We start from the raw sequence: 144,179 nt of genomic DNA, 5'->3' as shown, positions 1-144,179 counted from the left end.
CGCACAGACGATACCACACAGGCATGTAGAAACCACATCCCTGCTACCACATACCCACCTGTCACAGATACCTTCACACCCACAGTCACCATGAGATCAGCAGTCACAGCACACACACCCTGGGCTTCCACTGCACCAACATCCACAGACCCATCACTTACACAATACACACCTAAGAAAATCAGACAGAAACAATCATGCACCCAACAGATACATGAGAATGAAGACACATCCATACTTGCAGAACATACACCTGACACACATTCACCTGTACCCTCAACAAACAGTTCCAACCACATCAGACACTGACACTCCCTCTGCCTCCAAGACCCCACTCCCTCCTAAAGCCCTTCCCAAGTTCCTAACTGAGGATCCAACCTTTCACCTGACCCTCTGCCCTCCCAAACAACCTACAGCCCTTTCTGCAATGGTTCGTACTACTGCCACACCCAAACCTACACCTTCCACCTCCAAAATCCATCCCTAGTCCAGACCCATTCCCAGTTCCAAGGGTCTACCTTCAAAATGTCGTTTCAGCCCTTCCGATTCCTAACCCCCTGCCTAAACATCAGCATCAGTCCACACCTTCCTCTTCCAAACCCCGCCTTCTAAACCCAAGGGCACCCCTCCCAAGCCCAAATGTCCCCCTCCCAAGTACCATCTTCGAGGTGCATGCCATGCCCAATGAATGCACCTTTGTGAGGAGGGTTCTCTGGCAGTGTCATGCAGAGCAATTTTAATTGTACAGCAGTGTGCTGTACCACACTATCTGAAAATGGATTACCATTGGCCTTTGGTTTACTAGTTGAAATTGTTAGTTTAAAAAAAAAAACATTTGCTTTGTTTATGACACATTAGTCTTGCCATTACTTTTCTACTTATTTGATGTTTATTTATGTATTTATTTAAAACATTTTATATAGCGCATTGGATACTTTTCGATGTGTGACTCCAGTTGTGTTGCTGATCATTTTGAAGTGGTTTGTATGACCTGTCCTTGAAACCAGTGTTGGAGTCACACAGGACAAGGGGATATGTTCAATGGATGGACATGTGAGATGAAATCAGTTGGGGCTGCCGTTGTATTGGGTGCTATTTCATATGGGAAGTATTTCAGCTTGGCTTGGACAATGTCAACATCATTTCGCTTGCAGTTCACCCTATGATGTAGGTTGGATATTCATTTGATAAGTGCAAGTTAGTTAATTGTTGTTGTGTTATGTTAAAAAGACTAATATAGCGCATGTCTACTAATGCTTAATGCTGTGTTTGCTTTCATGACTTGTACTTACCCATTACCCAAATATGCATGACACTTGGTTATGCTATTGGTTGTCCCTGATGTACTTCAAGCTCTGGTCCTGTGCACATAGAGGATTTGAGGCATGTGCAGACTGCAGTGTCGTCCAGGGATTCCCCGTTCCACGGTTCCCCTGTCAAGATCCTTAGTAGGATTCCCACAAAAATGCTAGCCAGTATATCCTGGGGCAAAACTAATAGGGAAAGGAAAGATGCTTCTGAAGGCAATAAATAGAAGTTGAGCTGGCAGCGCTAGAACCTCAAGATGCCTGCCAGCTCAGCCTCTCCAGAAGCGATCTACTTCTTGTTGTTTAACCACAATGGAATGTGAAGCGTGTGCAAGCAAACAAACGTGCACGTCACCTGATGAAATCCCTGAGGTAGAAGCCTTTCAAATGCACTAGAGAGTTAAGGTAGTGGCATCTGGCACTGTATATTTCCTTCGTTGCTTTTTTAGGTAAAACTTTCCTTTCCTTTTCGAAAGCCTTCATTTGAGCAAGCGCGACACCTGTTTGTTAGTGTCTCATCAGGAAGTAAACCATAGTGATAACACGCCTATTGTGTTAATTCCTACTGATCTCCTACTGCACAGTCACAAGAAAGAGTCACTTCAGAAATTGTAGTTGCACCTCCCTCTCGGCTGATAGATTAGCACCAGACTATTTGCAATTCTTGTCGCGCTGTGGTAATAACGAGTGCCCGAGTTTAGACACAGTAAAACTTTGCAAGCTACGAACAGTTTCCAAAATTCCTAGGAAAATAACACTACATTTATTCTTCCTTGGAGTAAGAAGTCTCGAGAACAAGCAGAGGAAAAAGATTTAAAGCAAGAGAATGAAACAATCTTCTTACATGCATGAACATACGTTCGAGTATCACTCCAATGGATCTCCAGTCACGCAAGTAGAACCTGAAAAAAGACAAGATAAAGATTACTGTTGTAAATAAAAAACTAAATTGCGTGAACTATTCATCAATTTAAGAAATGCATAAACACAAGAGCAGGTACATACAATAAGAGATACAAGAGGAGAGATATCCTTTTTGGTTTGGGTATGATAACAATGATTAAGAATATTAGTATTAGCATGCTAGAATGTAAACACTAGAGTAGGATTATAAATGTTCTGTTTCTTTCTTACAGTTTTTTCCAAATATTACAGAAGGGTACAGAGAGAGAAAAAGGTGGTAGAGGTCAGGAAAATACCTTTCTGGAGAAGAACCACGACTGTCAAGCTGTCTCTTCTTATCTCCCCATACCCTGCCCCCCTGGGACCTCAATTAACTCAAGCACTGAACCGAGTGGTTGGATTACCTGCACCGGCATTGGGAACTTGCATCTTTCTGATCCCGAGCAAGTCTGTCCAAGTAAGTTCTTGACATCCCCTGGCAGAGGCAAACGTATTCTGCAGGGAGTTTTACATTGTGCCCTTTGAATGCTTCTCACATTATTTGGAATCCCATTTACCTGAAATTACCTTTTAATGTGGGTGAAGTGTGAGAGTCCAGTACAGAGATTTAGGGGAGAAGGTGCTTTTGGGTTTCAAGACACATCCATGCAGACGTATCTTTGAAATCACAACAGTACCTAGCATGTGAGCAATTCGAGGGTGCCACAGACATCAATAGGTGTGATCTTGATGAGTAGGTGCTGTTGTGTGACAGAATGTAATACACACATCATTATCCCTGATTAGGAGATGTGAACCCATGTCCACTTTGTAAGGTGCGCCTGTACATTGTCAGTGACCTTGCCAAAGAGAGCTGTAATTGGATCATACATTGAGAACATTTCCAAACAGGGGTCTACAAAATATGTTTGGCCCTGCGACTCCAACCGCCTTGCCAGGTCCATGGCGGGCATCTATTTGCTGAGGAGTCTATGGAGATGGGTAAGAGTGTGGCTTACTGTCATTTGCATTCACGACAGTGTAGGCTTTGGATGTCATCAAGCTGGAGCAGCATAGCAGTAGCAGTACGTGTACGATTAGCTTCATGGCGGCGCAGGACGTGGGAAGCTGACCACAGGTGACTTTCAGCCATATATCCCTCCCTTTCTGCTAGCTCGGATGTGGTGGTTGGACCACCACAGTCACGCTGTCAGAATTGGGCCAGTGGTAACATTGGTGGTGTGCCGTCCGACAAAGGCATTGGCCCTATCCCACCCGTGGTCGAGAATTCCTATCAGCGTCAGCAGGACTGTGGCGGTCTTTCGTCTATGAAACTTCAGGAATCCTAATAGGGCGGCAGACCGCCTATTCACCCCATCGAGGGGATGGCGGAGGTGGGACCTCCGAACTCGTAAACATTATGATTCGCAATAGATCTGAGATGTCCACATATTGTCATTATTGGTGTTTCTGTGCTGCAACTTGACCGGGAATCAGGTTGTCTGGTACCTGTATTAAATGTGGCTTACATCAAAGAAGGCATCAGGTATGTGAGAAGGTGATCATATGACATGCAATGATTAGATTCCATGTCAGAGAATTGTGTGAAACTGATAGTGAGTAAACTACTCCAGGAGACAGCTGCTAGTACTCCAGTTATTGGGCTGAAAATCCTTATGCATTCATGGATCTCACATTAATGAGGATGCAGCAAAGTGGTGATTGAAATGGCTTCAAAGGGATCTTTAGGGTGGGATGTAGACACTAAGGGATAGTGCTTGAGAGGAAGATGAGATGTGTTTTGACTCTGTTACAATAGTGAAAGAAGAAAGTAGGTAAGGGGAAGCATCAGTGCCTAATTTAAGCTGTGCTTTCCAGTTCTCAGCACCGACACCTAATCTTCAGCACTGACTCGTATAACACCAATTCAAAACTCACGAATTTTCAAGGCACATGATTTTTCCTAGAATCACAGAATGTTGAGCCACATCGAGTCTCGAACCCAGTTCCCCAACTCCATAATTGGCAGCTCTCGCCATTAGGCCAAGTCCTCTCCAGAATAATAAGTGCTGGGGCTCTAGTCAAGAGGCGGTTTGCACCAGCACATTTATCCTGTTGGCGCTTATTTTACAAATTAACCACTGAGAAGAAGTGGGTTGGATAAAAATGGGGAGGCAAGGAGGACTATTTAATAAGGAGAAGTTGAAAATATGAGTGCAAAGGGTTGGGTGATGTCTCTGTCTCATCTGCTGGGTCTGCTGGGAAGGAGTATGTTCAAGAGGAGGAGGAAAATGGGGTAAAAGCTTGAAATTGAGTGGCTTACAGGAAGCAACAGAAGTGAAATTGGAGTTAGATTTAAAGTCAGTGCTGACTTTTAGGTAGGGCAGAAAAGGATTACGTTTTTCAGTGGCATGCTGTTTGGGTCATATCATGGTATATAGAGGGCAGTTAGACCAGAGCCTCTAAGAGGATATGCATAGGAGTGTGTACAATAAGCAAAGGGGATTGTACAAAGGAGAGACAGAGGTAGGGGAAAGGGAGAGGGGAAGGAAGAGGGTAATGAAGGAGTAATAGGCTAGCCAGGTATGCGAAGGCATCAAAGGAGATGTCAGTGGAGGTGAAATTCTAGGGGATGGGGAGAGTATAAGGTACCTAGGTGGGGGAAAGAAGGTTCACAATTGATTGAAATGATATCTCGGCAAAGGGACAAATATCACTGGTATAAAATTCTCCCAGTAAACAGGAGCGCATTCAAGACCATTGTGACATGGTCCAGTGAGTTAGGGTGTTTGTTGTCATTCTTAAAGATGAGAGTGCCTGGCGTGTGTCTGAAGAAGTTCAAATAGCAAAAGGTGCAGTGTCTTAACCCCAGGTTATCAGGGGGATTTGAACACACAGGAGCAATGGAGTGTATGTAGTGGAAAATCAACGTCCTCAAAACTGCAAATGTTATCAGAGGATAAATATTCGTAAGAACAAGACTGATTCTCAGAGGCTGTTTGCCCTAACTTGGAATTGCAAACATGTGACCAGAGGACAATGCTGCTTCCTCAGACCACTGGAAATATTAGAGGCTATAGGCCAGCTGTACGACCCATTTTGGCATGCCCAAACGGGTTAGGGACCCGTTTGCGCATGCGAGTACTTATAGGGCCATGTACAAACCCTATTTAGAGAAGCTCAATTTATTTGCGACTTGCCTAATTGGATTTGCGACTCGCAATTAGGAAGGAGCGTTACAAGGGCGTCCCTTCCTAATTATGACTCGCTATCCTATGTAAGAATGTTTTGTGACCGCAATTGCGGTCGCAAAACACTCACAATTTACCACCCTCTTCAAGACGGTGGTAATGCAATCGCAAAAGGGAAAGGGTGGACCACTCCCTTTGCAAATGCAGGAGACCACTACCTTCCCTTAAAAAATTAACAAAAACATTTTTATTTTTTTTAAATGCATCCCGTTTTACTTTAAGGACAAAGGGCTACATTTAAAAAAAACTGCTTTATTTAAAAGCAGTCTCAAACATGGAGGTCTGCTGAGCCGGCCACCATACCTGGGAGAGCCAGCCATTCTTACTGGGGTTGCAAATTGCGATTGCCTCATGAATAGTGATGAGGTATGCAATTTGCGACACCTTTGGCAATCGAAAACAGTGTCTCTGACATTGTTGTACATGTCATTTTGCGACTTGCAAATTGCGACTCGCAATTGAGCGCAATTTGCGACTCGCAAAATAACATGGTTGTATATCTGACCCTATCAGTTTCCAGAACTAACAAGGCTTATTACAGAATCAGTTGTCCAACCAAGGGAGAGGGAGCTTCAACTAGTGAATGAGGCATCTTCTTTAAAAAGAAAAAAGGCTATGAGGTCCTCTTAAGAGCAACAGAGGTAAGACAAAGTTTTTAAATGCTATGCAGTAAAACCCTGTTATGTAGGTTCCTATAAATCAGGGAGAGGATATGCATATGAGAGAGCGAGAGAGAGTGAGAAAGTATGAGAGAGAGAGAGAAAGTGAGAGTGAGAGAATGAGAGAGATAGAATGAGAGAGAGAGAGAGAGAGAGAGAGAGAGAGAGAGAGAGAGAGAGAGGTGAGAGAGAGAGAGAGAGAGAGAGAGAGAGAGGTGCAGGTATAGGGAGGCTGTGAGGAGTGATGCCAGATATGTAACATTACCAAAAGAGGGAGGAAGACATCAGGGAAAAGGCCTACTGTGGCCTGGCTAAGTGATCGGGCAATACTTGACTAAGCAAAACAATACATGCAGGCAATAATAGGATATAAACTCTGCAGCCAGAGCTGCTTCAGCAATACTGGGTGTCTGAGCTTGCAAAATAAGGCACAGCCAGCTGTCCAGCTGCTCTTACTTAGCCACTGGTGGATCCAGTAAATGTGGGAAGATGGCACATGAGAGAAAAAGAGAAGTGCAGGTTACATAGCCTGAGAAGAGAAAGACAGATGGTATCACATCCTCCTGAGTATTCATTACAGAGTGTGGAGATAATTAATGTGCTCTTCTCTGATCCCAGTGCCAGGGACCTGACACAAATAGACCAGGTCTGCAAAAAACACAAAACACAAGAATACAAATATGTGCTGGCCATTACAGTGCAAATGTAATGAATGTAGGAGATAGTTTGGATTGCATTGACTTCCAAGTGGAATTTGAGTTTCAAAGTGTTAATCCATGTTGGAAGATTGTTAAATGTTTTTCAAATTTAAATGGTTGCATTAGAAACCACACTAATGGGATATTGTCCATTTAGAGTGCAGTTAGTTCATTTGACTTCACACTCATTTCTTCAGAAGCAAATGGAGCTTTGTAAATACAGCAGAATAGAATGTGTATGGTTAATACCACAAAAATTCAAGAACACAATTAAAAAAGGGATGCGTCTTAACTCCCTCTGCCATCTACTAAACCCCAAAGTATTTTGCTGATACTATAATCTCATTTTGACACGGGCAAGAACTTGACATCTTTATTATGTCTTTTCAATCATACCACTGTAAAGGCGATATTGCTATTCCATAGTACAACAAATCACGTGAGCTAATGTAAGCATATTCTATGGAATTCAATATTCTGATTCAATATAGGGTCATTGTTTATAATTAAAAAAATTCTACAATGTAATTTTAAACGAGTTTAACATCAATGGGAGAGAGGGAAATCATGGATTCTTCCAAATCCTTTTTCCGATCACTCGGTCCCAGTGACCGAAATCAAGATCAGGGCAGATGCAGGAGAATTTCCACACTGACCATTCTATAAGACTCTTTTGACTGATGAATACTAGGTTACGATTATTAAAGCCCGCCTCACAGAGTTTCTGGAGACGAATATTGGTGCAGCCCCAATCTTTTCAGTTTGGGGTTCATGTAAGGCTTTTATCAGAGGAGAGGCAATATCCTATAAAGCAAATATTATTAAACTTAGCAAAAGTGACTGCCTTGAAATTGCAGCTGGAATTAGACCAGGCATCACAGTTGCATTTAACATACTACTCGCAAGCAACTGAAACAATGGCTAAGAAAAGCTAGATATGATATTAGGAAGCATTACAACTCCCAGACAATAGTCAACAAGACATCAATCCTACAGTAGCTCTATGAGGAGAGTGAACATGCCAGGAAATTCATGGCCTGGTCATTTAAAAAAAGATGTAAAAATGCCTCCATCAAGTCTATTTTTGATGAGGATAGCGGCCGGAAAATAGACCAAATGATGGAAATCGACAAGATATTCCTGATGCACTATAAAAGGCTTTATACCTCCTCTTCCACAATAGCTCCTGCGATGGTGAATACCTACCTTACAACTACGTATTTACAAACACTAAGTATGGCTCTGCAGGCCCAGGTAATGACACCTATTTCAATAAAAGAAGTGCAGGAAGCCATAAAAAACACCCCTAGCGGTAAAGCTTTCAGCTCTGATGTATTGCCAACAGCATGATACAAACTTTTTAAGCTGCAAATAACAAGGCTGTTGGTACTGTTATACTGTTATTCAGTGCAATCCTAGAGGGGTGTCAGACCCTAAGACATTTTCGGAAGCAATCATAGTGAGTTATTGAAGAAGGATAAACCACCAGACAGGCCAGGATCATATTGTCCAATTATATTACTTAACAACGATTACAAATTAGTTCCTAAAATTATGACAGCTAGAATAACTCCGCTAGCCCAAGATTTGGTAAATGAAGATCAGTGCGGCTTCCTACCTGGGATGACCATTACCAATATTAAACATTTTTTCATTCAGGCCATTGATTATTTTTCAAATAATTATATAAAATCAACGATCATTATGATAGATGCTGATAAAGCTTTTAATTTAGTTCATTGGGAGATTCTTTCTAAATTGTTTAAATTTATGTTTTCACGCATCTTTGCAAATCTTTTAAAGAAACTATATTACGAAGCCGAAGCAAAAATATTAATAAATTCTCATTTGGCAGGGTCAGTAAAAATTCAGCAGGGCATTTGCCAAGGGTGTCTTATGTCCCCAGTTCTATTTACATTATTTATCGAACCTTTAGCTTACCAGATGTGAAAGGAAATACAAATCAAAGGACCGGTCTTGGGGGCACCAAGTTTTTTGTCGATGACCTCATTTTGTATTTGGCGGCTGAAGCCCAAAATATCACCAGATATGGTCTGCCCAATTATATCTTCGTGAATTTTTGTGTCCCAACGAATTTTCACAGCTGTTTCAATGTACCTATCTGTCCATACTAGCTCAAGCTAAACATATTTTAAATAGCTAGTAGTTATTACCACTCTCCATTATTAGGAGAACTGCGTTAATAAAAATTATGATAGTTTTTCTTTTTCTCTTTTCTAATATGATGGTCAAACTCCCCGAAGGCTATTCCATAGAGATCATCAGAAAATTTCTATTGTCAGGCAAGAAACCCTGTATGAAATTAGAAATTCTGCACCTGCCTATAGAAGATAGTGGTCTTGGTTTACCTAATATTAAGAAATACTCTCAAGCTGCTTTTATGGATTGGCGTGGTAGTGCAATTACTCCTTAAGGACAAGATGGAAAGGTTTACCTGAAGCAAATGCTATTAGAAAATAGTATCCAGTTAGTGCCATTTATAAAAATTTAAAAATTGCCCAAACGAAGTAGATACAAGGTCCCCCATATACATTTTCATAGGTTTGCAGGAAGTATACAGATTCATCGCATTTCACCCTGACATCCAGATTAGACAATGCAACAGATTAGGTCTTCAGTTGGGTGAATGGAACATAAATAATTGAGAAAATGTTGGGGTTCACCATTTTAAGGACTTGCTGATTGGGGATGGGGTGAAAACATGGGACCAATGAAAATCCGGTATGCTAGAGCTCGTGCTCTCGTTATGTTTTCTTTTATGCAAGTTCATATAATTTAGTAGGAAATTTTCAACCTTCAAGTGATAGCAATAGCAATTAGCCAAGCTTTGTACGTGAGAGAGACAATGGAGGTTGGGAACTGGTATCAGATGATTCAACAACAACTTCAAGGGCAGATGATCCTCAATACTCTCCAAAAGATTCAGATGTCCACAAGATTAAGAATATTTATTTTATTTTATTTATTTTAAGAGGTTTATATAGCGCTGCTAGACCCAGAGGTATCAGAGCGCTTTACATGAGGAATTTAGCATTTAGCATATTACAAACGTTACAAAATTTACATGAAAGATCGTTGCGAGGAAGAGGAAAAACAAGGTTATAAAAGTACATCTAATGATTAGATCATTTCAAAAACAGAAGATATTAAGGAGCAATGGGAGCGAGGGAAAATAGGGGTAAGGGAAAAGAGGGAGAAAGGGAAACGTGGGAATGAGTGGGAGCAGGGAGAAAGGAACTGACAAAGGATGGAAAAAGACGCCAGGTCAGGATCAGAGGAGAGGGTGAGAAGGAAAATGGGGACAAGAAAAGGGGTTCAGAGAGAGGGAGAGGAGGTCATCGGAGGAAGATATAAAGAGACAGCAGTGAAAGGACGAGGAGTGCCATGCACCAATGTCTGGCTGGGTAGGTGACGGCCGCGGACGCCAGACTCCTCTATAGCTGAACCAAGCGGCTCCACTGGGCATCAGCCATGTCGTCTCAACGTCTTTACATAAGTTTCCACAAAATTATAGAATTACACCAGTTACAAGTTACATGAGGAATTTAGCATTTAGCATATTACAAACGTTACAAAATTTACATGAAAGATCGTTGCGAGGAAGAGGAAAAACAAGGTTATACAGATACATCTAATGATTAGATCATTACAAAAACAAAATATATTAAGGTGCAATGGAAGCGAGGGAAAATAGGGGTCAGGGAAAAGGGGGAGAAGAGAAGGGAAAAGTGGGAATGAGTGGGAGCAGGGAGAAAGGAACGGACAAAGGACGGAACAAGATGGCAGGTCAGGATAAGAGGAGAGGGTGAGAAGGAAGATGGGGACAAGAAAAGGGATTCTGAAAGAGGGAGAGGAGGTCCTCGGAGAAAGATATAAAGAGACAGCAGCGAAAGGACGAGGAGTGCCATGCACCAATGTCCGGCTGGGTAGGTGACGGCCGCGGGCGCCAGACTCCTCTATAGCCGAACCAAGCGGCTCCACCGGGCAATGGCCATGTCATCTCAACGGCTTTACATAAGGTTCCAAAAAAACAGATGAACATGAAAATCAAGATCAGAAAGAAGGGGGAATGCTGGTAAACCACAGAAGGAGACAGCAGCGGGGAAGAAAACAAGACAAATGTCCAAAGTCCGGCTGGGTAGGTGACGGCCATAGCGGTGTGCCAGAGCCAGTCTCCCCTATAGCTGTCGGAGCAGCTCCACCGGGAATCGGTCATGTATGCGTTTTGGACTCCGCCAGAATAGAGTGAGGATCAGGATGTGGTCAAAAAGTGTAGTCTTTGGGGTACCTATGTGAGAGATCAGTCTAAAGCAATGTAATGAGGACATTCCAAGATGGCCGAATCCTTGTATGACTTGTTGCCTGGATATATAGTCCTTTGTTAGTGTCCAGCATTGGTGAGTCCTATTACTCTGTTTAGTGATTGTAGGGACTATGGTCCTCTTTCAGTTGTCATAGGGTAGTGGGAACACACCAGCAAGCGGCCATTTTAAATTAACCAACTATGTTGAGGAGTCCATAGCATTTAAATACATACAGGGCCAGTAAATTAAATAAAGTGAAAGTAAAAAAAAAAAAGAAAAGTCACCGACTGAAGTTCGAGTTATGGGAGCGAGTTATCAAAATGCAAGGCAGCCAAGGTGGAGGAAAGCATATAATGAATGGTCTTATAAAGTCATAAGAGGGGCCAATTTCAGACCTTCTTTTGTAAGTTGCAGCTCTATTATACCTCAGCTCGTTTAAAAGAAATGTTTCCATCAACGTCTGGATGATGTTTAAGATGTCGCCACCAAACTGGACATTGGATGCATGTTTGTTTTACTTGTCCGATTTTAACAGAATTTTGGAATCAGATCTTTCAGTGGCTAAATAGAAAATGACTGACATCCCTAGCTCCCAACCCATTGGCTGCTTTTTACGGAATTGTAAATTGTAATCTAACAATGCGTCAAAAACAGTTTGGGCCTTATTTATGAGAAGTGACTCATCGCTGCGTGAAAGCTTCTCAGTGCGCCCTCCTTGCGACATGATTGATGCGTCATATTTACTTTATGAGGCATCATGTCCTAAGGAGTTACAGATAAGTCAGTATTTCTAACGTATCTTTATGGCGCCAAAGTGACGCATTGCTTGAGTGTGTCACAAAAGAGACGTAACTCCAGCAATTTGTCTTTTCACAGGGGGCAAACCCCATGTGAAAGGGCCTGCGTCATTCTTACGCCTCCTATGGAGCAGGCGTAAGATATTGAAGCATTTGCACCCTAGAAGTGGCGCAGTGAAATCTGGTAGATTTCACTTCCTCACTTCTACGAGGCTTATACACGTGGGAACGCCCATCCTGCATACATTATACCTGACGCAGGTATAATAAGTGTGACAGGGTATGCTCAGACGTGAGTCCCTTGCTCTCTTTGCCACTGGATTCAAGCAAGCTGGGCTGAAGACGGCAGGAATGCCAGAAACCGGTCTTCAGAAGCTTGTTTCCGGTCCAGGGAAGAAATGCCTTGGCAGTTCGGGCTGGACTGTTCCCATGAGGCACAGGGTCAGACTGATTTGCATATAGCCATGTCTGAACTGGGGTGGCAGTGTGGGCTAAAGAACGGTGATGGATTAAACCCAGATCTTTTGACTCGGTGTGAGTGTTTGATTGATTCAGATGCTCCGTCCATGACCACCCCCTTTTGTACCGCAGGTATAATGTAGCGCAGGGGTTTACAAAGTGACGTACCTGCTTAGATGCGTCACTTTGTAAATAGGGCGCAACAGAAGGCATGTTTTACGCCGCCGATGGGTCACAAAAAGTGATACAACGGAAGCGCAAAACTGTTGCAAGGCCTCATAAATAAGGCCCCTTGTATTTATTGCATCTTTGGTGGCTAAGTCCCTCATTTTACAATTTTTTTTAAATTAATGAACGGCCTGCCTTTTGCCACTGGGAACATGAAATGACCCAAGTTAAACACAAGGAAAAACGGTATTCTCAAAGAGTTTGGAGCGTGCAAAATTTCAGACAATTAGGGGCGAAGAATGTCATATGTTAAGAGAAATTATGGAGATTCACTCGGTCGCAACAACTTAGAGCGTTATTTACACTTAAAGATTTCAGTGTGAATTTTAAAGCTTTGGGGGAAATATCATTTATGCACTATATCATTTAGTTGCCGGGTTCCAAAATGCTGGACGATAATTGCACTTGGAATCTATAACAAGAACTTTTTAGCCCAGCCGAGATGTGAATAAGAATTATTACAATGCTTAAGGTTTTTATTCATAATGATGAAATGATGACGTTGAATTGTTATTTAAGTTATTGCTCTGTTCTATTTTCTATCTGAGGTGATTATACATATAAACATAGTTGCAGAGATGCTATGCCATTCTAGCTTTGCAGAAATAATGCCACTTATGTGAGTCCTACACATAGATCCGTAAAATGGAGCCTCATTTTCAGGACCCAAAGAGGATATATCCTTGACCTGCAAAGTTTTCGAGAAGCCTGTTGGAGCACTTTCAAACGTTTTCTATGCTGGAATACCACAGCTACATTGGCAGATCCAAAATGAAAAAACAGCAGGAGAAATTATGTGGGATAAGTATTCCTTAATAGGGTAGTTTCTGAGGAAATATAAATTTTTTCAAGTTATGTTCCCTATCGTGTACCCCACCGTCTCCATGTACCAGCTTAAAGTGCATGTAACTTCCCTCCTGTGCCAGCTATGAAGACGCAAATACATTTGCGTCCAACGTTAACATGTCCTCTTTCAGACCCACCCTGAATGGGTTGAATAGTCCGTTCCTAAGTATGCTATGCCAACGTCTTTTTGAAGTGTACTTTACACGTTTTTCAGCTCTGGCGAAGTAGGCCCTGAATTCTGCCATCGAGCCTTTTTCCTGGCTTCTGACTCTGAAAGCCTCAGCCCAGGCTGCCTCTGTACCCGTGACCTCTGACTTACTTTCTGCGCGGCTCCCCGCGTTTAGCTCAGCCTGCTGCCTGCCAAGACTGAATTCAACCTTCGAATTATCTGTTCCGCTCCTCGAAAATGCATTCCTGCCTACTAGTTTAAGTAAACATCCCCCAGCTGCAGAGCAAAAGGGCCCGGCCACACTGTCTCTGTGCAAGTAATTCATAGCCTCTGTTACCATGCTCCCATGGAAGGCCCATGCCCCCACGCTTCTCATGCAGACACTTAGGCGCTTATACACGCACTCACAGTCAGTATAGAATAGCTCCTGCCCCAGAAACCTTTTCCGTTCAGATAATATGGTTCCCAAACATCAGATATCAGATATGATAGAAGTACGAGTTGATCTGACATGCCAGACTTCTGTCTCTTTCCGCCAGTGTAAATGTCAAGTCCCCTTGCACCCTCTAGTTTACACGTCAATCACACGTCATGCAGCTGCGCGCGCATCCAGGCCTCAGATTTCTGCTGACATTACAAGATTTTTGCTTTGTGCCACCCACTTATGACACCTATCTGTGACGTTTCTAGTACACACCTCTAGTTCACGCCTAGTTCACGCCTTCTGATTACGTATCACCACCACGTGGATGCTGTTATCTTGTCTTCTCTCAGCTGTTACGCCTACTGTATTGGTTTCTATAATGTAACTTAAGTATATAAGCTATGTATTGTCAATAAAATGCCTCTCTATCCCTTCCTGAACCCTCGTGGTTGCAGGAACATGATATCCAGTCCTAGAACGATTCCTTTTTGAGGAATAAAACCCCTAAGAACTCTAACACCACGGACTCTGTTTTTTTCTTTCCGATTGAGTTATTATTAATTAAGTACTTACCTGCATAGAAATTAAGACGGTAAATCAAATATTTACCACAATATTTTGGCGCCCGAATAGGGACTCCTCCCCCACCCCACGCGCCGGTTGGTGCGTTGCAAACTCTGTCCCCTGCCATCAGTTAGACGGAAACTACGCGTACCGGCAGGATTTCCTGTATCTCCCTCTGGCCCACGGAGGTGACGAAGACTGCAATCAGCACCCAGACGAGGCGGTGAGGAGTGCGGAGGATCCCGACCAGAGCCTAGCCGAAAGAAGCAAGGTCCGAGGTGTCAAGAGGCCCACCAGTTTCCGAAGTATCCACGTGTCGAGTCAAGTCGAGTCCGGTCCAGTCCAGTCGAGTTTTCCGAGGCCTTCTGTTTTCCGTGCTTCCCGGTGAGTACCATTGCTGGGACGTATCTAGACGGGTTTGGGTACACAAGTCCGGTCTGCACTGTTTTAGACAGTGTATCTGTACTGTTTAGCAGTACATCAGTTATTCAAGTTTTTGCATTGTCTCTGACAGTGTATCTGTGCTGTTTAGCAGTACATCCGGTATAGGGGGTAGTTATATATGTCTCAAATGTCTTTTCATGTGATTAATGTTGTGGTATGAGTGTGACTGTTTTTAATGTGCATTATTGTGTTCTTGTGTAACTAGCTGTATTCAGTATTAAGTAGCAAAGATTGAGCATTCAGTACTAAGTAAACAAGATGCCGTTTTTCAACAAGTTAAAGCAGATAGGAACTAGGAAAGGGATACTAGAGGAAGAAATTCCTATCCCCCCTAGGGACACTCCTGGAAATTTTATGTACCATAAGCATGGCTTAGATGCCATATTGTATCTAGATTTATGGGCCGATTATACTAAGCATCTAGACGAAAGACACAGATGGCCTGTTACCGGAACATGGGATGCCGAGTGCATCATGAAGGTAGAGGAAGCACTATGGAAAAAGAAAGCCAGACAATCTCAGAAAGACGCCATAGAATTTTGGCGTAAGGAATCACATAAGCGTGCTGAAAAAGCACTACGTAGAGAAGACAGACTTAAAGAATCAGATAAAGCCCAAGAAAACGAATTAGTTACTGAAGGGATCCGAGTAAAATCAGAGCAAATAGACCGCGCACGAAACAATCTCGTAAATGGCATGTATCTCGCGGCCGAGGGTTCGCCTGAGGCCACTTCAGAAATACCGAAGAATCTGCCGCCACCATTGGTTCCAACCAAAGTAACTCACAGGACCACTAAAGACATATTTCTGAATTCCTATCTAGAGGATGTAGCACCCGCTTACACCAATCTGCCTGTCCGCGTCCCGCCTACTGACGGTGACGGGGGTGGCAACCCGCCACAACTGCAACCAGGTTTTCCCGTTCGACAGCCCATCATTCCTCCACCTCCACCACTTCCCGCACTTAAAATTGATATACCGAAACCGCTTCGACCTGATCCTACTAAAAGACAAGTTCAAGTACAGATACAGACTCCGCAGAGAAATAATGTCCAAGCTTCCGCTTCAGGAGGTGCGACCGGGGGTCTCCAGACCCCGCCCCCAACACACAGATTACACCTTAGGGATCTGCAGAATCCTTTTATACTCCAATCACCACGTCTCGACATACTCAAAGAACCGCTACAAGTTTGCAGATACGATCCAGTACCCGGTAAAGATGATAGGATGTTTTTAGCATCACTACGCTTACGACATGCTGCAGATTACCTATTGTTATTATCAGGAATGAAAGAGCACCTAGATAGAATATATCACTTTGTCCAGACTGGGCAAGACCCTGAAAGTATTAAGGATGCCATGGCGCATCAGAAAGTTGACATTCAAGCATATATATTACGTTTTTTTATAAATTGCCTAATCAGAGAACGAGACAGGCCTGGGACAGAACAGGATGAATTAGATGCACTCAACAAGTGGGGTCAAAATATATCTGAAGGAAAGCATGATAAAGGGGGTTGCATAGCCAGTATGTACAAGAACATAAGAAAAGCAGTGATAGAAATACACGAAAAAGAGAAAGAAAAAGCTTCCTCCGAGGAGGAAGAAGAACCCGAAGAACCAGAAAGGACTACAGATACGATAGCGTATGTAGGTAAGGGAACTTACCTTAGGAAAGGCATTCGTCCAGAAAGCAAGAGAGTTTTTCTCTCTGGCATAACCAAACCGAATTCTCCTGAACATCAGTTTCAGGAGACTGATAAAAGGCTTTGAGACCGAATCGGGTACCATGTACTCAATTCTATGGATGAACAAGAACTAGCCCGGTCAGCAGTATTATGGGCTGACAATCCGAACATATACAATGATGACACAGTAGCGCAGACATTTCTGAACCTTTCCCCAGACAAGCAGAAATTAGCAGGTGTATACATGATTCAGCACCTCCTCACGTTATACAGAAACCAACATTCTGATCCAGGTCCCTTACACGATACATTAGAAGCACTACTCATGGATAGATGGAGAGGTCTAAGTACCAAGTTAATACAAATAATTCTAGAACAACGACACAGATATAACACCTTCGTAAGCTCCGAATATGTTCCCGCCCCACCCCCAGAAAGAAAAATGTATCATATGGAACGTCTGCATGGCATTGAAAGTCAGAACCCCTTACGAGAAGTGCATCCAGTTATGGGTGCCGATCATAACTTGAAACGTGTGTATGTACACACGCCTCTGACCAAGTTAGAGCTGTTAGAAATGAAGAAACTAGTACCGTGCCATGATAAAGACCCTGCAGGTTTTCATAGAGAACTTAAAGACATGTTACTGATGGGGGATTACACATATGAAGATATCATGAAAATGTTAAAGGTACTGCTGCCCACGGGCATCTACGAGAAACTCAAGGAAAAAGAATGGGAGGTAGGAGAGAAAAAGATTGTATGGGCAGAAATAGAAGACGAGGAGGAAAAACGTATCCCAGGGCTAGGCCTTGGGGAGAAAACTAAAGCATTACCAGGTTTGATAGTACAGGTTCTGCCAAGATTACTGACAACTAGAAAGGAAGATTGGGACGCAATCTCAGCATGTAAACAGAAACCAGATGAAGATACTAGTGACTTCTATTCAAGATTCGAGAAATGTTTCATTATTAACAGTGGTCTTAAACCAAGTAGCGAGTCGTACCCGCATCTTTTTGTATCAAAGTTAGTCGAGAATTCCCTGTTAGCAGTCAAAAACCGTGTATACAAGGTTGAGAGTACATGGCAAGCAAATACGCCATCACAGATGTTACAGATGTTACAATATCATCAGAACAGAATTAGAGAGGAACAGGATCATGAACAGAAACGTATGAAAGACACGAAAATGAAAATGTTAGTGGCCCAATCAGTTCCAGCCGACAGCCAGAGAAAGGGTACGACCCAGACAGGTCACGCCGCAGCTCCCGTTAAAGGGACATGCAATTATTGCAAGCAGCCAGGCCACTACGTACATGAATGTCCAGTTCTGAAACATAACATAGCAACAGGTAAAACTAAAGAGAGACCGCATCCACCAAGACAAGATCAGGCCCAGCAACAGACTTCACAGAATACACAGCCTATGCATGCTTCATCTCATACAGCACAGACAGTAGCGGTACCACAGCCACAGCCTATTGCCGCGACCCAGCAGGTTTCACAACAGATGTACCAGTATGCCCAATCCGCTTACCCCGACTATCAACGATACACATGAAACAGCCTAGAGAGGGAGTTTGGCTTGCCTCTTATTGAAATTCCTGTAGATCAAGAGGGTCCTTATGTACACAGTCAAGTAGTGGGAAAAGACAGAAAGTTTTTAATTGACACAGGGGCAAGCCGCACAACAATCAGCCATGACGAAGTCCCAGGGGCACCCCTCTCAGGCTCACAGAATGTTTCCCTTGGTTTTTCAGGACAGCCTATTGTAAATGAGGTATCCGAACCAGTCCCCCTGGCAGTGGGTCCATTATCACGAGTTACAGACCTGTTACTGACGAAATCATGTCCAGAAAATCTGTTAGGAATAAAGACATTGAAGGCTCTAGGAGCTGTTATATGTTGTTCCCCGGAGGGAGTTAGACTCTTTCTGCGGGATTTCAAGGGTCACTATGTATTACGAGAGTTTGATGTCAGATTGAAAAATGTACCAGATCACTTGTGGGCAAAAGGCCCAACTGATGTAGGTTGCATGCATATCACACCATACCGTGTTACACTCAAGACAGGAGTTGTTTTACCCCGAATCAGACAATACAAGTTACCACCCGATGCTGTAGTGGCTTTACTGGAAATCATTGAAGAGCTCATTGCCCAAGGAGTGGTCATAGAAACCGACTCCAATATCTGTAATTCACCCATCATCCCGATTCTTAAACGTACTGATCCCAATGCACCGCCAGTATATCGGCTGGTGATTGATTTAAGAGAACTGAATAAATGCATCGTACCACAGTACCCTGTGGTCCCCGATATCTCTTCCTTATTGACTGCTATTGATTCTGAAGCAACGTTCTTTACTGTAATTGACCTCAAGAACGCCTTCTTTAGTGCACCGATTGATCCAGAGAGCCAATACCTCTTCGGATTCAGTTTAAATGGACGAAGTTTCAAATTTTCCCGCGCACCTCAGGGATTCACAGAAAGCCCCAGCATCTATAGCCAAGCACTGAAAAGACAACTAGATTGTATTCAAATGCCAGTTAACACCGCTTTACTGCAATACGTCGATGATCTGCTGATCACCGCACGAAGTGAGCCCGAATGTGAACAAGCATCACTGACAGTGTTACATTTCCTGGCCGACAAGGGACACAAGGTGTCTCCTTCGAAGCTACAATTCTGTGTTCAGCAAGTTGTATACTTGGGTCACTTGCTGTCCAAAGTGGGGAGACAGCTCACTCCCGATCGCATTCAGTTAATTGTAAATATGCCACAACCCCAGACACAAAAGGAAGTGCGGGCCTTTATAGGCCTCACCTCGTACTGCAGACAATGGATTCCTCAGTATGCATTTCTAGCTAAACCACTCATTCAGTTAACAACACAGGAGGCAGCGACTTCGACTGTCCTCCCTTGGACTCAGGAACACACGCAAGCTTTTGAAGAATTAAAGAAAGCCTTATGCCAAGCACCAGTTCTAGTGACACCATGTTACAGCAAACCTTTTACACTTTTTGTTACAGAACGTGATGGTACAGCATTGTCTGTCCTCACTCAAGAACAAGCAGGTTCACATAAGCCTTGCGCTTATTTTTCAAGTACATTGGATTCAGTAGCCCAGGCACTCCCTGCGTGCTTAAAGTCAGTAGCAGCAACAGCTTTAGCAATTAGACAGAGCGATTCAATTGTATTAGGACATCAATTAACAGTATAAGTTCCACATTCTGTAGAGGTTCTTTTAAACAGAACCCAGACTCAGCACTTGACTATAGCACGACTGACAGGTTATGAATTGACGCTATTCCAGCCACACATAGAAATCAGACGCTGCAGCATTCTGAACCCCGCAACATTGTTACCTACAATTATGACAGATCCAGCCCCGCATGATTGTATAGAGATCATTAATGCAGTAACAAAGCCCCGACGAGACTTGACAGATGTTCCATTGACAAATCCAGACCTGACACTTTATGTGGATGGTTCATGCATGTGAACAAGTACAGGAGAATTAGTGGCCGCATATGCAGTGACCACTGAAACTGAAGTTAAAGAAACATATCGTATTGACACACTGTCCGCTCAAGCGGCAGAGCTTATTGCTCTGATCCGAGCCTGTATACTAGCCAAGAACAGAAATGTTAACATATACACTGATTCCCGTTATGCGTTCGGAGTCGTACACGACTTCGGCATGTTATGGCAAGAAAGAGGTTTCTTGACCTCTCATGGTGCCAAGATTCAACACGGTCCCCTCATTCAAGCACTGTTAGAAGCGATACATCTGCCTTCAGGCATTTCCGTCATGAAGTGTAAAGCACATACTAAAGTTACAGATTCTGTTTCCCAGGGTAACGACCTGGCAGACCAGACAGCAAAACATACAGCACTGACTCACACCCAGACAACTGACGTGACAAAGACAATAGTACCGACACATTGTATGACAGTCAGGGATCCCGCACTAGATGTAATCGATATTCAGACACATGCTACCCCAGAGGAAATAAAGAAATGGACTGAACTAGGAGGGATCCAGACAGATCAAGGTTGGTTGACGAAGGGAAAATCTACATGGTTTCTCCCCGACTCTATGGTTCAAGTCATAATCAATACAGCACATAGTCCTGCACATCTAGGAGAAAAAGCGATGTTAGACAGTTTACAGAATCTCTGGCACAACAAACACTTACGAGCAGCAGCAAAACAGAAAGTGCGTACTTGCATGATCTGTTGTCAGTTCAATCCAGGTAAAAGCGTCCCTGTAGAGCAAGGTGGATTCCATCCTCCTGATCACCCTTTTGAAGTCCTCCAGATGGATTATATCCAGATGGACCGTTGTCGAGGATTCAAATATGTCCTCGTAATTGTTTGTGCACTCTCCCGCTGGACCGAAGCATATCCAGTCCCAGATTACACTGCTCCGACCACTGCCAGACAGCTGGTTCGAGAATTCTTCCCACGGTACGGCTTGCCTTGTGTCGTGTACTCAGATAACGGACAGCCATTCTCATCCGAATTAATGAAACAAGTTTCCTTGCTGCTAGGATATCAGTGGAAATTCCATTGTGTCCGACATCCCGAAGCCGCAGGCCTTGTAGAGAGGCATAATCAGACACTAAAGACCCGCCTTGCTAAAATATGTCAAGAGAAAGGGGTCGACTGGATAGTCGCCCTGCCAGTTGCATTGTTCTATATGAGGATGGTTGCCCACTCGAGATCAGGACTATCCCCGTATGAAGTGGTTTTTGGCAGACCACCGAATATGTGGGGGACGCCCATTCCTAAGAAAATTACTGATGTTGATTGTAACATGTTGACAGATTACCTTGCCTCCTTGATGTCTGCACTCCAATCATGTCGTTCACAGGTTGCCGCAGCCTTCCCTGACAACACTGATGTAAAGCCGCATGATGTCCGTCCTGGGGATCTGGTCTTGATTAGGAACTTTGACAGGAAAAGTCCGCTGGAGCCCCGCTGGAGGGAGCCGAAGACCGTCCTTCTTATTACGAGGACAGCAGTAAAGGTGGAAGGCAGAAAGGGGTGGATACATACGAGTCATATTAAAAGATGCAACGAACTGAAACCAGACCCAGACTCGTCCACCCCCTCCAAAGACTGTATTGAGCCTAGTGACTTTAAAGTTCCCGAACGAGAGAAAACTCCCCAAGAGGAGTATAAACTGAAACTCCGATCTAGCAAGTCAGACAGTTTAATTGTTTAAGTCCTCCCCTAGGTGAATCGATTAAATAGATTCTGACATGTATCCCCTAGATCGAGATAGAGAGAGAGAGAGACAACTCAAGAAACGTACATATTGCAAATCACTCCGTAGTCACTGTATAGTGACATTATTGATTATGTTTTTTCTAAGTCTTCTGATTATTGTTGCCAGTATACTGCTTCCTATCTATTACCCTATTTTCAAGCGTGAACAATCTGCTTACAATGTTTCTGCTGAACATTCTTTTAGTGAATTACCTCCCCATGAACTTTCTTACAGACTTGCGCTGCGCAACAACACATTCATTAGTATGTTACATCACTCCCATCAGACTAACAATGCTACAAACTGCTGGATATGTGGCCGACTCCCTCCCTACCAGAAATACAAGGGAGTTCTGCCCCTCTTTCCGTACCCGTTCACTTACAATGGCTCCTGTGGTGCATGGTTTAGAATAATTAATTCCTTAGATCCTGATATTGCTGTTTTCAAAGGGAGCTGGGTTTGGGGAAACTTGAACTTAGTTCTGCTTAATGTCTGTTACCCTGACAAGAAGGGACTCCCCACGAGAATAGGGACTGATCTAGAAAATGAAGTATATGGATTAGGTAATTATACAATTAACCTTATGATTCTTACTGTTGAATCCGAAGCTGCACCAGTTCTCCCCGCTATGTCAGTATTACCAGTCACTGGTGAATTATGTGTCAGTAAGAAAGGTTCAGTACACTTAGGTCATAGTAAATGTACTACTGTGGTCGAATTCAGTGATCAAGGTAAATCGTCCTTTAGAGCTACCCGTCATTCCTACTTTGTTTGTGGTCATACCGCATACATACGCTTACCTCCTGATTGGGATGGTACCTGTTATATTGCATTCCTTCTGCCACCTGTTTTTCTAGCTCCTCCTGATTATCACAGAAATACAAATCTAGTAAAGAATAGACTCCGAAGAGATCTCCCGATTGTCGACTACACATAAACGGCATGGGAGCAATACACAGATTTCAATAAAGGATTCTTTTTCTTCTTAGGCCCCGTCCAAAATAGTAAACTCATACGCAGATTAACTAGAACACTTGAAGCAGTAGTAAATGAAACTGCCTCCGCCTTAGGTAACTTAACAGAGGAGCAGTCCGCCATGCGGGTTGTTGTTCTTCAGAATCGTCTTGTTATTGACGTCATCTTGGCAGATAGAGGTGGAGCCTGTAAGGTCATCGGGTCAAGTTGCTGTGTTTTCATCCCAGAAAACGCGCCATCTGTATACAAAGCTATTACACGTCTTCATAAAATTGCCAGTTTGATACATCAGAATCCAGGCACCTGGACTTGGTCCGGTTGGTTCTGGACAACGTTAACCGCTTGGGGATGGAAGATCCTATCCTTCCTAGGCATTGGCCTAGTCCTAGTATTCAGTTGCTGCCTGTGCCTACAGTGTGGGCCAGCGATTTGTGGACTGTGCGCCACATCATGCATTGAACATTCCAGTTTTCTCTCAAGACGTGAAAGAAAGAAAGAAGAGCAAATGATGTTACAAGAACAAACTGATCGATTCATGAGGATCGATATATCATGAAGGGTCCGTAGGGAACAAGGAGGGAATGAGGAAATATAAATTTTTGGTCAAGTTATGTTCCCTATCGTGTACCCCACCGTCTCCATGTACCAGCTTAAAGTGCATGTAACTTCCCTCCTGTGCCAGCTATGAAGACGCAAATACATTTGCGTCCAACGTTAACATGTCCTCTTTCAGACCCACCCTGAATGGGTTGAATAGTCCGTTCCTAAGCATGCTATGCCAACGTCTTTTTGAAGTGTACTTTACACGTTTTTCAGCTCTGGCGAAGTAGGCCCTGAATTCTGCCATCGAGCCTTTTTCCTGGCTTCTGACTCTGAAAGCCTCAGCCCAGGCTGCCTCTGTACCCGTGACCTCTGACTTACTTTCTGCGCGGCTCCCCGCGTTTAGCTCAGCCTGCTGCCTGCCAAGACTGAATTCAACCTTCGAATTATCTGTTCCGCTCCTCGAAAATGCATTCCTGCCTACTAGTTTAAGTAAACATCCCCCAGCTGCAGAGCAAAAGGGCCCGGCCACACTGTCTCTGTGCAAGTAATTCATAGCCTCTGTTACCATGCTCCCATGGAAGGCCCATGCCCCCACGCTTCTCATGCAGACACTTAGGCGCTTATACACGCACTCACAGTCAGTATAGAATAGCTCCTGCCCCAGAAACCTTTTCCGTTCAGATAATATGGTTCCCAAACATCAGATATCAGATATGATAGAAGTACGAGTTGATCTGACATGCCAGACTTCTGTCTCTTTCCGCCAGTGTAAATGTCAAGTCCCCTTGCACCCTCTAGTTTACACGTCAATCACACGTCATGCAGCTGCGCGCGCATCCAGGCCTCAGATTTCTGCTGACATTACAAGATTTCTGCTTTGTGCCACCCACTTATGACACCTATCTGTGACGTTTCTAGCACACACCTCTAGTTCACGCCTAGTTCACGCCTTCTGATTACGTATCACCACCACGTGGATGCTGTTATCTTGTCTTCTCTCAGCTGTTACGCCTACTGTATTGGTTTCTATAATGTAACTTAAGTATATAAGTTATGTATTGTCAATAAAATGCCGCTCTATCCCTTCCTGAACCCTCGTGGTTGCAGGAACATGATATCCAGTCCTAGACCGATTCCTTTTTGAGGAATAAAACCCCTAAGAACTCTAACACCACGGACTCTGTTTTTTTCTTTCCGATTGAGTTATTATTAATTAAGTACTTACCTGCATAGAAATTAAGACGGTAAATCAAATATTTACCACAATAGCTTTGCAGAAATAATGCCACTTATGTGAGTCTTACACATAGATCCGTAAAATGGAGCCTCATTTTCAGGACCCAAAGAGGATATATCCTTGACCTGCAAAGTTTTCGAGAAGCCTGTTGGAGCACTTTCAAACGTTTTCTATGCTGGAATACCACATTCATAATGATGAAATGATGACGTTGAATTGTTATTTAAGTTATTGCTCTGTTCTATTTTCTATCTGAGGTGATTATACATATAAACATAGTTGCAGAGATGCTATGCCATTCTAGCTTTGCAGAAATAATGCCACTTATGTGAGTCCTACACATAGATCCGTAAAATGGAGCCTCATTTTCAGGACCCAAAGAGGATATATCCTTGACCTGCAAAGTTTTCGAGAAGCCTGTTGGAGCACTTTCAAACGTTTTCTATGCTGGAATACCACAGCTACATTGGCAGATCCAAAATGAAAAAACAGCAGGAGAAATTATGTGGGAGAAGTATTCCTTAATAGGGTAGTTTCCCCAACACAATTACCTTCCACACCACTTCTGCTGCAAGGGTTTGCCCCGGAGTAGCATTGGTGACTATCGGGAAGAATGCAAATAGCCATCCACTAGGTGTGATAGCCTTTAGGAGATTTAGAGATGAGAAAATTGCTGTACTTTGACAAATATCTTAATATTACCCACCCCTAAATGAGGCCTTTACCCAGCATCAGATGGTCTATTTAAATCTACTTCACCATTTCGCAGACTTTTAAATGTAACTGACTATGAAACAAGATATCTGCACTACAATTTCTACATTAATTTGAATGAAGGTAAAAGCCTGACTGCAACTGAAGCACTTTGATAACACACTGTAAAATAAAGGTGTAGTAACTTAACCTGTCTGGACTCCTGCAAGCCCAAGCTTGGCTGCGACTTCCAGTGGCAATTGGGAGACACCTTGGCTACTGCTTAACCCACTGCAATGGAGGCAGAAAGGACAAGCTGTCTGATTAGTGTAACTTGATTCTAGAATCTCTTACTGCTTAATTTGTATAAATATAAGTGCCAGGCCTGAGGCATTTCTTAAGAGGCCATTGTTGTTGGCACTCTCTGCTGTCCCTGCCGGCTCAGTTAAATTCTTATACTCACACAATACAAGCATGATATTTTGGACCATCCCAGCTCATCTCAAGCTGAATGGATGTGTTAGACCTGTCAACCTTAGAGAGGTCTGACCCCCAACTTTTTGCCTTTCTCCGTTTTCTCTTTTTTGCTGGCCTTAGGACTCTGCATGCTTTACCACTGCTAACGAGTGCTAGAGTGCTTGCACACACTCCTCTAAAAACAGTAATATTGGTGTATCCCCAATTGGCATATTTAATTTACTTATAAGTCCTAAGTAAAGTGAAACTACATGTGCCCATGGCCAGAAAATTAGAAGCTACTAGTGGGACTGCAGCACTGATTGTGCCCCATCACTTTAGTCCTTTAAAAATGTCAACCTTTTGCCACACCCAAATCCTCCTTTTTAATACATATGTCACCCCTAGGGTGGCTCCTGGACAGCCCAGAGGGTAGGGCACAGTGTATTCATTTAGTTGGGTATATACGTTTATGTTTTATATGTCCTGGTAGTAAAAAATTCTTAAATTTGGTTTTTACAACTGCAAGGCCTACCTTTCCCAAAGGATAAAATTGGAGTTACCTTATTAAATTCAACAAAACCAGAATGTTGAAATGTGAACAGGTAATCGCTTCTCATACCTTTTTTAATTTTATTTTTTAACGTTCGACCAGTGTAGTCTTTTCTGTTTCTGGACAATGTTCACACCAAGCTGAGCAGGGTCGCGGCAGAGGGGACAATTCAGAGCTCGTAACTGTGCCCGGCCCCACTAGAGAACTTAAACGGCTGCATGGTAGTCAGCAGTTGTTAGCTGCCCGGGAGAGTCGTCACCGTCCAGTACCACTGCTGCACCGCTGTGGAGCCCATGAACATAACCTTGCGACCGCCATTAAGGTGGAGACTGGTCAAAGGAAGTGCAGGTCAATTCGTGGTGCAGCACAGTCCTAGCTGACTCCCCCTCCCCCTAAAACAGCCCACGGCAGTCGATTATCTGTTGGAAACCCTGCTAGACATCCTGAGAGCTACTGAGGAGTCGTGGAAGGAGTACGGCGCACAACATCCTAACGCTGCCCTCCAAGCCCCACTAAAATATCTGTAAGGGCCAAACGCCAAAATCGGACGATCTGGAGCGTCTGCCACTGGGGCTGCCGATACTTCCAGCGGCTGCTCTGCAGTGATATTGGCAATATCCACCCCTGGCGATAACACCTCAAGATGGCGCCTGAGGTGAAACAGAGGTAGAAGTGGGGGGGCCCACGTTATGAGGTGACAATGCGGGGGCCGAGACATCAGGAGCAGGCCCCCTGCTGCCCTTTCATCTTCCCCGGTGGGCGTCCCCAGCTGGTGCAGCCCGTGATCACCGGATCTGCAGCCTCCATCCACCTGTGTGGCCCGACCGCAGTGTGTGGATGGAGGCCCGTGGCCACAGCGGACGGGCGGGACCGGTTACACGACCAGGAGAGGATTTTAATTACAGCACTCACCCCCTACATATGACGAAGCCGCTAACGCCCCACTGGGAGAGCCAAGATAGACATCAGCTTTTTGTCAAGCATAAAAGCTGGATGGAGACCTGGGGATTTGTTTTAACACCCCTCCAGCTAATGACACAGGTGGACTGTGGTGCCCAGTACAGGAGCATGGGAGCATTTAGACCAGGGATCATGTGTGTGCAGCAGTGGTGAAAGGAGATGCAAATACTGAAGATGCTCCTCCTTTTAACTGTCTGGCTCCTTTTCCCCTTTTGTTCTTCCTCCGTTGGGTCGGCTCCCTGGTTTTCTTTAGACTTGGCCCTTGTAACTTTTGGACTGGAATTCGTGTGTTCCCCACCATTTTGGGACCCTCTCCTGTTTTCACTCTTACCCTGGGTGCATCTTGCCATGTTGAGATGGTTTCCATCGATGCCCAAGACCCGAGTCCGCCATTTTGTCCTTTTCTTTGGTCCCTTGGATTCCATCCTACTGACCTTCAGACATTTCTCTTACGTTGGACTGCCTTCTCTCTTTCTCCCCCTCAGGTCCCCCTCTCTCCTCTCACCAATCTCAGCCTGTAACTCTTCTTCCTCACATACCACTCTCTACCCCTTTTTATTTTAAATGTATTTATTTTTTTATTTTTTTTTATTTCTCTTTTCACTCTGTAAATATATGATATAGACTTGTCCAAGCCGAATCGCTGGTAAAACGGAATTCTGAAAAAATCTACTATTTGTATATATATGTATATAGAGATAACTCTAACCACTAGTATATGTAGTAGATCTTTGTACTCACTACCATTACTATGTGATTCTTAGAGTTTATCCATTTGTATCTCTTCCTTGAGTGACTTTACAACTTGTACATTTGCAATTTTTTCTATTTGTATCTCTTCCCTGTGTGACTTTACAACTTGTACATTTGCAATTTTTTTCCTGTTTGTATCTTTTATGTAACACGTGTAATCCTAATTTCTTATGCATCGCAACTAGTTATTTTGTAAAGCACTTTGACACCTTCAGGTAATGTTCGTGCAATACAAAATCGCATTAAATAAAAAATTATTGAAGAAAGTTATTAGAGGATGCAGGTGGACTGCAGGTGCACTTGTGCCCTCCTGAGGAGCTCCTGCAGGAAAAGGCAGCATGGCTGCAGCTTAACCATCCACCTCCTGTCTCACCATAGGGTGCTGTAAGGTCAGACACTAAGGGCCTGATTACGACTTTGGCGGTGCAGCGCCAGTTGCGCTCGGCTGCTGCACTGCCAAACCCATGGTCAGGCCACCTGCCAGATTAGAAATTTCCTCCTGTTTCCTCCTATCTGGTAGACTTTATTGTTTATGTTCTCACGGCGGTGCCCTGAAAATGAGCCCCGCAATGGGAACACCAATAAGAGTTTCCTGCACAACATAAACTGTAAAGTCTGTGCCGTGAAGGAACTGGGCTGCATCCACATAGGGAGGCAGATGTTGTACCCCACTGGGTGCATCCCTGGGTGCGGAGGCACAGGGGGGCCTGTATGCTCCCCTTTGTTTCCTCTCCACCAGGGTTTTTCATTGAGCAGGAACCGCCACTGCTGCTCCTCTCCTCAGTCAGACTCGTAATTAAGCCCTTAGCTCATCAGTCTGGCAGCAAGACCTCTTACTGAACTAAGGGACAGGTTCCCTCTTCTGCCTCCTCACCCAACTTCCCACAGGGTAGAAGGACACCCTATAGAAGAGCCTTGCAAAGGAGCATGTTGGAGCAAACTGGGAACAGTTGGGTGCGTGGAGCATGGACTGAGAACAGCCCAAGAAAGCCATAGACCATAAGGTGTGAAGAAGCAGAAGGATAGAGGAGTTAGAAACGTGAAGGCAGTAACAATCCACCTACACCTGGGACCCACACAGGCGGTTTACTCAACTATAGCTGTGACCCCCTAGTCACCAGCAAGTCTGGTTTTAGCGGCAAGGTGGCTGGTGGAGATCAGTAGTAAGGCAGTAAATATCATTAGACTGCAAGCATTGTGTACTTAATGGAAGCGGTCAGCAGTAGGTAGATGCAGCTCATGCACTCATTGGTATTTATTTCTTCTGCAGGTCCCATTATGATTGGTTGCTAATTATCACTAGCCTTTAACAATTACCTGATCTTAATATCTGGGAAGATCAGATTATCACCTCATAATTACCATTTACACCCAGAAGAGGTGATAAATCTCAAAGTGTCACCTCTCAGTTAGTTCAAGGTGATCTATATGATCAGAGCCAAATACTGGTGCAATTGAAAGGTTGAAGCTTGTGAACTTGACCCTGATTAAGTGGGTTGAGGGGGCACTAAAAGGACAGAGTGTTTTAGTTCTTATCACACAGGTATAACCCTGACTTCACAGAAGTGGCCCAGCTAGACTGGGTGTGCCTTGCGTCTAGGGGAGCTCCCCTAGTTCCAATTTCTCAACTTTCTCCATAAAGGGAAGAAACAAAATGCTGTGGTATTCGGATGATAAATCTACCAAGTCATGAGGTCTAGACATAAAAGGGTGCTGCATATTTTGACAAAAAAGGAAGAAAAGGCTTCAATCTTTTCAAACAGCCGTTAGAGCAAAAGATAACCAGCAAGAGAACCTCAGTCATTATTTTCACCGGCCGCCCGCATGTTTGAGAGGTCCTTAAAAGTTTCACAAAAATGTGATTTCTTTAAAGATCCCATCAGTATATTTTCTTTACACTCCATATGAATCTAATTCCCTTCCAGAACCTAATATGCCAATAAAAAATAAAAGTAGCCTAGTATAACCTTCTAAAATAAATCTAGAACCCTTGGAAGGTCCGCTAGAGCGTACTTCGTAGTCTGAGCTTGCAGAGAGCAAAGAGTCTGCGTGGGGCCCAGTCAGTAATGTGGAACTTCTGTCACTAATATCTGTGTCACCACAACAGCAAGAATAAAAGCAATCACATGCTTTGGTAGGACCACTACTACTGAATGAAACATCACTTCCAATAGGAGTACAAGTTGAAGTTAACAACATAATAAATACAATGAGGCCAAAAGCATTAATCGATCTATTGAATCTAATGGTGACTCAGTATCAGGAATTGGCCAGAAGTTGGATGAGTTAAATGTTTTGGTAATCTGTGCACACAAATATGCTGCTTCAATGACTATAGACTGCACTTGTGCTCCGGTGGGCAACAAACTTGCTACAATTCCTGAGGCACATTGATAGAAGACTTAACAATAAATCTAAAGTCTCCCTGAAATATTAAAGATCCTCGACTGGATGAGCAACAAGATCTTGCAATGGGTGATGGTAGGACCCCCTAAAAGAACCAATAGATATGAAGATATAAAAAAGAAGGAAGAGTCCCAGCAGGGTGGAACACCACCCCAAAGCACAGCAGATACAGAGGCTAAAGTCTCATCTACCCAACACATACAATCTGTGCTGAATACCAGTGAATCCCAAACACCCCAGAGACAAAAAGATTACAAAAACAGTCTAAGAAACTGTGTAAATCAAGAAACAAACATAGTAATAGCAAATGGACTAACTGCAATAAAGCAAAGGAGCAACAAAAGCACCATTAGATGAGGATTAAACTGCCAAGAACAACAATAAGAACCAGGTAAAACACATTAGGTTCTTCTAGATTTTTAATAAGGCACAAGAAGCCCAAACTGGGAAGAAAGCAGATGCAGAAACAACAGACCCGGCAGACATTCAAGCTAAATCACTCCAACAAAAAGATGCTGGCACCAAAAGTAAACAACCAGAAAGATAAATGAACAATAAGGAGATGCTGCAACAGCAAAACCCACTCCGGCACAAAGAAACAAGTTGCAGCAGAGTTAGTAAACCTAAATAATATTAACAACTAAGGCAGCACAAATCTGGGCCTGGCAAATACAAACTCAGGAACAATCCGACATATAATTGCGCCTTAAAGAAATCTGTCACTAACTACAGATTAAAAGGAAGATGCCAAGACAGCCAGGCCGTCATTTGACAGTACATTTCAAATCCCTAATTCCCAATGCAAAACAATTTTGCCCGACATATCAATTGAGAGGGAGGCATGATATACTCATACGAGGAAATATTCTCAAAAGTACTACAGACAGTTCCCCCCCTAAGAAAGATATCGTTGACAGAACATTAATCAATTGAATTCCTAGGCTTAGTGGATAGTAAGGTTAAAGAATCAACCCTTGTTACTTGGGCATGCAGCCTTACTGCAATTATGATTCTTCAAGATAAAGACTGTGTAGTAAACCACAATAGATTAGGTGATTTCAAGTTAATTTCATTTCCCAGGCAAGTTCCCACAGACAGGGATAACGTGCGTACAAGCACTTCTCTAAGATGGCGAATGATAACTATTGTTAAATAACTGTCAAGTTCTATACAGAACCTCGCGTGCCAAAGGGCAGCACGAGACATAGATGGAACAATACCCTCGCGCAGGAGGCACGCGGGGAGAGAGCATTACATATATCTCCTTTCCTAAGAGGAAGAAAGAGAAAAGACGGACTAGGAGAGAGAGAGAGAGAGAGAGAGAGAGAAAGCAAGAAGAGTAGAAAAGGTAGAAAGAGATCACCTGAACCTGGCCTGTAATCTGACCACTCTGGATCTCCTCCTTTGGAAGGCAAACGGGTTACTGAAATCATGCACATTATAGTTTTCTGATACAGAAGCGCGTGAGAAAGCAACATCAGAATTAGTACATGCCTCTCCCTAACCACATCATTAACTTTTACAATCTTGTTCATGTTCCAACAGATGTGCCCATTGACGCGTAAAGCACATCCACATACTTTGTTGCCAGTGACTGGTTTGCTGAACTTGGACACCCCCTTTTTCACAAAACCTTGTTTCTTTATTTTTACTTTGTCACCTACAACAAACTTCCGGATTGAGGCATGTTTCCTGTCATCGTAGTAATTTTTTTGCTTACATTGGACATCACAGACAATGTTTCTAACCCTTTCATCTAGCTCTTGAGGGGTTGTATTAGATTTGAACCATTTGGACATCTATGCAGGTCTAAACTCCGTGCATGGCTTCCTACCTCTAAGCAATTCGAAGGGGGAGAGACCCGTGGATGAGTGGGGAGTGGTCCTGTAAAACCACAACATGGTTCTCACAGTTGGGGGTATGACTTTGTCATGCTCAATGGCCCACCTTACACAATCCACAATGACTGTTGAGTCTCTCTACACACTCATTAGTTTGGGGATGGTAAAGTGAGCTTCTTAGATGAATGATGGAAGAGTCTATTAGAAATTCTTCAACATCGGATGAGATAAATTGCACCCCATTGTCTGAGATAATAGTTTTGGGGAAACCCTTCCTCATGAAAATCTCCTTCATAAAATCAAGAATTTCTTAAGAGTCAGCTCTGGGAACAAATCTGACTTCGGGCCACTTTGAGTAGTAGTCTATTTGTACAGTGGCAAACTTGGTCTGATGGGGCAAGGTGTGGATTGGTCCTAAAACATCGATGCCTAATTTTTCCCAAGGAGATTCAGGAAGGGGTATGGGAGTGAGGAGAGGATTGCACATGCGGAGGCTCTTATCACTACTAGCACAAATAGTGCACTCTAGTACTAGGGCATCAATGTCTCTATCCATTTGAGGCCACCAGAAGTATTCATGAATCCTACGTTTGGTGAGGGTGGCTCCCAGGTGTCCCTTGTGTGCCCTGATATGTAGTGTATTCCTAATGTTGATAGGGGGAATTATTTTATCAAGTCTGAAGACAAGGCCATCTTCTAGCGATAGCTCATCACTGACTTTTACAAAAGTTTGGACCTCAACATCATCAACACTCCTTTCTTTGGGCCACCCTTGGATGATGTATTGTTTAACAGTTTTCAATGTGTCATTGGAGTCCATAACAGCATACCAGCTTCTTGCTACCACAGAACACACATTTTGTAACTCGACACCGGCAATTATGCTTCCTCTTTTTCATCATCATCAATGTACATGTCGCCTTGGACAGACTCATTGGGAGCGGGAGACAAACGTGATAGAGCGTCCGCCTTGACGTTTTTCCCTTCTACGATGTGTGTGACTTCAAAGTTGAAGTGTAGAAGTTTGGATGCAAGACGGGCTATGCGTGGGGTGGTTTTGTGGTGGTTGGTGTTCCCCAGAATGGAGACTAAAGGTTTGTGGTCTGTTTGTAAAGTACATTTCCTGTCCCATAAGTAACACTTGAACTTTTCAATCCCCCACCAACAGGCCAGAAGTTCTTTTTGAATGACTGAGTAGTGTGTTTCTGTGTCCCTCAGTACCCTTGAAGCAAAACCAATGGTATGTTCCTGAAGTCCGAATTCCTGGGTCAAGATTACACCCTGACCATAACTACTAGCATCCAACGCCAACGTGCATTGTACAGAGGGATAAAATGATTTTAAGGCTTTAACTGTGCTTAATTGTACTTTCAGCCAAGAAAATGCTTGTTTACAGTCATCGTCGCACACAAACTCAGTTTGGTGTTTAAGCAATTTGGATATGTGTTGTACTCTGGTTGCATAGTCAGGAATAAAGCGAGGATAAAACTCAGTCAGCCCTAACAGGGATTTCACTTCAGCTTTGTCCTTTGGAGCAGTGGCGTCCAAGATGGCCTGCACGAGACTGGGTTTATGCGTGACTCCCTCACTGGAGATGGTGTGAGCCAGATATTCCACAGAGTCTTTCGAGAACACACATTTGTCACGTTTGAGCACTATGCCATGTTCTTGAAAGATGGAAAGTATCTGACTCAGGGTTTCGTCATGTTCTGCTTGGTCAGCAGCATGTTTGAGGACGTCATCCTGGAAGATAGCTAATTTTTTTGTCCCTTTGAGCAGATTAACCATGAGCCGCTGAAAGACTGATGCCGCCAAGGCCGGGCCAAACGGCATACGACTGAATTGGAACATGCCTGAGTTAAATGCAGTAAGATGACGTGAGTCTATATAGAGTTCTACCTGCTGGTATACAGAGGCCAGGTCCAGTTTAGAGAATAGTTTGGCCCCTGCTACTACATCCAGCATCTTGGGTAAAGGGTGCGAATCAACCCAAATTACTTTATTCAGGCTGCACAAGTCAATGCAGATTCGATTTTTTTTTTTTCGTGCTACTACTAAGGGTGACGACCAGTCAGAAGATTCGATGGACTCGATTACGCCTCTCTCTTTCCAAGTCCTCCCTTAGGCTCAAAGGTACACTTCTGATTTTATGTTTCAAAGGAGCTGGGTCATCTCTAACCTTTATTTTACGTTTGAATCCATTGATTTTGCCTAAAGCGCCAGAAAAGACTTTTAGATATTTGTTGAGTAGATCTTCAAAATGTGCAACGTCACGGATGGCTAATACCTGTTCCCTAGCACCTAGACATAACATCATGTCAAACAAACCTTGATGAAACCACCCTTGTATGTTCAAATCATGTATGGTAACATATATCTTGCCATGTATGTGCCTATATTTGAACTCCATAACATCCTCAAAATAACCTAAGAGGTCAATGTTACATTCTTCATAGGACACGGGTGCGCGATCCGGAGGAAGAAGAGGTCTTTCCCCCCAGTTGCCTTTAAAGGAGGATTCAGTGATCATGGTGATGCACGCAATAGAGTCCACTAAAAGGCGCACAATTTTTTCTCTAGCTACTATGCAGACATAGGGATCAACACAATCATTGGGGTCACCAGTAGATAGATAGATTTATTGTACAGTTAATAAAAACACACAATATAAAAACATACAAATGTGTATAAAAAGTAACCATGGTTACAGTTAAAAATATAAAGTGCGGTGGACTTGCTTATTGAGATCATAAAAAGTCATAATAATGTTGTTCAAGGCCGTAGGGATTTAAGCAAGCAAGGTGCTGCAATGGACTTAGCTCAGCATTGAGTAGACTTGTGCTTAGTGTGAGTCAGTTGTCTGGATCATAATCCTTTTGGTCACCATGTCAAAGAATTTCGTTAGTCTACAGTCTAACTGGGTCTCCTCAGGGTTAAAGCACAACATCACAGCCTGCCTGCAACTCGTTATGCCCTTGTGGTTCCATATGGCACGGATTAGGGATCATCTTATGTCCATAAATTTTGGGAAAATGCAGATTATGTGGATTAAGTCCTCTTTTCCTGATGAGCAAAGTCGGCAGCAACTCAGCAACTTGCTGAGCTTCCCCTTTTCCAAGGTGCCAGGTGCGGTAAAATCGGAATAATGCCAAGGTGCATATTTAGGAACTTGTTTTTAGTTGACTGCGTGAAGCCCATTTTTAAATATTCTTGGGGTTTCAGGGCACTGTAGTCTTTCAACACGGCCCATCCATGGGCCCTCTTAGTCAGGGTGGCCTTATCCTCTAATGATGAGATTAACTTGGTTACTTTCATTACCACTTTTTTGAAGGTTTTAAGATCAGTTGACGACTCCCAGAGGTTTGTTAAGTCCAGGATCTTCAATGAGTCTTGGAGATATTTCCTTGCGGGTGAGTTGCCTCTGGCAGATAGTTCTCTCCAGAGATGGGCATTTAGGGATCCATGGTCGGCATCTCTGATTTTTCGCCATGTTTAAATGTATTCCCCTCTCCTCTCTACCGCTCGTTTCTGGAGCCCAAATTCCAAATGAATTTGAGCGGGCGAGGTGTAGGTGGGTAGTTGGAATATGGCCCTATAAGCGTGACTGATGGTGTTGTCTAATGTGGTGGCATCTTTTCCTTGCAGGTATCCGCTGCCGTACGTAAGCATGGGTTGCAGTCATGCCCTTATCACCTGCAAAAGGGGGCTGAACAACCGGTCTGGGAGAACTTTCTTCAGGGGTTTGATTGACCAGAGGAAAGTCGTGCCCTTCCGACGAATGGCCTCTAGTTGGGGCCTTAAAGTGCCTTTGTTGTCCATAAGGACACCTAGGTATTTGTAGGTTGCTACTTGTTCTAACTTCTGTCTGCCCAGAAACCAGGCAAGTTTCCTTTTTTGTTGTAGTTCATCGTTTTAACTTTAGTTTTGTTTAAGTTGATGTTTAATGCGTTATTTGTGGAAAATAAGCTAATTGCGTCCAGAAGATTTTGGAGGCCAATAGGGGACCGGCTGATAAGAACCAGGTCGTCGGCGTAAAGGAGGTTTGAAAGTAGGGTGTCGCCTAATCGCGGGGCATGGATTTTGTTTCCTCTATTCCCCCGGAAGATCTGCCAGAAAGAGGTTGAACAGCATCAGGGCTAGGACGCAGCCTTGTTTCAGGCCTTTGGTGGTACTAATTTGCCTTGAGATGTTTGTTCCGGAGACCAGTTTAATCCTAACCCAGGTGCTAGTATGTAGCATGATCAACTGCTGAAAGAAAGGGCTTGGTATCCCCCATCCATCCAGCTTCTGCCAGAGTTTGCTCCGGTCTACGTGGTCAAATGCGGCGCTGTAATCAATGTAGCATAAATATAATGAGCTCTTCATGAATTTTGCTGCGTCTGTCACAAGGGTCAGCACCATGATGTTGGTCGCTATGCCATGACCTCTGCGGAATCTGGTCTGGGTAGCTGAAATGATGTGGTTTTTGTTTGCCCAAGCTGTTAGATCCTCCTGAACGAGTGCCGCATTATACTTTGCCTCTATATCGACTAGCGCTATTAGTCGATAGCTGCTTGGGTTATTCCTTGCTCCCTTTTTATAAATCGGGCTTATAATTGAGCCTCTCCAGGTATTTGGACATATTTCTGTTTCCCTTATTTCCTGGAAGACTGGTGCCATGATGTTACTCCAAAAGTCAGCATCTTGTTTATATATTATTGACGGTATCCCATTCGGGCCCGGGGCACCTTCAAGATTGTCCTTTTTGGTTTGTGAACTGATCCTGGCCGCTGTTTCCGAGTATATGGGTTCTTTTCTACTTGTGATTGGTACGAGTCTTTTTGTTACTTCCTCGTTCAGTGTGCCAATGTTGTGGGGGGATGATATCCTTGTGTGGACATTGATCAGTTCCTTGTTGTTTGTGCCTGTTTTGTTGAAGGCCTGATCCAGACCGGATTTCTCAAGTTTGCCACGGGGCAAGCGCCCCACTAGATTTTCGGTGTTGAAATGAGATGATAGGTAATTTGCCCAGACTAATTCCGAGATGTTTGAGTTGATTCCCTTGTGATCTGGAGGTTGGAGGGAGTAAATTAGTTTCCAGAATCTAGAGCTGTTCTTTTCTTTAGAGACATGTAAGATTTTTGTCCAAAGGTTATCGTTCAGCTGCCTTTTACTTTCCCATGTTTTTTTCCTCAGCTGAGCTTTTAGGGTGCGCAAAGTCTTTAGCGGACTTTCGTTGTTTGGGTCTTTTCGGAGCTGTCTCAAGATCTGCTTTATTTCATTTTTTAAGGTTTTTATATCTGGTGTTATTACATTGCCCACTATGTTCCCTGAGGTTTTACCTTTGATGATCTTTTGTTCTTTGGCGTTTTTCGCCCGAGTTCCGCTGTGAATTCACCCCAGGCAACTAGTGGCCTCTTATCTGCGCTAGATATTTGGTGCATGATTGTTTTGGCACTAGTTGATAGTTCCTCAGCTTCATCTATCTTGCACCTTATTCGCCGCTTGTTTAAGGTGTTGTCTGTGCAGATGTTAGTTCTATCCGAGACTTGAGTCCTACAGGACATGGCCAGTTTCACTTCTAGCGGCAGATGGTCACTTTGGCCGCTGTTTCCCACTTTGAATGAGCTGATTTTTTCAAACAATGGTAAGGTCACGAGAGAAAAGTCAAGGTGGGAGGAGGTGGTTGAAGACAAATATGTTGGAGCTAGTAGGGTATCTTCTACAAATCGACCGTTAAGAACTCTCAAGTTTAACTGCTCGAGATCGATCAGTAGCTCGTTTGAGGTTTTTGTGTGTTTTTTTTTAGTAAGGGAGTGGCTTGATTCTGGATTTCCCATGCAAGGTCCATTATCTTTGTCATCTCGTCGATTAGTTTCTTTCCGAAAAGATGAAGGTTGAAGTCACCAGCTACAAGTATGTTGTCCATTTCCCTTTCCGCCATAAGTCTTGCCAATTCGCTGACTAGTTCCCTTCCCGCCGGTTGTCTGTACTTTGGGTGTATGTATGTGTTTATGACAAATAGTAATTGAGTAGTCTGATTAATTATGGTTGTTATAGCTAATCCCTGAGCAGCACTCTGGGGAGTGATTTTTATCGGAATTTTTTCCATTGCTCCAATAGTTGGTATAGAGGCAAATGACGCCAGGCCACCTGAGCTGTGGCCGTAATTGGAGCCTCTGGTTGTCGGATGGATTATGGTTGTGTACTTTTGTAGTGAGATCTCCTGTTCTTCCCAGTTTTCTTGTAATAAGATCTAGTCAAAAGATTTTAAATAAGTTAATATTTCGGGGTCCTCTAGTTTGTCTGAGAGGCCATTGATATTCTAAGTACATATACTGATTTTATAGTTGGCAGCTTTCTTGGAGGATGGTGATGTTACTCTATGTCAATTGGTGTCTCTCGTGAGTATAGTCCGCCGTATTGTTATTCTGTTTGTTCTAAGTTGATCAGATATGAGGTGTTTTAAGTGCGGTTGGTTACTATCAGCTTCTGCCGAGTGGCAGCGTGCTCCTTTCAATATTGACTTGGTTGTTTGAAGGCATCCTTTTGGTCCTTTCCTCAAGGAGCGGGGTTGGGTAGGCTGGCCTTTTTCCAGCTTCGAGCTTTATTCCCCACTGTGAGAATTGAAGTGCTTCCCCCATTATCGTACTTGCGATATCGTTTGTATTCCAGATAGTCTTTGTTGTTTCATTGCCTTGTTGATTGGTGGCGGGGAGAAATTCAATTCCAAGCAGATCTGTTGTTTTGATGTTTTTTAATTTATCAATAGAGTTGATAAGCCTTAGAATATTGCCCCTGTTTAGGGTGTCCCCTCGTCCTCTGGAAATAAATTCTGGAACAAAAAGAAGTATGTCAGACTCTTTTCCCCCAGGGGATAAGCTTTGTTGATGTGTGTATGAGTCACTTTGCTTTGCCTTGTGTGCTCCTTGAAGTTTAGCTGTTTCGGCATGGCGTAATATGCTCTCTCCCTCGGTGTGTTCCTTAGTCTGTACACTAGCTGCCTCTGTGACACCTATTGTCCCCGGGCTCCTTATGGAGTCGTGGGTAGTGATCTCAGTTCTTTTGCAGGTGCATATTTTGGGGGAGGCCGCGCTTATTGGTTTTCCAAGTGTGGTGAGTTGGTGGGTGAGGTGTTGTTGATTTGTCAAGTGGGCTTCGACTTTGTCTGTTTGCTCACGTTCCTGTTATATATCAATGTGTTTGCATTCAGCAAATGGCTGTTTCCGGGTGGTGATTGTGTGTGTTCTGTTCCTGACTGGTCATTACTCCATGGTGTCGGTTGATCTTTCTCGTCTGTGCAGTCTGCACCTGCCGACTTTCGATTCCTACCCTTTCTTTTTTGTTTGCGGCGTGCACCCACGTTTGCTGGACTGGATGGGTCCCCCTTTCTTTGATTGAGATATTCTGGGGGGCTCTTCTGGCGAAGCTTTTAATGTGCATAATTGTCCTTGCAAGATCGTTGCATGGACGTCGTTGGTGGATCTTGATGGGGTTTTGTTGGGGGTTAGTCTGCTGGGCATTGACTCTGTTGCAGGTGGTGGTATGATGTTTAGCTTTGGTCCCCCAAAAGGTTTCCCAGCATTGAGGGGAGTGTAGCTAGTTTGTCAGTTATTGGTGAACAGACACATTTAGTTCTTTCTATTTGCATTAATTTTGCTGCCTCCTGTCCTCTCATTATGAGGCCGTTAAGGTCTGCGAGTTTTCTTTCTATCCCCACAGTAGCCTCTGCTAGAGTTTGTAGAATGGTTAGCTGTAAGTCTAGTTTGTCCGATTGGTATTGTAATGCTGCTGACGACAGCTGAATAGTAGTGAGTATAGTTGCCCAGAAGGATTCAGTGGGGCTTTTGCTCACCTCAGTTGGTTGGTGCGAGCTCTCAGTACCGATGCTGTTTGAGGGTGACTTAGAAGTGTATGAAACCACTAAGTTGTTCCATTCTTGTGATGCCAAGAAAGTCATATCCCTATCTGATAAGTTTAGGTCCCCGCATTCATTGTTAGAAGGGGAGTTTTGGGGATAATTTTTTACATCCTTTATTCCGGCTAGCAAGGTGTCCCCTTGGATTTTTGTTTCTACGTATTTGTTATATGTATGTGGGATAAGACTGTCTTGTTTGTTTGAGAGTTGTATCTGCTCGCTAGGTGAGGGGGTATGAATAGGGGATGGAAGACATCTTGAGATATTGGTAATATGGCGCTCCAGGAGGCCCTCGGGCTCATGGTCGTTTTTGCTCTATGTGCCCGAGTCTGGCACCGATCCCATTAAGTTTAGGTCGTGGTCGCCTTCCCTTGCTGGTAGAGAAATTTGGCTGATGTCATCCTCTGTTGATGCAGATCTTCTTAGTACTTGCGCTCGGTCTACGTCCGTCCCAACGGTGCTTCTTGTGTGGGCCGAGCTCTCTGTTAAGGTAGGTGATATATGAATCTCTGCAACTGTGTAAGTCCGTTCCTGAGGAAGTGAGCGGTTTGCTCCAGCGGGGCGCATTGGAGACTGTATGCCAGTGATGAGGTCGTTAGTAGAGTATATGGCCTTACCTGGGTCTTTTAGAAAAGTAAATTTAGAGTACATTTTTGGTTGGAAGTAGCTTTTTGTTTTCCTTGTAGGCTGATCCTCTATGCTGATTAGTTCATAGGGGTTTTTCCTTTTTTCATTCCTAGGAGCTTGTGTTTGCCCTTTTGCATTGCCTTGCTGAGGTGAAGTTGCGGGGCTTTGGGCTTTGCCTATTTGTTCACTTTCATCAGTGCTATTGACAGTTTCTTCCGCATTCGTTTTTCGTGCGATGATGTTGTTGCAAACTTTTTTGTTACTAGTGCTTGCATAATTTTTATCAGAGATCTCTGGGCTTATGGCTATTTCGTATCTTTTCCGTTTGGATGTGAGCCTTGTTGGCGGTTTTCTTTCTCTGCCAAACCTCATTTTTTCCTGCTTGTTCCTTCTCCTGTGTCTCCTATGTCACCGGTGTCTCCCCCAATGACTACCCGGCTGACCCGGAGAAGAAATAAGGATATGATAGTGTACTGGGCCTGAGAGAAGAATTAGAACACTTTATGCTGGTCTGATCAGGGTTGGTCTCGGTGGCAACAGCACAAGGGCGCTATCCCTACCTCGTTTCACTTCCCTTACCACTCACCTGGTGTCCAGCTCTCCTGCTTCCCTTCTTGCGTCGGGGGGCTTAAGTGGGTTATGGAATTAAAGTCATGGGCTGGGTTGTAATTGACTTCTGGGTCCGCTCATGGGTTGTTCCTGAGACCAGTCGTCTCCTTCCACTCAGCTCATTTGCCTTGGCTTGTAGGCTCTGCTGCTGCCACTGCGGCTTTACCAAACCCACAGTAAGCTCACTCCTTTTATGATTCTCGTCGCTGCTTTGGAGGTGGGAGACAGGGGAGCGAAAAAGAGGGAGCTAGAGCCACCCGGGAGCAAGTTTGGAGCTCTACCGCTCACCGCGAATTCGCTCTTCCCCTCTGCCCTCTGACTCTCTGGTGCTTGCAAGCCTCGGGAGCTCCAGAGAGTTGTAATGCTCCGAGGCGCAAGCTCAGCACCATGGGGCGTGATGGGGGTCGCAGCTCTCACCTCCTCCCTCTGCTGCAGGATGCTTCGGCGGCTCTCTCTGAGCTCTCTGAGCTCTGTGCTTCTGCGACTCTCTTAGCTCGCTGTGTTACAACAAAAACCTTGACCCGGACCTGGTCCTCAGCCAGAGCCGGAGCAATTAATTCAGCAGCTGTTTCAGCAATGTTTTCAGCAATGGTCACGAACAGTGCGTACAGTGTGTTCTGTGGAGATGGGGAGTGTTGAGGACTGATGTCCCAGCCGCTGTTGTCAACACTCACTTTTCGCGGCCCAGGCGGTCATGTCGCTGTCCCCCCTTGCCACTCCGGCTCAGCTTCTCCCTCTCCATGGCTCCTTGCAGGTGCGGCTCGCTCCACAGTCTCCTCGCGGCTCCGCTCAGCAGTCAGTCTGTGCCTTTACGAGGGAGGGAGGGAGGAGACGGGGAAAGATGCCGACTGTGCCAACTATCACCACCGCAACCTCCCGGTTCATGACTCCACAGTACCTCCGCGGTACCTCGGTGGCGGCGGTGGTGGCGTGCTCTCTTCTTCCCTCGGACACCTCGACCTGTGCTCAGATCTGTGCTCAGACCACAGCTCAGCACGGCGCAAACTCCGCATGTGCCAATAGGAAGCGCCAGTAACTTTTGACATCAGAGATTCAGAAACTGCTGCAAACCAGTTCCGACCACGCAGTCTTTCACAACAAGTACCATGTCTCTTAATTCTCCTAGAGTATCTTCGTTTTCGCTGTCGCTGGAGTCTTTAACGCATCCAATACGTACATTTTCTCTCTTGTGACTCTGACAGACTTTATCAAAGTGGCCCCCTTTTCCGCAGGATCGACATACTACATTTTTAGCCGGACATGGTGTACCATTTTTCACATGAACCGAGTTGCCACACCTAAAACAAATGTCAGTTCTCCTAAAAAACTGTTTTGTTAGATGTCTTTCCTCTGCTTCAAATTTGAAAGCCGCACAGGAGTGACCACTTCAGTAGTCTTGCTTTCAAGTTCTTTGATGGAGGTTTGTGAAGTTTCTATACTCTTTATGACCCGAATGGATTTTTCTACAGAAGGGTTTTCTAATGAGAGTAGTTTTTGTCCGTTAGATTTGTCTGAGCATTGGCTTATAAACTGGTCACGGACAAGCTGTTCACTGAAATTCTCAAATTCGCATTCTGCGATCATTTTCCTGAGGGCAGTGATGTATGTGTCAATGTCTTCATTGCTCTTTTGAGCGCTTTTAAAAAATGTGTGTCTCTTCACAACTATGCTAAGTTGAATATCGTACCTCTTAGCTAATTTCCTGAGGGTGCTATGATATTCATCTGGTTCCTCCCCTTCATCAGTTTCTGCTTCAGGTAGATGCCTGAGAGTATCCCTACCTTCAAATCCTAAGGAATGAAGCAGTAAAAACCTTTTCCTTTCGGGTTTAAATCTGTGCGCACCTATTGCCTCTAAATAATTTTCAAAAGCGTCAAACCATTTGTGCCATTTTATGGGTGGTTCTCCTGGTGCGTCAAGAAATGAAGGAGAAGGATGGACTGCTTGCATGGCAAATACCATAGTTGATGGCGATAATGGAATATAAATGAAATAGATTGTCTATGGTGTGTGTAAAAATACACTAGAGACAGCTGACAAGAAGGCAAATAGAATTTGAATAAAATCATCAGGTCCAAAAAATAAACTGGTGAGCATTAGATGATGAAGAAACAGGTGTGCGTGTCACCGAATGAGCTAGTACACACTATTTGTAACAGCGTGTTTTAATTGTATTCCAGTCTTATGTGGAATTTAACTAATACGTGCGATAAAGAATAGGTGTGCGTGTCACTGTGTATTTCGTTGCACACTGAATATATGCCAAACGCTTGTGTGAAGGTGATTGTATCACCACTGTAGGAAGCCGCACTGCGATTTAATGGAAATAAAGTAAGTCTGTACCTTGTTGTCACAGCCTTGCACGGAGCCAGGGATGCGCATAAGCGGTAAGCGGGGAAAGAAACACTCACTCCGACTGTGATTCTACCTCAGGCAGCTTGTGCAATGTCAGTTACAAACGACCTCCGGTGCTTGTTTCCTTCAGACGACGCAGAGGGTGGAGCTGGCTCATGCTGACTGACATTTCAAGAAGAGTGAGGCTTTACCGTCTTTCCTCTCATCCAACCGTAGTTGAATATGTTGACGAGGTCAAGATGGGCTTCCCTCACCGGATCCTTCCTAGCTCTATCCACAAAATGCTTGAAGTCTTCCTTGACGACACGAGTGGAGGTAAAACGTTGTTTCAATAAAAAAATGTTGTCCTGTGACAAGCTGAGAATATTCCTTTTTCCTCCATATGTCGCCGTCAAGTACCCGCTTCTTCCGATGCTGCATGGGTGCTGTGTGGGAACTTGCCGTGTCCTCGTCGCCTCCAAAAGAAGTAGTAAACCACAGTAGATTAAGTGATTTCAAGTTAATTTTATTTCTCAGGCAAGTTCCCCCAGAAGGGGATAATGTACGTGCAAGCAGCACTCTAAGATGGCGAACGATAACTGTTGTTAAATAACTGTCAAGTTCTACACAGAACTTTGAATGCCAACGGGCAGCACGAGACATAGACGGTACAATACCCTCGCGCAGGAGGGACGCGGGGAGAGAGCATTACAGACTGCCTACTGGCTTGTGGGTTTAAAATCACTACACCCTTCCTAGCTGCTTATCCAGGACTGTTTACCTCAACATAACTGTACTCAACATTGAGTACCCTAGGAAACATCAAACAAATTTACTCAATTCTGAAAAATCCAACAGAGAGTACATCTATAACACCATCTCCATATAAAAATGATATGACTATGTCAGACCAAAATGGGAGGATGAAAAAAATATAAGTTGGCTAAACGCAGCCCTGCATGACAACAATTTCTTAGGACACCATAAGGTCCATAAAACTAAACCTCAAACATCTACTGAATTAGAAAGTTTAAGCATTTGTTCATGGAACATCAACAGTTCGCAAACCAAAACTCAGGATAAAAACCTCTCAGACCTTCTAAAAGGAAATCATATAATATGCTTGCTAGAGATGTGTTGTAGGAAGCTGGCTCTGTATATACTATACCAAAGTGTGGTATAGTGTGCACAGAGTCCAGTGGAACCCAATAGGTAGGCAGAAGTAAAGGAGATAGCACCTCACTCTCTATTCTTTGGTAATGTGGTTGAGCAGTAAGGCTTTATCAGAGGACAGCGTTAAGCATTTGTTATACAAACTCCCTCAGCAAATGAATTCGCACACTCAAAGACTGAACTTCAGACCAATTGATTTTGTATAAAATTATTCATTTAATTATTTTGTTTCCTAGAACTAAGCAAGCCTGACACAGGTAAGTGATATGTACTTTGCAGTAAATATACATTTTGTAACACAACATGTGCTATGTTGGAGCTCCACCTGTAGCCTCGCAGGACATATACGGGTGCTTTCACCAATGTATAAGGTGATGATGGCCCTGCATTTATTTACTGTGGATCTTTCCAGTAGATGGTGTCCAGTGCAGGTGGGAAGCTCGCCACCTATGTTCAGCAAGGTGCTACGTGATATCCTGTCCGCTATGATGATCTGCAAGGACAGATATGTCCATTTCCCCAGGAGGCATGAAATGGCGGCTGTGAAGGGAGATTTTGATGCCCTTGGGCACATCCCCAATGTTGTTGGGGTACACAGACAAAATATCGATTTTTAAATATCGACATGCAAAAATATCGAAGTTTAAATATCGAAATACAAAAATATCGAAGGTAAGTAATATCGATAGTCTAAATATCGATTTTGGTATGATATCAGTAATATCGAAGTTGTAAATATCGATGTTAATAATATCGAAATTAATAACTTTGATGTTACTAATATCAATTTTTAAATAAATTTAGTGTATATTATATTGTATTTATTATGTTTTATTATTTATTTTTAATGTTATTTTATTAAATATTGTCTTTTACTACTGTAGCGGGTTGTGGGTTTATAGGGGAATAGGGTGGGAAGTAATTTAATTATGTTAAATTAATTATTAATTAGTAGGAATTATTAATTAATTAATTGAGAATTATTTTTTTATTATTTTTAATTAATTTATTAATTGATAAATATGTTCTGTAGCGGGTTATGGGTTTATAGGGGAATAGGGTGGAAAGTAATTTAATAATAATTAATTAATTGATATATGTTTGTACATATTTTAATTATTAATTAATTGGTAATTAATTTCTATTAATTAGTTAATTAATTATTATAATTTCTAACATATTTATAATTATTAATTAGTTTGTAATTAATTATTATTAATTATTTAATTACATTAATTATAGTGATTTTTTATATATATAATTTATTGTTATTCTTAATTAATTAATTGTGCAAAATAATATTAATTATTAAATTAAATTAATTACAGCAAATGTGCTAATATATTTACTTTATTGTTATTGTTAATTAATAATTAATTGGTAATTAAATAATATTAATTAATTTTGGGTACAGGGGTATTTTTAAGGTTCAGGGTCAGTTTTCAGTTCATGGGTACAGGGGTATTTTTAGGGTTCAGGGTCAGTTTTCAGTTTTTGGGTAAAGGGGTATTTTTAGGGTTCAGGGTCAGTTTTCAGTTTTTGGGTAAAGGGGTATTTTTAGGGTTCAGGGTCAGTTTTCAGTTCATGGGTAAAGGGGTATTTTTAGGGTTCAGGGTCAGTTTTCAGTTCATGGGTAAAGGGGTATTTTTAGGGTTCAGGGTCAGTTTTCAGTTCATGGGTACAGGGGTATTTTTAGGGTTCAGGGTCAGTTTTCAGTTCATGGGTAAAGGGGTATTTTTAGGGTTCAGGGTCAGTTTTCAGTTTTTGGGTAAAGGGGTATTTTTAGGGTTCAGGGTCAGTTTTCAGTTCATGGGTAAAGGGGTATTTTTAGGGTTCAGGGTCAGTTTTCAGTTTTTGGGTAAAGGGGTATTTTTAGGGGTCAGGGTCAGTTTTCAGTTTTTGGGTAAAGGGGTATTTTTAGGGTTTAGGGTCAGTTTTGGGTTTTTGGGGTACAGGGATATTTTTTGGGTTCAGGGTCAGTTTTGGGTTTTTGGGTAAAGGGGTATTTTTAGGGTTCAGGGTCAGTTTTGTGTTTTTGGGGTACAGTCGTACAGGGTAAAAATAAAATAAATTTAAATTAAATCAATTAAATGAAATAAAAAAATATAAAATTACATTTAATTATTAAGATTTTAATTTATTTTAAATGTATATGTATTAGTTTTAATTTTTTAATTATGTTTTAATATTTTTATTTAATATTTGTAACATTATATGTATTTTATAATTATTTTTACATTATTAATAATACATTTAAAAAAACGATATTTTTAATTACGATATTTTTGTACTACGATATTATTTTTTCGATATTTTTGTACTTACCTTGTTAGGGATAGGATTCCGATATTTTTGACTTCGATATTTTTGTCCCGATATTTTTGTACTTCGATATTTTTGATTTCGATATTTAGTCAGACATTCGTTGTTGGTGCCATTGACTGCACACGTGTTGGCCTGTTTTCACCACAGGCACATAAGCACGTCTACAGAAACAGGAAGAATTTCCATTCCATCAATGTGCAAGTGGTGTACCAGGCAGATATGATCTTCTCACATGTCTGTGCCACATTCTCAGGCTTGGGCTATGACTATGACATGGATTGTGGTTGAGTAGGAACAGTCTGGTAGCATGCTGTGTGTGTGACATGCTCCCCTCTGCCACAGTTACATTACAAAGTTGCTCTGTGTATCTCACACCTAGCTGAAGTCCGCTACAATGAAGCCCATGGGAGGACACGTTGTGTGGTGGAGCGTACTTTCAGTCTCCTGAAGTCATGTTTCCGTTGCTTGGACAAGACCGGAGGTGCACTGATGTACTTGCCCAAGATGGTGTGTCAGATTGTAGTTGCATGCTGCATGCTCGACAACTTGGCCTTGCGCAAGGAGATCCCCCTGCTCCCGAATGCTGATGAGCAGCCAAGGCCCCGCCTGCAAACCAACCCATGTCCAGTCACGTGGATAGTGGAGAGGAGGAAGGTGTTGTCCTGTGTCAACAGCTCATCAACCACTGCTTCGCTTGAAGGTGAGTGACAATGTACAATGGAGCCATTGTCTGCTGATGTCATTGTTGGTGGAAAGCTGTATGTGAGCTTTGTGACTGTAGCCTGTTCTTGACTCAGTGCTGGCTACCAATGTTTTTGGGACAGGGTAGTTTGGCACAGATACAGGATGTCTATGTCAAGACTGTTGCTTATTGTGATGTGTGCAGATTGGAGCCATTGGTGATGGTCGTGATGCCAACACCTGACTAGTGAATATTGTTCTGTTATTGTGAGGTTTTCGTCACCGTGCCTGCCTAGGCTAATAATAGACTACAACTTCCATGAGCCTTTGCTGTAGGAAGTATATGATGGGAAGCGCCCGGGCGAAGGTGCGTGTAATTCTGAGTCCGTCGTCAGTTTTGGTGGCTAGTGCCAGCCTTCGTCGGTTGCAGGAGCGGCTGCTTCTGCCACGGAGTGAAGCGATTGCGGAGCCAAGGTAATAGACAGGTACTGTTTGGGGTTTTATCGCTGGGAGCCGTAGCTCGCGTTATTTCCCTGCGCCTTGGATCTTTGTACTTTTGTGTTTACTCGTATCGGCTGATGCGAGCTGGGATTTTCACTGTCGTTTGTTTTGCTTAAGGAGCGCTGTGGCTGGTGCTGCGCTCTGCCCTGGAACCTCTGGCATTGGAGTCTAACGGATTTAGAGAGGACTAGCAGCAGAGCGTCGTGGTTTTCCACACGCTGCCGTCTGTTGTTTGTTTTCAGGTCTGGAGCGGTGAGGTGGTCGCAACTTCCCGCTGCCGGATAGTAGTTTGTGTTTTTATAGGGCATATTGTTCAAGCGGAGCATAGGGGTGATCACAACTCCATGCTGCCGTTTTCTTACGTTTCTCATTTGGATGGCTATCTAGAGGAGCTTAGAGGTGGAAGCAACCTCATGCTGCCTTTACAATTTTAGGGGAACTATTTTCAATACTGCGTTGAAAGTATTGGTAATACCTTTTAGAGTGCTACGAGAGATTCATCTCTAACTCATTAGGTCCTGCTGAACTGGGGAAGCAGATTTACACGGAACACACACTGGATTATTTGATAAATGGGTCATTTAGAAGTTCATCTCCTCATAACATGATGTGTGATTACACATAAAGGATTCATATATGTTGTATGGTGCTGCCATGAAATATTATAACGTGTGCATTTATTTACAGGAGTTTGAACTGGGACTTACTTGTTAGTGCTGGAAGACTAATTACAGCTTGATAAGGTATAGGAGTTCTAGCGAGAATTATTGAGTGTAGTGTTGTATGCTGCCTAGTATTTATCCTTGTCCTGTGTTTTGTCATTACAGAACCCTTGTTCCTGCTGACCCCTTCCCTTCCCCGGTCCTTTTTTCATCATTTCTCCCTCACCTGCTGGTTCGGACACCCTGTGATTTGCATTCAGGGTGTTGGTAACAGCTGGAGGTGGAACCATATATTCATCAACCGGATCCTGCGAGGCGGGCCCTGACAGTTATGTTTTTCTAGGTCCCTTCAGCCTGTCATTGCCTACATACAATCCATAATCCAGGTACATTGTAATCATGGTGAAGACTGCACATCCTGGAATAAACATGGAGCAGACACAACGGCATGTATTTATAAGGAGTGTTTATTTGCAATGGGGACACTTGACTGGGGTGAATATTTACAATAAGGTGAATAGTGAAGCAGTGAGTTGTCAGTGATGGTACATGAGACAATCGAGTAGTCACCACATTGATGTGGTGACCCAGTCCCACAGAAGGATGCCATTCATAAGGCTGCATGGGGAAGGACAGTCCAAAAGGTCAATGCAGTAGTGAAGAGGTTTGCCATCATGGCTGGCTCCATGCCTGGCGTTTGGCAGGTACTTTGCCAATGGATCCTCCCTGGGATTTCTTGGGACGGCCCCATGATCGTTTGGCAGGGGGGCCTCTGCTGCAGGGCCAGTGGGGTCTGAGGACTCACCCCTCTCTGTGGCCACAGGGGAGGATGGTCAGCTGTCATCCTACGGGCCACCAGAGGGAGGTGGAGGTGTTGGTTGTGGTGCAAGCCTGTCTTTCAGTACCGCCAATAGCTGGCCCAAGAGGTCCACAGTTTGGCCCATGCAGGTGTCCATGGACCTCATCAGCCGGCAAATCTTCCTCAGCCCGGACCACTCATCCCTGGGCCTGTTCATAGGCCCCAACGGCTCTGGTGATGTTGTCCAGGGCTTCGGTCCCAGTGTCCGGTGGACTTTGACTGACACTTGCCCTCCCACCAGCCCTGCTGCCACGGGCCTGTTGCCTCACCACTGGAGGCACCCACCCACTCTCCCTGTCCTCCTCAGTTGGTGGTGTGGGGTGGTCATCCTCTGGTGCAGGGAGAGTGTTGCAGGCAGCACTGGTGGTGGTGGTGGAGGTGACACAGGCCTTTACAGCAGGGGTCTGCATAGATGTTGGTGTTGCTACAGATGTGTTGGTGGGGACAATGGGATCCTGGGACCTGTTGCGCCCTGGCACACCAGATGGGCCGGCTTCGAGCTCCGTGTCCTCAGAATCCAGGGAGTCATCACCTGAGAGTCCATTGTCCAGGAGGAGGGGGGGGGGAGACTGGCTCTGCAGGTTGCTATTGTCATCCTCCTCTGGTGTCTGTTCTTGGTCATCTAAGGGACAGAAGGGAAATGGTCATTGAAGTGCACCCTTCAACCTTGGCGTTAGATGTATCTTATTCCCAGGTTATACACCACACAGTTTACTAGTTATCACATTGTATGTCTGCACACTACTGTGCATCATGACATGATGTGGAGGTACATGCATTACTTGTCCATGGTGTGACATGTCAATACATACCATGCGCCATGTGCATATTTTGTGATTACAAGGACATATTGTCATCTAACAACTAGCGCCACAATGAATTTATATGAAGCATCTTTGTTTATTACTCTGCCTGGCAAATATTACATCTGAGCATGAACTAGCCATTGTTATCTCATGCATACCTTTGTCATGTCATGTGCAAATCTCCAATTGTACTACAGACCATACTTGCTTTGTTTTCATATGGTCCTTGATGCTCTGCCCCCATGGCAATTACACATAGCATTCAGTGATGTGCATGATTGTGCACAGCCTTTCTTCAACATGTAAATTAGTGAGTCACATTTTGGTTGCTGTGACAGTTACATTCGCTTAGCTGTCTGCACACTGTGACAATTAGATATTGAATATAACAGAATTCTTTCTGACAGAAACAACAACTGTTGCAGTAACAGTTGGGAACACTCAGGGGGCAGTATCAGAAGGCACCTGGGGAAAGGATGATTAGGATGCCGACTGGGGTGACTCTCCGGCCATTGACTGCAATACTCCTAGGGCGAAGGGAGGAGCAGATGGTCTCCCATGTAATTTAACCAATGGTTATGGTCAATGAGGGCCCCCAGGCAGCCAGAAAACCCTTCAGATGAACCCACCCAATGGGCAGAATAGGAGGATAATGACAAGATCAAACAAGCCACTGACCCTGAGGAAACAAATGACCAGATGATAATCGTTGAAAAAAGCAATCAAGCAGTCCAACCATCGCAACCCCTTTTGTGGAGCAATACCGAGACCAGTATTCTGGCAGAAGGGGTTAAGGTGCCCAAAGGGCTAGAGAATTCCCAGGATCTGGGTGATAAGTTCTTCTCCCTTACGTATAGTTCAGTCATTTGCACCAGTGACTAGCCCAGGTAGCCAGTATGATGGTCTTGGCACCACAATAAAAAAAGGCAATACAGATGGAGCAAAGATGCCACGTGGCAAGGACATGCCTCCAATGGGCTACAAAAGCATGAGTCAGGTGCCACTTTAAAATGTGTGCAAAATCTATCTTGAATCACAAGAAGGTACTCATATCAATGCCGTGGATGTCCAAGATGGGAAACCTTCCCTAAAACTGATCTATAAGACTACAAAACAACATCAGGAAGAGACTCAAGCTGATGGCAAAAAAAGCAGACTGGCCATGAAAAAACTACAAGGAGCAGTCATGAAAGTGGCTAAAGCATGCGCTCAGTTTAACGAGAGGCTCATAACGATAGAGAAACGATCAGCCGCCCTGGAAAATTATGTTACCGTGACCCAAAAGCATGCAGAAGCGCAAGGTGCACAAATCTTTGATATTAAATGGAAAATTGAAGATTTTGAAAACAGGCAGCATCGTCACAACCTTAGTGTCCTTGGCATTGATGAAGGGGTTGAAAATAAAGATATTGAGGGCTATATTCTGAAACTGATGAAGAGGGCCTTTCCCAAGATTCAACAAGGGGAGCTGGGAATCCAGCGAGTGCACCACTTTCCCCTTATTTTGAAAAAAATCTGGCCAGCCACGTACTGGAGAAGCATGGAAGTCCAGAGAAATAATCATTTACTTACAATGTCAAGTCTTTTTTTACTAGGCCGACGTTTTGCCATGTTACCATTGAGAGATGCTGGAGGCTGAGACAGTTGATACAACCATGTCAGACAGAATTGGCGGAAGCCTATCTTCTGAATCCTGCTCGCCTGAAAATATTTTATAAAAACCAAACTAGAGTTTTCACCTCAGAGATAAAACCCAAAAAATTCATGGAGGAAATGGTGTAGCATGGCGGAGTAAAAGTATTTTTTTCTTTTTCCCCATCTTTATGGTTTTTAAAATAGATGTGGTTAGGCATATTCCAGTAACTTTGATGATGGTGGTATCTTTTATCCCTAGGGGTAATTGTAGTGGCAGGGCCTGAGCGGCGGGTGGAGAATCCAAGCACGGACTACATCACCCAGATCTTATTGGTCTGTTTGCCTCTAGGGCTAAGTGGGGGAAGTGGAGGGATGGAGGTGGAGGGAAGCCAGAGGGCTCCGGGATGGGAAGGTGTTGGTAAGAGAGACGGGGAGGTCTTGGGTGCAGGAAAGGGGAGGACAGAGAGGGGTCGAGTAAAAAATTAAAAATCATGGTACCTCAGAAGATCTAAAAAACCAGGAGGAAGGATGAGCAAGCGGCTGCTGCATAGGAGAGAAGGGTCAGGAGGTAACGCCAATGGGATTTGCTTCTTTAAAAAAAGTCATACAGCTCTAGATGACTAGAATCCGAATTGTGACGTTGAATATATGTGGTCTAAATATTCATGTAAAATGATGGAAAGTAGCAATAGAACTTAAAGTACTTCACAACAATATTTTATGTTCACATATTGAGGGTGCGAGGAGGATGCTCATGGATCAGCTTGTGTATAATCTTATTGCTAAAACCACACAAGGAACAAGGACTAGAGAGGTGGCCATCTTATCCCGGAGAAGAGATATAATTTTTAAAAGGCATGTGTCGGATAAATATGGGCGCTGAATGCTAGTCGAATGCTGCTATTATAAACTTGTTTATATCATCTGTTCAGTATATGATTCTACTGGAGATGATCCTGATTTTATTGAATTTCTCAACAATGAGCTAGTGTTGTGGCCAACACTGATTATACTTTGTAGGGATCTGAACATTAATGGTATGGATGGGCTATGGGGCAGTAGTACTGGCAACTATGTTGGTTTGAAACATAAGGTATTTAGAGCCCTTACATCTCTCAAACGAGACAACAGGTTAATTGATGTGTGGCCATATTTAAAGCCTCTCGACCCTGGCAGCACCTATTTTTCAGCTCCCCATAAATCTGCTGCATGGCTTGACTTTTTTTTGTCACCCAGCAGCCGGTCCCGAGATGCAGTATAGAAAAATACCTCCAAGTTATTTTGGATCACAAAGCCTTGGTGTTGGAAGTAACTTTTACAGGGGTGGAAAGAATGGAATACACCTGTGCATTTGAAAGAGGCCTGCTGCAGGATCAAAGTTATATTACACATATGAATAAATGGATTGAGGAGTTTATGGAGATTAAGAGAAACAGCGCAGGTAGTGGTATGGTCAATGATGCGTTTAAGGCAGGGGTAATGGGGAGACACTCAGCTATAATCTGCAGCATAAAAAGAAGGAAACCTAGAACCTTATGGCTCTATACAAAGCACTAGCAGATGTTGAGGAGGAGCTTGTTGACGCTATAACAACGGGGGCATCCACAGCGGATATACTGCTTTAACTTGCTTTAGCTAGAGCTGCAATTGGAGAAATCTTTGCAGGTAGAGCGGCGGAAAAGTATCATGCATATCAACAGGAATGTCATGAGCTTAATGAACGGGTTGGACAGATGCTGGCAGTGGGGTCAATACAGAAAATAGTCAGGGGTGAGATCCTTGAGATAAAAAAAACAAGAGGGGTAATTTAATAACCATTTTAATAGGTATTCAGGAGAAATTCAGTAAGTATTATGAGAACCTATACTGGAAGGAGAAGCAAACCAAGGATAGCCTAATTACGGAGTATCTCAGTTGTGCAAACCTGGAGCTGAGGTTCCGTGACAATTGTAAGTGGTGTTTTTAACTCGCACGAATATAGTCGAGTTTGGTATCTATGAACCGCAAATGACGAGTTTAGTAAGTGTGCGCAGTTTCGCTGTGCTAACTTAAACCGTTCGTTTGTTATGTGGGTTTTTCATCTGTACCCACGGGTTCCATCTTAGATACGGCATCCATTTTGTCTCTTGCCCTCAAAGTAGCCAGCGAACGGACGATGTCCGCTTCGCGACCCTGGGACTCCCAAGATATTTGCGGAAGACACATGTTCTTTGTAAGTGTCTTTATGACGAGGGGGATGCTACTGTAAAGCAGATGGCGCCGCTCGAGGCTCATCTTGCCGCACGGACTTATTGTCTCAGCCGTGCATCTCATTAGGCACGTCCCTTTGATGCCTGTATCTCGTGTTTCCCGATACATCCCCTTTTACACCCTTTCCGATCTCCCCACTGTCTCCGTCTTCCTCTACACCTGTCCTTGTTCCTATTTCGATCTATTTTACTGCTGATTGGAATTTGCTAATGGTGGGAAGATGGGTTTTTACAGTTGGGAACCGCCAAATGTTTCCGCACTTATGTTCCGCACCTCATGTGTTTCAAAGTGACCAAAGCGACCCCTCTGGGGGATAATGGTGAGAACCAGGTTGTAAACTCTTGTGTACCATGTTGTTCTATGGGTAAAAACTGTATAAAAGGAGCGATCCACAGAACCAATTTGAAGCAGTCTCCCCAAGTTGCACGTGGTGTACTTGCCGTGACTTCTGTGTTCCCTGCAGTAAATAAACCTTGAATCTTTGACGTCGAAGGAAGTGTCCCGTGTCTCTGTGATTCGTACGCCGGAGCAGGTTACCCACGAAGGTTTCAGGTGTTGTGCCCTGGCACCGCTGGGTCTCAAAGAACCCAGTCCTTCAGTTGGCGCCCTCGTGGGGCTGCATCAGTGGTACCGGTCCAAGCCCGACGATCGTGAGGAACTTTGTGTGAAATCTCCGAGGGAAGGTGCACTCCGCTTCATCGATCCTGTTGTCGAAATAAGTGGCCCGAAGACTTTTCCCGCGAAGATTCCCGCCTCCTGACGGCTGCGACGGACTGCTGCCCTGACTGTAGACCTGTTTTGGCGCCTGGCGTAGACCTTGGTAGAGCGAGACGATTGACGGGCCTTCCTGGTGACGCCATCGATTTTTGAGTTAAGTATTTGTGGGTCGCTCCCAGAGTTCTTGGTTGTTGACACTTTAGCGAGTGTTTTTGTTGTTAGCGCTGTGTGAGTGTTTTTGTCGGTGACACTTTGCTAGCGTACTTTGTTGTGTTGTTTGACGACTGCAGCCGCCAAAAACCGAGGGTTTTGTTCTTTGCTGGGACTTGGTAAATCCCGTAACCCTTGAAGTTTGTGAAACTCGGCTAGTGTGCAAGATGCCTGGTCGCAGTACTTTGTTTAGTTGTTTCAGACCTTGTGGTACGGATTCCCGACTGGAGGACTCGTGTCCGATACCTCCGGTTGGAACTCCCACTTATAAGCTATATAGTAAGCATGGGCTAGGCCCAATTACCTTTAACGATTACTGGATTAAATACACAAAGAAGGACGGCGACCTTCGCTGGCCACCTCATGGTAGCTTCGAGGCCCCGATCTTAGATAATCTAGAGATTAAATTGTTCGAAAGAAAGTCAAGGCCGGCCATGTTTGATGCCTTTCGGTTGTGGCGCAAAGAAGCCCGACAGAAAGAAATCAGACAGAATAAACGTAATCAGCGAGATAATGTTGCTACCATAGTGAAGAAAGCAGAGCAATTTCAGCGAGATAAGGAGGTTAAGGATAAGGAAGTGTTTGATAGACTACAGCGTATGACCGTAGATAAATGTTATCCTGCTTTGCCTACGGAGTCGGAAAAGAAGGAAGAGCCAGTTGAGGATCCTTTAATGTCTTATCTTATGAAGTCACCACCTCCGTATGTACAGGGTACCGCAGCTCCTGTGGTCCCTGCCGTTCCTATTCTTCCGCCTATTCTTCCTCCGCCTGTTCCTCAACCTGCACCTGCCCTTCCGACTGTTCCTGCTCCTTTGCCTGTTGCTATCCCTACTGCTCCTCCGCTTCCGCATACTCCTGCCCCCGCTACTGCTCCTGCTACTGCTCCTGTTCTGTTAACTTCTACTGTTGCTACTGTTTCTACTCCTTCTCTTGTTAGTCCTGTATCGTATGCTTCTCCTTCTACTCGTTCTTGTACTACTCCCCTTGCGGCTAGCTTCTTTCATTCGCTCGGACCTGTTCATGGGTCCGCTGGTTCCGATGGTCCTCAGAGACGTAGTCAGCTTCCTGGAAACAGAGAACGCGTTGCGCTATATAATATGGCGATGGGTTGGATGGTGAATCCTCTTAGATGTCCACCCCGTGTTGTCCTCGAAACATTTTGTCAATTCAATATACCAACCCAGAGATATGTGTTCAACGAAATGTGTAAGTTCCTTTATGATCAGATAGCGGCCGATGCGCCTGACGAGGTGCTCACCGCTCTGTCTGATCTTCAGCTTCAGTTCGCAAATGGGCTGATAGTGGATACTAACGTTCGACGTGCTGTTGAACGATTGCTATCTTTTCGTCCCGCTCCAATCCCTCATGCATTGTTTGTTGAAGATATTGAAAAACAGCCAGATGAGTCTGGCCAATATCCCATGCGTGAAGTTCCACCGGTTTGGATGCCAGGTAACCCCGCAGCTGCCCCTCCGGTCCCGCCGTATTTTCAGAGAGTATGGATACTTCTCCCATGGAAAAGATCGGAAGTGTTACAGGTGAAGCAATCTTTGCCTGACCCTCGCAAAAATCCTGCAGGGTATTACAAAGAATTATCGCAGCTCGTAGATGCTACGGTAATGAATCTTGCCGATATCGATATGTTGTTTGGCAATATTGTACCGCAACCGGTATGGGCTAAGATTTGTCAGGAAAATCACGCAAACGAACTAGGTGGTGATTGGGCGGCCATTGTAGCGGCGGATGGGTTGCAAGTTGGTGGTGCTAAGCCTGAACAGTTGATTACTGCTCTCCCTCAAAGAATAATAACATTAATGAAAACGCTTATGCCAGCTATGAGGGTAAACTGGGACAAATTGTCAGCCTGTAAACAGAAGAAAGATGAGAGTGTTTCCGACTTCTTTACGAGGTTCGAGGAAGCATTCATCGACCATAGTGGACAGGATATGGGTACCGAGGGTGGCCAAAGATTGTTTGTGGATAAATTTGTTTCGAATTTATTGCCCGATTTGAGCAATAAGTTAAAGAATTCGGAAAGTGCATGGGCCGTTTCTACTTCGGCTCAGATATTGGCTACGGCGCAATATTATGAGAATAGGGAGAAAGAGGAGAATGACCGTGCTGATAAAAAGACGAAAGAGCTCAAAACTAAAGTGTTGCTTCAGCAAGCGTATCCTCCACGTTCGAATCAGAATAATTCTCAACAGAATAGATCGCAGTCGCAATCGAATCGATCGCAGCCGCGTAATGACTCCTCTTCCCAAAGATCCTCGTTGGGGTACAATCAATGTGCTTATTGTAGACAGGAGGGACACATTAAATTCAATTGTCCTGTTCTAAATGAACGTAGCAATGGTAACTCGTCTAGAGGAGGTCGTGGTGGTTCGCAGCAGGCATCACGTGGTAGAGGCCGTGGTGCTCAGAATGATCGCTCAGATAACTCATCTAATTCTAATAATTGTTTCGATCAACGTGGATCATCGCAAGGACGATCTGCGCAGTACAATGTCGACGACTATTACGTCGATCAGGGAACTGACTACAGTAATTACTAGGACAGCCAAAGACAAGGAGAGGGAGTGGTATCGGTTCCGGTTGATCAGAGAGGGCCTTACGTCGCAGTTGCTACATCGGGCGTCGTTGAGCCTTTTCTGTTGGACACTGGTGCAGCGAAAAGTTCTATCATGCATTCGAAACTCCCTGGCGCACCTTTGTCTGGCTTAACAAATGTTTCCATTGGATTCTCTGGCGCCCCCGTTAGCAATCCAGTTTCACGCCCTTTGCCCCTTAAAATTGGGCCACGTGAGCTAGAAGCTCCGTTGATTCTAACCACAGGTTGTGGTGAAAATCTACTGGGCCTGGATTTGCTTAAACGTTTGTACGCGACTTTGTATTGTTCTCCTGCGGGTGTAAAGCTTACGTTAGGAGAGAGGGTTGTCTCTCCCATGTATTTGTCTCTCGATAAGCTTCCACCGGAATTGAGTTCTCTTCCTGCGTCTTTGTGGGCAACGGGTCCAAATGACGTGGGCCTACTTGATATCTCCCCTTATGTTGTTCAGTTGAAATCTAATGTGCGTTTGCCACGTATTCCCCAATATCGTATCTCCCTTGATGGTGAACGAGCACTGTTGGCGATCATCTATGATTTGATCGAGAAAGACGTTATTGAAGAGACTCGGGGAAACGTGTGCAACAGCCCTGTGCTGCCCATTATTAAACGTACTGATCCTTCAAAACCGCCTGTTTATCGCTTTGTTATCGATTTACGGGAGGTGAATAAAATTGTGGTTCCTCAATTTCCCGTTGTGCCTGACATCACGGCGCTACTGACTCTGATTCCAGCTTCTGCATCATGGTTTTCGGTGATTGACTTGAAAAATGCGTTTTTCAGCATCCCGATTGCCGAGGAGAGCAGGGACCTTTTCGGTTTCTCTCTTGGTGGACGCAGCTTCCGGTTCAAACGCGCTCCTCAGGGCTACTGTGAAAGTCCATCTATTTACAGCCAAGCCTTGAAGGGTCAACTGGATGCGTTTAGGTTGCCGGTCGGTGCGGCCTTGATCCAATACGTCGACGACTTATTGGTGGCTGCTGATACTCAGGACATTTGCAAAATTGCTACGGTGTCGTTGCTGCAACATCTCTGTGAGTTGAATCATAAGGTGTCCCCTTCTAAACTCCAATATTGTTGTCAAGAAGTAACCTATCTAGGTCACTTATTGTCAAAGGAGGGAAGGAGGTTGACCCCAGAGAGAATTGCAGCAATTGCGCGAATGGCTGTGCCAAAAACCCAAAGAGATGTGCGTGCCTTTCTAGGTATCACGTCGTACTGCAGGCAATGGATTCCTAATTTTTCATTGCTAGCGAAACCGTTGGTGGCTCTTACGTGCAAGGACGTTTCAACTCCTTTACCATGGACGGAAGAATGTCAGAAAAGTTTTTCTGAACTACGTGATTCATTGTGTTCGGCTCCTGTGTTAGGTACCCCTGACTACAGTAAGCCGTTTACGTTATATGTTCACGAGAGGGAAGGTTGTGCTTTGAGTGTCTTAACGCAACCTTTTGGTGGTAAGCAACGTCCATGTGCATATTTTTCCTCGACCTTGGACCCAGTAGCTAGAGCATTGCCGAGTTGTTTACGAGCAACAGCGGCAGCTGCGGTCTCCATCCGACAATCAGCAGGATTGGTCATGGATAATATGCTTACGGTGATGGTTCCGCATGCAGTCGATACTCTTTTGAATCGAACGAAAACTCAGCACTTGACGATTGCGAGGTTGTCTGGGTACGAGTTGACGCTCTTGGCAAGCCACATTCAAATAAAACGTTGTAATGTTCTGAACCCGGCAACTTTGTTACCAATTAGCACAGAGTCAGATGAAGTAGCAGAACATGATTGCTATTTGAGGACTGAAGAGGAAACGAAAGGTCGAGTGGACCTTAAAAACACTCCATTGGAAGACCCGGATGGTACTTTGTATGTGGATGGGTCATGTTTTAAGTTGCCGAATGGCGATGTGACTACTGCTTATGCTGTTGTAACATTGAATACTGTTGTTGAGACGGCGAGGTTGAATCAGAATTCTGCCCAAGCTGCAGAATTGATTGCTCTCACTAGAGCGTGTGTGTTAGCGAAAGGGAAACGTGTGAATGTGTTTACCGACAGCCAATACGCATTTGGCGTCGCTCACAGTTTTGGACGATTGTGGAGAGAGAGAGGTTTCTTGACGTCGCACGGTACGAAGATTCAGCATGGCCAGCTTGTGAATGACCTTTTGGATGCATTGACTTTGCCTACGCAAGTTGCGATTGTTAAGTGTAGTGCGCATCGTAAGGTGACGGATGATGTTGGTCGTGGTAATGCGTTTGCGGATGAGATTGCTAAGGAGACTGCCCGGAACCTTAGCACTCGAATGTATGTGACGAGTTCGGTTAGGTGGCCTACAGAATCGAGTATGTGTGAGGACACTATCGAAAGTGTGAAAGAAATTCAGAATGAGGCCACCGAGACTGAAAAGACGAAGTGGAAAGAAAGTACGGGAAAGTTGGATGCGAATGGTTGTTGGATTGATTTGACTGATCAGAAAAGGTGGATGTTACCTGATGCGTATGTGCTGGCCGTTGTGACAATGGCGCATGGGTTAGCACATATTAGCGCGAAAGGTATTTGTAAATTGTTGTCTCCGGTGTGGAAGAATGATGGCATTACGAAATGTGCTGAACGTCTGGTGAAGAATTGTATGGTGTGCATGATGTACAATCCTGGCAAAGGAACCCCAACTCCTCCTGGCAGTTTTGCTCCCCCTTCATGTCCCTTTGAGGTGATTCAATTGGACTTCATCCATATGGAGCGATGCAATAACCTGAAATACGTTTTAGTTGTGGTTTGCGCATTCTCCCGATGGATCGAGGCCTATCCTCTCAAAGACAATACTGCTTTGTCTACTGCGAAAATCCTACTGAAGGAATATTTTCCTCGGTATGGAATGCCTAGAGTTGTGTGGTCAGATAACGGAAGTGAGTTTATTGGAAGTGTGATGAAGAGTGTGTGTAAGGGCCTTGGAATTAATCAGAAATTCCACAGCGCCAATCATCCCCAGTCAGCTGGATTGGTTGAAGGGTACAACGGCACCCTTAAACTAAAATTAGCAAAGATTCAGGCTACGACTGGTCTTTCGTGGCCTGACGCTTTACCTTTGGCATTACTATCAACTAGGGCGACTGTACACTCCCGAGTAGGGCTTAGTCCCTATGAAATAGTGTTCGGCCGTCCTGCGAATGTGTGGGGGGTTCCTAGGCCAGGAATGTTCTCTGACCTTGAGTACCCAATGTTGATCGATTATCTACATGACTTGACTGCTAAACTGAGGTTAATTCACCAACAGGTTTACGACGCATTACCGACGCAGACGGAGGGTCCAGGCCACCAACTCCAGCCCGGAGATTGGGTGGTGACGAGAAACTTTTCACGCAAGAATAACCTGGACCCGAGGTTTACCGGACCCTATCAAGTGCTCCTGGCCACGAGGACTGCCGTTCGTCTCGAGGGACGTAAGAATTGGGTGCATGCCACCCACACCAAAAGAGTCCCCATCCCTTTGCCGGCAGACCCGTGGGTAAGGAGAGGCATTGCGTCATCTGAACCAGAAACATTGTCGGCGTTTGTACCCTTTAGCGACGCACAGCCTGTTGGAGAATCCTCAGCGCAGCAGAAAGACACTGTCGAACAGTTAGCATCAAAAGACTCAAGATCAGAACACTCAACTGATCAGCAGGACGCTGTCTCTTCAACGGATCCTTTGTTTGACGAGCAGACACGTCCTGGGAAAACTCGATACTTTTTGCGATCTCGCACTAAGGACAAATAAAAAGATCTTGCTTGCCGTATTGATAACTGCATTATTCCGTTTTCCGTGATCAGTTTTGAACCTTCGTATTACTGTAATTATTCCTGTATATGTATTGAGCTTCATTCCTTGTACTTTTTGCTTCCACAGCTGAGAAACTTTGTTTTTGCATACATACATATTGTGTATTGAAGGCCGTAGGGCCGCGCGCGTACTTCCTTCTGGATATTAGGTCTTGACGCTAGGTTAAAGGCCGTCGGTTCCTGGGAACTCCTAGGGATTGACTATTGCTACACAGAACGAAGTGCGTCAAGAAACGTTGCGGACGGTCGTAGGGAATGGCATTCTCGAAGCTGAATGATTTGGAGGGAGCTCAGGTTCACAGATTCAAGCTGCAGCAACTCAGTCGTACCAAATGTTTTATATTCCAACTGTTTGTATTGTTTTTGACTGCTTCTGCATTATTGGCGGGTGGGGTGTATTATACGATGTCTTACTTCTTGCCTTCTGCTACACCTACTCCTACTCCTGACCCTAAACTTACCTCTACTGTTTCTCCCCATTCCTTTCACATGTTATCGGAACACGAGCAGGCTAGACGTGTAGAATTCCGCAACAATTCCTTTATTCAGCTCCTTCATCAGCATCAGTTAGTGGTTAACACTACTAATTGTTGGGTGTGTGGGTTGATGCCACATACTACGGATAAGGGAATTCCATATCTGGTGTGACCGTATAGTTCCCAAGGGTCAGCTCGAGCATTTCAAACAATGTTTCGAAGCGCACTGGGTTTCCACCCCATTCGAGAACCACGTTCCCCCTACTCTGGTCCTACCTCGTATCAAAAACCTTTGTCGATAGCAATAGAGGATTTAGATAGTGATATCTATGATCCCTCGCTTATTCCCGAAGAAGAGGTACAGGCCTATAGGGTCCTAAGTAGAGGTGAATATAGTGCGTTCACTAGCGAAAAGCAGCTTAAAAGCTCGCCTCCGATATGGGTCGTACCCCACACTGGTAATTTTTGTCTCATGGGTCGTGGCCGAAGATTGCAAGCCCGACTTGGAGCAAGTGCTTGCACTGAAAATTACATTCTGCCGATGTTCTCGTCCCCTGTGTTTCTGGCTGCCAAGGGTACATACTTTATCTGTTATGATCGTGCATATGCATGGTTGCCCGCTGACTTCATGGGCTCATGCTTCATCGCAAATTTGTTGCCTCCGACGTTCACTGTAGATGCCGATTATCATAAGACTAGAGTTGTGCGAGGCGTAATTAGCGAAGAGGATACTGCCGGTCAAGAGGCAGGAGACTTTTTCAAGGGTTTCCTCCAGTTTTGGGGGCCTATGGTCAATAGTAGGAACCTGAGACAGTTGACTCGAGTGGTAGAATCGACAGCTAATATTACTGCCAGTGCCCTTGGTAATATCACCACAGAACTTCAGGCGGATAGACTTATGACGTTACAAAACCGTATGGTTTTAGATGTCATTTTAGCAGATCGAGGTGGGGTATGTAAGGTGATCCATTCGAGCTGCTGCATTTTTATTCCAGATAATGCTCCTACTGTCTATCAAGCCATCTCGAGGTTGCATAAGATCTCCGAATCCATACACGTGGATGTAGGGGATTGGACGCTACTTGGGTGGTTTTGGGGTCTGATGTCGACTTGGGGTTGGAAGATTCTGATGATCATCGGAGTCGTTGTAGTGTTCCTGTTCACGTGTTGCCTTTGTGTGCAGTGTGGTCCTGCCTTATGTGGCCTCTGTGCTACAACGTGTATAAGGCAACCACCTGTTACCAAGGGGACTCGGTTGGACAGAGCTATGCTACAGCAACATCTCGATGGTCTGATGAATATCGAATATGATTCCGACTAGTGCTTGCCTACATGAGGGCAAAAGGAGCGTCTGAGGTTCCGTGACAATTGTAAGTGGTGTTTTTAACTCGCACGAATATAGTCGAGTTTGGTATCTATGAACCGCAAATGACGAGTTTAGTAAGTGTGCGCAGTTTCGCTGTGCTAACTTAAACCGTTCGTTTGTTATGTGGGTTTTTCATCTGTACCCACGGGTTCCATCTTAGATACGGCATCCATTTTGTCTCTTGCCCTCAAAGTAGCCAGCGAACGGACGATGTCCGCTTCGCGACCCTGGGACTCCCAAGATATTTGCGGAAGACACATGTTCTTTGTAAGTGTCTTTATGACGAGGGGGATGCTACTGTAAAGCAGATGGCGCCGCTCGAGGCTCATCTTGCCGCACGGACTTATTGTCTCAGCCGTGCATCTCATTAGGCACGTCCCTTTGATGCCTGTATCTCGTGTTTCCCGATACCTCCCCTTTTACACCCTTTCCGATCTCCCCACTGTCTCCGTCTTCCTCTACACCTGTCCTTGTTCCTATTTCGATCTATTTTACTGCTGATTGGAATTTGCTAATGGTGGGAAGATGGGTTTTTACAGTTGGGAACCGCCAAATGTTTCCGCACTTATGTTCCGGACCTCATGTGTTTCAAAGTGACCAAAGCGACCCCTCTGGGGGATAATGGTGAGAACCAGGTTGTAAACTCTTGTGTACCATGTTGTTCTATGGGTAAAAACTGTATAAAAGGAGCGATCCACAGAACCAATTTGAAGCAGTCTCCCCAAGTTGCACGTGGTGTACTTGCCGTGACTTCTGTGTTCCCTGCAGTAAATAAACCTTGAATCTTTGACGTCGAAGGAAGTGTCCCGTGTCTCTGTGATTCGTACGCCGGAGCAGGTTACCCACGAAGGTTTCAGGTGTTGTGCCCTGGCACCGCTGGGTCTCAAAGAACCCAGTCCTTCAGAGCAGTTTCTTCTTGAAGATGCTGAATACTTAAATTCTCTCCTCACAAAAGAAGAAATAAGCAGAGCACTTAGGGATCCTCCCTCTGGAAAGGCTATGGGATCAGACTAAATTCCTTTGGAATTTTTTAAGTTCTTTTTTACTATCTTAGGGCCAGAGCTTGTGAAAACCCTCAGTCAGGCTCAAGCAGGGGTTTCCATCCCAGAGTCATGGGCTTGGGCCACCATCATATTTTTTTAAAGAAGAGAAATCCCCCAACTGAACCTTGGTTGTACAGACCCAGAACACTTATGAATAGTGATGCAAAGATATTTTTAAAGGAATTAGCCGCACAGCTAAGCCTTAATATTGGCAATGTGATATCCACTCTGCAGAATGCGTTTATACCAGGCAGAGGCACTACGATGGGTGGTAGCACTGTTTGATGCAGCAGATACTTTATCAGACCCTATAGTGCTGATCTTGCTTGATGCGGAAAAGGCATTCAATAGTGTCTACTGGGATTACCTTTGGGCTGTTCTTAAGTGGTTCAGCATGGGAAAGGGTTTTATTGACGCGATTCGGGTCATGTATCTGGCCCCTGCTGCCCAGCTTGGCCTAAATGGAGGACATGCAGAACCACTCTTGATTACAAGTGGGACAAGACAAGGCTGTCCTTGCTCCCCTCTTCTCTTCACGTGCTATATAGATCCCCTGATCCAGAGGATCGACGCTAACAGGAATATTAGATCATTGTGCTTTCAAGGCTGTGAAACAAAATCCTGGGTTATGCTGATGACCAGGTGGTACAAACATCCGGTCCCCAACCAGCGCTGGCAGAAATTGTGGTATAAATAGTTTGCTAGAGCTCAAGACCCCCAGGTAACACAGACAGCTACCTATTTAGGGATAAACATTACATCAGTGCCAGAGCAACCTGAGGAACTAACTTAGCCCCAGTCATTTATAAAGACAAGAAAGATTTTGATAGGATTATTAACCTCCACCTATCTAGTGTCAGCCGGTGTAATATAATCAAGATGATTTTTTTACCCAAAATCCTCTACCGCTTAGGACTATCCCTTTGAAATTTGAAAAGCATTGGGTTAAGGGGTTGGAAGATATGTTTAATAGGTTTATCTGGGCTTCTGGGAAGACAAGGAGAGCATGGAGGTTTTTTGGAACTGATGCTGTCTGACGTATCCTCATCCCAGTCCCTCTCATCTCTCATTGACTGCAGTCTCAACGAAGATGCTGTACTCTGCACCGTAGATTTTGAGCTCCTTAAAACCAATGAATCACGGTCACTGCATGACGCATCCCTGATACCATACTTTGCATCGTAAGCCCTTGGCGATGGGATCTTCAATGCCGTCGCAACAGGACCTCGTACCACTGCCTTGCCGCATTTTGGAACAGATGCCTACCTTCAGCTACATGATGCATCTTTGACACATATCCTTCCAAAGATCCGCAAACCAGAATTGAAGGTACTGTGTTCTGCAGGCCTAACTGGGTCCCTATGGCCGCTCCACGCTCGATAGCGATTTGCCCAAATTTGTGACTTTGTCCCTGTCTGGAGCAACTACCAATCCACAGTGGGTGTTTTATACCTTTTTGCACAATAATTGTTACTAAAATCTTACAAATTGAGTAACTCCGGTTAGACTGATTGGACTTTTTTTGTTTTGGTCTTGTTTTATTCGAAAATTACTCTTTTCTTCTAACTCTATTATGGGCTCCTTTTATGGTGTGCTTTCACTGTGTTACTGTTTTAAGTATTGCATAAATACTTTACACATTGCCTCTAAGTTAAGCCTGACTGCTCTGTGCCAAGCTACCAGAGGGTTGAACACTGGCTTATTTAGGGTTGGCTTGTGTCTTACCCTGATAATGATTGTGGTTGCTGCTTCACCAGTGCTATCACATCCCAGTCAACCAACAACCCGATTTCTTATACTGGTATCCAGCGGTGAGGATATGGACTTGTGTTTGTGTGGTGCCTCACAGTAATCTTGTGTTACACTTCCACCCCACATAAATATATTCTAAGACCAATTCAAGATTAAACCCTCCTTGATTGGCCTTTTTGATTTTTCTGATTCTTTTCTCTGACTGCTGTACCAGAATGCACCTCTACAAGTATGGAGTTTGAGCTGGCAAACATGGAGTCCTACACTGTGGCACACCTCAAGGAGTTCTGTAAGGAAGGGGATTTTCTGCTGAGAACACTACCAGGGAGGTATAACTGCAAAAGGCCCATAGCTCCTTGACTGAAGTCCACCAGTTACTGTTTACAGCCGTGAAGGAGATGATAAGACGGACAAGGAAGGAGAATGTTTGGATATCAGTTTTGAGAGGCAACAGCCTACTGAGGAGCATGGCTTGACCCCAGAGTTGGAGATCCCAACTAAGAGCAGGGAGCAATGTATCTTCCCTCAGTCTGTCCCCAGAGGAGCTGGCTAAAAGTAGGGAAGAAAGAGAGTTCAAGCTGGAGATGGCCAAGCTCAGAATGGAAGACAGGAAACTGGCCATGGAATAGAAACTGGCTTTTGAGTGTTTGGCTCAGGAAAGGAGCCTTAAGAACCAGGAACTGAAAGCAATGTAGGTGAATTCCAGCAGCATTGGAGGAGGCATAGATGCATTGTCTGAAGTAGAAAGCAATGTTTGCATTCCAAAGGGTCTGTTACCCAGTTATGTGGTGGGAGATGATATTGACAAATAATGTCCTACCTATATGGTAGCACTGAGGGTTCACATGATATCAGAAGAGTGCAGGGTAGTTTGTAGAAACACATGCCTGCGGGAGGCGGGACAGACTTCTTACTTTAGAGGCTGGTAACCAAAGCAGGTACACCAACTTGAAAGCAATCTTGATCACTAAGTTTGTATTGCCCCCTGAAAACTACTGTCAGAGGTTCAGGGAGAGTCAGACGCTCCCCAACTAGTCCTAAGTGGATTTTGTAGACTACTCTAGCAAGGCATTTAATGGTTGGGTGCAAGGCAGCAAGGTTAAGGACTACAGTGGATTGTACAATCTAATTTTGAGCAAGCAAATGCTCAGCATTTGTTCTCCAGTGCTGTGCCAGCACCACGTTGACAGTAAGTTAGCTGACCCCAGAAAGCTTGCTAAAGAGGACCATTTCTAGGCCAGCACCAGAGTGTCCAAAAGGGTATCTGGGATAGATTCCCACAAGGGGGCAGAGGTCCCAATAGAAGAAAGAGGGAGGAGAAACACTTAAAAATAAGGAGTTCTCAAAAAGCCCCCATAAGAATTCCTAAGGGAATAGAGGTCACCAGTCCCAGTCTGAGTCCAAAGAGAAGGGGTCTTTCACAAGCAGACATGGGGATGTTTCTTCCCATTACAGAAAACCTTGAGGGCAGTCAAGACGTTTTGAAGCTCTAGTGCAACCAGAAGCCCCTTTTCGTAGATGTTCAACTTGGTCAATTCAATTCAATTAAAAGAGGCTTTATTCGAGCATTTCTCACAAAAGCACAATACATACAAAATATTAAAACAGTATTAAATGATTGCCTCAGACAGGAAAAAACAAGAATTTTTGGCAAAGAATCATATACATATAAGCAATATTAGATGATTGCCTCAGACAAATAGAAGCAAGAATTTTTGGAAAAGATCATGTACATATATATTTATACAATTTGAAATAAAAGCGACATCAAGTATCTTATGATAATAAAACTCGCCCTCTATAAATAGTTACTCGACTATCAATTTATTCCTAATAGACCATGCCCACCCCAGGAATTTCGCTACTGCTATAGCCAATGGCAAGTATGAGCTAGTACAAATAATTCTCATAGCTACAATACTACTTTTGGTGCCTAGATTTTTACATGCAGGTTTTAACTAAGTTTGTCTAGGGATAGCATAGGTTTGACAGGCGAATAAAAAATGGCCAACAGTCTCCTTTTCAGATCCACACGCGGGGCAAGAAATGTTTTGTGAACCCCTCCACCTACCAGTGAGTACCCTTAATGGAAGACTACCTATCTTCAATTGGCATAGGAGCTTCCTATCCCATGGCTTTGTTACTATGTCCCAGTAAGGTTCGTAATCGGGAGAGATTTTAGATTCCAGATAACATCCTGCAATAGATCTAGAATCAATATTTCTCCAGTCCCGCTCAGACACATAATTCCAGTACAACTCCTTTACAATAATTTTACTAGGAAATAGTGCTCCTGACGGGTTATCCCAAAGAGTTTGGAGACCCAACAAACACAACAGAGATCTGAGGGCTTTTAGCCATTTAATTTTATGAAAAAGATCCCCTTTAATTATCGCCAAAAAACCTTCGGCATAGTACTTAAGTTCTGGAGTGATCCAGAGTCGTCTCCAGTACAGTATCGGACAAAGCTTTGCCAAATCGACCACAGCCTTTCTGCTCAGCTCATATCTAAGGGGGAGAAGGGGGGTGCTTTTGGGAAGACCCGTAATTGTCCTAATAAACGTATTTTTGGACCTTTGTAGTGAATCAAGTTTTCCAAATCCCCACAACTCCGCCCTATAGAGTTCTGAGCCAAGGGCTTTTGCCTCCTAAACCTGTAGGGCTGGCATAATTGGTTTATTTTCTGACTTTCTATGCTCAACCCCTAAAGTACCGGCCAATTGTCTATGCCTTAATGCCGCTAGATCAATGTGCTGGGACCATTTAAGATCATTGGTTATATAAATACCAAGGTAGGTAAAAGCTTTGACTACCTCTAGTGGGCTCTGATTCATAGTTAGCCTAGATCGGAAGTTACGGTGAGGATTAAATACCATTAGCTTGGTTTTGGTCACATTGACTTCAAGGCCATGCTCCCCACAGAATTCCTCAAAAATATTAAGGGCACTCCGCAAGCCACTCGGGGTCTTTGATATAATGAGAGTATTGTCGGCGAACATTAATATTGGGACCTTAATGTCCGCCAACGAAGGGGCGTCTAAATTAGTAGACAACATTCTATCTACTACTCCATTTTTAAATAAGGAGAATAGTAGGGGGGCCATGGCACACCCCTGCCTAACTCCCCGCTCAACCGGGAAGTCCGCAGTGACTGCCCCACTGTATCCTGGCAAAATTCGCCTCATGCAGCCTCATAACCAGGGTCAATAAATCCTCCGGAAGACCCATTTTCCACAATACTGACCACAGCTTTGACCTGGGAACCAGGTCGAAGGCAGCCCGCAAGTCCACAAAAGCGGCGTACAGGCTGCCCCTGCCCAGCACCACTGTTCGCCACCGTAGTAGAGTGAAGCGGAAGACCTGATCCACCGTACTGGTGGCCTTCCGGAACCCAGCCTGGTAAGGGGATAATGCATTTTTTTCATCCACCCAGACCATGAGCCTGTTCACCACCATCCTCCCCACCACCTTTTGAATGGTAGCTATCAAGCTTATGGGTCTGTAATTCCCCGGCAAACACCTGTTGCCTTTCTTATGTACAGGGATAATGATTGCACCCTTCCAAGATGACAAGACAATTGCACCATTAGCAACAGCATTAATCAAAAGCAGGATATATTTGTCCCAGTGTTTCTGATCATTAATGAAAAGGTCCGCCGGGATCCCATCCAAGCCGGGAGCTCTTCCTCTACATACTGCACTTAGGGCCAACACTACTTCGCCAAGACTAAAAAAATTACCATTAGGATAAACAGCCATAAAATCTTCCATCTCAGAACCGGGGTGGCTATCAGCATATTGAGGCTTAAAGTAGTTGACCCAGTCCTCCTCACTAACGTTATTATCTGGGCGATTGGATAGACCACCACGACCTCATTAAACAATGCTCCAGAAGAGCTTGGAATCTTTGGTCTTACTAGCCTCCCTTCATTCATTCCAATGCTTCACGTCCCATGCTCTTTTAGCAGAGGCTATACAATCTTTGTAAGACCTTCTTGCACAATGGATAGCAAATAGATCTCTATTTTTAATAGCTGTTCCCAAAGCTAACCTGGCTTTCCTACACTGAGCGTTGTACTACCTCGCAGAACTGGGAGGTACGTTATTGGTTTTCCTACCTGGTTTCTGAAAATGAGATTTAATACCACTAAAAAGCAGTAGCTTCTTGTGACCCAGGAACAACTGTTTTTATTTGATCAAGGGCAATTATCGCCTTGTCCACCTCCGTGTCTATACTAGCCATAGACTGATGGTTAGCCAAAACCATAGGCCATTTTAGTCGTCGCATATCATTAAGGGATGTGGGCAGGGGAACACCAATCCACTCTTTTGGGGGCTTCCCTGTTGCGGGCCACCACCATTTGTGGGTTACACACAATGGGTTGTGGTCACTTTCCAACCTCTGCTTTACTTCCATATCGTTGACTCCCTTCCATAGTTGAAGACTGCACAAAACATAATCTATCCTACTCCTATTTCTACCATTATCGAAAGTGCATGCCTCCTCCTTGTCACTCGTTGTTCGCCCATTTAGAGCCCTGAGGCCCCTTTCCAGGCAAATGACATTCAAACATATGATGTCCTCAGGCCAGCGTTTGATAGGGTCTAGATTTAGTTTAGGAACACCCCATATCATATCCTCGTCCATCCCAACTAGATTATCACATATGTCCAGGGGTTCAAATGTACGATTAAAATCTCCGGCAATAATGATATTATTATTCATGGAGTATGTCTCAAGTAGGGAGACAAGAGCCGCAAGAACTACTGATTTTCCCCCTTTGGAACCCCTGGCGTATACATTGTATATATCCAGACTTCCCGATAGGCCCATGCTCACTTTTATAAGTTGGATATTGTTGCTACCCGTCTCAACCATATTGATAGAAAAGGGCAGACATTGATGTACCCATATAATCAGGCCACCCTTCGGACAACCCTTTTGGCCTTTGGTTGCCGGAATTGAATAATTCAGATACCCTGGGAGAAAACATGGCTCACACATCCAGGTCTCCTGGAACATACATACATCATAGCTTAGGGCGGATACCAGCTATATTCCAGGAAACCAAGTTTTCTACACCCTCCATGTCATTTGTTGCCGGTTCCATGTGAGTTCCTTGCGGGGTTACATCAGGAACTGTATTATTATCAGTATACTCAACTGTCCTGGAAATCTCCTTAGTTGGTACCACCCCCTTGTGAAAATGATCTTGTGGGCGGTTGATGGTATGCTCTGAGATGCTGTCGACTTGGTTGCAATCAAGTCAGTCGCATTCATTAAGCCCTGAGAGGACATTGAATCGATTAGTTATTTCAACTCCCCCTCTATATCTGGAATCTCCCCCATACCAACGACCAGATGGAATCACATGAGTTGAAGGTCGCACCCCATGTCTTCCCATAGGATGAGTTTGATTAGGGAAATTCATCAGATGGGGGAACCTATGGAAGGGTTTTACCTGAGTACCTGGTCTATAGAAGAAACCAAGGGGCACGACTTCAATACCCTGTCCCCTCTCTAGTGAATGCTGTTCTATCTCCCCTAGTATTCTACCAACTGTACTCGGGTTGTTAAAATTAATAACTATACAGTCACCCTCTCTGGTCTTCCTTGAGCGACACACCCATTCTACTCTACGGACCATGAGTATGTCTCGTCCAATTTCATGGCCCTGTTCTAAATTCTTTGTGAACCAGTGGGAGACTTTTGACTTCAATTGGTAGAACCCCTCGGTCAAACCAGCACGAAGTGGGGGGACATTCGTCATAATCACCACTATGGGGGTACTTTGAGGAGGTAAGTTAAGTTTAAATTGATTACCTACAACTAAATCAGAATTGTTAGGAACCAAATACCCAGAAGCGAGTCTATCGGGTTCTGCCCGGACTTCCTGATGAGATTGTAATGCACCCTTCGGTGCACTAGATACATCTGGGCATGATTCTTTAGCACCTGGCCTGCCTAGGGCAACATCTCTATTTGCAACTGGTTTGTTTCCATTTTGCAGAGATTTACCAGCAGAAGGTGCTTGACTTCTTCTGGTGACCACCTTATCTGGGTTAGCAGCCGGAAGTTTGCCCTTACTTTTTCCATCAGTCAGGAAGAGTAGCATTTGAGAATTATCCTTAACTGAGATTTCTAGTTTATCCAGGGTCGCAGTTACTCGTTTCAGCCTCTCAATAATAGGGAGTAAAAAGGAACGAAGCAGGTGTTCGACCTGCCCAACCAAAGACCCATCATCATGGGCAACTGGGGGGAGTAATGGAGAAGGAAGTGTATTATCAGTCTCTATACAAATCCCCTCACCCACGTGCTTATTCCCCTTTTTAGTCGGTTTAGACCTTTTAGCTCTTTTATTTTGCGTACCGCCCCCCTTCTTTTCCTTTTGCCAGTAGCTCTTTTATTTAAAGGCGGTGAGTCAACTACCAGACAAACCGGAGAGCCATTAGGAGATGATATACAAGTGGGAATTTCTACTGGATCACCACTACCTGGCACTATAAGGGAGTTATTTTCCTCTAGGATGTTTGTAAGAGAATCTAATTCAATGCTGGTCTCGGGCAGACCCAAATCACTTAACCGTTGACTTATACAGGACTCAGGCGTGGTACAGTGCTGGATTGCCCCCAGAGAAGAACGTTTCGAGAAGATTTCAGCTGATAATCTTTTCTCAACAGCACTTATCTGGTGTTCAAGTGCAACAGAGACCCTTATGAAGTCATTGTCTAGGATACCCAAAATGCTACCACTATTAGGTTTATCACCATCCTTGCCTCCCTTAGATGTCTGAGCAGCCATTACAACCCCGTCCAGAGATGTCAAAATAATCACAGGGAGAGACAAAAAATAACAATAATACAAGCAGGGAGATTACCGAAGGAACAAACCAAGGGGAGTGGCCCAGCCCAGCCTCAACCGGCCTCTGACGGCCACAGACGGTCCCGCTCTTGTCCCGGGCTTCTCTCGGGATGCTCCCGCGCACTCCCGCGCAGCGGATGCAGATTCTGCTAATAACGGAAGTGGGCCACACAGGGGGCCGGGGCTAGCAGGGAGAGCGGGCAAGGTGTTGCTAATTGACCAGGCAGGGGCTCCTGGTAGATGGCGTCCCTGCTCTAACGCTCCCAGCCCAGCTTATATCCCCCGAGGTCCTCCAGGCACTGCACACCTCCAGTAAGTCCAGAAGATCCCCACAACCCTCCTATGCAATGCGGGACCCGCGGAGCGGGTCCTGCAAGCAGTTGTCAGTCTTGGCAAGGGGAGAGCAGCCAAACAGGATTCCCAAAGTCACGGAGTCACACAAGGTAATTTCTGGGTCAGAGGTTCCACCGATTCAGCAGGCAGGGAAATTCTAATGCAGTCTGTGGACAGGGGGCGGGGCTAGCAGGGAGAGAGGGCCAGGTGTTGCTAATTGGCCAGGCAGGGGCTCCTGGTAGACGGAGTCCATGCTCTAACGCTCGCAGTCCAGCTTATATCCCCGAGGTCCCCCAGGCACTGCACACCTCCAGTAAGTCCAGAAGATCCCCACAGCCCTCCTATGCGATGCGGGACCCGCGGAGCGAGTCCTGCGAGCAGTTGTCAGTCTTGGCAAGGGGAGAGCAGCCAAACAGGATTCCCAAAGTCAGAAATTCGTGAAAACACACGATGAAATCCATAAAAACGTGGCTGTATATTGGTTGTTGGTATTTATCATTACCTATTTAGACAGCCTATGTCCATGTGAATTGGCACATAATAGACAGTTTTTTATTGGCTAAAGCAGTCAAGGCAACTATTTACTGTCTAAAGCAATCAAGACAGTTGTTCAAATGTGTAAATCAATATTTTAAGCATACACACAATATATACATCGGCATAAAACAAGTTAACTTGCTGTCACAGTTAGAAAAAGACATGGCTATATATATGCTGTTGATATTTGCAAATCCATGATTCAAAAGCTTGTATTCATGTGGATTGACACATAATATACAGTCTATTGTTGTCTGTAGCAATCTAGACAGTTATCAAAAGTGTATGTCAATGTTTTAAAACATATTTAAAATATAAATGCATCAGTATACACCATATTAACATGCTGTCGCAGCTTGATTGCGCGCACAATCTTAGTGAATTTCATAATGTCGTGAGAAAGGTATTTTACCTAGAGCGTAAATCAGGGTTTCAGTTTGAATAGAGGGATGGGTAATGAGAAAGCATCAATTAAGGCATGCAAGAGTGTGCCACTCAGTGGATGAATTCATTCCATTTCTTATGCTGTCTGCAGTTTCAATCCACCGATTCTCTTTCAGGGTCAAAATTTTATCTACATTTTTGTGTCTGATGGTTGGTTTGACCAGTTCGATGACCCACCAGGTCATCTCTTTTTCAGAATGTTGGAAATGTAGATAATGGTCCACAAGGGGAGCATTTTCTACCTTGCAGTGTATTCGGGACTGATGTTATAAGATCCTATGTTTGACCATTTGTGTGGTTTTACCGATGTAAAGTTGATCACAAGGGCAACGAATGCAGTAGACCACATTGGTGGTTCGACAATTTGAGAAGTGTTTGATTGGAATTTTTTCATCATTGATTACAAAAAATTTAATATTATTAGTGGTATTGCATGCAATGCAATTGTTGCATTTGAAATGGCCATGTATCGGTATCAGCTGTCTCATGTTGTCTACAATATTTAGCTCCTGTTTTTCATAGGCATGTACAAGCCTATCTCTTAGATTAGGCCCACGTTTGAAGGCAAATAGGGGCCTTTCTTTTAGCTCTGGTAACTCATGTAGGAGAGGCCAATGTTTGGTGACAATCTTTTTGACTTGTTGGCTGATGGTACCGAAAGTTGTTATACATACTAAAGGGGTTTCTGTCTTTTTTGGCTTGGTTTCAAGCAGAGAGTCACGGTTGTTGTACCATGCTCGTTTTAAGGAGTTTTTTAGAAGCTTGTTTGGGTAACCTCTTTCTAACAGTTTCATATTTAGAATTTTAGCTTCTTGAAAGTAATCTGAGCGTTTTGAACAGTTTCTTCGAATTTGAAGAAACTGGCCAAATGGTAGCCCGTCGCGCAGTGCTTTAGGATGGTGGCTATTGTACTTCAAGAGGGTGTTTCTGGCCGTTGGTTTGGTGTACAAAGTAGTATAGATAGTGTTGTCATTGTCTACTTTGACAGTAATATCTAAAAAGTTCATCTCATTGGTGTTGTAGTCAAGGGTAAACTGTAAGTGTGGGTTAATGTTGTTGATCCACTCATGGAATTGTTTTAAGAGGTCAATATTGCCTTTCCAAATTAGGAACACGTCATCTATATACCTGAGCCAGCTGGATATATTGGCTAGGTATGGATTTAAATGGTGATAGATGAAGTTCTGTTCAAAATTGGAAACATAAATGTTAGCTATTTTGGGGGCATAGACTGCCCCCATGGCAACTCCTTTGAGTTGTTGGTAATAGTCTTTTTCGAACAAAAAGAAATTTTCACACATGGAAAGTCGAATAGAGTCGACTATGAACTCAGTGGGTACATTGTGTGGCCTCACACAACTGTCTAGTATGTCATTTAGTATTACTAGAACATCCTCTTGAGGGATGTTCGTGTAGAGGCTTGTGATATCCATTGTTACTAGATATTCTTCTTCTGGGTTGAAATGGTGATTTTCAAGTTTGTTAATCACGGAGTTAGTGTCTTTGATGTACATTTCTGATTCAATTACGAAGGGTCTGATAAAGAAATCGGAGTATTGGGCAAGGGGTTTGAGAATGGAGTTACACCCCGAGACTAATGGTATCCCTGGCGGTTGCGTGGCATGTTTATGCATCTTCGGAAGGATGTTGATTGCTGGTACTGTGGGGGTTTTATTGACCTTGTCACTCAACCACCCTCCTTCAGATCCTCTTAAGCTTAGGGCTGTTGTTTCTGCTTCTAGCCTTTTGGTAGGGTCAGATCTGAGAAGCTTGTAATTCTCAGTAACTGACAGTTTATTCAACATTTCCTGCCTATAGGCATCACGGTCCTATAGAACCAGGCCACCCCCTTTATCAGCTGGTTTGATTAATATATAAGTAAGGGATTCTAGGTTTTTTAGTGCAAGATGTTATTCTTTGTTTAGGTTGTTTTTAGAGAAGAACGTTTGAAGAGATTTTCAACTTCGATAAGTACAGCACTTTCAAAAGTAGGAATGTTTTTGGCTGTCATATTGTTTGAGGGAAAAAACGTAGATGGTGGATGTAGTCCTGGTAAGTTCTTTTCTCGTGTGTCTGGTTTGGAGGAGAAGAAGTTTTTAAGACGCACTGAGCGGAAAAATTTGTAAAGCTCAAGCTTAGTTTGGAATTTGTTGTTCCTGTAGGTCAGCACAAAGGAAAGACCAGATGTTAACACAGAGATTTTAGCTTGTGTGAGAGTGTGTTTTGACAGATTGAAAATGGGGATGGTAGATGTATCATTTACCATTCGTAATGTTGGTTTCGGGTTTGTCCGGGAGTGTACTGATTCCGGTGCCAACCTCGCCTCGCTCCCCTTGCTCTTCGTGGAGGGCGTGATCCCCTCCTTTCCTGTCCTAAAAAAACTTGACGTGAAGTAGAAGGTTGTTGATCATGCACTGGTCTGTATTGTCCGATTGAAGTTTGTTCACTGTCGGTGTCAGACCCTGTATCAGAGAAGGTTACTCTTTTGTGTTGTTGTTGCTGATTGTGATTGGGACCACGGGAGCTATTCTGTGGTTGGTAAAAGTCTTTGTGTAAGTATGGGTATGTTCTTTCTTTATTGTACCCACGAATGTCTCTTTGTAGTTTATCAGTTTTATTTTGTGGGTTGAACTCTTCAAATTCCTTGATGGTTTGAGCTATCTTATCAAGGAGAATTTTGGCGTTGGTAATTGTAGAGTCGCTATTGATCTTGTTTTCAAGCGTCTCTATCTCTTTTAGCAGCAGTTTAATTTTTTTAAATGCTGTCTCAATACTCAGCACCATCCAGGTGCGTGAGCATTTGTTGGCTGCGTGACTAAAGGCAATTTTAAAGTCACCGTCGTCAATAAATATAATAGGAATGTTACGTATTTGGAGGCCAGTTGGAATAATATTGGCGCTTAGACAATCGGTGAGGAATTTTGCATGAAGTTCAGTCCTTACAAGTTTCTTTTTGAGTCGTTCCAGTTGGTTGAGGTCAGACTCTGTAGGTAAACTAACAAGTGTATTTCTGTTGCCGAGAAGAGAGGGTCCAGCCGCTATCTTCAAGATGTAGTCATCGGTATAGCTCAGACATCCAGACACAATTTGGATTCGAGCAAGAGAAACTGTTATAAAAAATGTTTTACCACTAAAGAATGGCTCACAGCAGAGAGTGTCTGCACGAATAAAAATTGAGACAAGGTGAGCAACCCAATGTACCCTTGCGGCTTGGGCAGAGAGGTAATTAGCAGGTTGGGCCAGCAAGGGATTTTGTTTATGATATAGAAACTCAGCTAGTGTGGTGCTTGAATTAATTAGGAACTCACACTCTTATTGACTAATGACAAGCGCAGGCGGACATTTTTTCAAAGTCCCTGCCGCACATCGCCCTCTCCCGGTTCATTAGATTGCCGCGAAGTCCGGGCTCACAGATCGCAGACTTGTGCTCCAAGTGGCTCCAACCAGCAGTGTGTGTGTTTTCAGTGAGCTCGGGTGGAAATTCAGGATGGCATTAGCAGGATTGTGGAGCCTGGCCTGCGGCACTCCATTAGTAGGCAGCCATCTCGCAACGCACCGTAGCCACACCCCCTTGGTTTTCATGCTCTTTGCATGTGGGGGTAGCTTCTCCCCGGAGTTAGGCCGAGCTCGCTACATTGCTAGTCTCATTTGTGCCTTGCCATCCGGCGTGGTCTGGGCTGCGTGTGCCATCTCCGTTTGCTACTGCCTTTTTGCTAGGCCAACTCACCCTGACGTGAGACATCCCAAAGTGAGTGGCCCTACCCCTACACACCGCCCTGTTGGTGTGTCTCCATATCCAACCATTATACCATTACTTCTCCACTGCGACATCAGTCTTCTGCGGCTGTCCCTCACAACCTCCTTATTTTTTTTTTGCATGCAATCTGCAAGGGTCAATGCACCCACAGGTTATCCCAGAAAACACACATCCTGAGGAAAATTAAATTTTGGCCATGATGTGTTCCCTAGCGCGTACCCCACCGACTCCATGTACCAGCTTAAAGTGCATGTAACTTCCCTCCTGTGCCAGCTATGAAGGCGCAAATACATTTGCGTCCACCGTCAACTTGTCCCCTTTCAGATCCACCATGAATGGATTATATAGTCCGTTCCTAAGTATGCTATGCCACCGTCTTTTTATAGTACACTTTTCACTTTTTCCTGCTCTAGCCAGAGTAGGCCCTGAATTCCTGCCATCTGAACCTCTTTTTGTGGCTCCTGACTCTGCCCAGGCTACCTCTGTACTCGTGAACTCTGTCCTACATTCAGCGCGGCCCCTCGCGCTCAGCTCAAGCCTGCTTTCTGCCAAGACTGACTATAACCTTCGAGTTATCTGTTCCGCTCCCCGAGAATACATTCCTGCCTACTAGATCCTGTAAACATCCTCTCCAGCTGCAGAGCCAAAAGGGCCGACCTGTCTTAATGCAAGTAATTCATAGCCTCCGTTGCCATGCTTCCATGGAAGGCCCCGTGCCCCCACGCTTCACATGTAGACACTCAGGCGCTCATACACGCATCCACAGTTAGCATAGAATAGCCTCTACCCTAGAGACCTTTCCGCCCAGATAGTATAGTTCCTAAACATCAGATATCAGATATGATAGAAGTACAAGTTGATCTGACATGCCAGACTTCTGTCTCTTTCCGTCAGTGTAAATGTCAAGACCCCTGCACCCCGTCAATTACACGTCATGCAGCTGCGCGCGCATCCAAGCTTCCGATTTCTGCTGACATTGCAACATTCTGTTAGCACCACCCCTTGGTGCCACCCACTTGCGTCACCTATCAGTGACGTTTCTAGCACACACCTCTAGTTCACGCCTAGTTTACGCCTCTTGATGATGTATTGGTACCACGTGTATACTGTTATCTTGTCTTCTCTCAGCTGTTACGCCTCTTACATTGAACATTATGATGTAAATCAAGTATATAAGCTATGTATTGTCAATAAACGAGAGCGCGCTCATCTATCCCTTCTGACACCCCTGTGGTGGTCAGAACATGATATCCTGATTCCTTTATGAGGAATAAAACCCTTAGAAACTCTAACACCACGGACTCTGTTTTCTTTCCTTCTGATTGAGTTATCATTGATTAAGTACTTACCTGCATAGAAATTAAGAGAGTAAATTAATTATTTACGTCATTTTGGCGCCCGAATAGGGACCCCTCCCCCACCTCACGCGCCGGTAGGTGCGTTGCAATCCGTGTCCCCTGCCATCAGTTAGACGGACTACACGTGTACTGGCAGGATTTCCTGCATCCCCCTCTGACCCACGGAGGTGACGAAGACTGCGATCAGTGCCCAGACGAGGCGGTGAGGAGTGCGGAGGATCCCGACCAGAGCCCAGCCGAAAGAAGCAAGGTCCGAGGTGTGAAGAGGCCCACCAGTTTTCCGAAGTTTTCCGAAGTTCTCCGAAGTTTTCCGAAGTTCCGAGTCGAGTCCAGTCGAGTTTTCCGAGGCCTTCTGTTTCCGTGCTTCCCGGTGAGTACCATTGCTGGGTCGTATCTAGACGGGTTTGGGTACGCAAGTCCGGTCTGCACTGTTTTTAGGCAGTGTATCTGTACTGTTTAGCAGTATATCGAGTGTTCCGAATTTCTGCACTGTTACACCAGTGTATCCGTACCGTTGAGTGGTACATTCAGTTTAGGGGGTAGTTAGCTATGTCTTTAATGTTTTCATGTGATTAATGTTGTGGTATGAATGTGACTGTTTTATTGTGTATTATTGTATTTCTTGTATCAACTAGCAACTCGTATCAAGGAATAAAGATCTAGCGTTCAGTAATAAGTAAGCAGGATGCCGTTCCTCAGCAAGTTAAAACAGATCGGAACTAGGAAAGGGTTACTAGAGGAAGAAATTCCTATCCCCCCTAGGGACACTCCAGGCAATTTTATGTATCAAAAACACGGCATAGATGCCATATTATATCTAGATTTATGGGCCGATTACACCAAGCACCTAGACGAAAGACACAGATGGCCTGTTACCGGAACGTGGGATGCTGAGTGCATCATGAGGGTAGAAGAAGCATTATGGAAAAAGAAAGCTAGGCAATCCCAGAAGGACGCCATAGAATTTTGGCGTAAGGAATCACGTAAGCGTGCTGACAAAGCACTCCGTAGAGAAGACAGACTTAAAGAATCAGATAAAGAGCGAGAAAACGAATTAGTTACTGAAGGGATCCGAGTAAAAACAGAACAAATAGACCGTGCCCGAAATAATCTTGTAAACGGTATGTATCTCGTAGCAGATGGCACATCCGAAACTGAATCAGAAATACCGAAAAACTTACCGACACCATTAGTTCCAACTAAAGTAATGCATAAAACTACTAAAGACATATTCCTGAATGCATATCTAGAGGATGTAGCACCAGCTTACACCAATCTGCCTGTTCGTGCCCTGCCTACTGACAGGGATGGGGGTGGCACTGCGCCCCCAGATCCAGCTCCGCCGGTACCGCGACAGACCTCCCCTGTTCCGCCAGCTCCGCCACTCCCCCCCCTCAAAACGGATCTACCGAAACCAGTACTACCTGATCTTACTAAACGACAAATTCAAGTCCAAATCCAGACTCCGCGAAGAGACAATGCCCAAGCCCAAGCACAAGCATCCGCCTCAGGAGGTGCGACAGCGGGTCTTCAGACCCCGCCACCGACACACAGATTGCATTTAAGGGACACGCAGAATCCTTTCCAGTCTCCCCACCAGTCTCCCTATTCAGCCCGGCTTGACGCATTTAAAGATAGGATGTCAGTTTGTAGATATGATCCAGTACCCGGAAAAGACGATCTAATGGTATTAGCATCACTCCGATTGAGATCTGCTACCGATAACTTGCTATGCTATGGAGGAATGCAGGAAATTCTCGACAGACTATATAAGTTCGTACGGACAGGGAAGGACCCCGAAAGTGTCAAAGCTGCCCTGCATAAACAGAAAGTTGACGTTCAAGCACAGATATTACGATTTTTCATAAATTGTGTAATAAGAGAACGAGACAGGCCTGGGACAGATCAAAGTGAATTAGACGCATTGAACAAGTGGGGCCAAAATATAGCAGACGCAAGGCATGATAAAGGGACTTGCATAGCCAGTATGTCCCAGAAAATTAGAAAGGCAGTATTGACAGCACACCAGGAAGTGAATGATAAAACTTCCTCCGAGGAGGAAGATGAAGATGAAACATCAGAAAAGTCTACAGATATAATAGCGTATGTAGGTAAGGGAAATTACCTTAGGAAAGGCATCCGTCCGGAGAGCAAGAGAGTTCTTTTCTCCGCTTTAACAAATCCGAATTCTTCAGAACATCAGTTCCAGGAAACTGATAAAAGGCTTCGAGATCGAGTAGGGTACCATATACTAAATTCTATGGATGAACAGGAACTAGCCCGGTCAGCCGTGTTGTGGGCCGAAAACTCAGACATATATAATGATGACACGTTAGTGCAGACATTCTTGAACCTTTCCCCGGAAGAGCAGAAAATAGCAGGTGTATACATGATTCAGCACCTCCTCATCAAGTTCAGAAACCATCATTCTGATCCAGGTCCCTTACACGAAACATTAGAAGCACTAATCATGGATAGATGGAGAGGTTTTAGTACCAAATTAATACAAATAATTCTAGAACAACGACGCAAGTATAACACCTTCCTGAGCTCTGAATATGTTCCCGCCCCGCCTCCAGAAAGAAAAATGTACCACATGCAATGCGGTGGCGGCATTGAAAGCCAGAATCCCTTACGAGAAGTACATCCAGTTATGGGTACGGACCAACGCCTGAAACGTGTGTATGTTCACACACCACTGACTAAGTTAGAACTGTTAGAAATGAAGAAATTAGTTCCGTGCCATGATAAAGACCCTGCAGGTTTTCACAGAGAGCTTAAAGACATGTTACTGATGGGAGATTACACGTATGATGATATTATGAAAATGTTAAAAGTACTGTTGCCCACGGGCATTTACGAGAAATTAAAGGAAAAGGATTGGGAAGTGGGAGAGTCAAAGATAACATGGGCAGAAATAGAAGACGAAGAAAAGAAACGAGTCCCAGGGGTAGGCCTTGGGGATCTGACTAAAGCATTACCAGGTTTAATAGTACAGGTTCTGCCAAGATTATTGACAACTAGAAAGGAAGATTGGGACGCAATCTCGTCCTGCAAACAGAAACAAGATGAAGATACTAGTGACTTTTATTCAAGATTCGAGAAATGTTTCATTATCAATAGTGGCCTAAAAACTAGTAGCGAGTCATATCCACACCTTTTTGTAACAAAATTAGTAGAGAACGCCCTACCACTAGTTAAAAATAGAGTGTACAAGGTTGAAAGTACTTGGCAGGCAAATACGCCATCACAGATGTTACAAATGTTACAATATCACCAGAATAGAATTAGGGAAGAACAAGACCAGGAACAGAAACGTATGAAAGACACGAAAATGAAAATGTTAGTAGCCCAGACAATTCCAGCCGAGGGTCATAGAAAAGGTGGGGCCCAGACAAATCATTCTGCCGCTCCCGTTAAAGGGACATGTAATTATTGCAAGCAGCCAGGTCACTACGTACATGAATGTCCAGTCCTGAAACATAACATCGAGACAGGTAAAACTAAAGAAAGACCGCGTCCGCCTAGACATGAACAGGGTCAACAACAGACCTCACAGAACGAACAGCCAATGCAGAATACACAGCCTATGCATGATCAGTCCCATACAGTACAGACAGTAGCAGTACCGCAGCCACAGCATGCTCAGACACAGCCCGCTGCCGCAACACGACAAGTATCACAACAGATGTACCAGTATGCCCAGTCGGCATATCCAGATTATCAGCGTTATACATGAAACAGCCTAGGGAGGGAAAGTGATTTGCCTCTTATTGAAATTCCTGTAGATCAAGAAGGTCCTTATGTACATAGTCACGTATTAGGAAAAGACAGAAAGTTTTTAATTGACACAGGGGCAAGTCGCACTACTATAAGTCATAATGAAGTTCCAGGGGCACCCCTCTCAGGCTCACAGAATGTTTCCCTTGGTTTTTCAGGACAGCCTATTGTAAATGAAGTATCAGAACCAGTACCACTAGCTGTGGGTCCATTATCTCGAGTTACAGATTTGTTACTTACGAAATCATGTCCCGAAAATCTGTTAGGAATTAAAACACTGAAGGCTCTAGGAGCTATAATTTGCTGTTCCCCGGAGGGAGTCCGACTCTTTCTACGGGATTTCAAGGGTCATTATGTTCTACGTGACTTTGATGTCAGACTGAAAAATGTACCAGATCACTTATGGGCAAAAGGCCCAGCTGATGTAGGTTGTATGCATATCACACCATACCGTGTTACACTCAAGACAGGAGTTGTTCTACCCAGAATCAGACAATACAAGTTACCACCCGATGCTGTAGTGGCTTTACTGAAAATAATTGAAGAGCTTATTGCCCAAGGAGTGGTCGTAGAGACCGACTCCAATATCTGTAATTCACCCATCATTCCAATTCTTAAACGTACAGACCGCAATGCACCGCCAGTATATCGGCTGGTGATTGATCTTCGAGAACTGAACAAATGCATTGTACCACAGTATCCTGTGGTCCCCGATATCTCCTCCCTGTTGACTGCTATTGATTCAGAAGCAACGTTCTTTACTGTAATCGATCTCAAGAACGCTTTCTTCAGTGTACCTATTGACCCGGAGAGCCAATATCTCTTCGGATTCAGTTTAAATGGACGAAGTTTCAAATTTTCCCGCGCACCTCAAGGATTTACAGAAAGCCCCAGCATCTATAGTCAAGCACTGAAAAGACAACTAGATTGTATCCAAATGCCAGTTAATACCGCTTTACTACAGTACGTCGATGATCTGCTGATCACCGCACGAAGTGAGCCCGAATGTGAACAAGCATCTCTGATAGTTTTGCATTTTCTGGCCGACAAGGGACACAAGGTGTCTCCTTCGAAGCTACAATTCTGTGTTCAGCAAGTTGTGTACTTGGGTCACTTGCTGTCCAAAGTGGGGAGACAGCTCACTCCCGATCGCATTCAGTTAATTGTAAACATGCCACGACCCCAGACGCAAAAGGAAGTGCGGGCCTTTATAGGCCTCACCTCGTACTGCAGACAATGGATTCCCCAATATGCATTTCTAGCTAAACCACTCATCCAGTTAACGACACAGGAGGCAGCGACTTCGACTGTCCTCCCTTGGACTCAGGAACACACACAAGCCTTTGAGGAATTAAAGAAAGTTTTATGCCAAGCACCAGTTTTAGCGACACCATGTTACAGCAAACCGTTTACACTTTTTGTTACAGAACGTGACCGTACAGCATTGTCTGTCCTCACTCAAGATCAAGCAGGTTCACATAAGCCTTGCGCTTATTTTTCAAGCACATTGGATTCAGTAGCACAGGCACTCCCTGCATGCTTAAAGTCAGTAGCAGCAACAGCGTTAGCAATCAGACAAAGCGATTCAATTGTTTTAGGTCATCAGTTAACAGTACAAGTTCCACATTCTGTAGAGGTTCTGTTAAACAGAACCCAGACTCAACACTTGACTATAGCACGACTGACAGGTTACGAATTGACATTATTCCAGCCACACATAGAAATCAGACGCTGCAGTATCTTGAATCCAGCAACATTGTTACCTACAGTTATGACAGATCCAGCTCCACATGATTGTATAGAGATTATTAATGCAGTAACAAAGCCCAGACGAGATTTAACAGATGTTCCATTGACAAATCCAGACCTGACACTTTATGTGGATGGTTCATGCATGAGAACAAGTACAGGAGAGTTAGTGGCCGCATATGCCGTGACCACTGAAACTGAAGTTAAAGAAACACATCGTATTGATACACTGTCTGCTCAAGCGGCAGAGCTCATCGCTCTGACCCGAGCCTGTATTCTAGCGAAGAACAGAAATGTTAACATATACACAGATTCCCGTTATGCGTTCGGAGTCGTACACGATTTTGGTATGCTCTGGCAAGAACGAGGTTTTCTGACCTCTCATGGTACAAAGATACAGCATGGTCCTCTCATTCAAGAACTACTAGAAGCAATACATCTGCCCTCAGCCATTTCAGTCATGAAGTGTAAAGCACATACTAAAGTCACAGATTCTGTTTCCCAGGGTAATGACCTGGCAGATCAGACTGCAAAACATACAGCACTGACTCATACTCAGACAACTGATACGATAAAGACAACAGATCCGACAAACTGCATGACAGTCAGAGATCCCACACTAGATGTTATTGACATTCAGACACATGCTACTGCAGACGAAATAAAGAAATGGACCGAACTAGGAGGGATCCAGACAGATCAAGGTTGGATGACGAAGGGAAAATCTACATGGTTTCTCCCTGACTCTATGGTTCAAGTCATGATAAATACAGCACATAGTCCTGCCCACCTAGGAGAGAAAGCAATGCTAGACAGTTTGCAAAATCTCTGGTACAATAAACACTTACGAGCAGCAGCAAAACAGAAAGTGCGTACTTGCATGATCTGTTGTCAGTTCAATCCAGGTAAAAGCGTCCCTGTAGAGCAAGGTGGATTTCATCCTCCCGACCACCCTTTTGAAGTCCTCCAGATGGATTATATCCAGATGGACCGTTGTCGAGGATTTAAATATGTTCTCGTAGTTGTCTGTGCTCTGTCCCGCTGGACCGAAGCATACCCAGTCCCAGATTACACTGCTCCGACCACTGCCAAACAGTTGGTTCGTGAATTTTTCCCACGGTACGGCTTGCCTCGTGTCGTGTACTCAGATAACGGTCAGCCATTCTCGTCTGCCCTAATGAAAGAAGTTTCCTTGTTACTAGGATACCAGTGGAAGTTCCATTGTGTCCGACATCCAGAAGCCGCAGGCCTTGTTGAGAGGCATAATCAGACATTAAAGATCCGCCTTGCCAAAATATGTCAGGAAAAAGGGGTCGACTGGATAGTCGCCCTGCCAGTGGCACTATTCTATATGAGAATGGTCGCCCATTCGAGATCAGGGCTATCTCCGTACGAAGTGGTCTTTGGCAGACCACCGAATATGTGGGGGACGCCCATTCCTAAAAAGATAACCGATGTTGATTCTAATATGTTGACAGATTACCTTGCCTCCTTGATGTCTGCACTCCAATCATGTCGTTCACAGGTTGCCGCAGCCTTCCCTGACAACACCGATGTGAAGGAGCATGACGTCCGCCCCGGAGATGTTGTGCTAGTCCGCAACTTCGACAGGAAAAGTCCGTTGGAGCCCCGCTGGAAGTCTCCGAAGACCGTTCTACTTACGACAAGGACCGCAGTCAAGTTGGAAGGAAGAAAGGGGTGGGTCCACCTAAGCCATATCAAAACATTCCCAGGACTGAAACCGGAACAAGACACACCCACCCCCACCAAAGACTGTGATCCCAAAGACTTTTCCGAATCCAAACGAGAAAAAACTCCTCAAGAACAATACCGTATGAAGTTACGATCTAGCAAGTCAGACAGTTTAATTGTTTAAGTCCTCCCCTAGGTGAATCGGTTAAATAGTTTCTGACATGTATCCCCTAGATCGAGTTAGAGAGAGAGAAGAAAAGAAAAGAACATATTGCAAATCACTTCGTAGTCACTGCATAGTGACACTAATAATTATGTTTATTCTAAGTATATTAATAATTGTTGCTAGCATCTTGTTACCTATATACTATCCTATTTTCAAGCGTGAACAATCTGCTTACAATGTCTCTGCTGAACACACTTTTAGTGAGTTACCTCCTCATGAGCTTTCCTACAGACTTGCGCTGCGCAACAATACATTCATTAGTATGTTACATCATTCTCATCAAACTAACAATGCTACAAATTGCTGGATATGTGGCCGACTCCCTCCCTACCAGAATTACAAGGGAGCCCTGCCTCTCTTTCCGTATCCGTTCACTCACAATGGCTCCTGCGGAGCATGGTTTAAGATAATTAATTCTTTAGATCCCGACATTGCTGTTTTCGATGGGGGTTGGGTTTGGGGAAACCTGAACTTGGTCCTACTAGACGTCTGTTACCCGGATAAGGAGGGACTACCCATTAGAATAGGAACTGATCTAGAAAATGAAGTATATGGATTAGGTAATTATACAATTAGCCTTATGATTCTTACTGTCGAATCCGAAGCCGCACCAGTTCTACCTATTATGTCAGTACTGCCAGTCACTGGTGAATTATGTATCAAGAAGAAAGGTTCAGTACACTTAGGTCATAGTAAATGCACTACTGTGGTCGAATTCAGTGATGATGGAAAGTCATCTTTCAAAGCTATCAGTCATTCTTACTTTGTGTGTGGTCATACCGCATACATTCGTCTACCTCCAGATTGGGATGGTACCTGTTACATTGCATTCCTTCTGCCACCTGTTTTTCTAGCTCCTTCTGATTACCATAGAAATAGCAATCTAGTAAAGAATAGACCTAGAAGAGATGCCCCCCTTGTCGACTACACAGAAACGGCATGGGAACAGTACACTGATTTTAATAAAGGATTCTTTTTCTTTTTAGGCCCTGTCCAGAATAGTAAATTAATACGCAGATTAACTAGAACACTTGAAGCCGTAGTAAATGAAACTACCTCCGCCTTAGGTAACTTAACAGAAGAGCAGTCCGCTATGCGGGTTGTTGTCCTTCAGAATCGTCTTGTAATTGACGTCATCTTGGCAGATAGAGGTGGAGCCTGTAAGGTCATCGGGTCAAGCTGCTGTGTTTTCATTCCACAGAATGCACCATCTGTATATCAAGCTATCACCCGTCTTCATAAAATTGCAAATCAGATACATCAGAATCCAGGCACCTGGACTTGGTCCGGTTGGTTCTGGACAACGTTAACAGCTTGGGGATGGAAGATCCTATCCTTCCTAGGCATTGGCCTAGTCCTAGTATTCAGTTGCTGCCTGTGCCTACAGTGTGGGCCAGCAATTTGTGGACTATGTGCCACTTCTTGTATTGAACATTCCAGTTTCCACTCAAAACATAACCGAAAGAAAGAAGAACAAATGATGTTACAAGAACAGACTGATCGATTCATGAGGATCGATATTTCATGAAGGGTCCGTAGGGAACAAGGAGGGAATGAGGAAAATTAAATTTTGGCCATGATGTGTTCCCTAGCGCGTACCCCACCGACTCCATGTACCAGCTTAAAGTGCATGTAACTTCCCTCCTGTGCCAGCTATGAAGGCGCAAATACATTTGCGTCCACCGTCAACTTGTCCTCTTTCAGATCCACCATGAATGGATTATATAGTCCGTTCCTAAGTATGCTATGCCACCGTCTTTTTATAGTACACTTTTCACTTTTTCCTGCTCTAGCCAGAGTAGGCCCTGAATTCCTGCCATCTGAACCTCTTTTTGTGGCTCCTGACTCTGCCCAGGCTACCTCTGTACTCGTGAACTCTGTCCTACATTCAGCGCGGCCCCTCGCGCTCAGCTCAAGCCTGCTTTCTGCCAAGACTGACTATAACCTTCGAGTTATCTGTTCCGCTCCCCGAGAATACATTCCTGCCTACTAGATCCTGTAAACATCCTCTCCAGCTGCAGAGCCAAAAGGGCCGACCTGTCTTAATGCAAGTAATTCATAGCCTCCGTTGCCATGCTTCCATGGAAGGCCCCGTGCCCCCACGCTTCACATGTAGACACTCAGGCGCTCATACACGCATCCACAGTTAGCATAGAATAGCCTCTACCCTAGAGACCTTTCCGCCCAGATAGTATAGTTCCTAAACATCAGATATCAGATATGATAGAAGTACAAGTTGATCTGACATGCCAGACTTCTGTCTCTTTCCGTCAATGTAAATGTCAAGACCCCTGCACCCCGTCAATTACACGTCATGCAGCTGCGCGCGCATCCAAGCTTCCGATTTCTGCTGACATTGCAACATTCTGTTAGCACCACCCCTTGGTGCCACCCACTTGCGTCACCTATCAGTGACGTTTCTAGCACACACCTCTAGTTCACGCCTAGTTTACGCCTCTTGATGATGTATTGGTACCACGTGTATACTGTTATCTTGTCTTCTCTCAGCTGTTACGCCTCTTACATTGAACATTATGATGTAAATCAAGTATATAAGCTATGTATTGTCAATAAACGAGAGCGCGCTCATCTATCCCTTCTGACACCCCTGTGGTGGTCAGAACATGATATCCTGATTCCTTTATGAGGAATAAAACCCTTAGAAACTCTAACACCACGGACTCTGTTTTCTTTCCTTCTGATTGAGTTATCATTGATTAAGTACTTACCTGCATAGAAATTAAGAGAGTAAATTAATTATTTACGTCAATCCTTCTGCAGAAAGATGTACCCCGTCCTACCCATACAGCTCTGGGCGGCCTGAGTTGATGAGCCCATGCCTGATGCTTTCCAAGCCATTGGTTTTGCAGAACTTGTTAACCGCAATGTTCAGTTTTCTCCTCCAGGTTTCAACTGCTTTGTTTGATTCTGCTACCCGCCACACTATTCTGCTGATCACTTCTGAACAAATGATAGTCGAACTCCCAAAGCAAGTTGCTGCCTCCATGAGGTTCGCCTGGATATCTTGAAGCAGTGCCTTCCTCCCCCTTTGGGCCAGGTCTTTACCCCCAAGGGGGATGATCAAGATAGCCGGGTGCCACGCTGTATCCGCCAGCACCTCCCTAAGGGCCGCTGGCAGCTGATTCCATCTCATCCCTGATTGCCCAGGCGAATCTAGTGCATGTGCTGACTGGTCTTCTTGTCTGCCTGTGGCCCCCCTGCTGCCACCAAGCCTTCATCCTGGATACAAAAGAGTGGCTCACTACCCACGCTAGTCATGTCAGGTCAGAGGAACTTATTAAGCACACATATCACCCTGAGGTCTCATGGCGCTAGCGTAGACTCCGTGAAAACTGATGATCAGATATGCGGGCATTATAGATGGTCAAATAACCAGGTTTTTGGTTCCCAGCAAAATAGCTTATGGTCAGCTATGCAGAGGAGATGTGATGGAAGATTATTCCAGAAAGAGGGTGAGAGAAAGGAGAATGATCTACCGCCGTTCCTGGTGGTGCGGATTCTGCAATGGGTGATGAGACATTTACTACTTGACCTAAGCGTCCTACTTGGCCTATACCAGCAAAGTTTTTTAGCAAAATAACTTGGCCTGGTTCCATACATATTCTTATGAACAAGACAAAGGATTTTGTAGTGGCTTCCCTTCTTGATAGGGAGCCAATGAAGAGTCCTCAGATGGGGCTCTCGATCGAAGGTTTAATACTAATCTAGCAGCTGTGTTTTGCAAGACTTGAAGCTTGGAGTAGAGCTCCTCATTTATGGAGGCCAACAGGGCATTTCCAAAGTCAATACGACTTTTGATAAGTCTCTGGACCAGTGGTTTTCTAGATTCAATGGGGATCTATTGAAAGATTTTGCATAGATTACACATAATGCCATAACAGATGCTGATTATGTGATTTAATATGGCTATTCATTGACTGCTGATTGTCAATAATCACTCCGAGGTTCCACACCACGGGTTTGGGAGATGGATACAGGCCCAGATTCTGAGGCCACCAGTAATTAGACCAGTAATCACCCGCCTTACGAAAAAGAATGACCTCTGTCTTACTTCCATTATGTTGTCGGTGATTAGTACACATTCAGTTGTCAATATGGGTCATGCAGTTCTTAAAATGGATCCTTGTGTTGGTGGGATCGTGTCGCAGGGTAATCAATAGCTGGGTGTCATCAGCATATGACACCACATCAAAACCATAGGACCTGATCACCCTGGCCAAGGGTGTCACATACTGGTTGTAAAACCATGAGATGTAAGATGGAGCCTTGAGAGACCCCTATGCTTACAGACCGACTGCAAGAGGCAATGCTGCCCATTTGTACAGTGGTGGTTCAATCAGTTAGATAATTACTGAAATAGTCTAAGGCCATAACCCTGACACCTACCTCCCACAGCCGCTATTCTATGATACTATGGGAGATGGTGTAAAAGAAGGCTGCCAGATCCAACAGGGCATGCATGGTGTACTGCCCATTGTCCAAGGCAAGTCTAATGTTCTCTACAACCTCCACTATTGAGGTTTCAGTGCTGTGAGCAGCCCTGAACCTTGACTGTGATGGGTCCAACAGTCCATGTCTGTCAAAGCCCAGCTATCTTGAGTTTCTGTTCAGTTCTGATGGAGGTTGAAGACAGTCCGACCCCACCATGAAACTGCTTGTTCCAGCACACTCTTTTTGATACAGTGCACTAAGAACCAGAAGCTCAAGGGAAGGGGGGAAGTGGATAAAATAAAAAAAGAGAGACAACACCGTTCTTGCGTTTCCACTGTAGAAGAGCTGCAAAAATCTGCGGCCCTCTCTGACTTCTGTAGAAGCTGGTGCCTAATGAAACATAAACAAAGAACAGATAAGTGCAACCTATCCCTATTTGTGTTCCTGACTAAACCTTAATCTTATTAGAAATTCTCTTCTAAAAGTACCTCTTGGATCCTGGTCTCAAGCTTCTAGGTTTGGAATGTGTTACTGTTCTGGGATGTGCTTTCTATTACAGTAAAATTTCTGTAAAAATCAAACGAATATCATTATCAGAATTACTAACGTCTAACATTCACCTTAACATAACTAAAGCCTAAATTCTTAATAGCAAACTCACTTTTCACACATTTCCAGACTTTTTATAAAACAAATACTGTACTTTTACATCAAAATACAGCAGGTAATTAGTGCAAGTCCTTGATTTACTGTTTGCCTTGCTGTCAATGGTTTCCTCTGTTCGATTCTTAAAAAGTTCCATGTAAAACAATGTTTATTTCACAAAGTTCCACAAAGTATTTTTGTAACAAAGGGTTTGAACCACAAAGTTCGTGGGAGATATCTTGTTCCAAATTGTCTTTATATGAATCCAGAAATCGACGATAAAGTTATTTCAGGTAATAAAAGGTTTTGCACTTACTTGTTGCTGAAAAGAGATACTGATCAGTCTACCTTGACCTCTTTCTCCTTTGCAGGTTGATTGCAGTGGACAGAAGAGGGGCTGAGGCAAGAAGTAGCCGGAAACTAGAAGAAGGAAGAGCCAGAAGCCGCGCCCGTTCAAGTCAATGAAGGTCTGGAGAGAGCAGGAGTGCCAGCGCCGAAGGATCTGTTCTCAGGTAAGTGGGAAGTAGACAAGCACTAGCACTGGGTGAGGCTCAGGGGCTGCCTTTTATAGGCAGGGCTGGGTGTGGTTCGAAGAGCTGGGTGTGGTTTGAAGAACTGGGTGTGGTTCTCACAAGCAGGTATGCAGAGCTTCAATTAATATGCTAATGAGTTGAAGCAACACATGGCCTAGAGAGGAGTAATGTAAATAAGCCTTGGTAAATGCAAGGTCCAATGTTTTCTAAATAAGCCTTGGTAAAAGCAAGGTCCAATGTGCAAACAAGACAGCAATGTCCAAACTTGTGAATACATTGAGCAACATACACAGAAGTCTTAGGGAGGGGCTGCGATAACAAGAAAGGCTTTCAGTAGTATGTTTAAAGAGAGCTATTACAGAGACCACTAGTGCAATGAGAGGGGACATGCTCTTTGCTGTGCACAAACCCTAACAGTCGCCCCCCTCAAAGGCCCTCCTACTGGACGGGGTTTCCCTGGATTTTTTAGATAAAACTGTGTAATCAACCGTGGGGCATGTACATAGGACACTGGTTCCCATGAATTCTCAGTTTTGTCATATCGTTTCCATTCTACTAAATAAAACAGACGTCCATGAATTCTTTTAGCGTCTTTTATGCTTTTCACTTCATAATCTAGATTTCCCTTAATTGGTTTGGGTGGAGGTGGTGGTTTGGGTCGGGTATTTGGGTTGGACGGCTTAAGCAAGGACACATGGAATGTAGCATGTACTGGGTATTCTTTTGGTAAGTCCAATTTTACTGTTACCGGGTTTACTATGGCAGTTATACTAAAGGGTCCAATGAAACGTGGTTGCAGCTTTCGAGATCCCTCTATATTTAGGTTCTTTGTGGAGAGCCACTTTGTCACCGATTTTATACATTGGGGCCTCAGATCTGTGTTTGTCTGCTTGTCTTTTCATGATTTCTTTGTACTTTAATAAATGTTTCCTGGCCTTGTCTTGTATGTCACCTAATCTTGTTAGTCTATCTATTACTGTAGGCAACAGGGAATCTTCTAATAAAATGGGTATAGCTCTTGGATGATACCCCTGCATGAAATAGAATGGTGAGCAAAGTAGAGCTGCATGCTCAGTATTATCATAAACAAACTCCGCTACAGGGAGAGCTTCCAACCATTCACTAAAATAATCAGCCAATAAACAACGTAGCGTTTGAAGTAAGGTTTTGTTCAGTCGTTCAGTTTGTCCATCTGTTTCTGGATGGAAAGCAGTGGATAATGCCACATCTATTTTCAGTTTTTTGCATAATTTTTTCCAAAATCTAGAGTTGAACTGGCAACCTTGGTCTGACATCACTTTACTTGGCAAACCATGTAAACGCACAATTTCTCTTATAAAAATATCCGCAAATTCTGCCGCAATGGGCAATTTCCGTAATGGTACAAAATGTGCCATTTTAGACAAAAAAAACACTATCACTAATACTGTTGTGAAGGATTTTACTTGTGGTAAACCTACAATAAAGTCTACACTCACAGTGTGCCAAGGTTGTTTGGGTGATGGCATTGGTATTAACAAACCGTCAGGGGCCTTATGAGAAGATTTATGTCTTGCACAAACTGGACAGGTAGTGACAAATTGCTTAATGTCCTTACTCATATTGTCCGACCAAAAGTGTTCTCGCACATTTTCCAGGGTTTTTACCCAGTCAGGATGACCTGCCAACGGTGAGGTGTGATGCCAAATTATCACTTGTGTTTGTAATTCTGTAGTGGGCACTAACAGCATGTTGTCGTGATACAATAAACCTCGTTGTATTGAGTTATGGGAATCCTTTAACCACTCTTGAGTTGCCATTTGCATGTGTGCATTATATAGATCTGTGATGAAATCCTTCTGTTGTACTGGTGCCAAAGGTTTTTGGGGAGGAATAATGGGTTCTCCTATTTTGTCTTGTTTCATGTCTGAGGTATGTCCGTATCTAGACACCACATCAGATTGAATTTGTTGTGCACCTGGTCTATAGGTTATAACGAAGTCAAATGCACTAAAAAAATTAAACCAGCGCTTCTGACGTGGAGTTAATGCTTTTAGTGATCCAAAGGACTGTAGGTTCTTATGGTCAGAAAATATGGTAACAGGGTACTTGGCTCCCATTAAATGGTGCCTCCATTCAGAAAAGGCTACTTTGAAAGCTAATAGTTCTCTTTCAGCCACAGTGTAATTTTGTTCAGCTGGTAATAACTTTTTGGAATAGAAGGCTATAGGATGTAATTGGCCATCTACTGCATCTTGTTGAGAGAGAACTCCTCCTAAAGCTACGTGTGAAGCATCCGCTTTGACAAAAAATGGCAAGTCAGGATCAGGATGTTTCAGAATTGGAGCTGAAGTGAACTTTTGTTTCAGGAGTTGAAAGGCGTAAGCCGCCTCATCAGGCCAAAAAAATAGTTGCCCCTTCTGCAACAAGGTGGTTATTGGGGCCGCAATGTCTGCAAAATGAGAAATAAACCTCCTATAAAAATTGGCGAAACCCAGAAATTTCTGAACATCCTTCACAGATGATGGTTCTGGCCAATCAGTAATAGCACTAATTTTCTTTTCATCCATAATTATTCCTTGAGGTGACAGGCAGTATCCTAAAAAGTCCACTTTGCTGACATTAAAAGTACATTTTTCTAATTTAGCAAAGAGATGATTTTCTTTTAACTTTGATAATGCTGCACAAACATGTTGGGTATGTTCTTCCGGGTTCTTAGAGTAAATGAGGATGTCGTCTATGTATACTATGACACAAACGTCCAGGAATTTGTGTAGGACCTCATTTATAAAGAATTGAAAGGCCGCAGGGGCATTACACAACCCAAAGGGCATTACTGTGTACTCAAATAGATCAAACTTTGTCTTGAAAGCTGTCTTCCACTCATCCCCCTCTTTTATTCGGACCAGGTGGTAAGCTCCCCGCAGATCTAGTTTAGTGTATACAGTAGAATGTCCTAATTGATCCAACAACACAGGTATCAGAGGAAGAGGATATTTATTTTTTATTGTAGCCTTATTTAGTCCTCTATAGTCGATACATGCGCGCAGAGATTTTTCCGGCTTCAGGATAAAAAAAAAGTGGAGATGACACCGGAGATGTGGAATGTCGGATGAACCCAGACTGTAGTAGGTCGTTTAGGTAGGTTCTTAAATATTTGGACTCTTCGTCAGTCAAAGCATATACTCTGTTATTAGGTAAAGGGGCCCCTGGGATGAGATCTATACGGCAGTCATATGAGCGATGTGGGAGTAACACACTAGCCTTCACTGGATCAAAAACGTCTTTAAAGTTAGAATATTCAGGAGGGAGACTTGGTTCGTCTTGTGTAATACTAGCACAGTGTATTACTGAGCTCTGTTCTGTACCTGCTTCTTGATAGCAATTGGTTCTACAGAATGAGGAATCCAAAGTAACTGTTCTGTTCACCCAATTAATTTTTGGGTTATGAGTTGTTAACCAGGGTACCCAGAGAATAAAGCCAACAATAGGGGTATCTATCAGATCAAAGCCAATCATCTCTGTGTGCGCGTTTTGACAGACTATGACAAGGGGACCTGTTTGTTTTGTGATTAACCAACAGGGCAATTCTGACCCATCCACTGCACACACTGCTTCTGGACAAGGCTGTAGGCAAATAGGAAGACCTAATGTGTTAGCTAACTTATTATCCACAAAATTTCCTGTTGCTCCTGAGTCCTCTAGGACAGGGAGAGAATTTATTTATTTATTTTATTTATTTTATAGTTTTGTAGAGCGCGTAGTCACCCAATGGGTATCCCAGCGCTGAACCTTATTACTCACTAAGTGGTGAAGTCCGGGGGAGTGCCAGTTTAGGGAAAGAGTAGGGTTTTAACTGCTTTTCTGAACCCGAGGAGGTTGGGTTCTGTTCTGAGGCTCAAAGGGAGTGCATTCCACTTCTTACCAGTGTTAACCGAGAAGCGGCGGCCACCTATGCGGGCCTTTTTCACCTTGGGGATCGTGATGAGGTTTCCATGCTCCGAGCGAAGCGCTCTCGTGGGTCTATAGGGTCTGATCCAGTTGTTAAGTATGGGAGGGCCGGTATTGTGGAGAGCCTTGTGGGCAAGACAGAGGGCCTTGAAAGTGACCCTTTCCCTAATAGGGATCCAGTGCAGCTTCCTAAGTGCGGGCTTGGCAGATGATCTAGCCGGGGTGTTTGTTAGGAGTCGGGCTGCGGCGTTTTGGGCTTTTTGCAGAGTTTGAAGAGTGGATTCTGGGGCGCCCAGGTAGATGGCATTGCTGTAATCCAGCCTGGATAAAATTAGGCCCTGGATCAGCATGAGACGCGACTGGAAAGGTAGTAGTGGGATTACCTTCCTGCAAGACTTAAGTAGACCGTAGCATACGCCGGCTGCCTTTCTTGCCTGGGTCCCAAAGGTAAGGTCGGTCTCAAGCCACACTCCGAGACTTTTAACCTCCTTCTTGGGAGTGGGGGGTTCCCCCATGCAGGCGGGCCAGATGTTAGAGGGGAGGCTCATCGTTTTTTGTCCTAGGAGCAGGATCTCTGTCTTGGAGCCGTTTAGCTTCAAAGCGGAGTCGCTCATCCACTGATGTACGCTGGAAAGGCAGTCGTGGAGGTTGGAGGGCTCAAGCTTGGGGTGGGAGAGTGTCACCACCAGTTGTGTATCATCAGCATAGCTGACGATAGTGACTCCGAAGGGTGAGACGACTTCCTCCAGTGGGGCCATGTAAACGTTAAACAACGTGGGGCTCAGGGAAGAGCCCTGAGGCACGCCGCACTGGAGGGGGATGGAGGGGGAGCAGCTTTCGCCTTCCCAAACTTGGTAGGAGCGTCGGGAGAGAAAAGACGATAGCCACTTCAGTGCTCTGCCTTTGACCCCAATATTCTCAAGACGGTGGGTTAGGACCTGGTGACTGACCGTGTCAAAGGCCGCACTTAGGTCTAGGAGGACCACTGCCACTGATCCTCCTGTGTCGATGATTTCCCTAGTTCTTTCTACTGCTACGAGGAGAGCAGTGTCCGTGCCCTGACCTGGCCTAAAGCCTGTCTGTGAGTCGTTGAGGAGATGGTTTGACTCGAGGTAGTGGGACAGCTTTTTGTTCACGAGTTTTTCGGTGACTTTACCTATCCAGGGGAGGAGTGAGATAGGTCTGTAGTTGGACAGGTCTGTGGGGTCGAGCGACGGTTTCTTGAGGAGCGCTTTGACGACAGCTTCCTTCCAGTTAGAAGGGACCTCTCCCTATTCCAGCGAGATATTAATCAGGGCTGTCAGTTGGGGAACTATGGTCTGCGGGATGTTTTTAGCGAAACGTATGGGAACAGGGTCGCTAGGGGCTCCGCTCTTGGTTGAGGTAAGTATGACCCTTACTTCCTCTTCTGTAACTGGGCCAAGTGACTCCAGAAAGGGTTTGTCGGCGAGGGGCATCGGCTCCTTGGCTCTCTCTAAGGAGTCAGAGATGGCGGGCGGGAGGGAGGTGAGAATTTTTTTAATTTTATCGTTGAAGAAGGTGGCCAGCTTGACGCATTTTTCCTCAGCTGCTTTGGGGTCCATAGGTTTCTGAGGGGGGTCCGGGACATGGAGGAGTTCTTTGAGAATAGAGAAGGTCTCCTTGGATGAGCAGGAGGAGCCTTTTATTTTTTCCTCATAGTAAGTCCTTTTGGCATCTTGTAGGGCTAGTTTGTATGTTTTCATGGAGTGGTGATATGCACTTTTCTCTTCTATTGATTTGTTTTTTCTCCACGTGCGTTCTGACTTTTTGCATTGTTTTTTCAGGGCGGTGAGGGCGGGAGTGTACCAGGGAGCGGGGCTTATTCTTTTAACGTGTTTGAGAGTGCTGGTCAATGGAATGGAGCTATCTAGGGGTCGGACTAGCCAATCCATGAATTCTCTGTCCGTGGTATTTGGGTCCGTGGACAAGGGGGCGATGGTATCGCATAATTTAGCCTCCCATTCCTCTGGTAGTAACTTGTGCCATCGTCTGGCTTGTATCCTTGTTTTTTGTTTGAGCGCTGGTGTCATTTCGAGTGACCAGTGCATGAGGATCAGCATATGGTCTGTCCAAGGCAGGGGAGTGGGGTCTTGGGCGTACAGGTTCCCGATGTTGGAGAATATAGGGTCCAGGAGTTGACCTTTCTCATGGGTGGCTTTGGGGTTTTGCAGATGGAGGTCAGCTGTAGCGAGATCCGCAAGCAGGTTTGCTGCGGCATTGTCCGTGGAGTCCAGAAAGTGCATGTTGAGGTCCCCTAAGAGGAGGAAGTTAGAGACTGAGATAGTCTTGAGCAAGATGTGGTCCATCAAAGTATTGGTGAATTCGCCTAGGGAGCCTGGTGGCCGGTACACCAATAGTCCCGAAAGGGAGGTGGATGGTGAGATCTGGATTGTGAAGTGGCAGTTCTCGCAGTCTTTAACAGTTCCGGACTCGATTCTACATTTGAGGTGGTCTTTGTAGAGTATGGCTAAGCCGCCAGCTCTACCGATCGGTCTATTTAGGCAACATATTTGGTAACCGGGGGGTGTTGCATTAGCCACATCGAAGTCACTGTACGGGGTCAACCAAGTTTCCGTCAGAAACAATAAATCCAGCAATGAATCCTGGACGAGGATGTTGATTTCGTGGGCATGTTTCACTAAGGATCTGCAATTCAGAAGGCCGAGCCGGAGTCCTTGCTGGCGTTCCGTTTCCTCGGGTCTGTTACAGAGGATGCATCCTACATAAGGGGTGTCTTCCTTAAGGACGTATTTGCACTGGGGATGTTTTTCCAGGTTCCAGGCAAGCAGTGAACCTCTGGAGTATGAGATGCGATTTTGCAGATTAGGCATAGTGGCTGGGCCTAAGGCCGTCTGGGCCCGGACGGGCCCAGACGGGCTTCATTTGGCGCGCGTTCTGCGCGCTGACGGTGCGCCCGCTGCGCCCATCCGCTGCGCGTCCGGTGATTTCACATCTTTTGAGGGAGCGAAGAGGGGTGAGTGGGCGTGGCCTAGTGTAGGCGTGGCCTCGGTTCCTCGCCGTCAATGGCGGCAGGATCGTTGGCTTTACAATTGTTTTGTTGCAGCGAAGAGCGCTGTTTTAGGCATTTCTGTAGCTGGTTACTGGTGGAGCCAGGCAGGTGAGTGCAATTTTAAAATCAAATATTCGGCGATAAAGTGACACAAAAGTTTACAGAATTCTTAAAAGGTGATGTCCCGGCTTCCGCCTCAGGAGTAAAGCAAGTTCTAGAATGTCTAACTTGGGTAGTAACAATTAAAAAGATCTGAATTATGAAATGTCTAAGTATGTGCGGGACCATGAAGGCTGCAGAATTAGAGGTTTGATTAAGATGTTTTCTCGAACAAGTAACCTCCCCCCTTGTCTAGCTTAATCGTTTCCCAACTCAGTTGAGGAGATAGAGGAAACATTACCCTTTCATGAAGTTTTAGGTTTTACTGAACATTCTCTGGCAAAATGTCCTGCCTTTCCACAATATAAACATAATTGAAGTGTTCTCCTTCTTTCTTTTTCCTCTGACGTGAGTGGACCTCTGAGTGTCCCTATTTGCATATGTTCAGGTTCAGGGAGTTTATTATCTGTGTCTTTCTTCTCATGTCTAATAAAAGTTAACCGCGATTCCAGTTTGGATTTATCTCCCTTTCTTTCTCCTAGTCTGTGTTCCAATTGCACGACTGAATCTACAAAGTCAGAATAGTCTTCTGGCATATCAACTATATGAGCCAGCACGTCTTTTAACTTGTCTCTCAAACCTTTATAAAAAAGGGAGACACCCTTTTCTTCAGGCCAACATGTCTCGGTGAGTAAACGATTAAAACTAGTGAGATAGGTCAATAAATCCTTGTTACCTTGTTAAGATTTAAAAGCTCATTATCGCTTGCCTGCATAAAAGTGTGTTTTGCAAAAAGGCCGGTAATAGTATGTTTAAATTGATTCCAATTATGGAGGATGGGATCATCTCTATCCACGAAAGGAATTGACCAATTGGCTGCTGTACCGCCCAAATAAGACAAGACGAATGCCACTTTCGTAGCATCAGTAGGGAACTGTTGTGGTTTACAAACGAAGTGTAATTGACATTGATTGATAAAAACATGGAATTTGTTACTATCTCCATGAAAATGTTCAGGTGCTGCTAAAGGCACAGCATTAGGAACATTAACAGTAACCTCAACTGGGAGTGGGGGGGAGTTGCATGTTTTGCTGGCGCCCCTGTCTCTGAGGAGGTTTTAAACAAAGGCGTAAAAGCTGTGTTCCACTACCTAAATCCTGTTTTAAAAAGGTGTTTTCCAACTTTCATTTCTCTATTTCCTCTTGCATATGTTGCAAGATGCCAGACACTGATTCATTATGGGCCAAGTCCTCGTTTAGGGCCTGCGCCATATCCGTGGCGTCAATGCCCTCTGTTTCTTCCCCGGCATTCATGGTCCAACAGAACTGAATATTTTAAAGTCTTGTGCTTCTGTCAAAGCCCAGCTCTCCTGAGTTTCTGTTCAGTTCTGATGGAGGTTGAAGACAGTCAGACCCCACCCTGAAACTGCTTGTTCCAGCGCACTAGTTTTAAAACAGTGCACTAAGAACCAGAAGCTCAAGGGAACGGTGGTAGCGGATAAAATAAAAAAAGAGAGACAATACCGTTCTTGGGTTTCCACTGTAGAAGAGCTGCTAAAATCTGCTGCCCTCTCTGACTTCTGTAGAAACTGGTGCCTAATGAAACATAAACAAAGAACATATAAGTGCAACCTATCCCTAAATGTGTTCCTGACTAAACCTTAATATTAATAGAAATTCTCTTCTAAAAGTACCTTTTGGATCTTGGTCTCAAGCTTTCAGGTTTGGAATGTCTTACTGTTCTGGGATGTGCTTTCTATTACTGTAAAACTTCGGTAAAATCAAACGAATATCATTATCAGAATTACCAACGTCTAACATTCACCTTAATATAACTAAAGCCTAAATTCTTTATGGCAAACACTCTTTTCTCACATTTCCAGACTTTTTATAAAACAAATACTGTACTTTTACATCAAAATACAGCAGGTAATTTGTGCAAGTCCTTGATTTACTGTTTGCCTTGCTGTCAATGGTTTCCTCTGTTCGATTCTTTAAAAAGTTCCATGTAAAACAATGTTTATTTCACAAAGTTCCACAAAGTATTCTTGTAACAAAGGGTTTGAACCACAAAGTTTGTGGGAGATATCTTGTTCCAAATTGTCTTTACATGAATCCAGAAATCGCCGATAAAGTTCTTTCAGGTAATGAAAGGATTTGCACTTACTTGTTGCTGAAAAGGGATACTGATCAGTCTACCTTAACCTCTTTCTCTTTTGCAGGTCGATTGAGGTGGACAGAAGAGGGGCTGAGGCAAGAAGTAGCCGGAAACCAGAAGAAGGAAGAGCCAGAAACAGCACCAGTTGAAGTCAATGAAGGTCTGGAGAGAGCAAGAGTGCCAGCGCCGAAGGATATGTTCTCAGGTAAGTGGGAGGTAGACGAGCACAAGCACTGGGTGAGGCTCAGGAGCTGCCTTTTATAGATAGGGATGGGTGTGGTTCGAAGAGCTGGGTGTGGTTCGAAAAACTGGGTGTGGTTCTCACAAGCAGATGTGCAGAGCTTCAGTTATTATGCTAATGAGTTGAAGTAACACATGGCCTATAAAGGATTGCTCTAAATAAGCCTTGGTAAAAGCAAGGTCCAATGTTTTCTAAATAAGCCTTGGTAAAAGCAAGGTCCAATGTGCAAACAAGACAGCAATATCCAAACTTGTGAATACATTGAGCAACATACACAGAAGTCTTAGGGAGGAGCTGAGATAACAAGAAAGGCTTTCAGTAGTATGTTTAAAGAGAGTTATTACAGAGACCGCTAGTGCAATGAGAGGGGACATGCTCTTTGCTGTGCACAAACCCTAACAATGACTCCCCAGATGGGTGGTAAGCTGCTTGTTGACCAAGGACTCAAGTACCTTTCCAAAATATGGATCAGAGAAATTGGACGGTAGTTGCTAGGTACCTTAGTCTCAGCAGAAGTTTTTTTTAGAATTGGCTTAACACAGGCTGCTTTCCACACTAGGCGGGGTCCCTTTCCAGCTGAAGCAATAGTCACAAATGTCATATGGCCTCTTGTACTGGAGGCTGCCCCTCCCATGCGGCAGCCCCTAAGCCTTTACTGAAGGCTTCTACAGTAGCTGGGGTCTCAAGTAGGTCCTGTATTCCCGGGACCACCATCTGCCTACTACTTGTATCCCTGCCTCGGTCATACCATGTTACGCTGCTGAGGTTGCTGCGCCAATCCTAAATGAGTGAGAGCCAAAGGCTGCTGAGGGTATCTCTGCTTTAGCAAGGGTCTGGTACCTCACTACAGTGAATTGAAATTTGCTTAGGTGGCTCCCATCTCCATGTTTGAAAAGTGCACTTTAGCTGCACTACCGCTTCCTTGCCAGCCTGGTCCATCTTTGACCACCTCAGTAATAGCTCAAAGTTGGCTAATTTGGGTTTGACATTGTCTGCCTGTATGCACTGCCCGCCCCTCCTGGGCGCTGCTAGCTCACTGAGCCAAAAGGCCTAAAATACTGCGGTGGAAAAGGATGCCCTAAAAAGGTGGAGCTTGAAGGTATCCCTCGTTATCACCCTTAATGTGTGCATGAGCTAACCAATCTTGTGAAGTCTATGGGTCGCCTGTTGTCTGCCCTTACCCCCTCTGACCACTTCAACCCTTCCATCGCCGCTTTAAAGTAATTGGAGGCCATGGGGTCCTGACCTGTGCAAATCTTTGTGAAGTGGGCAACGGCCGACTGGTTGGCCTGCTCCCACAATCTATTCTTTTTGCTGGTAAAGGTCCACTGGATAAAATGCTTGATTGCTCTTCTTGTTTTTCCCATGTTCTCCAGTTTCTTGATTCCTCTTATTTGCATCACTGTCCCTGCATTGGGGCGGGGGGGGGGGCAGTTCTGGGAGTGGGAAGGGGGGTAGGAGGGGTCGGGAGAGTTGGGGGGGCGGGGGGCTGGTTGTTCAGTAATGGTAAGGAGTGGCTCTTAGTTCATTCGGACATGGGGCACAGAGGAGGGAGCGGAAGGACTGAAAAGCAGCACTGCCATTTCCCGAACATTTGGTGGTTATTGGACAATGCAGAATTCCCCAGCGCAGTTCTCTATTCATGATATCGCCGCTCAACCTCCGGGGTGTGAGCTAAATGGCTGTGTGACAAGGGGATGGGGAAGTTGCATATATATTGAACAACAACGGAAATGGCGCGAATGCACGGACTGTATCACTTACCTTGTGCAATAAAAAGATATTTACAAAATAAAATCACTGTCCCTGAATATTGTTTGTAGTGCCTGCCCGCTTCCGGACCAATGGATTGGTTCACTAGCGCTGACAAGTTTATCCCGCCAGGCCCCACAGCTGTTCTGATAAGGGGTTCTTTACTTGTTCTGGTCCTGAGGCCAATTCCATGAATCTGCTCATCGGTGCTCGTGAAAGGGTGTCCGCCACTGCATTCCCCACCTGGGCCTTCAGGTCTACATTCCCCTCCAACTGCAATTTAGCCAATTGTTGCATTAGTCTCAGTGTATCTGGGCACCTGGCTGAGCCCCTATTGATTGCCTGTACCACCCCTTTGTTGTCTGACCATAGCGTCAGCTTCATGTTCCTTAGTTCCCGCTTTAAGACAGTTAGGGCCACTATAATGGGGAAAAGCTCAAGAAATGTAATGTTGTCAGGATGCCCTGTTTGCGCCACCTGCTTGGCCATTGGCCCGCACACCATCTGTTGCCACCTGCAGCATCTGTGAACAGTGCTATCTGCCTGGCTGACACCCAGCCTTCCCTCCAGATTAGGACACCGTTAAAATCTGCAAGGAAAATGTCCCACATAAGGAGGTCCTGCTTGACCCCTGCCCCAGACTGACGTGGTGGTGTTTGTGAGAGAGTCCTGCTGTTAGCTGAGTTAAGCGCCTGGTGAAAACCCTTTTCGATGGGATGATCCTGGCAGCAAAATTGAGTCTGCGGATCAATCATTGGAGGTTGTGTAGTGTTGCCTTTTTGCTGCTGCAGAGTCCCCTTATCTCCTCCCTGAAATCCCTCACTTTCTCCTTGGGTAATCTGGCTATTCCTGTAACTGAGTATAGTTCTATCCCTAGAAATGTTATTTTTGGAGCGGATCTACTGTCTTCTCAGCTGCCAATGGGATCCCTAGCTCCCCAGCTAACTCCTGGAATGCTCAGAGTGCATCACTGCACTCAGCTCACTTTGCAGGCCTGTGATATGAAAGTCATCTAGGTAGAGGAGTTTACCCCCGTTGGGTGCCAGTCATGCAGGGCCCATTCTAGAAAGGTGCTCAATTGTTCGAAGTATGGGCAGGAAACTGCACACCCCATAGGTATTGCTTTATCAATATACAGGGCCCCTTCCCACTGAAACCCCAAGAGGTGAAAGCTTGAAGGATGCACCGGTAGGGGGCAAAAGGCTGACTCGGTGTCTGCTATCGCCATGAGGGCGCCTTGGCCTGAGGACCTTAGTAAGGTGATGGCATCGTCCACTGTAGTGTAACCAATGGAGCAAGCTTCAGCCCTGATCCATTTGTTTACTGACTACCCCTCAGGAAAGGAGAGGTAGCGAATTAGTGACTGACCTGGTTCTTTCTTGGGAACTACCCCCAGGGGTGAAATTACTAACCCCTCATGCATGTAAGGGGACAGGGGGCCCACTACGTTGGGGGGTGGAAGTTTCCATGTATTAAATGTTTTGGGCCTGTGAAAGGACTTCCCCTTCCCCTTGTAAAAGGAACCCCAAAAGGGCTGCTAGCTCTTTCCAGCCCATGTTTTTACTTCCTTGGCTACCATCATTTTATGTATAAAACCAGACACATCTTCCTCATTCCATTTCAATTTTGGGCGTGTCTGTATCTTTAATCTGAAACCTTTGTCATATTCTGACTATGCATCCCCCAGAATTTGCCTCTGTGCCCCAAGGATGTTGACCTCATAGAGCCCTTGATCTGGTGCGTAGCGCGGAAATTTCTTAACAATTATGCATGCCATCATTCTAAATACGTCCAGCCAATAATCAAAATTCCTTTCTTTCTGTCCCCTTCTCCTTTTCCTTCTATCCTCTGCCTTTTTGCCACACACTGTCAGGTCCAAACCATCTAATTGCATCTCTAGGAGTGAGAAAATGTCAATAAATTCCTTCCTCCATATCCTCTCTTTCACTGCCAAGGGGATAAGGCTCGCTAGGCCTGTGGCACTTGTGGTAATTGATGTTAAGCATTCTGGTACTACTGTACCAATATGCTCACCCCTTGTTGCTGCGTTGCTGGCATCACCATTGGCTCCTGAGGGATGGTTACAGATGGCAGGTCATTCCTCTGGGTTCCTTTTTTGGGTGCACCTGTCCGCAGTGGTTTGGGCACCGTCCTACATCTCTTCTTGGGTGCTTGCATGGCGGCGTTCACATGTGGCTGGTTTCTTGCCCCTTCTCCCTCATCTTGGCCCAGGTGTGACTGCAGCCAGCTAGTCCCGTGGACCTCCCATGCAGCCCAAATGTTCTTAAGCAACTCACTTGGGTCTTCTGGGTGCCCGCTTCCACCTTGGCCCTCCATGGTGTGTGCCTCTGAGAGGGGTGCTACCACCCTCCTTATGCACCAACAAAAGATGAACAGCCTATACTGGCCACTGGCTGAGAAACCTGCGCTTTGCAGTGGAGCTATCTCCGTCGTGTTCTCTCTGCAGACTGCTGGCCTCTGGGGGTGTATTGTCTTTGCTTGTGCTTGTTTGTTGTTGCCTCGCTGTGAAGGATGCGTAAAGCAGCAGCTGCTGATTGGTAGTCTGGCAATGCTCATGCTGTTCTCCAGTACTTTCAGGAAAAACTATACAATTGCCCAGTTGCATAGCTTGTATCCACGTACAGGGCGTGGCTTCAAAATATTCTGTTAGTCAGTGCACCCAGCCGCAACTGCAAACCAGAGTTCACCTTTGCTGCTGAACCACAATAGCAGGCGCCTACTCTTCCCAATCGAGAGGGGCTGGCCACTCGGAGTGGGGCATGTGCTGAAGATTTCCCCAGTGTGGAGCAAAGCAGGAGGTTTCCGGTATCTGATCAGGTCCTATGCTGGTGTAAAGCAACACCCAGCTCCACACCTCAGGAGATCTGGGGGCGGCATGCGGTAACTGAAGTTTTCCCCTGGGCCGAGCAAATCAGGAAGTTTCTGGAACCTGAGCAGGCTCTTCGCTGAGTGCGGTAGCTGGACGACCAGCGGTGTGAGGAAGGGGCAAATTCCACGGTCGCGGTACCTCTTACCGCACGTACGCCTTTCTGCACTTCCCATCGGTGCAAGGGGTAAGCCGGAGTCCTGGCAAAGGAGGGTATGGCGCACGAACAAAGACGCCGAGCTCAGCGCCGGCGGCTCCCAGGGTACACAGCAGTGGGTTGACTGCCCTGTATGCTCCTCACTGACATCCCCTTTGATTGTCCACCCCCTTAGCACGCTGCTGCCGCTCACTAAGCAGAATCTGGCAGGCCTGATGGTGGGAGTAAAGTCAGGGTCACCAGCGGACCCTTGCCCTCCCAGGATATTTAAGTTAGCCTTGCCAGGAATAGAGGAGGATGTACTCTCCCTCCTCAACAGTTCCCTGGAAACAGGGCAGGTCCCTACTAATTTTAAGGAGGCTCGCCTGATCCCGCTTTTGAAGAAGCCCGGTGCAGCTCCTAAGATTTTGAAAAACTTTAGGCCCATTTCACGGCTACCTTTTTTAGCTAAAGTAATTAAACAGCATGTTCTCCCATATCTTTCTCGCCATCTTGAAAACAACCAGTTGTTAGAACCGGACCAGGCTGGCTTTAGGGCCCATGACAGCACGGAATTGGTCATGCTTTCCGTGCTGGATGATCTGAGACGCAGGACAGACAAAAAGATCACGTGCGCCCTGGTGCTGTTAGACCTCTCCGCAGCATTTGACACGGTCAACCACGACCAGTTATTGTCACTGTTAGGGGACTTCGGCATCCAGGGAACCGCGCATGCCTTGCTAACTTCATTTCTCCAAAATCGTTCTCAGAGAGTCCAATTGGCAAACCTGGTCTCTTCGCCAGCAGGCATCGCATGCGGAGTTCCCCAAGGCTCTGCACTTTCACCTCTTCTCTTTAACGTTTATTTGCAACCTCTGATCTCTGCATTAAACCAGATGGGGTGCCGGATTTATAACTATTCCGATGATACTCAAATCATTATACAAATCGATAACTCACCCTCGGCATATGTTAGAATGCACAATATATTAAAATTCACGGTCAACTAGATGTCCGCCAATTCGTTAAAGATAAATCCGGACAAAACAGAGGTGCTGGTGATTGCCACAACGTCCAGCCCCTGGAATGACCTATTTTGGCCAAAAGAATTAGGGCCCTTTCCAGAACCAGCAGTGGCTTTGAAAAGCCAGAGTATTTATATAGATGCCAAGCTTTCCATGATAAAACAAGTCTCATCAGTTGTCGGCACTTGTGTAGGCCTATTAAGAAACTGCGGAAAATATCCCGACTTTTGACTTCGGCCACCCGCAGACAGGCGGTATCAGCTATGATCCTGTTTTGTCTGAATGATTGCAACTAGTTGTATGCTGGCCTCCCTAAACAACTAATAACCAGATTATAAATAGTTATGAATGACGCAGCAAGATTAATTTTTAAAAAGCCAAGACGGGCGCACGCTACACCTTTGCTACGTGAGCTCCACTGGCTTCCAATTAGGCAGAGAATTATGTTCAAGGGCCTTTGTACCACACATAAAGCCCTGTATGGACAAGCACCTAGATACATCAAGGAGCACCTAGTTCCTTATGTCCCCAGTTGGACGCTCCGATCGGCAGATCCTATCCTCCTGGTTTGCCCCCATTTCAGACTGTCTGCTACGGGAGGGTGTGCTTTCTCCAATGCGATTTCAGTGGCCAGTGCATTTGCGCAAGGAACCAAATCTCTTACGTTTCAGGAAGATGCTTAAAACCGTGCTCTTCCTGGAGGCTTGGGTTGAAATGAAATTAAATTAAATTAAATTAAATTAAATTAATAAAATGAAATTGGGTTTTGTAAAGCGCATTACTACCCCGAGGCCTCGTAGCGCTGTGGAAGAGTTGGGTCAAAGGGTCTACTGACTAACTTTTAATGGTAGAGAAATGTTTCAAGTTCTTTCCGGAATTTTTGTAAATCGGGTTACGTCTTAACAGCTCCTCGCTCCTTCACTGGACCAGTGTATACCTCTTGACAAGTGCTTAGAGACCCCTGGGTGATAAGGCGCTTTATACATCTAAATAAATAAAATAAATAAATATCTAAGGTTTCAGTCCACTGTGCAGCGGCCTCCGAGGGGGAGGGGAGGGGAGGGGACAGAGGCACTGGTCCTGGATCTCTGGCACTCTCCAGGACGAACCTCCCAGACTGCGCTGTAGCACCTCGCTATAAAAGGAGGGGAGATGAACAGACGCTGGTAATAAGGACGACACCTCCCGGCAAGGCCCCACGGAGCGCACAACTATTCTGGCCGGTACTTCAGATTCAACACGCAGAGCTTACCCTAGCCAGAAATCATCAGGTAACAAAAACACTGGTGGTCCTTTCCCCTGCTCCACGATGATAGGAGCTGCATAGAGTGAGCGGCGACTTATATCCCCCACAACACTTTCCCACCTCTACCGGTGGTGTCCCCACATTGGGGAATTTGTACCTCGCCGGACCACCCCCTTGGCCAGGAGCGCCTGGCACGTCTCGGGTGCCCGTGTGGGCACTGGGCTACAGCAATCCTGCTTCTGGGTGCTTTAGGGCACCCAGAACCAGATTCTTCCAGGGCTCGGCATCGGCTAAGGCTTGTTTCCGGTCCAGGGAAGACATGGCTTGGAAGTTCGGGCTGGACTGTTCCCATGAGGCACAGGGTCAGACTGATTTGCATATAGCCATGTCTGAACTGGGGTGGCAGAGTGGGCTAAAGAACGGTGATGGATTAAACCCAGATCGATTGACTGGGTGTGAGTGTTTGATTGATTCAGATGCTCCGTCCATCACCACCCCCTTTTGTACCGCTTTTGGCCGCCATAAGTGTGGCAGGGTATGCTCAGACATGTGTCCCTTGCTCACTTTGCCACTGGATTCAAGCAAGCCGGGCTGAAGACGGCTGGAATGCCAGAAACCGGTCCTCGTAAGCTTGTTTCCGGTCCAGGGAAGACATGCCTTGGCACTTCGGGCTGGACTGTTTCCACGAGGCACAGGGTCAGACTGACTTGCACATAGCCATGTCTGAACTGGGGTGGCAGAGTGGGCTAAAGAGCGGTGATAGATTAAACCCAGATCTTTTGACTGGGTGTGAGTGTTTGATTGAATCAGATGCTAAGATGTGTCTTTTCTGATGTTGAGGTGGCTCTCAGGTGGTGCTGCGCTGTGGCTGAGATGGAGACACATAGTTTCCCATTTCGTGAATGGCTTGTACAAAGTGAAACCAGAAAAACAGCGATTACTCCCGGCCTCCCACTTAACCAAATTGCGTGATCTTAGCCAAATATTTTATTTTACCAGTCTTCCTTTTGCTTCATTATCACATATGAAAGTACCTTAAAATATATGGCTTCAGAATACTAGCTATTCAAAATTGTATTTTGTTTGATGTAATAAACTATAATGTTGTGCCTATAAGAATCTGGGCCACAGACAGAGAGCACAAGAAAATGGAATTGCCTCTTAGGTCACTAATGGCACTGTCTTCAGAGTGCAGGTGGGACAAGAATGGTTCCTCTCAATGCCCTGATAAAACGTGACTTAAGAAAAAAGCTTCTGTATTTAAAAAAAATACCACTTGTTTGACTTTAAAAGAGACTTTGCCATATTTACATGGTCTTGTTGCATAATTTACATGTCAAACATTGTCACTCTGTGCATCTGCATTTCTCAGACCCTCACTTGACAGAAACGAAGAAAGCTCAACACTCATTTAAGCCTGTGCATGCAGGAAGAGCGAATGTCTCGAGGCACAGCCTAAAGGGGAGGCAGCCATGGGAGTGACAATTAGGAGAAAGCTGCAGTGATGGGAAGAGGGGCGAGAGAGACAGAGAAGGAAGCAAGAATAGGCAAAGCCAATAGGTTTCACTGATGTAACATCTGTTGCAGTTGTCAAGCACTTTTAGACATGTTGCACTGCCTAGCAAAGCGGGCTGCTGTGTAACAGGGTTAAAGAAAAAAAGAGCTATGACACAGTCAATGCTGGACACGGTATAGCCGTTTTTTTACGTTAAGGTTTTTTTCCATTTTTAAGATATTTTTCCCTCAGGTAAAAAAAAATCATGTGTCTCCTATCCATGTTTGCTCAGGGAAGCATCAGAGATTCTATGCCTGCTTGCATGCGTCTGAGAGAATGTGGTGGTGTAAGTCAGGTGCGTTTTCATAAAATGTATGTGGGTGAAGAGCACTGCTCAGGATCCGAACCCCTCTAGTTTGTGCTTGTGTGGACCGGGACAGCACTGGTGTGCTCTGGACACCTGCGCTGATGTGTACATGAGATACATTTTTGGGTCTGCTCAGGTATAAGTACAAGGAAACAAAACCACTTTTACATGAATTAACAAGTGCCCGAGAGTGCGTAGTTAACAGTCCAAGCCATTTTTACAGAACAGTACGGGACATCTGTACTCTATGTGCAGGACAGCCTACTCTCAAACTGTTAGTACGTGTGCACCTGCATGTATGAGGGCACATAAGAGTACCCTTCTGCACTCTCAGCCTCTAGAAATCGTTGTATCACATCACAAAGTGCACAATCTATACAGAATACACAATTTCCTTGAATGTAATGTTAATGTCATTATGTGTTTTAAAACGAATATCAAATAAATAATTTTTTAACATACTTGTGTGTAGTGCTTCGCAACACACTTCATCCAAAAGTACTTTTACTAATGCGTTGAACACAGTGAACTGCCTCGGAAGGGTTTATCATGAAAGTCTGAATTGGTTTTGCCAAAATTTGAACTCGCAATCTCCAAACCTACCACGCATCAAAGGTGAGAATTTAGCTCTCCATGTCTTCCTATCAGCATCCGCCTAAGTTCTTTAGGATTGGCCAGTATGTGTATCGCAAATATTACAAGTCATCTCTGTTCTCTAGTCATCATATTTTATTTCAGCAATATGTGCACCCCACAACATCCGCTGCAGCAAGTGTTTCGTGTGAGGAAAGGCTTTTCAGTGATTATCAAATGTCTTTAGCTGGATGGCGGCACTGCTTAAAGCAGTTTAGCCGTTCTACTGTTGTATGAATAAAAGTGGTACACCTTGTTCCTGAGCTGCACGGCCCTCGGTTTCAAACACATTGTAGCGGGTTGGGCTGGGTACCTGCACCCAGTCAGCCACGGCCCCGCACAACTAGGAACCCAGAGCTGAACGTACACATCCCTTCCACAGCCTGCTATACGGTGCTTTGTTAACTTTCTAAAGATGCATGCACAGGCGTCACGCAAGGGTGAAACCCTCAATAAAAGATATGAGGGAGGAGGGTGAGTGGAAACCGAATGAATAACAGGGGGTAATGGGAGGGTAAGGCGGACAGGAGCTTTGGGGAGGGAGGGCAGGTAGACACAAGTCTAAAAACAGGCACACATGCGTGCCTCGTGCGGCAGGAGGGGGAGGGGAAGAGGAGGGGGCCTGCGCTGGATTCCCTTGCGGGATCGAGCAGAGGTGGGTGCAATAATTGCTAACATATGGCGCGGCTGCTCGCTCCCTCAAGGGAATCGCTAAACGGGCACCCGCTGCCAATGAAAGCAATGCAGCGCATGCACGTTTTTGCCTAAAAAAGTGAAGCGATGGCTAAAGGTCTTTTTCCTACGCAGCGCATACATGCTGCATTGGCGAGACCTTAAAAGGAGGATGCCACACATCCCAAAAAGTATCACCTTATAAGTTTGCTGGGTGTGGGGGAGAAAGTATTTTCTAAGATATTGCTAGGTGTATTGAAGACCTGAGTAGAACAGTATAACTTGATACCGATAGAGCAAGGCGGGTTCAAAGAGGGCCACTCAACAATAGACCATTGCCTTAGTTTATGGGCAATGGCCAAAAAGGCAACTGAATTGCGAGGTAGATTGTTCTGCTGTTTTGTTGATTTCCGAGCGGCTTTCCATTTGGCAGATCGTGGACTATTGTGGAAAATATTGGTAAAGCTTGGAATCAATAAAACGGTACTCTCACTAATTTAGGAAATTCATTCCCTGAATTGGGCCAGGGTAATCCTAGATACCTTCGGGACTCTATCCAAGAAAATTCCGATAAATACGGAATTATGCCAGGGTTGTGTCCTGGCCCCACTACTATTCTCTTTGTTCCTTTCTGACTTACCGAATACAAATTGGAAAGCTGGTGGGCTAAGCCCTAAGATGGAGGGGACCCATATACCATGTCTGTTAAACGCTGACTATCTACTGATAAAGGACATGACAGAGCTGGGTTTGCAAAAACAACTGGACACTTTTTATGATTATTGTTTAAAGAAACACCTTATGGTTAATTTAGAAAATACTAAAATAATGGTGCTGGGGAAAGGAAAGGGTTCTTTTTACTGGCAATTGGGAGAGGTCAGAGTTGAGGTTGTAGACAAATATAAAGGCTTGGGTATGTGGTTTGAAAGCAAGCTAAATTGGAGGAACCAAGTACAACACTAAAAGCAAAAGCTCTTTCCTCAGTATGGGACCTTAAGCAATTCAAGTGGAAGTATGGACGCCCTTCTCTGCAGCCCACAATTCCAATACGGAGTAGAGGATCTACCTTTAGGTGGTAAACTGGATTGGAATTTAGAGGAGGGTAAATGTGTGAAGCAGCTTTTTGCTCTCCAACTGCCAACAATGATCCACGCAGTGAGAGCAGAATGTCAACTTACAGCCTGGAACTTTCAAGGACTACAAGCTACCTTGAACTTCTGGCAGAGATTGAGAAGAGAAGGGACCCCAAAAATATCACACCTTTGTAAAAGAGAAATAGGGGAAGCGAACTTGATTGGGCATACCAGGTTAGACATATGTCAGCTAAGATGTGTGTTAAACTTTCTCTTGCACCAGAACAATGGAAACTATAGTAGCAGATCGCCAAACAGGTGCTACGTGCTATTATTAACACAAATGCTTGAGAAGAAAACTTATGTTATCTGGGAAGAAAATCGTCCATGCAGTTCTTGGTAAATGGGTGGAGTAATGATCATATGTTCCCCTACATCGAGATCATGCCTAATCCTTAACTTAGTAATGAGGTGTTGACATTTAGAGATGTCCTGAACCCATCCATGTAATGCAGACAGGTAGATCAAAACCGCAATGAGAAGTGAACAGGGTCTGTGTACATGTGGACTACAGGTAAAATGCAGTGGTCCACATATTTTGCTGGACTGTTTGTGGTTTGTAAACAAACGAAAGGACTTTTTAAAAACTCTTTTTATTACTTATAAAATTAACAATAGGAATCAAGCTATTAGTCTGTTGATAAATATGAGAGTTGTTAATACTGTTTGTGCAATATGAAGATGGTTAACTGCAGTACAGGAGTCCATTACAGAATTGGTAATATGATCTAAAATGGACTATGAGGCAGACATGTGACTTTATCTACTCTTTGGGGACATTTTGAAGCTCTGAAATCCCGCATGCATGCATGCAGGAATGTACGTTATCTACATGTGACCCTTCCATCATTTTGTCATGAATTACGATTAATTTGCTACAGAGTGGCACTGCTTCCACTGTATATTTTAGCAGGCTATTATATTGTGTATTGTTTTTATGGCTGCAACTTTTGTACTATTTATATTTTTAATTGTACGTTGTATTGAGGGACCTTTTATGGCTCGATTACCCAAATAAAGTTATATATTGATGATGATGAACTATGAAACAAATGTTTTTCTTCAGCTTTGGTCGCAAAAAGTATTTGAAGATTTTCCTAGAAAGAGAGCAAGCCGCGATTTCCGAATGAACAGCCAGCCGATTAAATAATTAAAGTGTTATCGGGTCCCATACATAGAGAGGGCAGTATGTATGAAGCTTAGTCGTGTTGACAGAGGATAACAGAAAAAGTGTACAACATCGTTCTGCGCTTTAGAAAATACTTCCCTGCAATAGATTTTCACCTTATCAGGTTTATCAAATGAGGCTACACAACATTAAAACCTCAGGGGCAGAGTCATTTATTGTCATACAGTATAATCTTTGGAATAATGAGTTTAGTAATGATGCGCTGTACACACGTCTCTCCTTAAGTGATTCCAAACTCAGGGGAATACTTATCCAAACAGAACCTGATCCTCAGCATTTCTCTGCCAAACACTGTTTAGTACAAGGACACATTTTGTTTACTGGGGCCATCTGGCCCTGTGTGAGAGTTTTGCAACAATCTGTTATTTTTATATTTAGATGTATCCAGCCATAAACAAAAAGTCCTGAAAGTGCGGACTTTTAATCCAGTACATCAAATGTGAGTAAATTAAAGAATGCGTACAATATATTGCTCAGAGTCTAAAATCAGTGTTTTCATAAAACTAAAGCATTTGTTTAAATGCGAGTGGGCACATTTCAAAATGGATAATTAGATCTCGCTTTAAGGTGAGCGTATTCCTATCCACAATAGGAAACATATTCCAATACTTTCTAAAAAAAAAAAGCTATACATTAAATTTGACTTTTTCTATTATAAATGCAAGAGTGATATTATTACAGACTTTGAGGAAACAAATTCCCTTGCTACGACCTCACTGCTTCTGTAGTTCAACCACTCCAATGAGCAACAAGCATTGGCCTCTCCATTTGTTATAATTGTAACTAAGCATACGTTAAAGTATTACAAACCATAAAATTGCCTGACAGATATAGCTGTCTATGGTGGGATTGAAAACTAGTGACATTTCCTTTTCAAAATTTGATCTAAAGATTGTATAGACTATAGCGAGAGACTGCATATTTCAGATTAAAATATATATAGCGTACCACTTCTTCGAGGCCTAGTGAGGTAGGTCGATGAGTGAACTGTTATTACATGTATTTAATTACCTGGTGGCAGATTCTAATCCTGGTGACAGTACTTGACTTCAGTCGCGGCTGCTACCTGGAGGCAGCTGTGGGGAAGGTGGGGGGGGGGGGGGGGGGGAGCGGGTAAAAAAAAAACACTCACATCCTGGCAGACAAGCTGGCTGGCAACCGCTGCCTCTTCTGCGGCCTCTTCCTGGCTTCTTGGCAGAAACAGGAAGCAGGAAGAACCAGGGCTTCCATGCTCCCCGCAGCCAATAAAAATGCGGCGATGCAGCATTGTGATTGGTCTGGGCGCTTTGACACAGCGCTCGGACAGGGGCTAGAGGGGTGGGCATGTTCTTCATACAGGCTGTAATGCAGCCTGCATGGAGAACAGCGAAAGTGTGCATGAATGTTTTGGGCAGCACGAGAGAGCGGGCAAACAGTCATTGCGCACTTATGAGTAAATTGATACTTGTATAGCGCACTACTCACCCGCAAGGGTCTCAAGGCGCTTGTACAAAAACAAAGGAGCAGTGCTGCTTTTCCTAACACAAAGAATCAATAAAGAGCAGGTGCCTGTAGCAGGAGGAACATATCATGCAGGACAAGTACAACATAGGTAGTTAACACACTAAAGAGGCAGTGAGAGCAGTTAAAGGACTGGTATACAATCTCCATTGACACACATACACATACAAGTAGCACAACACACCTGGAAAAAAGAGCATCTCATATCAAATATTGTGAAGAAGTCCATGTTCACAGGCCATGCCATGCAAGCGCATTCTATAGATCCTTTTCATCAATCAGAGAACAGTATAAGGCATGAGTGACAAGCAGAGAGAGACAGATCTATGGAGCAGAAACGTAATTAATTGAGGGGAATTCATAGCTGGATGAGTGAGTGAATATGCAAGTTGTGACACCATTCTCACTTGAGTGTTACTCATATCAACACCCGTCCTGAAAGCCCCATCTTTTTCACATACTAACAAGTAGTAATTCAGGTATAGAGACAAAATATCGACTTTTAATTATCGACTAGACATAATATCGAGTAAAAAGTATAGAATAGACAAAATATCGACTAGACATATTATAGACTACCAAAATATCGACTAGAAAATGTTAATATCGAATAGAATGGAGATAATATCGAATCAAAAATATAGAATGGACATAATATCGACTAGACATAATATAGACAACAAAAATATCGAATTTAAGGTAAGTTATTATTAATTTTTAATTTTTGTGTAATATAATTCTGTAGGGGGTTGTGGGTTATGTAAATGTAAATGTCAAGGTATTTGTAGAGCGCACTGTCGCCAAGCGGTTTCCTGGCGCTATTACTCATACCGCTGTGGAACCCCTCCTGGCTTTCCCTGTGAAGTGTCCACTCCTGGGCACCCCCAGGGTGAAGCCAGGCATCCACAGCGCTGTTGGGGCCGGAGTGGAGGTTAAGCAAGCTATTGCCCAGAGTTGCAGCGTGGGACCCATGATTAGAATAGGCACCGAGGCGAGAAATCAAGTCCGAGGAATTATGAGCCCAAGACCCGCCGAGGCGGGAATTGAACCCTGGTCCCGGACCAGAACTCTGCATCAGGGTCTGCCGCTCTAACCATTGAGCCACACTCCTCCACAGGTTTATAGGGGAATAGGGTTGGAAGTAATTTAATTATAATTAATTAAATATGTTATTTGTTTTATTGGTATTTATTTAGAATTCATTGTTAATTAATTATTAATTGGTAATTAATTAAAATATAATTGGTAATTAATTTTATTTGATTAATTGATACATATGTTCATTTTAGTATTTTATTTTCTGTAGCGGGTTGTGGGTTTATAGGGGATAGGGTGGGAAGTAATTTAATTTTAATTAATTAAATATGTTAATTTATTTATTGGTATTTATTTAGAATTATTTGTTAATTAATTATTAATTGGTAATTAATTAAAATATAATTGGTAATTAATTTTAATTGATTATTTGATACAAATGTTAATTTTAGTATTTTATTTTCTGTAGCGGGTTGTGCGTTTATAGGGGAAAAAGGTGGGAAGTAATTTAATTTTAATTAATTAAATATGTTAATTTATTTATTGCTATTTATTTAGAATTAATTGTTAATTAATTATGAAAAGGGAAATTAATTAAAATATAATAGGTAATTAATTTTAATTGATTAATTGATGAATATGTTAAATTTAGTAATTTATTTTCTGTAGCGGGTTGTGGGTTTACAGGGGAATAGGGTGGGAAGTAATTTAATTATAATTAATTAAATATGTTAATTTATTTATTGGTATTTATTTAGAATTAATTGAAAAATTAATTATGAATTGGTAATTAATTAAAATATAATTGGTAATTTATTGTAATTGATTAATTGATAAATATGTTACTTTTATTACATTATTTTCTGTAGTGGGATGTGTGTTTATAGGGGAATAGCTTGGGAAGTAATATAATTGTAAGTAATTACATTTTTTAAATATTTTTTGTGTCTAATTTTTATTTATTTTTATATTGTAAATTAATTTATTGTAAATTGTTAAATAATTAGTATTAGTAGGTCATTTTTATTATTATTTATTTATTTGTAATTTTAATTGATTAATTAATATGTTTTATACAATTGTAAAATATTTCAATTATTTTGTAATTGGTAATAATATTTAAGTTATTTATATTTTTATATTAAGTATTTACTTTCCCTACTATTGCACTCAATGGAGTGGGAATAGTAATTTTTACCCCTACGCTATTCAAAGCTTTCCCTACTGTTGCACTCTCTGGAGTTGGAATAGTAATTTTTACCCCTACGCTATCCAACGCTTTCCCTACTGTTGCACTCTCTGGAATAGGAATAGTAATTTTCACCCCCTATGCTATCCAACGCTTTCCCAACTGTTGCACTCACTGGAGTGGGAATAGTAATTTTTATCCCTACGCTATCCAATGCTTTCCCTACTTTTGCACTCACTGAAGTGGTAATAGTAATTTTTACTCCTACGCTATCCAACACTTTCCCTACTGTTGCACTAACTGGAGTGGGAATAGTAATTTTTATCCCTACGCTATCCAATGCTTTCCCTACTGATGCACTCCCTGGAGTTGGAATAGTAATTTTTACCTCTACTCTATCCAAAGCTTTCCCTACTGTTGCTCTCTCTGGAGGGGTAATAGTAATTTTTACCCTCTCACTATCCAACGCTTTTCCTACTGTTGCACTCACTGGAGTGGGAATAGTTATTTTTACCCAAACGCTATCCAATGCTTTCCCTACTGTTGCGCTCTCTGGAGTGGGAATAGTTATTTTTACCCCTACGCTATCCAATGCTTTCCCTACTGTTGCGCTCTCTGGAGTGGGAATAGTAATTTTTACCCCTACGCTATCCAGCGCGTTCCCTACTGTTGCTCTCTCTGGAGTGGTAATAGTAAATATTACCCTCTCACTATCCAACACTTTTCCTACTGTTGCACTCACTGGAGTGGGAATAGTAATTTTTACCCCTACGCTATCCAGCACTTTCCCTACTGTTGCACTCTCTGGAGTTGGAATAGTAATTTTTACCCCTACGCTATCCAACGCTTTCCCTACTGTTGCACTCTCTGGAATAGGAATAGTAATTTTCACCCCCTACGCTATCCAACGCTTTCCCTACTGTTGCACTCACTGGAGTGGGACTAGTAATTTTTATCCCTACGCTATCCAATGCTTTCCCTACTGTTGCACTCACTGGAGTGGGAATAGTAATTTTTACCCCTACGCAATCCAACGCTTTCACTACTGATGCACTCCCTGGAGTTGGAATAGTAATTTTTACCTCTACTCTATCCAACGCTTTCCCTACTGTTGCACTCCCCGGAGTGGGAATAGGAATTTTTACCCCTACGATATCCAACGCTTTCCCTACTGTTGCACTCTCTGGAGTTGGAATAGTAATTTTTACTCCTACGCTATCCAACGCTTTCCCTACTGTTGCACTCACTGGAGTGGGAATAGTAATTTTTACTCCTACGCTATCCATCGCTTTCCCTACTGTTGCACTCTCTGGAGTGGGAATAGTTATTTTAACCCCTACGCTATCCAGCGCTTTCCCCACTGTTGCTCTCTCTGGAGTGATAATAGTAATTTTTACCCTCTCACTTTCCAACGCTTTTCCTACTGTTGCACTCACTGGAGTGGAAATAGTTATTTTTACCCCTACGCTATCCAATGCTTTCCCAACTGTTGCACTCTCCGGAGTGGGAATAGTTATTTTTACCCCTACGCTATCCAATGCTTTCCCTACTGTTGCGCTCTCTGGAGTGGGAATAGTAATTTTTACTCCTACGCTATCCAGCGCGTTCCCTACTGTTGCTCTCTCTGGAGTGGTAATAGTAATTTTTACCCTCTCACTATCCAACGCTTTTCCTACTGTTGCACTCACTGGATTGGGAATAGTAATTTTTACCCCTACGCTATCCAGTGCTTTCCTTAAGGTTGCTCTCTCTGGAGTGGTAATAGTAATTTTTACCCTCTCACTATCCAACGCTTTCCCTACTGTTGCTCTCTCTGGAGTGGTAATAGTAATTTTTACCCTCTCACTATCCAACGCTTTTCCTACTGGTGCACTCACTGGAGTGGGAATAGTTATTTTTACCCCTACGCTATCCGATGCTTTCCCTACTGTTCCGCTCTCTGGAGTGGGAATAGTAATTTTTACCCCTACGCTATCCAACGCTTTTCCTACTGTTGCACTCTCTGGAGTGTGAATAGTAAATTTAACCCTCTCGCTATCTGATTGAAAAAAAATATATATATATTTTTTTTAATTAATCTTTTTTTTTTAAAGTTACATTAATTTTTTATTAATTTGATGTTTATATAAGTATTTTAAGTATGTTTAAATTAATTATATTTATTATTATATCACTTTGAAATTACTTTTAAGATGTTTACAAAATTCAATATTTTGACTGTCTATATTTTGAAGTTGATATTTTTGTACTTACCTGTTGTAGATAGGAAGTCGATATTCTGTCATTCTATATTTTTACCTCGATATTTTTGACAGTCGATATTTTGACTGTCGATATTATGTCAGTGATCCAGTAATTCAATTGTAGCTCATTGTTATGTGGAATAGCCTAGTCGCAGCATAAGTAATTATGCAGTATACAGGCACACATGTGGCATTCTCTTCAGAACGGTTTTTAATGCACACACCGGGTACAGTAAAAATGCCAGCCTCTGTGCTGTACCTGCTCCAATGTTGAGAGCCGCAAGGGCCATGCCCCACTCTATGCCAACATCCTGGGATAGTGTTAGACTGGACTATAGGCAATCAGGAAATACCACATGGTCTTACGGGTCAGTGTGGACCGTGTTTTTGTGGCTGTTTGTAGGCGTGTTTTATGGTCTGGCGGCCATGTTTTCTTACAGATTAAATAGATATTACCACAATATCTCCCTACACCAAGCACAAATACATTTTGGGCCCGATTCCTATCCGGTAAAATTACCGTCCGTACGATTCGCATCAGGAGCTGTCTCCGTGCTACTCGTACATATGCCGTAGGACCCAAGGAGTACGATCCAGACCGGGGTATCAGGACGCGATTCGTACGGTCCAAGTCAGGTAAGGGTGATTCGTACGGAAATGCGCACAAACACATACACACCGTACGGCATGTATGCCCCATGATCACAGGGGTACGGCGCGTACCCATGCGATGGGGGTACGCCCCGTACACCCAGCGTTCATGGGGTACGCTCCTTACACCCTGCGTGCATGGGGTATGATGCGTACCCCATGTATGCTGGGTATATGGGGCATACCCCTCATGATCGCAGGGGTACGCGCCATACCCCTGCGATCATGGTGGTATGCACCGTACACGGAGGGGCCGTACCGTACCTGTTATGGGGCGAACTCTGCTTTTACGACTGTTTTCAGCTCCGGTAGAAAAAGGGTCGTACGGTGCGTACCCGACACGATTCGTACTTGCCGTGTCGTATAAATCAGCCGCGAACCATGCAGAAGTCGCGTACAGCGGGTTCCGAGTGTGCCTCGTACGGGGATTTGATTCGTGCGGTCTCTGTGCGATTCGTACAGAGTCCAGCTCCTGGTACGAATCGTACTTCGTAGTACGTACTGGGGACGTTGCAGGGTACGATTCCTATGGGAAAAACGCTCCGTACGGCTAATCGGAGAGCTTTTTCAAGGATCGGAATCGACCCCTAAGTCTCTACATCTTGAAAAGCAGCGCTACAAGTGCAAAACCACCCCAATTTGCAAACGCGCTCCAGTATTTTACCTTTCTGACTCACTAATAAGGGCCACTTGTATTTTGGTGCCCATTTAAATTTTCTGCCGCAGTCCAACCCTGCCCTTGACGAACCACTGTTGTTGTCACTTTGGAGCCCCATGACGTACATATACAAGAGTCCTGCTGACATAAAAACCCAACAGGCATTACAAAATGATAAAAAAAGACACCTACCCAGTTACAAAATAAGTGAAAGCCAATATTTAGTTCATTATAAGAAGGTAGAATGTTACAAACCAATGCGGCTAGTATGGCACTCTGTACACGAAACCCAAAGAAGATTGAATAACAGGTAAAACAATGTGGTAGGGGAAGGTAAAGTTTCAGGTAAAGCAGCGGACGGGAGCTAGAAAGAGAAGGGACGCTGGGGTATTCACGTCATCCATCACCATTTCCGTAAACTCGCAAAGCTGACTGCATGCAACAGTCCCTGGTCTAGAGCTATCACCAGGTGGTTGTGTAAGCAGAGAACTCCTGATATCATGATTTCCCCCTAGCAAAAAAGTTGCAGAAATGATTTAATCCCAGAAACTGAAACATCACATAACTTCTAAAGCTCTGACATACAACACAATTCTAATTTGTTTACCTACTAATGACTGCCTCTGTAAGAGGAGAGAATCAGACAGCTGTGTGGTTTCCTACTAATTTGAATGGCTGCAGATTTTGCTCTAGGGTTTGTGCATAGATCACAGTAAGTCACTCCCCTGAGAAAATAAAGTAACTGTGGATGTGCCCTAAATAAAGTAAACTACTTTAGGGATGTTTTCTCATTTTTTGATTTATTTCTAGAAATAAACCATAGAAATTCCACTGTTAGAGTTAGTTCAGCTAAATATAACTCACACCCCAGCAATGCACTGCTCATGACAACACATATTACATCATTCATGCCATGGTCAGTGACATCACTGATTACATCTCAAATGACATCACTGATGACATCATGCAGTGAATGTGTGTTTCTGAAAAGTTTCAATATGTTTTATATGTATGCCAAGGTGTATTGAAGAATCAGTGGGTGTATAAGTGTCTGGATGAAGAATTTACGAGTTGTGCGACTGATTGTATAAGTCACTGATTAAACGTATCTTGCTGAATGCATGCATTAGTGACTAAACTGTGTGAATGTCTATATCAGTGTGTCTGTTGTTGTGTAAGCTAGTACATGGGTTAGTAAATAGCTACATGACAGTTTATATGGGTTACTCATTGTTTGGCTGAGTATTTGTAGTGGTGCCTGAGTATGTGAGTGGGTGGGTTGGAGGTGTGTGAATCTGTGGATGGAGGTGTGACTAGTTGATTCAATGGCTCAATGGGTTCAAGAGTGCATGTGGAAACAGCTCTATGACTGGGTGAGTGCGTGAATGGGTGTTCTTGTGAGTGAATGGAGATCTCAGTGGTACAAGTAAGTAGCTACATATGTAAAAGGCAGTTTATGTGAGTGATGTTTTCTATAAATAACTATATGTGACAGTGAGTGATTACGAGAGGGGCTGTATAAATGAGTACTTGTATCATTGATTATATAGGAGAGTAAGTATGCACTACTATCAGGTATGAATTAGTGAGGTGGTGTATGTATAACTGTATAGGTGAGTAAATGGGAGTGATATTGATTCTTTACATGACTATCTAGGTCTGTGAATAACTCCATGGATGAGTGGCGGTATGTGACTGTCTGAATAGGTGTATGAGTGCACATGATAGTGTTGTATTGAGGAGTGACTGCATGTATGAGGGATTGTATGGGTGAATGAATGAATGGTGTGTGTGTAGACCTAAGAATCAGTGAATGGGTATGTACTAACTGGTATTGTTGTGTCTATGTTTTCAAAAATGGTAGTCTGTATTTTAGAATGGGTGTATCAAACATTATATTAGGGTGTAAGGAGGTGCATCAGATTATCACGTGGATGATGTCATCAGTGATGTCATTTGAGATGTCATCAGCGATGTCACTGACCATGCCATGAATGATGTAATATGTTAAGAGCAGTGCATTGCGAGGGAGCGAGTTATAGTTAGCTGAAATAATTACAACTGTAGAATTTCTATGGTTTTGTACGAGTGAAATGTCCAGCTAAATATAACACCCCTGAAACCTATGTTTTTTTTCTGTGGATTTCCAAGTTTTTTTAAATGCTGATTTTTAACTATAACACCCCTGAAACCTATGGTTTTTTTCTGTGAATTTCTAAGGTTTTATAAATGCTAATTTCTAACTATAACTTGCCTGAAACCTATGTTTTTTTCAGTAAATGTCAATGGTTTTTTAAATGCTAATTTCTTACTACAATGTCCCTATAACCTATAATGTTTTTTAAGTAAATTTTAAAAACACCTGTATACTTTTTATAGTGAAAACTAACTTAACAGTAATCTTTTATAACTTATAATTATGGCTCCTGGTTTTATGGTATTTCTATTTTGGACATTTCCGTCAGTATTTATCCATATTTTTTCAAATAATTGTATCTGTATTCACATATATATATTTTGGGTTTTGTAAAAAAATAATCTGAAATGAGTATATTTTCACATTTATTTGTCTGATAAATATGCACTCATGCCTGAAGGACTGACCGTTTTCAGTCATATAAACAGTCTTAGATGTTAAACTACACGCACCCTTGATATTAAAATGTGCATGTTTTCATATACAAGCATATATATATATATATCATATATATTGCTCTTCGAGGCTCTTTACTAACATTCTTTTATTGTTTTAAACCTTTTGCTTTTAGGGCGACACACCTATTGGACTGGTAATCAAAATTGACAGCAGTTAGAATCGCTCCAAAAATAACCCAATTTCCGTTTTTATCCACATTTTAAAATGACTAAAGAAAGGAAAATAAATACTTTTCTGTCTGTATTTATCTGTAAAAATCAGTAAAAACGGAAAACAAGGAGCCCTACTTATAATTTAACAATGTTTTCAACTTAATTAGCAGTACTTAACATATAAGTGTAGTAAAAGTATGACGCAACACCTATAGTACCTGACTTCGAACAACAGCATTCACAGTTCGATTCCCGACTCCAGAAGCATCTTAGCCCACCATTATCTCACTGTGGGTAACACCTTGCTTAATCTTCCCAATGCCCCCGAGCGCCGGAACACCTTTCCGGGGGTAGCTTTACGCTTTACAAATGCTGGCATTTTTTAAATTTAACAGCATAGTGATGACAAATATTTGCGCGATTTTTTTTCTTTTATTGTGAACAATATTTTTTTTATTTCATCTATTTAGATGTTTTTAATCATGAGAATGCAAATGACACAGTTTATCAGGTAACACTTTTTAAACTCTCCAACGTATGTAGATATTAAGGACCTTATATGTGTTACGATGGAAATCGAAACCTTTACAGCTTCACAGTTTGTAACTTTTCCCAACACGTGTACAAGTTAAACAGTTAAAACGTGAGCACATGTAAACTGTAAAATGTGACATTTAAATGGGCGGAGCTGCATCTTCCTTCCATAGACTACTCAATAACAAAAAACTATATACACCACATTGGTTCTGCGATTAGTTATGTTTTCACAAGTTATTTCTCTGTGTCCATTCTGTGATGCAGGTTCCAGTTTCTAGCGTCGTATTCTTGCTTTGCTTCAACAAAACATATTCTGGAGTTGTAAGTTGTTTGATTATGGCATAGTAGATATTTATAATATGTAGCTATTTGTCAATATTTAAACATTTATATGTAGAAAAAAATGTATTGCATGCGTTTGCCTTTTTTCTGTAACGTCAGCAGCTTATTTTCAGAAACAGACAGATTACAGCAAACATTGATCCTTTTCTGGCTCCTTTGAGCTCATATATTGTGACTGTGTATATTATAATATTGATACAGTACTTGACCTCTGAGGTGTTGGTGACCCGTCGGCACAAACCCTAAACATTTACAATTAACGTCCCCACCTTCCAGTTGTTTGTCTCTTTTCCTTTAGGGATCATATACTGTTAATATGTATATTATAATATGAACAGTCATGGTGATCTCAGAGGAGTTCATGACCCATCTGCACCAAAAGTAAAGATAAATAAGCAACATCACGAGCTTCTGGGTTTTAGTCTGTTCCCCCCTTTTGAACATATCCTTTGAATATGTATATTATAATTTTCACAGTATAATGTTCTCAGAGGAGTTTATGACCTGTTGCCACGAACATCAAACATTTCGACGTCCCGGAGAAAAGAAGCTCATTAAATAATTACCGCACAAAAGTATTTCGTTATGGATCTTATGTTATATTCTTAACTTTATTTTCTTTTTCTTTTTTGTATTTCAATGGTGGCATTCGTTATATTGTAATAGATTGTCCTATTGTTAAAGCAGAGGAATTGGAGGTTTGTCGGCGCCACCTGTAATACAGCATACCAAACATTATAACATATTAAATCATATATTTTTTCAGTGAGCATATTTTACGAAATTGCAGTATAATAAAAAGCTTTCATACATACTTTGTTACTTTAAATATTTGATAAACCCTACATTTCTGAATGTTATTTTCTAATTTCTATTATTCTCAGTTGCGGTTCCTATTCACGTTCTCCCTATAGAATATATAGGACAAGTACTGTATATTATAATAGTACTATCCTATATATTCTTAAATGAGAATGTGATTTGTTAGCGGAACAGTGTGCGATCTATAGGCACTACCACAGAACGTTCCTGAATTCTACAAAATACAAATTTGAAAAATGATAATGCAAACATTTCTTTTTAATATGAAGTCATTTGTGTTTAACTGTTTTTACTTGTTCTTCTGACCTCAGATAATGTAGTGCGGGAGTGTTTGTTGTAGCACTTCTTTTCTACTTTGCCTTAAAGTAACAGATGTCCTTCTATATTATCAAGAATATGGGGCAACACTTTTACAAACTATAGCAGAAATAAGGAGGCTGTCGCCACGCTTATCTGATATTTTATGAAATTTAATTTTTATTTGTCACCCCTTTGATATATGCAGCGTCAGTATGCACCATCAGTTTCCGAAGAAAATGTATTTGTAATTGCTAAATAAAAACTGTTTCAAACCTAAACTGAAACTTTTGCTGCGCGACCACACCTCCCCGTCAGAAAACTAAACACCACATTATAAGTAAATAGTGCTCCTGGGAAGTATCCTACCCGCAAACTTGATAAGAAGAAGACCGCAAGACACTGCTATTTTTCCGCTGTGATTTGTACATCCCACTGCAATACTATAAATGGCCCTTAAAATATATAAAAAACAGTTTGTACCTTCACAATTCCTGTCTACCACCTTGTGACCACTGTACAGAGTTAATAGTGTTCCTACCCTCCCCTCTACTACTTTGTTTTCCCGTACTTCTTTAGAAGTGCGTCACAAAATGACTGACAACAGTGAACCATTCCCACCCAATAAGCAGCAAACTTGCTCTCAGAACACTTTAGCCAATAAAATGTCCATGTTGTTCCACAGAGGAGAAGGGAAATTCTGCCAACACTTCTACTTTTAATGCTTCACAGCCAATGCACATTAAGCTTCGGAAGGTCCCGCTTGGAACACGTTACCTAATGAAATCTCCCTAATACTCCGCTGAGAGGAAAGGGATCGCTGACACTTCTACTTTCAATGGTTTACAGCCAATAAACATTAAGCTTGGGAAAGTCCTCCTTGGAACGCGTTAGCCAATCAGATGTTCCTCCTACTCTGGGGAGCACAAGTGAATGGCGGCCAACACTTCTACTTTCAATAGGTCACAACCAATCAACATTAAGCTCTGGAATCTCCTCCTTAGAACACGTCAGCCAATCAGATGTCCCTCCTACTCGGCAGAGAGCAAGTGAATGGCTGGCAACACTTGTACATTCAATAGTTCGCAACCAACCAACATGAAGCTCTGGAAGCTCCTCCTTATAACAGGTCACCCAATCAGATGCCCCTCCAACTCCCCGGAGGAGAACGGAATACCTAGCAACACTACTTTCAATAGTTCGCAAATTAGATGTCCTTGCTACTCTGTGGAGGAGAAGTGAATGGCAGGAAACACTTCTACTTTCAATAGTTTGCAGCCAATGAACATTAAGCTTGTTGTTGGAATACCTCAGCCATTAAACGTTAAAAACATTGTTCCGCGCACACATACAGAACATGCCCTGCCACATATTAATACATTTCCTGTAACAAAGTGACTATCCGTAACATAAGTGAACACTACATAATAAATAAACGGTACACAGACAAAATATCGAGTTTTAAATTTCAATATACAATTATATCGAAGTTTAAATATCGATGGGACATAATATAGAAGGTAAGTAATATCGACACTCTTAATATCGATATTAGTAATATCGAAGTTTTAAATATCGATGTCAGTAATATCGAAGTAAATAATTTCGATGTTACTAATATCGATTTTTAAATACATTTTATGTATATTATATTGTATTTATTATGTTTTATAATTTATTTTTAATGTAATTTAATAAAATATTGTCGTTTAGTACTGTAGCGGGTTGTGGGTTTATAGGGGAATAGGGTGGGAAGTAATTTAATTATGTTAAATTAATTATTAATTAGTAGGAATTATTAATTAATTAATTGAGAATAATTGAGAATAATTTTAATTAATTGAATAATTGATAAATATGTTCTGTAGCGGGTTATGGGTTTATAGGGGAATAGGGTGGGAAGTACTTTAATTATGTTAAATTAATTATTAATTAGTAGGAATTATTAATTAATCAATTGAGAATTATTTTTAATTAATTTTAATTGATTGATTAATTGATAAATATGTTCTGTAGCGGGTTATGGGTTTATAGGGGAATAGGGTGGGAAGTAATTTAATAATGTTGAAATAATTATTAATTAGTAGGAATCGTACATTAATTAAAAATAATTGGTAATTATATTTAATTATTTTGGTAATTATTTTTAATTAATTGATTAATTGATAAATATGTTCTGTAGTGAGTTATGGGTTTATAGGGGAATAGGGTGGGAAGTAATTTCATTATGTAGAATTAAATATTTATTAGTAGGAAGCATACATTAATTTTTATTAATTGGTAAATAATTTTAATTAATTGGTAATTAATTTTATATAATAATTAATTGATAGATGTGTTCTGTTGCGGGTTGTGTGGATATAGGGGAATATGGTGGGAACTAATTTTAATGTAATTAAGTAATAATGAATTAAAAATAATTGTTAAGTTAATTTTATAATTGTTAATTATTTATTAATCGGTAATTAAATATTATAAAATGGTATGTTTTTCATGATTTTTTTAGGTTACATATATTTTGCTAATCATGTTTTTAATAATTATGTATATGTATTGTAAATGTTTTATATTTATTTAATAGATCATATTTGTATTATTAAAAAAAAGAAGTATGTAATTTAAACCCCTACGCTATCCAACACTTTCCCTACTGTTGCACTCTCTGGAGTTGGAATAGTAATTGTTACCCCTACGCTATCCAACACTTTCCTTACTGTTACACTCTCTGGAGTTGGAATAGTAATTGTTACCCCTACGCGATCCAACACTTTGTCTAATGTTGCACTCTCTGGAGTTGGAATAGTAATTGTTACCCCTACGCTATCCAACACTTTCCCTACTGTTGCACTCTCTGGAGTTAGAATAGTAATTGTTACCCCTACGCTATCAAACACTTTCCCTACTGTTGCACTCTCTGGAGTTGGAATAGTAATTGTTACCCCTACGCTATCCAAAACTTTCCCTGCTGTTGCACTCTCTGGAGTGGGAATAGTAATTTTTACCCCTACGCTATCCAACACTTTCCCTACTGTTGCACTCTCTGAAGTTGGAATAGTAATTGTTACCCCTACGCTATCCTACACTTTCCCTACTGTTGCACTCTCTGGAGTTGGAATAGTAATTTTTACTCATACTCTATCTAAAATGTATTTAGCTTTTTTGTTAGTATTATGTTGTTATTAATTGTTATTTATGTGAATATTTTATGTAAATAAATGTATTAGTAATTTATTATATTTTTTATTTGTTTATAAGTTATGAAAATAATTAATTTAGAGTTATTATTAAAGAAAAATATATTATATATTATATATTTATTAATATTAATTTGTATTACATTATGTATTAATTTTAAATATTATAGTACATTTTTAAATATGTTTATTACATTTATAAGTATTATTTTGTTAATATTAGATTTTTATTATATTAACAAAACAATATTTTACAAAAAACGATATTTTTGTCATTCTATATTTTATTTTCGATATATTTGTACTTACCTTGTTAGGGATAGGATTCCTATATTTTTGACTTCGATATTTTTGTTCCGATGTTTTTGTATATCGATATTTGTGTTATCGATATTTTGTCAGACATCCTAAATAAACATTATTCCACATTATATTAAAGAAAGGCCGCAATACGGCGCCTTGTTGTTTTCCCGATATAATTTCCACAGCCTACTTCACCCCCCTCCCAACAAGAGTGAAGCCCTGGGACGGCGGGGGCCCCAGTGAGCCCCGCTATAATTTTTTTAACAAATACCTCTGAGACCTAGCCCACCCAGGGGCCTCATTAAAATAAAACGCAGGAACCCGCGACCCCTGCGCCAATTGCGCAGATTTTTTTTATTGATTTTTTTTTGGGTTCTGGGGGTCCTCCTGGGACCCCCTGATCAGGCCTAGGGGGTCAGGGTGTTTCTACCCTGCCCCCTTCTCTTGTTTTATGCCATTGTTTCTCAGTTTTCTGGTGACTCACTTCTACCGAGCCACAAGATGGCTGCCCACACTTACTGGTTTGGAGTGCTGGCAGCCAATCACAGTGAAGCTTGCGCACGCCACTTAGGCTCCGCCCAGATATTGAAACTTTTATTTTGAAAAGCTGACTTTCTGTCCCAAGCACCTCCTTTCTGCCAAATATGGAGTAATTCCGTTCAGTAGTTTCGACTGTAGCCTTGCACAAGTTTCCTATGGGAAATTGATTTTTTCACTCTTATTTTTTGAATTTCTCAAAAAGTACTGAACGGATTTACACCATTTTAAAAAAAAGGTTGCTTTCTAAACCAAGTCCTACCTATCTGCCGAATTTGGGGTAATCGCGTTCAGGAATTCGGGCTGTAGCTCGTCGCAAAATTTCCTATGAAAATTAACATGGGGAAAACATGTTTTGGGACCCCCCCTTTTTTCTCAGCCCCCGCTTGACGAATCACCCCCGAAATTTCAGGATAGGAGTTGACCTGGATAGACTTTTTTTGGTGCGAATTTCAGAAAGTTATTAGCAAATCAAAAAATACTTTTCCGATGGAAACTAGGTTCTACTATAACTACCTACTGGCAACCGCCTGTAGGTAATTCCAAGAAATGCAAATCCAAAGGAAAAAAGATCCCCACAAGCCCACTCAATCAGTTCAGCAGTTTATTTAAGGCTTCAGCAGAGAAGTATGCCGCGTTTCGACCACGTGCGTAGTCTTGGTCACATGACCATCACCTCCATTACATGACTTTTAAAGGGTAAGTGCACATTAAAAATCATAGACATAAAAGAAATGTTCAAGGCACATTATTTAAATCGTGACAACACAAATAATCATAATAACAGGCACAGCTGTTTTGTAAAAAACGACTTAGCTATACTGATCATTCTCAATAAATGTATATGGTTTTGTTTGTAAGTCTAAATTGTTGTATCCATTTATACAGTATCAGGCTAATCAGTGACTGATGACCGGTTCATGATTGGCCGTTTAAGCAGCAGTTAGGAACTAGTGCCCTTTTCCTAGGAGGAGACTATGTGCTGTGGTGTGGCTAGAGGGATGTCCCTCATGAGTGGGATGAATGTAGGGCCTGACTCAATCATTGTGCTTTATACTCAGTGGTAATGAGGTATAGTACCTACGCCATGCACTTAATAGTTACTAGGAGTAAGGGTGGAAGGTCCACCGATAGGCTTCGGTGTGCGTAATCCTATCACAGACGTGAAGATCAAGGTGATTTCTAGCAAAGGTCCTGTACAAACTCAGAGTACTATAATGTTAGCAACATAGCATATCATGGTCAATATTACAGTTGTTCACTGCACAAAATTCACTTTAAACAGTTACATGAGATTTCTAAAAAGAGTTGAAAATGTGCCTGTGTTTGGCATTGGACATAAGAAAAGGTGCAGTTAAAATTAGGGAAAGGAGGAAGAAGTCCGGCGTGAGAAACCCACCAAGGCAACGGTGATTATATATATATATATATATATATATATATATATATATATATATATATATATATATATATATATATATATATATATATATATATATATATATATATATATTCAATGAAAAAACCATTGGTTTTAGGCCATATATAGTTAGGGATTTGCATTTACAAAACCTTATTTTACTCGCATAAAACCATTGAAATTCCATATATAGTTAGAAGCGCTAACTATATATCGCGCTCACGCAATCCACTGCTGATGATGTCACATATTACATCATTCATGACATGGTCAGTGACATCACTGATGACATCATCCAGTGACTGTATGTTTCTGTAAAGTTAAAATATGTCTTATATTTTGAAGAATGAGTGGATGTATAAGTGTCTGGATGAAGGATTTAGTAGGTGCATGACTGACTGTATGAGTGAGTGATTAAATGTGTCTCACTAAGTGCATGGGTTAGTGACTGGGTTTTAATTTGTGCATCATTATATCTGTTGTTCTACAAACTGCTGCATATGTTGATCAGTAGCTATATGAGTAACTGTATGGGTTATTCATTGGCTGTCCAAGTATTTGTATGGAAAAGTGAGTGTGTGTGTGTGTGGGTGGCTGGGAGGTGTGTAACTCTGTGCATAGATGTGTGAGCAGTTGATTCACTAGATGTATGGGTTCAAAAGTGCATGTGGAAACAGCTGTATGGGCGGTTGACTGTGTGCATGAGTGTATTGGTGAGTGAATGGATATCTCAGTGCTACATGTCAAAGTAAGTACATATGTAAAACACAGTACATGTGAGAGTTGACATATATAAATAACTGTGCATAAGAGCCAGTGAATGTGTGAGTGGCTGTGTGGATCATTGTGAACTTGTATCAGGGATTGTATAAGAGAGTAAATATGTTGAGGAAATGGAGGTCTGATTGATTCTTTGCATGACTGACTAGGTGTGTGAGTAACTCCATGGATGTGTGACAGTCTGTGAGTGTCTGTTTACAATGAGTGTATCTAAGGTTATATCAGAGTCTGAAGAGGTTCATCGTATAATCACATGAATGATGTCATCAGTGATGTGATCAGTAATGTCAAATGAGATGTCATCAGTGATGTCATCAGTGATGTCATTTGAGATGTCATCATTGATGTCATCAGTGATGTCATTTGAGATGTCATCAGTGATGTCATCAGTGATGTCATTTCAGATGTCATCAGTGATGTCACTGACCATGTCATGAATGATGTAATATGTGACATCATCAGCAGTGGATTGCGTGTGCGCGATATATAGTTAGCGCTTCTAACTATATATGGAATTTCAATGGTTTTATGCGAGTAAAATAAGGTTTTGTAAATGCAAATCCCTAACTATATATGGCCTAAAACCAATGGTTTTTTCATTGAATTTTCAAGGTTTTGTAAATGCAAATTCCTAACTATATATGGACTATAACCTATGGTTTTTTCATTGAATTTCAATGGTTTTTTAAAAGCTAATATCTGTAGCTGTAAAATATATTCTTCTTTAAATCTTGAAATATATTTTTCATGTTCTTTAGACAATTTTTTTAAAACATATTTTTTTGTTTCGCTCCCAGTCCGCGAACCGGTCAGCTTCCTGTTTGCTCAATTTAAAGCCGCGGCTTAGTACGCGAACCAGTAAACGTTCCTTTAGCGTAACTGTTACGTTTGCATGACGTTTTGCGTTATCGCGTAATACGTCATTGGACGCGCCAAGTTAGCGGACCCGGAAGTGGACCGGAAAGCGGAGCAAAGCGCGAAACGTAAACACAGCAGGTCATGTGACTCGATAATTACACTTTTCATTGGTTCATTTCACTTTTGGTTTCCTAATGATGTAATACTTGGTCATGTGATATAAAATTAACACTTTTCATTGGTTTAGAATTTTTCCTTCTCCCAAATGATGAAAACCCCTCCTTCTTTCCTCACTCTGACTTTCATCTTGGTGAGAGAAAGACCCTTTTTGATTCTTCAGCAATGGCTTCAATGGTTGCTTCAGCCAGTGTGCCCCCACCACCTCCTCCACCTCCTCATGGGAAGAAAGGACCACCTGCTTCACTAATTATAGAAGAGGAGGAAAATCAAGAAGAGGAGGAAGAGGAAGAACATCCAGAGTTTTTGCCAGAGGAGCCCAGGAGATATAACAGGAAAGAAAATTACATCTGGCAATTTTTTTAATTTCCACCTAACCAAAAAAAAGTCAATGCCAGATACGTCTTTTGTCGTATTTGCGGCAATCGTCTTTCAAGGGGCACAGACAAAAAGTACAGCTATGGGAATCATACAATGCACAGACACATGAGTCGGTGGCACCCTAACAATTACAGTAATGCCCAGCTTCGCGACCAACAACAAAATCCCCCAGAAATGGCAAGAAGATCTGTTGTTCAGGAGGTATCGGGACCGGAGGCGAGGGAGGTGATCCCGAACATCCAAATCAACATGGGAGAAGTGAAGCAAGTCTGTGTGTGGTGCAACCAGACACTTTGCTACCGCGAAAGTAGCATTACCCTTATAATGAGAGCCATCAACAGTCATGTGTGTCCAAAACGCCCCAAAAAGTAAATTCTTCTTTTTTTTGTTGCTCCTGTTGAGCCGTCTTGATGAATCATTTTTGTTTCCCCCCTCCCCCCAAAAAATAAAAAAAAATACAAAATGTTCAGAAAAAAACAAAAAAATATAAAAAATGTTCAGAAAACGAATAAAAAAAATTTAAAACAACAAAAACAAAAAAAACAGTTCTTTTCAGAACTACCTCCCCATTATTAAAAAAAATTGGTAGAATTCTTTGAACTCTGCCAAGCTCTATTTCTATTAGTTCGCTCCCAGTTCGCACTCCGGTACGCGAACTTTGAGCGTACCAAAATTTTTTTTTTTTTAAAAAGGAACAGTAAGTATAAGGAAAGGAAACAGACAGTTATGTTACAAAAAAGACAGCTATAGGGAGTAAAGAAAAGATACTGTTACCCGCAATTCACTTCTGATCATGTCATATATTACATAATTTTTGACATGGTCAGTGAGATCATCAGCAGTGGATTGCGAGTAACAGTTTTTTTTGTTTACTTCCTATAGTTGTCTTTCTTGTAACATAAATGTCTTTTCCTATCCTTATACTTACTGTTCTTGTTTTAAAAATTTTTGGAGATCATTCAGAAACAGTAACATTAATGGAGACAGAATTAGTGAATAATAATGAAGAAGTATGAGAAGAGAGGGACTGAGAAAAATACTGGAAGGAGTAGAAAAATTAAGTAATAGAGAAAGGAAGGAGAGAAGTAGCAAACACAGGAAAGTAAAGATTAAAGAAATGAAGCAGTAGAACTAATAGATGTTAAATGTGATAGATTAAATGAATGATTGAGGGTGACGATAAGGTGTGTCCTCTCTAAAAGTTTGTTTAAGGTGAACCGTACTCTGGGTTGCATATCAAATTTATGCTTGTTGAAGAATACAGACGAGATAATAGATGTGAAGACCTACCATTGCAGTAAAACATGCCCACTTATTACATCAATCATAACATAGTCAGTGACATCATCAGCAGTGGAATGCAGGTTAAAAAAGTAGAAAACATTTACCTTATAATTCATGTTAACTTTTCAAGCAAATTTTTCATACATTCAATCTGTAAAAGAGAGAACAAACATTTCCAAAAATATTAAAACATGTATTTAAAAATTAGAAAAAAGAAGGGAAAAGGTTCAAGAAGAAACAGTTTTTAAACAACTTTGACACTTACAGAAACTTCTACTTCTCTACGACCCCTACACAATCCTAAAGATATTTATTTTAAACAAACAGTATCTTCATGCTGATGAAATGAGGCCTATTTTGAAACATGATGCTTCTTTTGCATTGCTTATGTCTCACAATAGTGATGCAATAACAGCGCAAAAGAGATGTAAAACCATCATAAAATTGTGTCAAACATTTTAAATGATTGTTTTAGGATGCAAATAAGATGTGTGCTTTCAAGAGCTTTCTTTGAGGTGAGGCCTATTTCTTTTTTTAAAAAAAAAACAGTACCTAGAAGTACAGCACTGTAAGCATTAAAATTGACACTTACAGAAGACTCAGCTTCTCCATATCTACCTCACATTTCTAAATGTATATCATAATTTCAAAAAGCATAACATTAATTATACATGTTAAATGATTTATTTTTGCTGTTCTCAGAATGTATCAAATTTCACTTAAATCAGTGACTTGAAGGTATTCATCATGTAACAGCGGGGAAAAAAAACACAATCAAAATGACTGTGTTTAAAAAACCCATACAAACTAAGAAAACTGATTTCAAAACTCCTTAAAATTAACTTACTTTCAATGACGTCGAAGGATCTCCTATAAACAGCATCCACTCTGTTGTGCTATAAATATTTTCAGCCCGCCACTTTCTGAAAGAAAACCTCCATCGATACGAAAAATATGTTACATAGAAAAAAAGACTTCTCTCATTCTATCACATGTTTCCACTAGGCCAAATCATGTTGCCGCGATTCGCAAGTCTTGTAATTCTTCCAATCAAATCCCGACATTTTCTATTTTCGCAACTTTCAAAAAGAAAACATTTGAGATTATTTTCACAATCCTGGACTACTAATATCTTACTCTTCTTTGTCACTCATGTTCTCCTTTTCCTATGACACTGATACTGCTTACTATGAAGCAGACTTACTTGCATCAGGTTTATATAGTTGGATTTTTAATCTAGACAGCATTGCAGACTTACATTCCCTCTACTTAAAATTTTGGTTTTAAAAACACCAGATAAGAATTTTTAAGGTCAAACGGCAATTTTTATTTGAAAGTTACAACGGAATCATTGCAGAATGACCAGCCGTTTCAAGACTTTAAGTAAGCTGTATAATGTCCTGATATTGTTGATAGACCATCGTGATAGATAATTGCTACAGTTACAAAAGTCCTCCCTGATATTGACAGCTGAGAAGCCACAACATTTTTTATTAAAGTTGACAATTTTGATCCATCAGGCCTACATCGTTGGATCATTAAAATGACATACTGGCCATATCTACGTATAAATAATGTTGACATCATATCACATTTACATTGGCTACACTCCATGTTGTGATCCGCTGCATTTACTAGCTTATTAAAGGACACTGATTTACTGTCTGGCAAAGTTAAATATATAAATCTTTCTGAGTCTACACTAGTAGTACTTGATACCATACAGTTCTCGCAGTCATGCTGCCATTGATAAGAAAGCCCAAACAGGTAATCTACATCTACACCCTCATCTTGCAAAACATCAAGCATATACATTAAAAACTCCTGACAATCTTGCTGATTATTTTCAGAGAAGTCTGTTTGACCTGAACATTCATCTAACAGATAACGAACTTCAGACACACTTTCTACTTTTGTTCGATCAGTGCTACATTTCTCGAAAACAGAATTCAACAAACAGCATAAAATTTGTTCTGAATTCAACAGAATCTGTTCTCTTAAACTCTCTAGTGAAAAGAGAACATTAACCACTACATTTGCATAGCAGTTGACACCAGAACTGTTTTCAAATTGAAAACCGACAACATCTTCAACAGAATCCACTTTCTTTCTGCTAACAATTTTCGGTTCATTGACTTTTAGTCTTTTTGCAACAACCTCCCTACTATTACTGATATTTCTACGTTTCCGGCCTACCACACGTTTCTCAAACAAAGGATATTGAGGCAAATGTGGCGCATACTCTCTTCTTAACCTATTGTATTCCTTAACACAATCTAGATCCGCACAAATGTTTGTGACATCACAGTCAATCAAGTACAATCCCGATAAAGTTCTAACTCGTGACAATGCCACATATGCCATACCCTCCTTGAACACAGAACTGCCAATATTCACCAATGCACTGTCTACACTTAAACCTTGCGATTTATGGATTGTCACCGCATATGCCAAGCAAACAGGAAACTGTTTACGGCGAACATATAAGTCTTTAACAAGCAAAAACCTAGCAGAACAACGACCAATTTGCTGTACTTCCTCAATGCCATCAAATTTAATTCTTAAAAATTCTATTCCATCTCTATTTCTGTATTTCTCAAAATCAACAACATTACCCATTGATCCATTTACCAGACCTCTTTCTACATGTAAATTCCTTCTCAAAATGATTCGGCAATTTAAACACACATTCAAAGTCTTTTCAAAACCCGCTGTTTTAGATATAGTCTTCTCTAATGAATCCAATTTTGATTTCAAATTCTCTGACAAAATAATTGTTGATCCCATATGCTCTAATTTGTCGATAGCTTCAAGTTTCACAATCTCTTGCTTTTCTAAATTCAACATTTTGTTGTTGAAGATGGCACATTCTGCAAGAGTTGGCATCAAACATATCCCGGATTTCTTCTCAGTAATTTTCTGAAAAATATTCTCAGGCACAATCTCTTGTTTGGGATATAAATTTGACAGTAATCGTGCATTTAAAGCTTCTTTCCCATGCTCCGTCACTTTTCCAATTCTAATATCTTGTAGAATATTCTTGTAATCTTCATCCTTTGCCTGACGCATATTTTCATGCAGTTCAGCATAATTGGAAAGGGGCGACCACTCGGTCCCCCCGAACGTATGGCGGAGTGCCTCGATCCCCCCGGGAAGCCATTTTTGGGCGGGAGGCGCGTCTCGGCTGGTATGCCCGAAGCGGCGTAGCCGGGGCGCGCCTTTTCCCGCCCTAGAGTGGGCTGGCCTAGACACCGACGTAGCCAGCCCCCGCCCTAGGGGCAGGCAGGGGCGGGTTCTCGCCCGCCCTGAAGACGGATAAAAAGAGACGCAAGACCAGAAGACGTCCTCTTGTTCTTGTGCTCCGAAGCTGCACCTCCTCGCTACCCGTGAGCTCGGGACAGAACGAAGAGCCAATTTTGAGCGTTTTGATCTTTTATCTTTGTCTTCTAGATACTTCGTCGGAGAAATGCCAAAGAAAGCCGCAAAGAGAATGACGACCGACCAGATGGTGCGGGCCCTTTGCAAAGAGGTGTCCGACATAAAGAAACGGTTGGCGAAACGGGACGGGGAGGAGGGTTCGGGCCCTGCGCCGGCTGGAGGGAGACCTAAGAGGCCGAGAAGGGTTCCAGCCGGTGGAGACGTCCTGGTCCCCTCTGTACCGCTCGAGGCGCCGACCCCAGTACCAATGGAGGGGAATCCAATCCCCGTTGTCGTCACCCCGACATCCAAAGAAGACATGCCCCCCGAGCTGGCAGCACAGCTAGCAGCTTGGTTGGGGGATAGTAGTGATGGCGCCACGGCTGCCGAGGCACGGGCGCTGATAAAAGGGCTTCGTGAGAAGAGAGATGCAGCTAAAGTGACTGCGCCGTTGGCGGGAATAGACAAGCCGCAAGCGGCCGAAGCTGCGTCCGGTGCAGGTAAGCGGCCATTGCCGATTGCAAGGGACGAGTCAGCACCCTCTCGTAGAGAGAGATTGGGACAACATGTGCCTTTAGCTATAAAAGAAAAGATCTGGGCTGGGGAGTACGTGAATATTTTCTCCTTGCTTGTTGATCATTATGAGGTGGAGCATGTTAAAAGTCAGAAGGACTTAATGCATCCGAGTGTTTGGCGCGCAAAAATGGCCGCCTTTAAGGTAAATGAGAATATTGGCAACTGGGGCAATGCGTGGGGTATTTTTACATCGATTTTGGGGGAACGTAGGCCCGAGTTGCTTTCTGAATTTCCCATTTATCAATCACGAATTATGGGTTACTCGACAGCGTATCAAGGTAACCATTGGTTTTGTTATGACAATCTGTTCAGGAAAGAAAAGGAACATAACAAGGGTTTGACTTGGGATTGTTACGATTCTGTAACATGGGATAAAATGAAAGAATCAGGAATGTTAAAGATGCCATTGGTTGGGAGCAATGTTGTAGATTACTCCCGCCAAAATGTGGGGACGCCCTTTCGACCAAATACGAGCACCGACGATCAGTCGAGGCCCGCAGGCAATACAGGGAGGAAGGGTTTCTGCTTTAATTTCAACAAAGGGAAGTGTACCAGACCTCCGGGATCGTGTAAATTCAAACATGAGTGTAGTACGTGTGGGTCGTCCCATCCTGAGTCATCGTGCAGAGCCAGAACGGGTGAGAATGGGGGTAAGGGAGGCGCCAAACAGGTCTAAACTAGTCCGAGGGGCGCCTTTACCAACCCCGATTGATACCTTGGCAATGATTCCCTGGCTCAGTGAATACCCGGATCGTACTTCTGCTGGGGTGCTGCGGAACGGTTTTTCACATGGTTTCCGCATCCCGGTGGGGGACTTTCAGGGTGTAGGGATTTGCAAAAATCAACTTTCTGTTTTACAACATACATCTGTGGTGCAAGAAAAAATTCAGAAAGAGGTTAGCCGGGGACGGGTCGCTGGCCCGTTTAGTGTACTCCCGGGACCGGATTTTGTTTGTTCTCCGTTAGGGGTGGTCCCCAAGAAGGACCCAGGTGAGTTTCGTTTGATCCATAATTTGTCTGCTCCACACGGCCTTTCGGTGAACGACGCAATTGATCCAGAAGTTTGTTCGGTGCGATACGCATCGTTTGATGAGGCAGTAGCCATCTTGAATCGCCTGGGGCCCGGGACGTTGATGGCGAAATCAGATATCGAGTCAGCGTTCCGGTTGCTCCCGGTACACCCAGACGATCAGCGTCTTTTGGGATTCGGGTTCCAGGGGTCATTTTACATGGATAGGTGTATGCCAATGGGATGCTCTATATCATGTGCTTATTTTGAGCAATTCAGTACTTTCCTGCAATGGGTGTTCACTAAGAAAACGGGTTTCCGAAATGTAATGCACTACCTTGACGACTTTTTGTTCCTTGGTCCCGCCGGAAATCCCGAATGTGCTCAGGCCTTAGCTGAATTCTGTGTGTTGATGGGTCATTTTGGCGTGCCATTGGCACCGGGTAAAACTATGGGTCCCACGACTTGCCTCGAGTTTTTGGGGATCGAGTTGGACTCAAGGGAGGGGTGTTTCCGTTTACCAGCTAGCAAAGTGTTAAAATTCAGGGCAGCCCTCCAAGTATGTTTGAATGCATCTAAGGTTACACTGCATCAGTTGCAACAATTAGTGGGAAAGTTGAACTTTGCCTTGAGGGTGATCCCAATGGCTCGCCCTTTTTCCCGCTCAATTGCCCAAGCGATGGTTGGCCTAAAGGAGGGTCATCATCGCACGAGGTTATCGGCTGAGGTCCGCCAGGACATGCGGATTTGGTTAGCATTTTTGGCGGACTTCAATGGCCGAGTCGTCTGGAACAAGCCAGCCGTGTCCTCAGAAGAGCTTGGGCTATGGACAGATTCAGCAGGAAGCATAGGCTTTGGCGCCATCTTCGGCACAAAGTGGTCTGCTCAAAGGTGGCCCCTATGGTGGCACGAGAAGGGGCTAACGAGTAATATTGCTTTCCTTGAACTATTTCCCATTCTGGTGGCCCTGAGAACCTGGCCAGAAGGGTTCAGAGATCATTCTGTCGTGTTCTGGTCCGACAATATGACCGTGGTAGAATGCATCAATAGTCAGGCAGCCCATTGTAAATTGATTTTGAGGCTGCTCAAAGAAATTGTCCTACTGTGTATGCAACTGAACGTGGTATTCAGAGCAAAACATGTCCCAGGGGTGATGAATCAGGCTGCTGATGCACTGTCTCGTTTTCACATGCAGGCTTTCTCGGGTTTCCTTCCTTCAGCGGACCCGGAGCCGGCACCCTTCCCCGAAGCTCTCTGGTCTCTCGGTGCCCCGAACTTCGTCACCTCGTGGGAGAGAGTCTAGCACCCAGGACAAGGAAGGCATATGAAGGGGCGTTCCAGGCCTATTTAGCCTTTTTGGGGGCAGAGAGAGGGGGACTTTGGGGTCAGGAAGAGTGGGTAGTACTTTTTCTGATGTCCTTACGTAGGGCTGGGAAATCGGTGGCTACGGCCCAAAGGCATCGTGCCGCCATTTCTTTTGTTGCCAGGGCCCATGGCATCCTGGACCCAACAGCGTCTTTTACAGTACAGAAAGCGCTGCGTGGGTGGCAACGCCTAGAGGGTCGCAGAGTAGACGTAAGACGACCGATAGGTTTAGACAGGTTGTCCCAGTTACTGGCCACACTCCCTAACACATGCTCGTCCCCTTTCGAGACCTGTTTGTTCCGGACTGCATTTACGCTGGCATTTCACGGGGCTATGAGAGTTAGTGAGCTAGTTGCAAGGAACAAACAGGATGTGACGGGGGGCTTGTGCAGGGAACATGTTCAGATCAGGGGTGATGCGATGATTGTCTCCTTTCTCAGGTCCAAGACTGACCAAGATGGGAGAGGGGACTGCACGATCATTCGCAGGAACCCCGAGTCATCCATGTGTCCGGTACAGTGCTTAGAAGATTACCTAGCACGAAGGGTGGCATCATGGGGGGGGACATTGTTGAGGCATGCAGACGCCACCCCGCTGACGAGGTTTCAGTTTCAGCGGGTGCTTGCAATGGCCATTGCCGCAGCGGGCTTGGACCCGGGCAAATTTGGGACCCATTCCTTTCGAATAGGGGCTGCCACTGAAGCTACAGCCAGGGGTCTTAATGTAGAACAAGTGAAACGTGTGGGGCGCTGGTCCTCCAATTGTTATAAGAGGTACGTGCGATTGCACATGTTGTGAAGCTGTAATCATGTACTCACGCTTCTTGTCTTTTGTTTGTTTTCAGTTGCGCAAGCCTACGCGGCAGGGCGGACTGTGCAGTCGACCCAACACCAGGCCAGCGGTTGCACGTCACCGGCTGTGAGGAAGGAGGTGTGGGTCGTGGGCCACTCATACGTGAGACGGGCCGCAGACGTATTCAAAGCAGGTGACATGATTCACGTACCTGGGGAATACGGGTACAGAGTGTCCTTCTACGGAAGGGGCGGTCTCTGTATTGACCAGTTTCAGGAATTTTTTGAGGGTTTGTTAGAGCGGATGAGGTCACCGCCGTCCATAGTCATAGTGCATTTGGGGGGCAATGATTTGGTCACCACCGGTAGACGACTTCTCCTGGAGGCTATGCTTTCCACGGTAAGTTGGTTAGCGAGGAGAGTTCCGGGGTGCATAATTGCGTGGTCTCATATGATCCCACGAAAAGTGTGGCGGGGGGCTATCTCGATCCCTGCTTTGAATCATTCTGTTAGAAAATTGAATAACAAAGCGAGTAGGTTGTTCCGTTCCAAGACATTGCATTCGATCTCGCATGGTTGTATTAATGATGACAGTATGTATCTGGGGGATGGTGTGCATTTGTCGAGGGTGGGGAATGAGTTACTCATAGGTGACTTCCTAGCTTGGTTAAAATCGTTAAAACATGACCTTTAGGTAGGATTTTTGTGGGGGGTCCGGATAGCCGGTCAACTATCCGGACCTGTGGCGGTAAGGTCATGATCGGTGAGCACTAATTGGTAGATCCCTATGAGTGGGCGTCACCCAACACGGATGGGAGCGCTCGGGAGAGGTGGCCATTGGCCCCTCAATGGGGAGGC

Source organism: Lissotriton vulgaris, chromosome 4_1 (genome assembly GCF_964263255.1).
Source record: "Lissotriton vulgaris chromosome 4_1, aLisVul1.2, whole genome shotgun sequence".
Taxonomy (NCBI): Eukaryota; Metazoa; Chordata; class Amphibia; order Caudata; family Salamandridae; genus Lissotriton; species Lissotriton vulgaris.
This window is presented reverse-complemented; position numbering follows the sequence as displayed.